This window comes from Carassius auratus, chromosome 2 (assembly GCF_003368295.1).
Source record: "Carassius auratus strain Wakin chromosome 2, ASM336829v1, whole genome shotgun sequence".
Taxonomy (NCBI): Eukaryota; Metazoa; Chordata; class Actinopteri; order Cypriniformes; family Cyprinidae; genus Carassius; species Carassius auratus.
The window spans coordinates 21,451,477-21,586,503 of record NC_039244.1 but is presented as its reverse complement, the minus strand read 5'-3'; the positions used below and the strand labels follow the sequence as shown (position 1 = coordinate 21,586,503).

Below are 135,027 nucleotides of genomic sequence, written 5' to 3'. Positions count from 1 at the left end.
TTAAACAGCTTATTCAATACATCACAATGGAAAAAGATTAGCAATCAGAGCGCATTATCTGAAACGGCCACGGGATGGCGACTTTGCACTCATGCAAGCTGGAATCAGAAAGCAGGGCGTAACCTGAAATTTCTGAACCACGCTTTCCCTCTGGTGTTTAGATAGCGGAATTACAATTTCGGTAGGACTATGATCTAATCTCTGTGCGCTCGTCAGCGCTGATTTTCTGCATCAAAAATCACAAGTAACAAACAGAAAGTTTTGATTCTGTGGTGCTATATACTTCACAAGAGTGTAAGGACAGGATTCGTTTCACTGCCCAGACACAAATGTGAAAAACAGGAATTTTTACACCTGTTGACATCCCATAAACATTTATCAAAATAGCACTTATGATTTAAATGTTTTAGGTTTAAAAATCGGGTAGCTAAGCCAATTTTAGACCAGGAGTTTTTATCGTTTTAATCTTGAATATCACTGTGGTTCACCACAAATTCAATAAGCAAGGCCTTTTAACTGAATCAGAGGAACATCGCTCATGTTCAGATTTACATGTTGCAACTAATAAAAGATTTCTTTATCTTTTAATCATTCATATTAAAATGTTCTCACTGTAAAAGATTTTGGTCTTTCTTAACAGGATACTTTTAATATTATACTGCAGTTTACTTTCATTAAAAATAACAGTGACTATACTGTTAAGTTTCTATGAATACCTAGGTGCTACTGACCAGCTTTTTGCCTCAGTCAGTTAGGAGTGAGTTCGCGTCTTGCGACTTATCTCACAAGTAACGTTACATAATTTCATAGCGCACATGCAGAAATTATTAAAAACCATATACACAGATTGATTGCTCACAAAACGAAGTTTGAAATGGCCGCGTTATCCTCCACCAAAAATGTAACAACAATGAGTTTTACGTAGTAATTAACTCAAATGATATATAGGGAATTTGAATAATTAATCAGGAATATGATTAATATAGCTCTCAGGTGACAGTTACATTTAAATTTATTGATTATGAAAAATAGCTCAATTGCCTATACTAATAACTAATCACAGGGCACTGTAACTTACTCATTAATATGTCAATATTACATTCTTCATATCAATTATTGTGATATCTCTTACTGTAAATTACTGCAAATCAAACCGTGGTATGTCCAGCAAACCACTGTAGACCTATCAATTTTCAATAAAGTTATCACGCCTTATAATTCAAGGAAAAGTATTCTCTGGCCATGAAAATATTATCCTATCCTTATGATAAATTTAGTTTCTAAATTTAAAGCTTGTAGCTAAAGACCAAAACATTTCAGTGACTTGTAATGTGAGTGGGGTGGAGTCCCAGCCAATCATTTTATATATGGGTTTTTAATAATTCAACTAGTAATACATCAAACTACAAATCACACAGAGTAAATATGCGTACGAAAATACAGACAATAAACATTTACAAGACATAACGGAATCCAAATAAAAGAGAGAGAGAGAGAGAGAGAGAGAGAGAGAGAGAGAGAGAAGTGGAGAAAGCGAGAGAGATCACAGAATGAGCTCAGGTATGAAAATCAGTCAGTAAACCTTAGTGAAACCAACAACGAATCAAATAATAGCGACACTTTAAAGCAGCATTTAAATCTCCATAGAGAAAGTGATACTTGCAAAAGTGTCCCATGTGAGTGGCGTGAGATCGGCGTCGAGCTTGTGAGCTTTGCGCGCTGTTCCCGTTGAAACAGCCATGTGCCATGAAACGGAGGCCATGTGACGCGCGTGCACGCTGCGCTTGGCGTGAGCGTGGAGCACGTGGTCCTTTGTTCTGTCCTCGCGCGGTATTTGAAAGGTTCAACAAACATTGTTCCAGAATTCGTCTTCCTTGCGTGGAGAGGCGAATAGTTGAATAAACTTAGTAAAGAAAAGAAAACGAAACAACGAAAATGAAAGTTTCTAAAGGAGCCATTAAAATGGCTTTTTCTCTCAGCCCCTGTGCTGAGGGGGTTTGCGCTATGAGCGCGGCCTATGGCCGCGCGGAAGCAACGTTGGAGAGCAGCGTGTCCGAGAACAGAGAATGAGAAGAAGAGCAGAAGAGAGGGTGGACCTTGTTTGGTCAATTCTTATAGCTTGAAATAGTTCACGCCCATTTTCGAGGGAGCATCCAATGAATGTCCGCGATCTGAAGCGGAGGGAAAGTTCCTTTGTCTCGGTTGAGACAACCCCCTGATGATTTAGGGCCTGTCCGATTTCATCAGGAATATTAAAGCAAGTTCATTATTCCAGATTAAATACAATTTTCATTACTTTGCTCTAGATAAATGGGTCTGTCAAAGCATGACGATTAGAACAAGACTAGACATAATATATATATGACCAAAGATCTAATTTTTAGATCGAATTACACATTTAAAGATTTGTTTAACACATGATAACACTGCAGATGTTGGGAAACATCTAAATGTACCAAAAGGGAATACGTAATACATTTATAAAACATGAAAACAGAAAGTTAATGAATACATTCCATAGAATGCATTGTTCAAAAGAAGCCAGTGACTTGGCTTCTCTCCTGTCCTGTGTGGTCGTAAAATTTTACGAGCTACCAAGGAGTGTGGGGGTTGCAGAACATTTCTTTTTTTGAGAAAGTTAAAGTGAGGAGAGACATTTCCTAAAGTATGAGCTTGCAACTTATACTCTTCACATAACAAGGATTAACCATTTTATGCAATCCAAAAACATAATTAAAATACATATTAATAATAAAATGAAAGTAAGGAACTTATACGAAAGGTTTCCTCTTGTGTATGTTGGAATGTGGTTGGTTTAGTGTCTCCTTTGAGGCTCGCCCACGTGACTTTGGAATTTCTTGTCGTAAATAACTGTCACTCAAGGCAGGATGTATTAGAGTCAGGATTCATTAATATGGGACAGATGGCTGAAATACCATCAGCTCATTAGTGTTACAACAGGTTTACTGTTATATGAATTATAAACAAGATTGTTCAAGATGCTGATTGGTCGATACAGAATCCCATGTTCATTATAGTACCGTATTTTTCGGACTATAAGTCGCACCTGAGTATAAGTCGCATCAGTCCAAAAATACGTCATGATGAAAAAAAAAAAACATATATAAGTCGCACTGGACTATAAGTCGCATTTATTTAGAACCAAGAGAAAACATTACCGTCTACAGCTGCGAGAGAGCTTGTTTTCAGTGTAGACTACAGGAGCACTGAGCAGCACAGAGCGCCCTCTCGCGGCTGTAGACGGTAATGTTTTCTCTTGGTTCATTTCTCTTGGTTCATGTCAAATTAATCTTGATAAATAAGTCGCACCTGACTATAATTCGCAGGACCAGCCAAACTGTGAAAAAAAGTGGGACTTATAGTCCGGAAAATACGGTACCTGTAGAACACAACTATTAGCTTTATAAGTCAAGGACTAGGGCCAGATTTGCTAATCAGGGTGAATTGACAATAAAAGCAGCGATGGGAGTGGAAGAGGCTGCGGGTGATAAAATTACAACGTGAAAATTAAAGAGCCAGGTTATATCCATTATGATCAACGCAGTACACCAAGAGCAATGCGAAATTAGTGAAGGGTCACAAACGAGGGCCGTTAAATAAAGGCACAAATATAAGTAAATTGCCAACACAAACCGTAGTAAATCATCTTGCATTATTCATTTAAATACTCTCCTCCCAAAGAACGTGCCTTAAAGGGAAGCTCCTACAAATGCATATGAAGCAAGGACAGTTGCAAAATTAACTGCTTCAATGCCTTTTCAATGCTAAATTTTCAGTGCATGTCTTTAGTAAATCGCACAGAGGGTTTGCGCTGGCTAAATTTGGCCCTAGATCTTCCAATGATATCCTTGTCCATTGAAAGCTTAGCAGATTTCTGCTAAATTCAGATGTAATTTACAACATTCTATATCCTGTGCACTTTTAAAAATTAAAAAAATATGGTGTTAAACATGTCCCTTGGCATTTAAGGTTTTATAACACTGTCTTTTTAGGTTTTTATAACCTACCATTCTATTAAATAATATGAAATGGTTTGACTGTTTGTTTCACGCATTCCAAAAAAAGGGGATTAAGCATTAGTGCACTGCATAACAAAAAAAATACACAATTAATAATAAAATCAATGATTAAAAACTAATAAAAAAATAGTAAAATAAGATTGTCATGGTTTGTTTCTTTCTTGTAGGAGTGTGACGTGGGATCGGAATAACACAAGTGCTACGGGTTTCCAAGATGTGGCTCGAGCCCTAGAACAGTATGACACACACACACACACACACACACACTCTCACATTCATATCATGCGCACTGCTCAATGCACACTCACCCATGTGAGCAGTGACTCACTCATCTCTTTGGAAACTTATTCACAGCATGCTGTTACTGGGAAAAAAGAAGAAGTTCAGTCCATGCCTACATGAAGCTGTCTGTGATTGCACAGTCTTTCATCACCTCTCTAGCCTGCCTGTGATGCACAATTAGAGCATTGTTCCTCTCATCCTCAGAGATCTACACAAACATTATTTAATGTAGAAACTTTTTTTGCAGACTTGAACTTGCATTCAGTGGACTGTAGTCATTGCGAGAAAGTTGTTCCCAGTGCAGACCGCTTTGAAAAGAGTTGAAAGAAACGACTCTGTTAAAAGTTAAATAGAATGAAAACAAGAAAAACAACTTGTTTCTGTGACACAAATAGATGGTTTGTAACAGTTCCCAGCTTCCTGGAGCTTGTTCTTCTCTTTTGTGAAACTTTTATCCTGCTTCTCAATAGTCTTCTGCTCTCTCCTCAGTAACTTCACTCTGCAGTACATGCCTGTCCCACTCAGTGATGTCACACAAGCATACCGTAGCGCCCCCGAAAGGACAGAACAGGCACTAACCAAGGTAAGAATGCTTCAAAATTCAACGTGAAGAAGCTATATATATGTATAATGATGAAACATTGATAAAACATTACCTTTTACCCATAGAACCCCTTAACAGGATATTATACTTCTGTAGTGTACATGGAAGACCTCTTTCCGTATGAATAACAGCTTATGGATTGTATGTTTGCTGTAGAGTCAAAGATATAGAATATATATATATATATATATATATATAGCTATATAGCTATATATATATATATAAAAAGAGAGAGAGAGCTTTCCTATCTTCTTCCTATCTTATCTATCCTCTGTGGAATGCTTGATTCTGGTTGGTCAGTCACAAAATGTATCAGTCAATTTTTTTCATAATTACACCCCCCCCTTAAATTCGACTGATTAAGAAAGTAAGTCGAACAATATTAGTTTTCAGTCCCCACAATCATGAATACTTGGTTACATCCTTTGAAATCATAGTAGAGGGGACTTAATCTGTTTTTCCATAATATGACCGCTTTAAATATCCATAAATCTGTGTCTCCGGCTGTTTTGAGATTAACAGTCCCAAGGCAGTGAAATGTTTATGCACATGTTTAATGAGTCCAGAGATGTGAACATTTTACAAGGTCATCACTGAGAGAGGGACACAGCAGACAATAAATTTATCTTTCATTAAGTCGCAACATAATTACAATAATTTCCACATGACTGCATGGCTTATCTGAGCATCAGTGTTCCTTTCTTTGTCATTAATGAATATTCTCTCTCTCGCTCTGTCTCTGTGTTTCTCTCAGATCCAGCGAGCTTTATTAAGGAATAACCAGACTCAGCGTTTCTCTCAGAAACAGGCGCTTCGGTTGCATCAGGGCCTGGTCACTAGTACCGCAGAACAGGTAAAGACCACTTCATGTTCATATTCTACTTATAATGCAAATCCAACTCAATGACTCACACCTCTAGTATGTGATAATGTTGATGATGGGTCACAGTTTGGGTGAGTTCTATTTTTAGCTCTGCCAGTTCGGATTAATTGAGCTTAATTGGTGGCTAAATTGCTATTTCTATGCATTTCCTGTAATATGTGGTTTAAAATGGACTCAACTAACACCATGAAGTGTCAGAGACATATTCCCAGGTCAAATGGCACTCTGGGGGTTTTTGTGGAAGCAGAATTACATAATTATGCCATTTAAATTCTCTATATCACTTTAAAATTGTAGTGCATTATTTCAGTGCCTCTAAGAGGTTTGAAATTATCTAAAAAGTGTTCCTGAACACTTACCCTATCTACGATTGTTAGGTTTAATATGTGTCAACATTAAAAAATTTAGGGTAAGTAAGATTTTTTATTTTATTTTAATCACTTACTACTTTTATTTGGCAAGGACAAAATTTATTTATATTACAATAAATGAATTTTTTTTCTATTCATAAAAAATCCTGAAAGAATGTATCACCGTTTCCACAAAAATATTAAGCAGCACAAATGTTTTCAACATTGATAATAATAAGAATTATTATTTTCTTGAGCACCAGATCAGCAAATTAGAATGATTTCTGAAGGATCATGTGACACTGAAGACTGGAATAATAACTGCTGAAAATTTAAATAGAAAAATAGAAAAAAAAAGTTTTTTTATCAAATAAATATAAATACATTTTGGTGAGCTTGTGAGTGATTTTTTTCAGAACACATTTAAAAAATATTACAGAGAAGTGTACCTGAAGAGAAGAATTCTATCATTTAGCATTCCCATGTATCTAAATTGCAGTTAGAACACAGAGTGTACGTGTTTACATTCTTTGGATGGTTAACCTGTGAATAGATTGCTTGGATTGGTCTCTACACAAACTGGTATAAGAGCATGTTTCCACCTTAAAAAAAAAAGGCATGCATGCGTTGTGTTTGTAAGAGAGCTTCTCATTCTCATGCTAATGTGAACTCTGACTGATCTTACTGTGTATTGTTGAATCAAACTCACACAGAGATCTCACTCTCTCTTCCCTCTCTGTTGCTCTCGCTTGCTTGCTTTCTCTGTCTGCCACTTTCTTTCTCTCTCTGTCTCTTTTTCTTTCTGTCCCGCTGCTGTCCCAGGTGATGGAGCGTCTGTGTGTGCGCGTGCAGCAGCAGGTGTGTGTGTTGAGAGGAACCGGTGAAGGAGAAGAGCTACAGGCTGCCAGGCAGGTCCTCAAGGAGGCCAGGAACTCTCGAGCTGTGAGTGTGTTTGTGTATTTCCCTGTCAAATGCACAACCTCTTTTATTTATTTTTTATTATGACTGTATTCCACACAGCAGAAGTCATCAAACCAACGAAAACACAAATATAATTTTTATTCAGCAAGGATGCATTAAATTGATTAAAAAGGAAAGTAAAGACATTTATTTTGCTTAACATATGCTTTTTAATATACAGTGCAGATGGCTACATGGAATATTCAATCAGGTTTTATTTATGTGCTGTGATATTCGAGTGACTCGGTTATTGATTTCAAGTGTTTTCTGTTTATTAATTTAAGAAACTTTCAAGCACCACTACTAACGTTTTTATGAGCGAACATTAAAGGTTAAAGACAAATCACCTGCATGTGTTTTATGTAACAGAATCCTAATAGCGGTCAGTGAGAGATCATGACTAGTGTGTGAATTATGTCTGCACTGTCCTCTAGCTGTACCCCTCGCTGTGTGAGCTGGCCCACGTGCTGTCAGTGGACGGTCCGGTGAGACAGAGGCTGGACTCTCTGGCTGGAGAACTCGCCAAAGCAGCTGATAAAGAGCTACAGGTGCTTCAGCCTGATCTGTATCTGCTTTCTTGTTCTGATGGACTTGAAAGGAGTGATGGATGACTGATGGTTGCTTTGTGCAGGTCATTGTGGACTCCATGGTGTCTCTGTGCCGGGAGCTGTGTCCGCTTTCTTGTGCTGCGGCGGAGTGTCTTTCTCCTCCCCTCTCCTCCATCTCCGAGCGAGTGTCCATCCCTCGTTCGTCCATCCGCACTGCTCTGATGGAGAGAGCAGCTCAGGACATCAACAGAGCTCTGGAGTAAGAAAAGGAGGGTGTCGAGTTGTTGATGTTTCTGAAATGAATACTTTTGAGAATTATACCAAAGTCCTTTTTTGAAGTCGGCAGTCATCTTTGCGTGCTTAGTGTAATCTGTGGTGGAGCTTGCCTTTTTGGTATATTGGTGTAAACTGGATAAAGTATGTACCGTATTTTCCGGACTATAAGTCACACTTTTTTTCATAGTTTGGCTGGTCCTGCGACTTATAGTCAGGTGCGACTTATTTATCAAAATTAATTTGACATGAACCCGAGAGAAATGAACCAAGAGAAAACATTACCGTCTACAGCCGCCAGAGGGCGCTCTGTGTCTTCAGTGTAGACTACAGGAGCACTGAGCAGCATAGAGCGCCCTCTGGCGGCTGTAGACGGTAATGTTTTCTCTTGGTTCTAAATATTTATATATATTTTTTTTCCTTTTTGGTTCACTTTACTTTCGATAGTCCATTTTAAACATTATATTATTATTAGTATAACTCTTAGGTTAGGGTTAGTTGAATAAATCAATATTATTTTATTTTTAAGTTAAATTTAGTTTAAATCCTTCAAAGTCCCCTTGATTTAGATTCTTTCTTGATATTGATTCACCTTGTATCATGGGTGAATCTAAATTTTTGTCCTAACTAATGATCTGTGTGATGCACCAGTCTCTTTAATGGAAAGACAAACCTTCTTTTCCACTGTATTGACACTTGGAACTCCCGGCATGGTTTTAACATGTTTTTTTTTCACTCTCTCACTCTTAGGGAGGTCAAGCTGTCTGTGGTCTCATATCTCACTAACTCCATTGTGGACCAGATCCTACAGGAGCTTTATGCCACTCACAAAACCCTGGTACTACAAACGAATATCTCTCTCCATTCGTCTGTTCGTTCTGAACCCGTGCACAAGCATCGCTCTTCCTCACGCATCTGTTCGTCATCACAGCTCCGGCAGGTTTCACAGATGAGACGGCTGGAAGATGGGGGGACAGCCAGGCGCGCACACAGACATGCTGACTTACTAGATGTTGTGGAGGATGACTTTGGCATCAGCATAGTGAGTGTGTTACGTGAATCACTCACAACTGACTCATTTGTGTGTTTGGTGGTATTCACAGTATCTGTCATCTCTTGTAACTCAGCGGTTTTGTCATCTGCTCAGTTCTCAGTCACTTCTATTGTTCTGCACACAGGACACAATTGCCATTAAAAAACGCAGCTCCAGGACCAGACGCATTCGTCCCGTGTCCAACAGACTCAGTGAGTCGCATGCACGTTATGTGGGATGAAACCAGGACTATCATTCATTTTTTATTTGAACACTCATTCAAGTGCTTTCGAGTCATGTATACTTTCAGTGTGTATAAATATTTCATTTAAAACCCATTCATTCTTTATAGCATATTTTTAGCTCGATTTCATTTCTAAAACTTATTTAACATGTATTAGGTATGCCATATTAGCATGTTAATTTAGTGTTTAATTTAAAAATTAATAGTAAAAATACAAATGTGTTTAAAAATTGCATACACTTAATTGTGCTCCATGACAATTTTAACAATTAACGGAATAGTTCACTCAAAAATGTAAATTGTAGATGAGATTGTTTCTTTAGGAGAATTTCTTTTTTTAATTTTATTTAGCATTACATCACTTGCTCCTCGATGGATCCTCTGCAGTTAATGAGTGCCGTCAGAATGAGAGTTCAAACAGCTGATTAAAACACTTTTATGATTTTAACTTGAAACAGTCACTCCTAATCAAAATATGAGTCCATAATCCATAATAACGCTTCTTCCAGTGAAAACGCCCATCCCTGCTTATGCTTGTGAATGGTGCTTGATCTGTGTATATTTCTCCTCTGATTCAGATGAGACGACTTTTTCACTGGAGAAAGGAATATTATGGATAGCTGGAAACAATGGTTTGAAACATCTTAATGATGGATTTGTTTATAACAAACATGTGGATTATAAATTAGTCACTTTATTTGTGGAGTACTATGATGTTTTTATCAGCTGTTTGGCCTCTCATTCTGACGGCACCCATTCACTGCATAGGATATTTGGTGAGAAAAAGATGTAATTCAATTTTTTTTTATCCATTTCATTTTAGATGGCCTGAGGATGTATACATTTTTAACTAATTTTCTTTTTTGAGTGAACATCTCCTTTATAAATAGCACTAATAAATAAATCAAACACTATATTGACTTTATTTTTGTCTATTCTGTGCTTTTATCTGCCACAGTAATGTCTTTTGCTAATAGTTTTTCAGATATATAGTGCATATGATTATTTGTGATTGATTCAATTAATCAAACAGCATATCATATAAATAATTTGATGCGATTCACTCTCCTTCAGGTCTAGGAGACGACCCCAACTCTTCACCTTTAGTGTCCACTCCTCAGACATCTGCTCCCCTTTCACGCTCAGCATCATGGGAAGGTCTGTCCACCCTGCCAACACAAGGCTCACCTCTGCGTCATGTGACCCACGGCAGACCACGCCCACCACGAAGGCACAGGACTCCTCACGCTCCCTTTGAGACAGTGAGAACCAGCACCATTTCCAGTACTGCCACACCAATACAATCTTTATATAGCATTTTAAAATCAAAGAACAAGGTCCCAAAATGACTTCGGCTGTTTCAGGCTTTGCCTCAAGTCTTAGATTAGTCACATATTCTTCATATATTTATCGTCAGTATTGTCTTCAATTCAGGTTAATAGATTCACTTTGCAATGAGTCTTATACTGGGGCCTTGGTGTATCCCATCAAACTGAATTCTCTTATTTTACCTGTAATTAAATCTGCTGCAGAAATAGTCGTGTTTAAATTTGCAGAGGCATCCCTTATCATGTTGTCGTTGAATCGCTTGTATCCCCTGCAGTCTCCTTGTAGCTTCTATTATTCATTTGACTAGTGAATGAAGCAGTTCTGGATTCATAAAGAGAGAAAACACACACACACACTCACAAACTTTTAATCATGTTTTCTTTTTTAAAAAGTAGCTGAATCTATTTCTCTCCATCCTCTTCCTAGAATCGCTCAGTAATGTATCTCATGTAGCACTATTTTATGATTCTAACTATATAACTGCAAGTATACACTACCATATATTGGAAGTTCAAAACAAAATATTCCAATGTATGCAGTGTATACAAAAATATGCAAATATATAAGTTGACTGAGACCAGTTAGGATTTTTATGAGAGTGGGCAGTCACTGTGTTTTCCCATGATTCTTGTTTCCCTGGTAACAGCAACATCTCTGATTTGCTTCGGGATTGATGGTAGTGTGATATTTCTTTGGGAATTCTGCAATCAAACACGATTTGTTGTAAATGAAGTCAAAATTGCACTGATTTATGGATCCTACATGAGGTATTCTTTTAAAAAAAAATAATCGACAGCTATTCAAGATGTTAACAAGCGAAGAAGGGGGGTGATTTTAATCACGTTCTCTTGTTAGCGTGATTGTTCTCAGAAATCTGTCTGAACACAAGGCACAGATGTTTTCTGCAGGGTCTCCAGAATTAAAGCATCAAACATTAAAGGCTGCCCCCTTTTCAATCACTTCTGATCAGTCTGCCTGCAAGCTGTGTCTTTGTAATGTCTCTTGATCAAATTAATGCATGAACAAATCCCAGATGGTAAGATACAGTACCATGACAGCATCATCCACTAACAAAAATTTAGAGAGATGTTCTCCATTCCCAGTCCTCAGTAGCACACATCATCATAATCATCACTATTTCTCTTGTCGTCCTGTAGCACTGCTCGGAGAATGGTGGAGTATCTGTATTGGAAGATGGACTGCCTGACTTCTACACCAAGAGAGTTTTACCAGACAGGTGCTTCCGTACTGAACTTTTCTGTGTTGTAATGAACTCTAACAATGAGGGTGTCACATTTGCTAACTTTTTAAAGGTTGAAGGCATATGGGCATGCTAAAAATGTGGACTTTATCTCATCTCTGACATCCTGACTTTCTGTCCTGCAGTCAGCTGTCATCCCACCATCATGCTCAGGCTCTGAGGAGGAAGAAAAGACGCAGTGTGTTGTCAATTTTTTCTGGATTCAGAAAGAACCGAAACTCGACCATATCATATCAGGAGTCCGAACCTACAGGAAGGGACGGGGCCTGTGGGGAGGAATGTCGCACTAAGTGAGTCATTCGTATTGTAATATAAAATAATTTACAGTACACTACTGTCCAAAATGTTATTACATTTTAAAAGAACTGCTTTTTAGTATATTTTACTTTGACTGCAGTCTTCAGTGTCACATGATCCTTCAGAAATTATTTTAATTTGCTGATTTCATGCACAAGAAACATTTCTTGTTATTATCAATGTTGAAAACAGTTGTGTTGCTTAATATTCATGTAAAAATCATGATAATTTTTTTTTTCCAGAATTCTTTAATGAATAGAAAATTCAAAAATATAGCATTTATTTGAATTAGAAATTGTCATTCAATATTATAAATGTGTTTACTGTCACTTTAGATCAATTTAATGTGTCTTTGCTAAATAAAAGTATTCTTTAAAAAATAAATTCTTATTGACACCAGACTTTTGAATTGTAGTGTGTACTGTATATAATAAATAATTATATTAAATTGTATTACATCAATAAATCGGACAACATAAATCAAACTCTTAATTCTATTTTTCTTTTATCTGATGCTCCTTCAGTATTGCCACTGAGAATGTGTACTCCTTGATTCAACACCCAAAGGATCGTGGGAGGTTAGACCTAGGCACTGAGGGCACTAATGGGAGGCTGATAGGGCCGAGTGTTCAGAGGAGCCCTCTGCTCTCAGGACGGCCCTTTCATGGTATACCCCTGCCGGGAATGCTGGGAATTAGCCCCCCTTGCTTCTCACAGAGACAGGTAAAGTTCAACACATTACATCATTTAAAATCCAGTTCAATTCTTGAATACCGGTTGAATTTGAATTGAAATTGCAAACAGGATCCAGAATTCTAATTTGTAGAATTAAAATTAAATTGATAATAATCTTTTCATGCCTGTGGTTATTTAAAATTTTTATATATATATATAAGAAAACAGTCTAATTTAAGGGGGAAGGGGTGTACAGGAAAAAGGCATGAGCAGCAAAATTATGTATTATTTCTGGCTAGTCAGAAAACTTTTGTGTTTCTGTTGAATTTCTTTTAATTACAATTCAGTAAATTCCTCTGCTTGCCATACAAATTCCAATTCGAAATTCCATGTTCAGTTTCCACGTCAGTTCACATTCTACATCACAAGTTGAAGCAAAGCCAAAGCAAACTGAATTTAGGCCAATGCTGGTACACAGACTATGTGATATTTATTTATTCATTCACAGAATGGTGCAGGTAGTGTTGAGAACAGGCATAGGAAGGAATTGTTTTCAATCGTGTGTTATATTATTTTACCATCACTTGTCTTTGATCGATTCGAAAATAAATTAAATAGGAATTTAATGAGCAAAATAACGTTTACCACAATCTCTGTCTCTCTGTTCCCTGCAGTCGCCTGATTACAGTGAGGTGTTCGGCTCAACAGAAGAGATTGGATACGGAGAGCATGAGATGGAACGGCATTCAGATATCGTTGCTAAAAGGCACACACCATCTATAGACAGACAGTCAGAATCAGGAAGACAGGAATCACAGTCAGACAGCCAGAAAAAGACAAGCAGTATAACAGACCCTCAGCTGCTGGAAACCATAAAAAGACCCGAGCCGCCACCTCAGAGCACCAAGCCGAGCTTGGCTAAGACACGGCAGCGCCATCTGGAGGAGAGCTCTGGTACTGCATATCCTGTCATTAGTTGTCATAGGCCATTCATTTTAGTGAATCATCATTCATATCTGATAACTAGTTCTAATAAGCATTTTACACTATATATCTTTTTTCTTAAATAAACAGTATGAACAGTCAAAGTCATTATATGTTGTCTTTCGAAAAATCAGCTGAAGATTCTGGAGAACTGGGGGAGAAGGATGAGGAAAAAGAAGACAGGAGATGTGGAGAAGACCAAAAACCAGAAGGACAGACTCCACCCATTCCTGAAAAGGTGTTTTGGTCATAGTGTCTTTGTGTTTGTGACTTAAAATGTCAATGCTTGTGAGTGGGAGTGTGTCTTTATTCTTGTAGAAGCATGTTATCATTGAAACAGCTTCTGATTATATAATTCTTTACAGCCATGCTATTATTCACCTCACATGTCTCCCATTGGCTCCTCGCCACAAGTCGTGGCCAATGAGAATCAGCCACCAGCTGCTCCGCCCTCCTCTGCTAAGCCTGTGTTTCATTCTGCTTCAGTAGATTCTGCATTGCTTCAAGGTAATTCAGAAAACACTTATGTTATAATGGGATACTGGCAGTGGCATTTAATGCTTCATAAACTTTTTGAAGATTTTCTAATGCATTTTAATAATCATATATACTTGTAAGTATATATATATATATATATATATATATATATATATATGTGTGTGTGTGTGTGTACAAAATAAGAAAAATCCTTTCACAGCATTGGATTGTAAATTTTCACTTTTTTGTGTCTTCCAAGTTTAATAATCCCTGATGTAGAGAATATATGATGTTTGTTTTGGCTCAGGTGATGAAGTCAAAAACAGCCCTGTGGGTCCCATGAAACCATATCGAAACAGGAAAGCAAATTCGTGTGACACAGGTACAAACTTCAAATCCATTTTGAACTCATCAACTCATCCTGACTTGTGTGATCCCATCCCTCCCTCTGTGTGCCCCCTGTATTCATCCCCTAGGAATGGAGCAGGATGCCCGCTGTGATCTGGAAAGATCCTCAGATCGTAACCCCCCTGTGAAAAAACCTAGACTCCCTCCGAACCTAAATAAGTCCTTGGATTTCCCTGGTACTGTGCTGATTTGTGTGTGTATGTGCTGCTTGGAAGCATCCAGCAGTTTTATTGATAGCCTGACTGGAAAGTGCTCCAGTAATTAGAAGAAATCTTTCCAGTATTACATGTGAATGTGTGCGAGCATGCACCTGTCCATGTTTGTGTGTCCACAGACAGATGGCTCAGAGTTGACCTTTGTCAAAGCCAGATTAGTAAACAGGTAACGCAAGCAGGCCATCATTCACTTTCTTTTCTCTCTCTCTCTATTCCTCTGTTTATCTCTGCAGGTCATCAGAGTTCGGAGCCAAGCAATGCTGAAGCGTCATGACACCCATTGGAGCCAAAGCTCTGTGAAAACTGAGGGTCTTTGTGATGCTGAGAGGAGAGAGAGGGAGAGATATGATCAGATGAATCTGCAGCTTGATGAATTCATAAAGACTCTTGTTTTCATTTGCATATTCTTGCTCACTCAAGTGAGTAGTTTTGCATCCCCTCCTGCTTTTACTTAACCATCATTCTCAACCTTATGCACTTAACTACGATTCCTTTATTTCACTCTCTCTCTCCGTCTCTCTCCCGACAATCTTTGACATAAAGGAACTTTTTGCTACAGTATTTATCTTTAAAACCATAGAATTATATTTTGTAAAGTATAATATATAAACAGAACCAATATTTGCACTAATCATTGCTTGAATTCTCATTCAGTTCAGTGGATGTAACTCCCTCTTATGTCCGGCGTTATCCACGTGAAGTTTTGTAGTGTGCGACTTACTTATTCTTATCATCTTCTGTCTACTCGATCAATATCATTAGCAGTATTACTGTTGTCTCAATCAGGCATTGTTTATGCAACTGGAGAAATGTTTAAGAGTTTGCTGGCCCTAAATGAGCTTTATTTTCTACTAAATGTGATTGACTGAATAAAAGCTGAATATTACAGTTACTGTTGTTCTTTTTTTACTCGGTGACTAGCCTTTCCTAGACAGATAATAATAACATGACACTTTACTACTATATTATTGAATATTTATCAAATTGCATGTTTACATTACACTAAAAGATACTTCAAGAGTATCATGTTACCAAAAACAAAAACATTGTATTAACAGGTTAACGTCAAAAACATGAAAAAAACACTAAATTTTTATTTTAATGTATTTTAAAATATTGAGTGTTGCATGATCCTTCAGAAATAACATGGTATTAATATAGTACATCACATGGTAATATCATGGTGTGTTTTGGAATATATTTTTTAAACAGGGAACCTGACTAAAATCATCTTTATGGATAGACTGTCATTGCAAAGGGAATTTAAGAAAAAATATGATTAACAGTATATGGATCAATTACTAGCAGGTTAACAATTATACTGTTTGGGATCTCAAAGCAGTATTTTCAGTCAAATGAAGGTAAAACAGAAGTGGAAACCAGATGCCACTTCTCATACCGGGTTTCTTATTGCCTTTTAATGACACAGGAGGGCAGTAGAAGCCCAAAGCAAGCAAGCAAGCTTCTCCTTGCAATGGAAGAGTAATTCTCAAACAGAGATTAAGATTTTTTCGCCTGTGACTGCTGCTTAAATGTCTGCGAGAAACTGTCTCTAAAGAAGAATGGTCTATTTATTTCGCCTTATCACATCATGAGGCTCTTTATTTCACTAAATTACCTCTTTGAAGTTAGAAATCACTATCTATTTCAGTATTAATATTTTCTTCTCTCTGGAATACTTGATTCTTGTTGGTCAGTTGTTGCATTCTATGGTCAAATGTTTTTATATAATGAGATCTAAACTGTATATTTGACCATTGTCCTAGGCAAATTTGAATCTACTTTATTTATTTTTTATGTTTTACCCTGTGTCCTCACATTAGCAAATCATTTCAACTGAGATGATTAATTCATGTGCATTTATTATACTATTTGGTAAATAGCTGTATATCGAACTGGATAATGTACAACTTGTCAGTCATTCTTTGAAATGTCTGAGTTCATATTTAAATATCAGACTTCTGAATGCAGACTGTGAAAATTCAAGGAAATCCAAGCACAGTTTGAGGTATTGTTGAGGTCACTTAAACTCTACAGGCAACACGTGAGATTTCAAGGATCTTTTCCTTTCGAAAACATCTAAGTAGCAGGAACTAAGTAGCAGAACTCTGAATTTGCTGTCAAGGAGAGATGGAGATCTCATTTATGCTTTATTTCTAACAGGCAGGCACTGGAGCTTGATAATTTTTTTTTTTTTTTTTTATGAAAAGTCTCAGATTGCCCATTGTATTGATGCATTATTATATGGATTGGTTCTAAGCAATGACAACATACTACATTTATAATAAAAGGCCAGATCAGTTGCTTAAAGAGTGATGCTCTATTAACTGGGTGTTGCATGAAAATGCCAGGGTAATACAATCAATCTGCAATCTGTCTAATATTTAAAATGTAAGAGCAAGAATAATAATTACATAAATATGTCTTACATGCATTAGCAGCGCACACACGTTCACACAATCATTCCAAGTCACAGGGGATTGTAAGAATATACATAAATCATTTAATTAATGGCCTCTCTAACACACACGAACGCACCTACACGTACTCACACCAGCGGTGGGGGAGGCTGTAAATGAAGTGATGTTAAAGGCAGCTGCATGAACGATGTGATTCAATTAGGGAACAAAGGACTGTGTGTGGACCAAATATACAAATGTATTATCTGTTAATCACATTCATTAAAGCATAACACAACACACTGTGGTGGTAAGCAAGAACATGATGCACCATCATTTTTATATTCAATATGCATATTTTTACTACTAAAACCCTTGTTTTATATATAAAAAACCCAGCTAGTTTGATTATAACTGGACATGTAAACATACTTAGTATCAGATTTCATTAAAATTACCATTGAGATATATCATGTCATGTTAACTGTAGTAAACATGTTAAATAAAGCTGCCACTCCAGAGTATTTAGCATGCCAACAAACCATGTTACTGCTGTGAAAATGCACAATATACACACAAAAATCAACTAGTTGAAAATGATTTTTTATAACTTTGACACACTCTGACACACACTCAAGTGGTTCAAACTGAACAGTGAAAATAGTGAGTAACTCAAGCAGATGGCTGAAATCACAAGTAACCAGGCCACACCGGAAGATCAGCTTTTACAAGTTGATTTAAGTTTATGAGACAAGAAAGAGGTAAACAACTCATGTATCTAGTGCCTAAAACTTTCCCAACATATCATGAAACTTTACCGACTTATCACATATTTTCCCAGTTTCACTTCATAATTATTAGTCTGTCAGCGTGTGTAGGAGAGAGTGTTCATATTCTTCAGTTTTTGTGTTTGTGTGTGTGGTGTTTTGGTGTTAGGAGGAGGCCAAGGAGCATCATGAAGTATTTATAGATGTAAATTAGCTCCCTGTTTCAGTCTCTCAGCCCTTTCAACGCTGCCTCATAATTGGTTTCTTTCCGCTGAAAGTCTCCTTAACAGCACATGAATCCTGTTATATCTTAATGAGGAAGATTAGAATTTCAGGAGTGTGTGTGTGTGTGTGTGTGTGCATGAGGATGAATAAAGTGAGTCAGATGTGGGTACAGGTGTGTCCCCTTTCTTCTGTTCTCTCATGTGTTCGTGTGTGGAGGGTTGGACTGTGTGTGTCAAGGGGGTGGCTGCATTAGGGGATGCTGTGCCTCAGAGCAGATGAGCAGAAGTGAGCCCACAGACTGCCAGACTGATGCCTGATCAAGTAACTTTTTCTTTCTCTCAGTGTTCAGTGCTGTGTGTCCTCTCTCTTCTCCTGTGCCTTTGTCAGCCCTTTTCCTATCTGCTTTCATACTGTAGCTTGTGTATTGACTTTTTGACACGGTCAATTAAATTTAGATCGCTAAGTGTATTATTACAAAATTTTCCTCATTTATTTTTACTGAGGTGTGTGATAAGTTAGTAACATTTCTTTTTCATTTGTGTTTATGTGTGTGGGTCATGTATTACGTATGGATTGCATATTGTCATTTCTATTTTTCTCCACCTTTCTATTCTTTTCTTTCCTATCCCAGAGATTGGCTGGTTTCTACACAATCCGTCATGCCTGCCATTGTAAACCTGCTCTTCAACACGGTCTCCACCAACACCACCATCTCTTTTTCTCTGGTGCTGCCTCTAGTCAGCGTCCTCTCCCTGCTGGTAGGGGTCGGAGGTCACCTGCTCATGTGGTTGGTGTTGATGCGTAACCCACGGCGTCGTTCAAAGCCCAGCTCGGTCCTCCTTTTGAACCTGAGCTTTGCCGATCTGTGTGCTCTACTCACCCTGCCCTGTGTGCTTCTGAGCGCTAGCTCTCAGAACTGGCAGCTGGGAGGAGGCGTTTGTGTGTTGTTGAGCTTCATGACCTCCCTCACCGCTGGAGTGGACATCTTCAGCCTGGCTGCCCTCTCGGTGCTGCGTTATCGAATAGTGGCTCCATCGACACGGCCCCCAGCCACCCCTGCTCAGGTGTGAGTATCTAAAGGAGCTATAGAAAGACCTTTGTAAAAATGGGAAAAAGATATATATTTGTGAAAGAAATGGATAAATCTTTTATATATTTTATGTTTCTCGTTAGATAAAAACTATGGGAAGTATCATGCTACGGAGACGAATAAAAAAATGTTTCTTTGAAATACCTGGGGAATAACTAGCCTGGTACATTATTATGGTATTGATCTAAGCACCTTGAACACCTACAGATCAGATTCTGCGATTCTCATATTCTCATATATACGCCTATTTCTTTAAAATATTCCATCACTGGATAATTTGATGTGATTCAGTAACCACTCTCTGGGTAGCATTTCCCAAAAGCATCATAGACATAACTAGATCATAAAGACCATTGGTGCTGATGGTTTCTATGATCTAACATGATGCTTATGAGTCGATACTTTTAGTGAATTAGAAACAGCATAAGTCACAAATAAATAACTGTCCAAACAGATACCAGAAGTTATATTTGAATCAGTGGGATGGATTCTTCACTGAATGAACTCACTGAATCAGCCACTGCTGCGTTTCTAATGCTGTAGCTAATAAATGTAATAATACAAATAATTGTTACTCTCATTTACAAAAACGTGTATTACAATGACTTTGAAGATGTATCATGATGATTTTACCATGGTAATATTACAAATAGCACTGCAATACCATTTAAATGCTATGGCATACCTTTTTAATTCTGCTTAAATTAAAACTTAAATTTTTTTATTTAAGTGCTGTGGCTCAACCATGGTAGAGTGATCGTATTATCAGATGGTAATACTATGGTACCGTGAAATGGAACTGAAATTCATGTATATGTGCATATCCAAGAATTGCATAGTTATCATGAATACCATGGTGTTTACACATTTTAAATACCACGGTAGTACGTTTTTCAAACTAATTCACATTACATTTATGCATTTAGCAGACACTTTTATCCAAACCAAGTTACAGTGCATTCAGGCTATACATTTGTTTTTTGTTTGTTTTACCAGTATGTGTGCTCCCTGGGAATTGAACCCACAACCTTTTGCACTGCTAATGCAATGCTCTACCACTGAGCCACAGGAACATACCATTATTTCAAAGTACTATGGTAAATATTTAATTTTCTGTATCTGTTTATCTGTTTGGCCCACAGAGCTGGCACAGTTGCTGTTATCTGGCTGGTTTCCATCGCTATGGCCCTACCTAAAGTCACATACATCCAGTTTGACAGTGGCTGCACGTGGTCGGTGGGCCGTGGTTACTGGCTGGGCTTCCTTGTTCCAGCATTTCTGGTGTATTATGTGGCTCCTCTGCTCTGCATAGCCCTGCATTGTGGGCTCATCATCACACACCTGTACCGCTGCCGAGGCACTTTAGCCGCAGACCACCGCAATAAAAAAGCCACGGCCCTTCTTATCGGCTCCACGCTGGTGTTCGCCATCAGCTGGCTGCCTTATTACGTGCTGGAGTTTGTCAATGTTTTATCGCCATCCCTTAATTCCGTCAGCTCATCCACAAGCCCCGCCTCCAGCTCCTCGGCCCCACTGCCGGCGTCAAGTACGGAGGTGTCCCTGCTGTGGGAGGTGACCTCGCTGTCTGCCATTCTTCTGATTTGTCTGGCACCTTGCTGGAACCCGCCACTCTACTTTCTGCTATCTAAGCCAGCCCTGAAGCAACTGAGAGGGCTGCTATCCATCATGCACCAACACTGGAGAGCTGCTACCCTCGTACAGCACATTCAGTAGTGCCAAAACATGCTCCCACTCAACCCCACTCACAGCCTGGGTCTCAACACGTTCCTCAGCACATACTAGCAGCGACGCATGCACAATGAGAACGCACACTCAGATCCACATGGTAAGGTAAAGCACATACCTGCTTCATAGAAAAGCACACCCACATGCAGGCACAAAGTACACATATGCCACACACACACTATGACAGGTATTTTCTGCCAGAGCATTCAGCAATTCTGGCTGAGATTGTGAGTTGCTTAGTAACACTACAGAGAGGAACAGAAACATAAGACCATGGACCTCTGCATATATGGCTCAGCATCACATTTTACAATGTTCCAGCATGCCAGCTGCTCTTTGCCTCGCTTAAAATCTCTCGCTCACACTAAAAATGTATCATGGCAGATTTTTATCACCAACTCGGTCGCACTCGCACACATTAGCGTGTTCTCGACGACATATGTGTTAATTTTGAATTCGCTTGTTTCTGATCGCTTGTGCGGTGAGTAATAGATTAGATTTGTGTGGGCTGGTACTGTATGTCAAATAGATCATCTATAAAGGCTTAATGTAGTGCATTTGAGTCTCGCTTGCTGATCATTGGTGTTATAAATCATCGATATGTGCTATAAAAAGTTTTCTGACAGTTATTGTCAGCCTTATGTAAAATGCAATGCACTGTGATTTCAGAAATGGGAAAAGTATATAAATATTTCCCATTAATGAAAGAGGCATGGCTGAGAGAACTCGGCAGCTCTCAGAACTGTCACCTGAGGATGAGTCACCCTATTTCACTATATTTTTTTCATTCTGTGCTAATATCGCCAGTATAATAAAATGTGGATCTGAATTGATCTGCCACCATTTCTCCTTGATTTTCCATTCCCCATACTCCTCCCTCCTTATCAGTTCATCTTGTTTACCTGATCTGAACTGAGAAAAGGCATAAAAGAAAAAAAGAATACAGTATACAGAGTAAAAAAAAAGTACAGAGATGAAGACAGATGCTAATACCGTGGTAGTTTGATAAACTGAAACCATTATATATATATAAAAAAAGTCCTGGCTCTTCCAAGCTTTATAATGGCAGTGAATGGTGGTCAAGATTTTTAAGCCCCAAAACAGCGCATCCATCCATCCTAAAAAGTGCTCCACATGGCTCCGGTGGGTCAATAAAGGCCTTAAGTGAATCGATGCACTTTTCTAAGAAATATATCCATATTTAAAATGTTATAAACCGTAATTTGTGCTTACTGTCGTATGTGCATACACGAGAGAGTGACATTCCAGTGGATGACAGAATGGATGACTTGAGGGAGAGTAAATCATTTTCATTTTTGGGTGAACTATCCCTTTAAAGATAAATGGATATAAATAAACAAACCAAATAATGAATAAATAAATCAAATAAATCAATAAAAATTAGAAAAGCACATAAAATTAATAAAACTGAAACTAAATATAAAAAAATAAAAGCTTATTTAAAATATTAAGAAAATACTATAATAGTATATAAATTATATTAAAATGATGCTAGTATTAGAATGATACATGTCCAGGTTAAATGACCACCCCCCCCCCCCCACCCAGAAAGAAACATGGTGTTAACATGATATATACTGTATAAATCACAAAAATATGAACTGAGCTTGTACTGTGGGATTCTTTGAAATTACCATAAAGTACCACAGTACATACGTAGATTTCACTACCATGGTGGTATAAGTACCATAGTATTACCATCTGATACAATAACTGTAGCATGGAACCACCCCAGTTTTTTTAAATGGTTCCAAAACTATGGCATTACCATGATGTCCTAAAATAGTCTGATACTGTGATATGTTTTATACCCTGGTAAACATACATCTGTTTTTAACTTGGTAAAATCCTTTTCCAGGTGCACAAATCAAGTCTCCCATTTATGTGACAAAGTCTGTTCTGGTCCCTCTCTGTCAATCATTCAGAACAACAAATCTTTGCCCTTCTTTTATTTACGTGTCTTTTTCTGAAATGCATAACAGAGTGGCACTCATGCCAAGCTAGTCATTTTCTGATCGTCTGTGCGCATTAGGAAATTGTGGTCTTGACTTCACAGGGACATTTAATCTGCATCCAAAGCTGGTCATTTTATAAAATAACAAGCAGGTTAGAAACCATCTCTGGGATGGGTAGAGGGAGAAACCTGTAGAAAAGGTCAAAGAGAATGGCTTTTAACTGATGCCTGTTATTTGACTATAACAAAACCAATGAATGTTGTTGTAGTTGGTCTTTTTTTTTTTTTTTAAAGACGACTATATATATATATGTATATATATATATATATATATATATATATATATATATATATTGTTTTGCTGTAATCTTTTTATATAAACTAGCAAAACACCAGCTATGCAACTGAACATTTCAATCTTTTTTGCTAATCTGATGCAACGTCCCCTCAGACTTCAGTGAGCTAACAGTGGGTTAAAAGGTTGCCATTAAAGTGCAGAAAGGCTGACAAGAACATCGATGAGAATGGGGGTGAGCTGTCTCACAGTTACACTGACAGCATCACCCATTCACCACGCTCGCAAGACATACCCACTTAAACTCACTCGTTATCTACTATAATTATAACAGACATATTTTGGGAGGTTTACTGAATAATTAGAGTTGTCAGCGCTCACATCAAACTCCTTCAGACTCGCACAGAGCCGGCGAGGTCTGATGAGATGCAATTAACACTGCAGATTAACAGGCTCATCTGCGACATGAGCTCAGCGTGCTCCACTTGTCCCTCTCGACCCTCTTTGTCAACATGCGATTCCTCAGACCACCACGGACTGAGGAGGTATTGCTCTGTGTGGTTGGAAAACTGCTGTGGAGCTACACTGAAGCTGGCAATGTGACATGCATTCTGTCACGTGTACCTAATATATGATCCACTGCTTTCAAAGAACAGGTAACAGCAGGCTTATTTGGATCGTGTTATTTAAGTATATATATATATATATATATATATATATATATATATATATATGTGTGTGTGTGTGTGTGTGTGTGTGTGTGTGTGTGTATTTAATTGTCACATAACGTGTATTTACTGTACAAAGCACAAAATAAAAAAGCGTTAAATTACTGTAATAAAATCCCTTAAACAACCCTTATATTCAGATTAATGGACAACTGGTTAATTCTTAAATTGAGAAAATGATGTTGCGGCAACAGCGAGATCATTCTTAATACAAAGAATAAATGTGATGTCCGGAGTGGTCTGAAGGTCCTCTGAGCCAAATTTGGAGAGAATTTGACAAGGAAAGTGACATTCAGCCAAGTATGGAGACCCATACTTAGAATTCATGCTCTGCATTTAACCCATCTGAAGTGCACACACAATGCAGTGAACACACACATTGAACACACACCCAGAGCAGCAGACAGCCATTTATGCTGCAGCGCCCAGGGAGCAGTTGGGGGTTTGATGCCTTGCTCAAGGGCACCCAAGTCGTATTACTGCCAGCCCGAGAATCGAACCCACAACCCTAGGGTTAGGAGTCAAACTCTCTAACCACTAGGCCACAACTTCCCCTAAACAGTTTTCATCAAAATCTAATTTTTTTGGCAGACGGGAGACATGGAGACACCATCATACTCTGCAGGTCAGAGGAAATCTGTACTGTACATAAGCAGATTTTAGGCCAATTTGTAACAATCTTAAAACAAACCTCCAAATATCTAATTTGTGTCCATATGACAGTGTTATGTAGATACAACTTTTCCTTTTTTTTCCTGTTGATTCTTGACTTTGACAAGTTTCAGTAACTTTTGTGCATGGTCCCTCTAATCAAATGTAGCAAATATATAAACGAATTAGAAGAAACAACAAAAACATTATGTAAATATCAGACAAGAAAGAGGCTGAGGCTTTTAATTTCTTTGACCACAAGGTGGCGCTATCCCCAAACTGCTCAGGTACCCTCTGGGCATGATGCCAATTATGCCTACCAAGCTTTGTTTCAATAAACCAAAGTCCTGGTAAAGACACAGCCATATACATTACAATTCAAAATGGCAGACAGGGAATATGGCTGCCCTTTAAAAAATGGTATCACTGGGTTCAAGAAACCTAAAGACAACAGACACATGACTTTAGGCCATAAAGCGTAAGTATATTAATCAGACTGTATGATTTTAGGATCACTACACATTAATGTAAATGAAAATGACTTCCATATGCTTTGTAAGACTAAGTCTGAACATCTATGACAAATTTAGTGAGAAGATTTGTATGGTTGATATTGAACACACAATGTTCAGTCAACTATGTGGAAAGAAGGACTTTTTTCTTCTTCTCTAGTCTAGACCAAAGGGTTATATGAACAGAAAAAAGTATTCTTTTTTGCTGATAGTAGCACTTAAGTGTTTGACTGGGAGACCACCAGATATACTTCACATTAGTTTTATTAACTATTTATTTGTAAAAATTATTAAAAAGACTGTGAGGAAACGTTTTTACTTCATAAATGATACTTGATGTGACTGCAATAAAACATAACCATCACTCAGTAGTTCATGCAGTGTTGGAAAATGTCAGGGTTACCGGAGAAAAAATATCTCAGAGGATATGCTATGTGTCAGGGAAAGGTAGAGGTGGAGAGCTATGATTCAAACAAAGTACTTATCAAGGACTAAGCTTATGAACACTTGTCCACAATATGTGTGTGTGTGAGAGAGAGAGAAATAGAGAGACAACAGCCTGCAGCTCTTGGTTTTACTCTACTAGACACTGAAGTCAAATGGCTCTTGTTTGTAGATGATCTGGAGCTCACAAAAGAGGTGGTGCAGCAACAAATACACAACTTCTGGAATATGTCATGTTATTTTTTTTTTTAAGGAAGAATAAAACATAAACACACACACACACACACACACACACACACACACACACATACATATATATATATATATATATATATATATATATATATATATATATATGCATTTGAAACAAAATTAAATAGGTTAAAACCAACCCCAATCATAAAATGTTTTATGCAAAATTGTAAAAATAATCAAATTGGTTAAAACCAAACCCAATCCAGGGTTCCAATAAATGGAATTTCCAGAGCAGCATTAGAATTATTAAAAATAAAAATACATATAATATGAACGATAAATAGAATATAAAACTAGAAATAAAAATAGAGTTACGTGGATCTGAGACTGAGAGAGAGATCCAGAGAGATTGTTAGCACTCAGGTAACAGCTGGAATGAAGAGGCGTGTCTACGGTGCGGGGGCGGGGCTACACGCTCTCAAATGAAAAGCCACTATTATAGAGACTTAAAGGGACTCACAGGTGTACAGTAAAACGTGAGTCACACAGCGCAGACGTTCGCAGAGAAGAGATTAAATATCTACTGTTAAGTCAGCGTGAGAAAAAGGATTTTTTTTGCGCAGTTAGAGTCACATTGGGCTTCTTTTTTTTTTTTTGACTACAGCCGTATGATGGCATATGAGTCGAGTGTGTAATGTAACAATCCCCACCGACGCTTGTGCAGTGTTTGACGCTCAGTGACATGACATGGACGGCGGAATGTCTCACTGAGAGCAGATGAACTGAAGAATGATGTCGGACCAGGTAAGATCATCGCTTTCCCGTGTGTGTGTGTGTGTGTGTGGGTTGTAGGGTCCTTCACAGGATTGGGATGTACACCGGTGTGAACACACCCTCTCTTCTTCTTCTGCAGCCTTTGTGTTGACTTTGTTTCTGTATAAATGATTGTGTTAGAAAGCATTCCTATGCTGAGACAGTCCTAGATTTACTTCTAATATTATTGTTCAGTGTCCTTGTAATGATAAAAACGGTCCAAAATAGCTATATTGATCATTATAATCACTGTAACTTAATAATATTTGCAAGACATCCTATTATAGTCGAGAAATTATTTATAATCGTAATGGTTTGCCTACTGCTTCAATAATCATGATGATTAAAATTCAGATTTTTTTATAATAATAATAATTATTATTATTAAAAGTAACTGTTAAGAACTTACCTCACCCCAAGCAGAATACTACATCCTATTGTTTCACTGTCTGTCCCTCAATAAAGATTTAAATTAATTAATTACCTCCTTTCAATTACTTTAATTGGTTGTCTATGTGTGTCTTGGATGTCTGACACCTGATCAGACGTACAAGGTCCCCAGCACACCTGCAGTGCTGCGGCTAGATTAAGTGCCATATTAATATTGATGCCAGTAGCCCTTGTGAGCAAACATGGTAAACAGTTTAAGAGCTCTCTTGGGATTTTGCTTGATGGAAATAGATGGACGAAGCCCTCAACAGCCCTGAGACTGAGAAAACTCTACGTTCCTTGTATTTTTGGTCTGTTGGGATGTTTATACTGCTCTTTTAAAGCAAGTGATGCTTGTTTATGTGAATGGACGCACTGCTCAGTGTTTTGACCCACTTTTGTATAGAGTGTGCAACCCTAAAGTCCCAGAGGATCACGTTCCTCCCCCCCTTGCACTTGGATTGTTTCTATACCTGTACATTAATTTAGATATCATAAAGACGGTCATCGTTCTTGATGTTCAGATTTATTGGACAAACCACTTTGCCTCTGAGTTATGTTATTACTTGTCTTCGGTTTTCACAGGATTTTGGTTTAAGTTTATCAGCTGCGCCCCCGCTTCGCAGGGGTAGCACCCCCTTGCCAATCAAGCATCAGCTGAGGCGAGAGGAAGCTGTGTCCGAGGATTACGACTGGACGCCGGGACTCGACGAGTCTGCCACTCCGCAAATCAGCATCAGCAATATCCAAGATTCTCCTTCCCCAAAACCGCCACAGCAAAAGTACCACGGACCGCTTCGGATAGTACTGCTGGGCCAAAACGGAGTGGGCAAATCCTCTCTGGCACTTTGCCTGGCTGGACTGTCAGACAGATCACTCTCTATAGACTCTGAAACCCAAGCAACCGGTAAAGATTATATTAGTTTATCCTTCTTATGCTCCGCATCAAGCATCATTATGCTGAGGACTGCACTATTTTTAGATTTGAATTGGATGAAACGCACTTATCACCTTACAGAAACCCGAGATCACTAGTGTAAGGTTCTCAGTATTTGATTGGAAAAAATAGAGTGGGTGCCATGAAGGCATCCATCTTATTTCAGGTCTTTTGTCATTTTGTGTCTTAATGAGGTGGGAGAGAACCCTCAGAGTACTGCCTCTGCACAAACCGAGCATGTCATTTACTAGGGGATAAAGAGCCAATCAGACACACAGATGGGTTTTTTCTCTCAAGTGTCCTTGTGCATCGATTCTGCACTGGATAAATTATTGTTACGCAACTGTCTCGGGTCCAATTCTGAACTTACCTTTCAAAACTTCTTTTGTATTCTTCCCACAAATATATTATTATACATTTGATCTTGTGAAATTGCCAGTTTCAGCTCAGTTGCAGGAATAAAATGAGATGCTAATAGAATACCAGTGATTCCACTTCATGCTTGAGTGTCAGTTCTCATAGAAATGACTTTGTTTGTGTTGTAGATGAGGGTTACCAGCGGCGAGTGACTGTGGATGACGAGGACAGCACAATTTTAGTGTACGACAACTGGAAACAGGTGAGTCAAACACTCTCACAATGCATAAAGCACATTGAGGTTTGCTTTGTTTTGGATTGTTTTTGATTTTGTATTTTTTTTTTTTTTTTTTATTCATTGGCTTTCAGAATTTCTTATAGTGCTTGCAAGGTGGGAGTGTGTTATCATGCACATTAAATTGTGATTGGTCTTGCCTTCCCTGCGTATACGTAAACATGTACTGCTGCAGATTCTTGTATTCATCTGATGGAAAACAAGATGCATACTTATTGTCATGACAACAGCAAAGTGACTGATGCAGCATTTAATTTTTCACAGAACTAAAGTACAATTTCTAAGCTTACCGAACACGATTCTTTTGCTACCTTGTGACTGCAGGTATCTGCTTCAGGAAATACAAATCTTCTATTCTAATATCTTAACTGCAGTGTTTGGGAAGCTATGTTGAAACTGTAGTTTGCCAAGCTATATAAAATGTGTGTGATATATATATATATATATATATATATATATATATATATATATATATATATATATATATATATATATATATATATATATATATATATATATATATATATATAAATTTGAGCACATTATTACATAATTTTGGGGTGAATTATTCCTCAAACTGCTAAGCGTTTTAAAGGAATAATTGAATTATACAGCTAAATTTAAATGAACCATTGCATCAATTGTGCAGGAACATTCATTATATGTGAGTTGTTAAGAAAAAAGAGAGGGAAGGATAACAGAGAAGAGAACGGATGCTGAGAAAGATGAGAAAAATCTGCCCTTGACCTTCCAGCTGAGGGGTTGTCTGTTGTTTGTCATTTCTGTTTCCTTTTACTTTAGGGCAAATTGTTTTCAGTTGTTTTCAGTTTCCTGTAATTTGTTCCATTTCTGCTGAGGGTAACTGCCGGGTTTAAAGATCCTTTTACAAGCGTTTTATGTGTACCCTACCCTGGTTTCTTTGATATTCCACAGTGAATTATGATCTCTGCTTTACCACTTTAAAAGCCAATTATTTCTGCAATATCTAACATGATGTACTGAATCAATATACTGTGGTATGTATCATTATGCTTTTCAGTCATGATTATTACATTTGCATTAGTGTGTTGCAGAATTATACTGTTCCAGATATACTGTCAAGTAAAGAAAAAAATATGGCTCTTGCAATATACAGCACAGAACTGTATGTCAAAACATTAATATCGTACAGTGACATTCAAAAGTTTGGAGTCAATACGATTTTTACTTAATATCTTTATCCAGTAAAGATGCATTAAAATGGACTGTAAATACTTTTTACATTTGTTATACATTTCTGAAAGATCATGTGACCAGAGTAATTGCTGTTAAAAATCTGAATATCAGTTTTGCTATCGCAGAAATTCATTGAAATTTAAATATATTAAAATGGAAAACAGGTTGAATTATTTACATTCATTTTCATCTGGGATTAATGCCTCTTGACTAGTTCACTTGTCTCTTCACTTATCAATCACCTTTTCTTCATTTCATGAAGATACAAGCCATTTGACATTCACTCAAACCATAGGACATTCCCAGGGGAACAAGTACCAGTTTGAAAGCTCCCCATAATTTTATGTGCAATGCATGTATTTGCCTTACACCCGCTCGTATAATAGTCCAAAGCATGTAGTGTGGGTGTATCATCCACTCAGAGCTCTGTTTATACTCTGAAATAAGATGATAATTTCGCCTGGAACTCACAGATGTATCGCAGCGATATCATGAGCACATGCTTGTGACTTTTGTATGAATCACAGAGTGTCTTTTCTGTTTCACAGCTGACTAGAAATGATTCAAACACCTTTGAATGTTATGTGATATCACAGGGTTGTGCATATAGATGTTTAGCATACCGAAAGGGTATTAATTTGCCTTTGTAGCCATGTTGATTATTCATATTTATTCAAATCCCTGGTCAGAATTGATTGACTTTGACCAGTCTGTTCCCTTACCAAATGGTGTTTATGTGTCATCAGATCTCTCCTAAATCAGATGCTGTTTGTTGCAAGCATGAATGTCAATAGTGATGCTGCTATCACAGAATGACTGCAACTTTTGGATTAATTCCAGGGCAGAGATGGAGAGGGAGAGAGCAGTGGCTGGAAGAACTCCAGACTCCCCCCATTCCATCATTTCTCGTTCTCCATCTTACCATTTTTCTCTTTCAAAGCATCCCTCTTTTTCTCCGTCTAACCATCCAGCTGTCTTCCTCAGTGGCACATCGTATCACTTGACCTCTGACCTCACCCACTGCGTTCCATTCTATACCCGCCTTGCCCGTTTTCACGTTGCCATGGCTACCAGTGGATCCAGCAAACAACAGGATCCCAGATAAACTACGCAGTGATTAATTTTAATTTTACAGATGCAGAGGTTCAGCGCTGCCCTTACAGTTTTATGGTTCACTGATTGCAATCTGTAGCTCCTGGATTGAAGCTCGATCATGAATATTCAGCAGAGGTCTGTCAGTAATGTAGTTACTTCGTTTATTTCAAGATTCAAGTAGGTTGGAGCTGCACAATTGATTCAATCAAAAGTGATATTCCCTTGCACGAGAAACCACAAAAGGCTGAAATTGAATTAAAGAAAAATATAGTCTGCAATGCAATGCATACTTCAAAATGAATTGGAGGTGTTTTGTTTTGGCTGTAGTTTACTATACACAAATACTACATATATACTATACCATACACAAAACAAAAAAATAATGGAGATGGTGTGAGAACACAATGTGGTTCGCTTAAGAGTAACTCTATCTACTGGCAGCAGAATGCGGGCAAAACATGACTCCGATGCATGAGGCATTGCTCCAGATTGAGTTATTGCTTACCCGTTTGCTGTTTCGCACACTCTTTCGGGTACAAGAGCTGCTTATTCAATAATTGTATGCCTTTTGTGATTTGCTTTGATCCAGGAAGCAGCAAGATGAAGTCTTAAATGTTCATCAAATCGTGGTTTGAATCACGGTGTGTTTAAAATAATTGCAGAATGATTGTTTCTGTCCTTATCCTTGTAGAGGGGATAAAACACCCTCTAAGCATTTCTCCCTTGTCTGTATTTAAGGCAAAATGTAAGCATTACTAATTAATGGTACAAGTCTTCGATGATTCAGTGGAGGTCAGCAGTTTCCTTATTGTGAAACCAGGTCAATATTTCTGAATGCGGTGAAGACGCTGCAGTAAGTTTACAGTCATGTTCTGCGGGCTGCAGCCTCATTGTCAACTTACTTTGTTCACTGAACCATGGAGAATTGGAGAGAGACGGTGAATGAACTCATTCTCATGCAGTGCTGCATCAGTAGTAGCTGCAGAGGATGCAGGCCTGTTTTGGTTCTATAGCAGATTCCCCAAGTTCACCCAATCAACACCTGACACATCAGCCCAGTTAGAGCTTGGATTAGGCACAGGCATTCATTCACATGCAAACATGCACATACTAACAAATATAGAATCACGCACACCGCCCTGAGTCTAGACGGCCTCGGTTAGGATGGTTAGACTTGAAGTGCTTGCGACAGTGGCCTTTAATAAGTCATTCTCTTTCCTAAAATAGCCGACACACTGTCAGCCATATTCCGTCACCTGCTCTGCCATTGGTCAGGATTTAGGAATTGCATCACATGTCGCTACACCCTTTTCCGTGTTCCAGCATGGAATCGTATTGGCAATCTCTGATCACCTGTGTCCAATACATTGGCCAAAACCTTGCCTTGAGATCAGCATAAATGGGATGTAAACTGGATTGGTTTATTCCAAATGTTAAGCCGTTTTTCTCTTGCCCTTTTTGAATGTAATATCAAATATCTAACTGTGTATTATTTGTTTGTATATAATATGTATATCTATTCTATATTTTAAAAATAGCATAGTTCTATATAGTTACATGTTATATTAAATAAGTACCATTGTGCATTATTTCTATTTCTTTACTCATTTACTCATCCTCGCTTTTTTTTCCAAACCTCTTTGGCTTTCTTTCTGCAACACAAATAATATGTTAAAAGATGTGCATGACAAAAAAGATTTTTTCCCCCCATATAATGAAAATGTCTGCTGACTGAGGCTATCATTCTGTCTCACATCTGTTCTCCAGAACAGCATAAGGGTGAATAAATGATGACAGAAATGTCTTTTTCGGGTGAACTAGCCCTTTAACATTAACATTAGTTTCAAAATAAAACATGCAGCATAGCAAAGTAATGTTGGCATGTCACATTCTACTTTTTGAAATGTTTTACATATTACGTATGCATACTATTAAGAAGATAGCGAACAGATGTATTGTACAATATTAACTAGTTTTCCATTCTAAACATAGCCCAGACCAAGCCTAGCTCTAGCCAGCCATGACCATAGCACAAGATGCTACTAGTTCTTGTTGCATATGTTTGGAATGTAATGAGCTGGTAGACTGGGGCCAATCGGATTGGCTATAATTAATAGAGTACTTTGAGGTGAAATATTGATGACACTAAGTGGCTCATATGGTTTTTGTTTATTGGGTATGGTCTATTGTGTGTGTAAACTGACAAGACAGTTTGGAGTTTTTTTGTTGTTTTGTTTATTATATATTTTTTTTAATAAATGTGTGAAGTATAAGTCTGTTTATCTCACTCAGACAGAGTGTGTAGAGTACTGCTGGGAGCCTTATGCTTAAGTACAGTGTGCCACAGCTCAGCCCTAGTGTTGTTATGGACTGTGAGCTTTCTGTAACGTTCATTAGGGAGATGTTTATTCTTTGATGTTGGTGTACTTGGCAGAGTAAGCGGGCCTTTATTTCTTTGGAGGTATGTGTGCCCTGTGTTTATAGCAGCAGGATTGGCTTGTTCAGCGGCTGAGAAAGCACTTTCAGATGGGATGGTGTATGTCTGTGTGTGGGCTCTCGGGCCAAATGTGTATGTTTTGGAGGATGGGATGTGTGGACAGATGGTCTGTGGTGATTGTCTGCAGGGGTGGGGACCTCATTCTGGTGCGCAGACACACATTCGGCACACGGTTATGTCTCAACATCCAGTTATCAGGCTTGACCTCTCCCCCGAACGGAGCAACAAATTCAAGTCTCTTATGCACCCCTATTACTCATATCCATTAATAAATTGTCATATTAACTGCAAAAACAATTATTGTTTTTGGATTTTGGCAATGTAATGTAGTATTATTATTATTATTATTATTATTATAACTAAATGTATAAATAAACAAAAGATTTTTTTTTTTTATAAAAAAAAAAATATCGCCGTTAATCTGTTCTCAAAGTTGAGTTGGGAGCTGGGTCTATACTACGAGAGCTATGATGACTTTCACCTTGATATTTTAGCACGGATGTATACCTAGCCGAATTGCACTGTAGGGGTTGAGAACGAGTCTTTGAACCTGTGTGTATGCCTACTGTGAAATTACCACATCAAACGTGACGTACTAACATGGATGCATTTTTTTTTAAAGAAGCTTCCCAATGGAAACCTCAACAAGACGCACACCTGTTTCACACATACTCCATCTGCAGTGCGTATGCAGTCCGTGTGCGTCTCTTATGTGGTGCAGAAGCAGCACGGACTCATTGTGCTTTCACACAGGACGCGTTTGCAGGTTGTTTGCACCTGCTTTTTCAAGCAGTTTGTGATGCATTTTGGAAACAGGAGATGAGCCCCTGGTCTAATGCACCACCTGTCTTAACAAACCCGTTCTCAAAGTCTTAACATTACATTTAGTCATTATTTTATTTGGGTAGCATACATATTCTGAATGCCTTTGGCAGAATTTAAATGAGCCATTTTAATCTAGATTAATTCCAAGATTACAGTGAGATTAATCTAGATAAAAAAATTAATCTATGCCCACCACTAAAATATATATATATATAATATATATTATATTATATTATATTATATATATCTATGTATGTATGTATGTATGTGTATACATAATATTTAATTATACAATATATTAAATTATATACATTATAATATTTAATATATATTATAATATTTAATTATATAATGTTGTATGTATTTAATTTTTTTTTATTTAATGATATTCAGTGTTTTACTTTAATATTTTATGTGTATATTTAATAGAATAATTTATGTATATTTTATTATGCATATTTAATTTATGTATATATCATATTTAATATTTAAATCTTAATATTTATTTTATTGCATTTTAATATTTGTATTATATTTATTTCATATACTTAATTTTCTCAAAGTTTGTCTTGTTTAAAATATGTTTAAGGTGAAAGAAAGACCAAAACACTGATGAATCAAAAGTTTTGTTTTGTTTCTTCTGTTTTGGCTTATTGACTAGGCTCTGGCCTGATTTCTGTGTAATCTGTCTTCCTGTGCAAAGAAGAAGGTGTGTTTGTGGTTCCCAGTTCTTGGGAATGAGTTTATGGTTGGAGATGAGTTGAGGGATATTTTAATGCCATGTTTTGCCCGGGTTCTAATCTGCATTACGACCTCCTATGAACTCATTTTATTCTCAACCAAAGGCTTAACCAAAGCAACAGAATGGAGAGAAACAATTTCAAGGTTTTAAAGCTGGAATGGATTATTTCTGTACCACTAGTGGCACCAAAGGGAATTGGAAAAAAGAAAAAATTCCAAATGATTCTTCATCTTCAGTAGAGCTGCACAGCTTGTGAGCCATGAGTTTCCTCTGGAATTTTTTATATATATATTTTATTTTTTTACAGTTTTAGATTTACGAGTAAAGAGGTCTGTGGTTAACGTTACATTAGTAGATTTATAAGGTTTTGCAGTACAACATAAATTACACACAATGGTACCTTAAATATAAACCTTTGTAAAAAAAAAAAAAAAAAAAAAAGAAATACATATACAAAACATATTTTGCTAAATACAGCCTATGGCTATGCCTACTACAAGGAAGTGACTTTACATGCTTGATTAATTGAATAACCATTTTAGTCCTTTAGTACAACTTTTTTAGCATCTTGTGTTTTTAAAACCCCAGTGACATGTAAAGCTATCCACAGACCTATACTAATTAGAAAACATAAAAATAACAATAAGATAATAATAATAATAATTAAAATGAGCTGAGCACACACGAACACTTTCATGTCTTAACTGTTATTGACAAAAGCTCATTATTTCAGCTCTTGTGTTCCTGTAGCTCAAGCAGTAGAGCATGTTGCTAAACAAACAGATCATGGGTCCTTTTCCCAGGGAATGCATCGGCTGATCAGACATATACCACAAATGCAATGTGAGTCAAGCATCTGGCAAATGCTTTGAGCATCATGTGAAAGATTAATTGTTATTGATTATCATAAGTTGTGATGTATGATTAATATTGATTTTGAACCATGTAGTTTGTGCATGATTTATGTCCTGATGATGAAAAATAGCAAAAATAGCAATAACGCCCTACTACTTTTGCTGGTCTATAAGAACAAAAGACTTGTGCGTTCTTTTCCATCAATCTTTGTGGAAGCATAAGAATGAAAATATATACCAATAAAGCATCAGTGACACACCTAATGTGCATCTTTTACTGTTCATTATGTTGAATTAGCACTGAAAAACATAGAAAGAAATATAAAATCTTGTTTTGAGAGTCATTTTACAACCAGAATAACTTACTGTAAAGGCACTTAATGTTGCCATTACCACTAACATGAGCAATGCTGAAATCACCACAGTGTTTCGATATTCAATCATCAGATTGCTCACTGATAATGGTCTCTGCACATTAAAATCAGACTTTACCTTAAGTTACACACTACAGCTTTAAACAACACTGTGAGATTCTGGTGGTAAGAATTATATTCTGTTCCTTTTAATTAACGGTAAGTCTTTTTGCAATATTATAAATAAAAAATCAATCTTCCTGACACATACAAGGAGTTCATAACAGTAAATGTGTTTATACAAAAAGCACCATGTACTGTATTGTGGATGAACATTTTAGCTGGATTAGTGAGTATGATTTTATTAAACTGCTGTTATAGGGTAAATAATGACAAATAGACCATTTCTGCATCTATTAAGGGTGCTGGATTTAATAATCTAAATCTGCACATGAGGACAAAAAATCTGGCAGGCATATTTGCTGACAGCATGGCAGGGATTTGTGTGTGTGTGTGTGTGTGTGTGTGTGTTTCGTGACCATAATCACTCAGTTTGTGCGATAAATAGCAGTATAGGTATGAGTGTGTGTTGCATTATCACTGTAGGATATAAATTTTCACATGCGCACCTGCCTGTGTGTACTCGGTGCCATTAAAAGCTATGATTTTGTGTGTATATCTGGCCTGGAAAGTGCAGAGAGTGACAGATGGGCCTGTATTGCTGCGGAAGAGCTCGATGGTGTTATTTAGAGACCGCTGTATGCTTTCGTCTTGTTTCTCTGATTAAAAGACCTTTTACTTAGCCCATCCGGCCCCAGAGAGCCGCTCCATCACGAGGAGCACTATCGACCATGTCGTGCTGTCTTCACCGTTCATCAGGATACGTGTCTGCTCCTCAGAAGAGATGACCTCCTCCCCGTGCCCTTCCTGTGTGGGGTTGCAGCAGGTGGCCGAGCCCCCCTCTCCTCTCTCGCTTCCGCCCCACTAGACTCTTCCCCTCCAGAGAAACTCTGTGTTTCTGTGGCTGTGTGAATCTCACGCTCCAGGGCCGAGTGCGATTGGCTCGGCTGCAATGTGAATGTTTTCGGCAGCTCTCCAGAGGGCTGGAGTTCGCCTTTGGGGAGTTAGAGATGTAGGACACAGGCTTTCCATCTATTTATCTGTTCCTCTTTCGGATTAGGAGATGAAATGGGAAGTTGTCCATAGGGGACGGAAGCATTTTCTATCTTCTCTCAATTCGTTAAAAATGTAGTGACGGCCGCCCTGTCATAGCGGTCACCTAAGAGAAAGCCAGACTCCGGTGTGGCTGTACTTTGGTGCTGTAAACCGTTTGTGGCGATGTGCTGTGATGTTCTCGGGGGGTAAACGCTTGACTGAGGCATCTGCTGCCGTGAACACACCTGAGCTCTGCGGTGGCAAAACTAAGAGCTGGAACAACAACAGAGCCTTTGTAGATTTGAGGTTATCCTCTTTAAATCCCAGTAATCCTCTTTTTCATGGACACAAACACTCCTGAGCTGCACTCAAGCAAAGACTGTCCTCCTCTTAAGGCCCGTTCACACCAAAAAAGATAACTATAAAGATAGTTAAAATTATAACTATATTAGCATCCGCTGCTTTAAATCATTGAGCTTCTTAGAGTGGATTCTGATCAGCTGTCAATGTTTTGATCATTTATCACCCAGATAAAATCATCCTGAAAGAGATTCCAATGATATTGTTCCTCTGTGATTGTGGTGTGGGCTTTCCTGTTGTCATAGAATTGTATCTTTTTCATTATAGTTCTAGTTTATCCTTTTACTGACCTACTGTACCGATGACAAATAATCATCTAATGCTCTGTAACATGTATATGAAGCACTGAATCTTCCTGGTTGAGTTATGATGTCATTCGTGTATCTGTGTTTGGATTTGATTTGATTGACAGGAGCTGTCCACCCTGCAGTGTGAGGTGTGCATCCTGGTTTTCTCGTTGACGGACAGGCGCAGCTTCCACCGGATCGCTCAGCTCCGTCTGCTGTTGAGGGAGACGCTGCCACACACCCCCATCATCCTAGTGGGCAACAAGAGTGACCTTGTGCGCTCCCGTGAAATCAGCACAGAGGGTAGGCCTGTTTTTAATCTAAGTCCTTCAGCTACATCCCATGATCCCATAATTCAACTTGATTTGCTGCATAGCTGGCAGAGATTACTGGGAATTAAAAGAATAGGGTCAAATGGAAGAATAAAATTTTTTATAGTATATGAAACCTTGGAAACACAAATAGAGAAAGATAAACCGATAGTAATATGCAAATTCCAATTTTAATTCAGAATGCAACTAGACGTAAGGAAAAGGATCAACTGGAATTGGAAATGGAGTTATTAGAATTACACCACTGTCGATTACACTGTGTCTGTAATGGAAACATTATAGGTGTTAAATTACAGTCAAAATAGTCCAAATACTTTTAAAATATGTAATTAGTAAAAACATAGAAATTAATCAATGATACACTGCTGTTGAAAAATTGGGGTCAGGATATTTTGGTTAAAGAAATTAGGATTTTATTCAGCAGGGATGCATTCAATTGATCAAAAGTGACCGTAAAGAGCAATCCAGCACTTTTTTTTGTCATGATGAAGGTGTCCGGTGTAGTCTTGTGAGATTGTGAATGCTGAACAAAAGTCAAAGTCAAACCTAATCTTATATTTCCTGAAAGGTATAGCCTAGAAATCAACCGGAAAGAGGTGCAAAGGCTGGAATTATCAATAAAACAAAAGTATAAATTGAGACTGAATGTTAAAGCTGCTATGAAATGGAAGTTGCGACAAATCATTCTTTCTGTTATTATGACGTTAATTTTATTCGAAAAGAAAATATAGGGCTCGCTGTCAAATGTAAGAAAGGGGATAGGTTTAAGAAGACCAAATAACTGGAAAAGTCTGGCATAAATAACCAGAAAGCTTCGCCAGAGGATCTACTTAAGACATTTTTGATGAAAAATGAAAATGTTAACTTCAAGTGCTTTGAAAATAAGCAGAAAATTGCGGGAAAATAAGAATAAAATGTATGAGCAATTTCAATACAGTCATTGAGAGTACAGATCCTATAATTCAACAGGTATTTTGTACACACAAGGCCCCCTGTGGTCCACCTCTGCCTCTCACACTCGTGAGTCATCTATATTAACCTTGCTGCTGTGACTCAGCTTTTGTCTAAATGCTTCTATCTCTATCTGGCTGTGTTTATATAAAGGGCTTCATGGATTCCTGGCAAGAAAAATCACTCAGCTTATCAGCATGAACAGGTTGAACATTGGCCATTTAGGGCTGATATGGAATCTAGATTAGCTTTGCTGGTGTTTTCTCAGCAGGGCCGAATTTAGTTCACCTGCTTAGTTTCTGCCACATCATTTCAAACAAATGTATTTCTTTACCTACAATGTATCTGAAAAAGGTCTATTTAAAAAAATTGCATTTAAACTACCCATGCATGGGAGGATGGTTGCTTACAATTTTAAATTATATATTTATATTTATACATTTATATACGATTGTTTGCAGAATTTCAGTTAAACTCAGTTAAGTTAAATATGCAGTATTCAATTTTTGTTTTATAAAAAAAAAATACATGGCTCAAAAACTCTAAAGGGGCAAGTGTAAACTGGCATAATGCATCTGGATGCTTTCACAGTCATGCTTGCATCTTTCTCTCTCTCTCTCCTCTTTTCTTCTCACCTGTTTGTCATGCTTGGCATATTTGGGACTTTTTTTTATGTTTGCTCTGTATTATCTCTCACCCACAATGTGCTGGTGTTACTATCTTTGTGTGTGTGTGTGTGTGTGTGTATACGTATGCCAATGCTGGTGCATGCACTCATATTCTCTCCCTCACACCTTTCTTTCTCTAATTCTCTCCTTCGCCTGCGTGGTGAAGTGAACCCCTTGTGCTATGTGTTTGCAGGACTGTGATAAGGAGGATAAGGAAAGAGGACAGAGAAGCTTAGTGTGTTGTAATCATTGAGGTAATGGTGTGCAGGCACTTTCATGTATTAGAGCTGATAACACGATGGTTCCATGAGAAGGACGACATCGGAAGTGTGCTCTGTTCTTTTGAAAAATTACATCTAGTATAAACTGTATTCTTATGTTTATTTCACTTTGCTGTTCTTCTATCATAATTATAAACAACAGGGCAAAGTAATGGCAAATCCAACATTTGAGGCTATATATACACACACACATTTATATAATTCTATAATTCAGAATAGAATGAATTCGGAATTATCATGTGACACTGAAGATTAAAGTAGTGGCTGCTGAAAATTCAGTTTTACATCACATGGAATAAATAGAATAAAAACAAAATATTAAAATATATAAAAAAATATTAATAATGATATTAAGTTAAGAATGATAATAGGTTTTTTTTTTTTTTTTTTTACTGTTTTATGTGATTTTAGCTACAGATACAATATTTAAGATATCGTTATTTTCAGATTTTAGAGATGATGGTCTATTGCTATTCATGCAAAGCTGGAAATAGCTGCCTGAGAATGTTACAGAGTGCATTTAAAGAGACTTTGATAGCACACTTCACATCTTCAGTACGTAGCTGCACAATTTGAATGAATCATTCATGTCAGGGGCACAAACTGTGTGGGATGAGTTATGCTCCAAAGTTTAATACTTTTAAGCTTAGGGGTTTGTTCAGATATTCAACCTCAAGTAAGAACGGTATGCAGAAGATTGGTGTGGCAGGGAGAAAAGGACCTTGTAGGAAATTCAGAGGACAGTTATGCGGACACATCTGTGCTCAGCACATTTATTCCTCCGGGTGCTGTAGCCAGTGTGGTCATCGATATGGAAATCTTTTTCTGTCTGCATCTATCTTCCTGTCTCTGATACGAACACACAAGCACATACTCACTGTGTACTCAGCTTCATGTAAATGGGTTTAATTTACCTGGTGTATTTGTGAGTCAGCTATCTGAAGCTGACATTCAAGCCTTGTTTAAACAGGCTCACAGACATTGGACGTGTACATGCTGTAAGGTCAAACTGACTTAATCACTGAAATAGAGATGCCCAACCTTATACTGAGTCTATACCAATAAACACAATTTACAACTCCGAAGGTTACTACACGCATGTGGTAAATCTCCTGTCTGTTGTGTCAGAACAAATGGGTTTCCTTTCATTTTTTTTTTTTTTATAAATATAAGTGTCCAATATTTAATAGGGGTCATATCTGATGTTTTATCCTTTATTTTTTTTCCCTTAAGTCTTTTTATTTGTCCCCACCTCAAATCTCACATTTAATTTAACCTCTGTCCCTTATCAATTTGTTATTTTTGGCATTTTATCCTAAGCAACTTTGGCGTGTCTGAATTATGTGCATACACACATGCAACACATATCCTGAAGTACATATATATATATATATATATATATATATATATATATATATATATATATATATATATATATATATATATATATATATATATAATATTCTATTCATGTTTTCCTTGTGAACCTGTCACAATGTAAAAAATTGTTATTTAAAAATGTGCTATCAACAAATAATATAATTAAATAAGCTTTATTTGGTATTGTAACTTTAAGACCTTGCTTATGTAGCCTAGTGGGTTTGCTATTGGATTTAATCTAGTTGCCACTGCTTCATTCTACAATAACAGCCTCTTTGTCACAAGCCAGTGGCATATTCACAAAACAATCCATGCTGAAAAGTGTCACACAAACTGTTAAGGTTAAATCGAAATTATCATGGTAAAAATAAATATAAGTCACTTATTTCTATAGCTGTAATCTTTCAAAAGGATATGATGCCAGGATCAGCACAATGTTTGGTTGGGCTTGTCATTAGGTACACACTGTACCGACTTTAATAGTGACTGCTTATTTTGGTACAAGAATAACGAAATAATACTGAATATTACCATCAACTTATTTTTATTTATTTAGTTTTTTTATTTTATTTTATCTATCCTTCTTCATCATTACTTTACCCTGTCCGGCCAGGCCAAGTTGCTGAACACTGAATAGGCGTAGTTGATGTGGGTGGTCATCTGTGAACGTTTTCATTGTTGTGCTGTCAGATTTCTGAACAACCTGCCTTGTTTCAGTGTTGTTATTGTTTTTTTTTTAACTCGAGCTATTAATTATTAAGTCAATTCAAATAAAGGTCGCATAAAATAAAATTGCATTAAATTAAAATAGTTTATTATTAGAACTTTTCTCATTTTCGTTAAAGTGCTTAAAATAAAACTAAATTTAGGCTATAAAACCATTTATAAATAAACAATGATGAAAGCAGATAATAAAATTATTAAAATGAAAACTAACGAATGAAAGCTAACTCAAAATATTCATAAATATAGTATATAAATAATACTAAAATGACACTTTTGAACTGAGGAAAAATTAAGTGCTAAAGTGAAACTAAAATATTTTATTTTACATTTTTCATGATACAGCTCCCTACAAAACATGTCATCTCTGGATAGGAATGATAAATGTTTTTCAGTTTTCTCAGTCTCCTTCTCCTCGTCTGTTTGTTTCTTCTCTCAGGTCATGTCACACATCCACAATGGTGCAGTCTAGTCGACATCTAAAGTGATCTAATTCAATCCTGTCCACACACCTCTGAACAAACACACCCACACATACTGTACAGCAAGCATTTAGCCTTTATTTCTCTTTTCCTACGGCCCCTCAATCCCACTCAATTGATTCAGTTATCTAACGCTAATCTGTGTTGATATGACAAGAGATTGTCAAACTCCATTTGTGTCTGTATCACTCAACCTCTCTCTCTCTCTCTTTCTCAGAGGCGCACTCCAGTGCAATGATGTTTGGCTGCCTGTATCTGGAGCTCTCCGTCTCTCTGGACCACCACACTAATGACCTACTGGAAGCGGCTGTGAGAGCAGCCCGGGGCCACAACCTGGGACCCGGCTGGACAGAGGGGTCCCCCACAGCGGCCCGCCGAGAGAGCTTGACCAGCAGGGCCAAGCGCTTTCTGTCAGGGCTCGTTCCACGCACCCAACTCGGCCGAGACAGGGACAGGGAGGTCGGCAGAGACCGAGACCTCAGCAGACACAGAGGAAGCAGGATGCTCAGGCAGAAATCACGTTCTTGTCATGACCTCAGCGCTCTAATGTAACCGAATGACAAATGACAGAGAGCGAGAAGGAGAGGAGGTTTTAAAGGAAGCTAGTGAAGGGATTGAAGAACTGCATGTAAGATTGACAGGTGAGGAGATAAGAGACAGTGTTGCTGCACCACTTCACAGAGGGGATAATTCTCTGGAGATATTACCTAAACTAGTATGTGTGAAATTAGTTGTTTATACCAGTCTCTCAGTCATTGAACGTGACAGTAGTGCAGCGAAACCTAGCAGTATATCCTGCCAGAACATGACCTTTTAGGTTGCGAGAGGCCTGTAAACTGTAAACAGACAGACCGACCCAAATATAGCACCGGATCTCAGTGTAATGAGTGTATCATGCTGGCTGTGGCAGGCTGTTAGTGGTGATAAGGTAGCTCCTGTAGTAGAACCATGCTGACACAGCATGGATGCAGAACCGTAGTAAAAATCCTGTTGTAATATAAAAAAAAAAACTCAAAACAAAATGTAATGGCATTGGCACAAAATACGATGCATTAGTTAATGCATGTATTCAGCGTTTTAGATTTTCTGTTTTCTTCCTCTTCCTCAATGATAGCACATTTTCAGGTTTAGGGAAACCAAATGTTGATTCTTTTTCACAGTTGTCACTGGGCATATTCCCAATGTTTTTGACCCATTTAAGGACTACAAAATAATAATAAATAGGATTTTAATTTGAAATAATTTTTTAGTATGACTATAAACTTAGGATACTGATATTGAAATAATTAATTTTCAAGTATTAAACTATCAAGCATTTATTTTGGTGGTTGCCACTGATGAGCACAGTGTCGTGGTTCACTCTGAAACATGCAGTGCATACATTTATTTAAAAGGTTAGTTCACCCAAATAGACAATTTAGGCAATAATAACTTTCCCTCATGTTGTTCCAAACCCATGAGACCTCCTTTTATCTGTGGAACACAGTTTAAGATATTTTAGATTTAGTCTGAGAGCTCTCAGTCCCTCCATTGAAACTGTGTGTAAGGTATACTGTCCATGTCTAGAAAGGTAAGAAAAACATCATCAAAGTAGTCCATGTGACATCAGAGGGTCAGTTAGAATTTTTTGAAGCATCGAAAATACGTTTTGGTAAAAAAAATAGCAAAAACTATATTTTATACTTTATTCAGCATTGTCTTCTCTTCCGTGTCTGTTGTCAGAGAGAGTTCAAAACAAAGCAGTTTCTAATATCTTAAACTGTGTTCCGAAGATGAACGGAGGTCTTACGGGTTTGGAACAACATAAGAGTAAGTTATTAATGACATAATTTTGCTATTTGGGTGAACTATCCCTTTAATTAAATTAAAGTCCTAGCAATTTGATAGTATGAGTATTGTGATATTCTTTGGTGCAATTATTTCAATATATCCTGCAGCCTTACTGGTCGACTGACTACTTATCAGAATAATGTTTATAATGGTTACGGCTCTGAGTAAACACTTGTGTCCTAACCAGATGTAGTCTTGTGTAGTCCAGACAAAAAAAAAAAAAAAAAAAAAATTCTTGTAAAGTGACCTAAAACAGTTTTTTACACACCATTAAAGGACCAGTTTGAAGTAAATGATACTGTAATAATAGACTGCTATGTAAAAAAAAAAAAAAGGCAAATAATAGAAAAAATTGCAGATGAGAAGATATTTGCAGTTTTATACACATTTTTATGGAAGTAATGAGATCTCATTGTGGGCTGGGCTATTTGACATTGCAGCCAAGAAATTAAAACCAAGCAACTGACAAAATATTGCTCTATGCCATTACATCTGTTTAGGACACAGTGTTAAATCACAATGTGAACTGAACTTGTGACAACTCTTTCAAACTAAATTATTCTTGAAATACAATGTTTAGTGATAAACATCAGGTTTATTGGCTAACCTCTTCCAAACAACGGATGTGTTGACTCCTGAATGGGGTTGTTTCCTAATGCACTCTGTTATTGCAGAGGCATATGGCACCCAAGAAATGTGCTTAGAGATTAATCGCAAAGCAATGTGCAACATATGGGGCTGAATCAGCGCAGAACTGCGGAGGAGTGGTAATGATATTCTAGTTTTTTTATTGTTCTGGTATAAACAGCCGGCCAGTTGCAGTAATTGCAAATTTTGCCTTCAAGGGCCTTGTTTACAAGCGGATTTAACACTTGCTAAAATAGTTTGCATACGCGGTTTCTGTAGCATGATGAACGATTTCAAGTGAAAATGTGGCGCACTGCTGATATAACATCCTTTTCTTTAGAAAACAAAATTTGTGGTTGGAATTAATTGGCTTGACGTAAATTTTTCATAACAGGAAGAAACTATTCAAACATAATCAATGTTTGTGATTACGTACTGATGAATTTCTTCCTCAAACAGTAATTAGAGAAATGTAATCTTAGACGCACAGTAATGACTTCAGTCAGTATTTTCACCTATTTTCACATATATTCACATATTCACAATAAGTCTTAACCATAGGGAGAAAATCACAAAACCACTCAGAACAAAATCACTTACTAACTGATTGTTGAAGATGTAATGGGACATTTTGCGATGTAACCGCAAAATGTTGTTGTTTTTCTGTTATTAACATCCATTTAAACTCTTAATTATGTGCAATCATAATTAAACTCTACCAATGTGGTTGGAGTAATACACAGACCTGTTATTTAATGAGCATAAAAATAAGAAAGTAGGCAATATTAGGCAATCAGTGTTGGCAGGGAAAGCAGATTGGACTGTAGAGAGAGCTTTGATAAAATCTCTTAAATCAGAGCAAACTCTAGAGAATTACTTGGTTGTGTGAAATTACCATTGAGCTAATTTGACACCTCAGTCTATAATGAAAGCAAGTCATCTTCAAACTCAATTCTGTATGACAAGTGAATAAGCTGACTATCATTTTCCTTTATACGGGTTGATTGTAATATATATTATTTGGTATTTAGCTGCATGCAGTAGCTAAATGCAAGTCTCAGAGATCAAAAAGGCACTTTCAATTAATGCCATAAAACCCTGGGTTCAGGTTAAAACTGTATTTTCATTTTCCTCTCACTAAATAATCACCAAAAAAGGACCAGAGGTTAGGACAAGCAATACTGAGAATGGCCTACTTTGTCACGTAGTCTTAAAGCATGTCTTTTTTCTCATATCGTCTTTTTCATGAGGCTCATTGTGATTTCACCAAATAGTACATGGGTGTCCGTTAGACAGGAATTTTCTTTATTATATATATATATATATATATACATATACATATATATATTAGAGTTAAGACACTTTCATATGAATTGCACCAGATCTTCAAACAAGCATGTGGTCTCGCAAAATATTACTGTCTTCGGTTACTCCAGTCAAAGTAGATCTGTAAGCGAGATCTTGGGATGTCAAAAATAAAAATAAAAAATGATACAACTAAATGGGGGGGAAAATTGCCATTTAGCCTTTTTATTTATTTGCTTTGTATTTTAAAAAGACATCTACGGATGTGAAATCTTTTCTGAAAAACACTGAGATTCTTGTATCTTCGAGTCTGGTTATCATTGTCAAAGCTTTAGAAGGTCAGCTACTAAGGTCAAAGTTGAAATAGTGTTAAGGGTAAGCACCATGCAATCATTGATGCATTGAGCAACACAATACAAGTTATTTGACAGGATTGGAACATCATTCTTTTCAACCCATTATTTCCATATGATTTTAGAGGTAGTTAATAATTAGGTTTAGAAGTGATTGTTTGTTTAATAATGTTCTATAAAATCGCTGTCGCCTTATTGTGAGGGTTACCACAAATTATATAAATTTGGCTGGAATTGTAAGAGTGTTTAGGGATGGTACCATGTGAGCATATTTTGAGCCATAAGAGGAGACCCAGATCCCACAGAGACGGTCAGGTTTTGTTCTGTATTTTCACCTACTCACATTTTAGACCCATCAACACACGATCTCATGAAATCCACTCAGTATGCCATAGGACCAAGCATTTCTGTGGGGGCTGGCCACACAGGCTTATGCAACAACAATGAAAACAACGTTCTGGAAACGTTCTGGGGTCAAACATGGCAGCACCATTCACTTGTTTCTCACTATAGATGAATGTTATCCACTCTGTCTTTGAAAATGAGAGAATAAAGACAATTTGTTATGATACCCTGGTATGTGTTTGAGATTTGTCCCTGCAGTTGTGATGAGGTCTGGATTCTTGCAAGCAAACCAGCAGTTAAGTCTTGCTGTGACACTCCTTGAGGTGAGGAACTATAGTTGTATTAGAAAGGGTTTGATGGCTTCACTCTAAAGGCAGATGGTTGGAAACGGGACATGAGGTAAGAAAGAAAAGGGATGACAAATGTTAGTTGCCTAGTGACTGTTGTCAGGGAGACAAGAGTGTGACTCTCCCCTGACCAGACTTAGAATTCCTTACTATGTTTATTTCTTCGACTGGGAATGAAATTGCTGAAGTGGAAACGGAGTCTGCAAACATCCACATGACCAAATGGGAATACACATGCAAGCACTTGATTGGTAAAAAAAAAAAAAAAAAAAAAAAAAAAAAACAGAATCAAAGAAATATGGAGAAATTGTCACAAAATGGAAAGATCAAGTACATGTACGGAGTCTTTCCTGACAGCATGGACACTATAATTATCATGAAAATATATCATTTCAGACTATTTATAGCACAGTATTTATGACATTTCTTGGCTATGTGTGCATCTCTGAATTGTATATCAAGTGGCCACTTTCAAAGGTTAAAGCACAAAATATAGAATCTAGAGTTAGTATTATGCAGCAATGTGCTATTTTTAAACACTTTTTACCAGAAATATCCAATCAAAAATCCAGTTTGGTACACTGCCCCAAAGTAGTATGTCCATATGATTTCTCTTTACAATTCATGGCATTATTGAACCTTTTTGGCACAAGAGTGGGTTAATGCAAAGACAGCAGCTCCAGAGGAAGCGTTAGTATATTTAAATCCCAGAGCTGGTCCTCGCCTCTGGCTGATACAAGCCATTTGCATCAGAATCCGATTTCATTTTCAGACATGTGGACTGTTGTTACATATTTAAGTGGCATTATGTCTTTATCAGACTCATTTTGAAAGGGGAAAGTGGCAACTAAAACACATGAGGGGTTATTTTAAAAGTATAATTCTTCACATATGCAAGCTTTTATAAAAGAAACATCACATCAGTGTATAAATGTCTTTAACGACAGAACACATCATCCACAATATTCTTGAGACACTGAAACAATAAAGCACAATACTTTTGTCTTGTCTTTTACTTTACATTGAAATGCTTTTATATTTCATGGTTTTATAGAAGGTTCTGCAACATTGAGTTTTCAGGCACCTTTTTAGTACCACAGTTCATTCATTTCTGTCTCCAAAAGCTAGACTGCCATCTGGTGGAGTGATAACTGGAACAAATTTCCACTCAACTGAACTCAATAGGGGGCCAATATGTCTCAATTTTCAATCCTCAGTCTCATTAGAATGCCTGGACAAATGTAAATAATTCAGTAGCAAGAGAAAATGTTAAAACAATGCTGTGCATATTACCAGGTTACATCAATTTAGTAGCAACTCATTTCACTAAAATATAATGTCCAATAAAAAAAATATCAGTAGAACTCAAAATGAAAACATTACTGCCATTTAATTTCTCTTGTCATGTGTTCTCTAATGCTGTTGAAGTTGATCGCTCCTCATGAATCCTGTCCCACACACTGAGGTGAGGCCTCTCCTCGGAGTGCATCTTCTCATGTCGTCTTTAGTGTTTCGTTCCATGCAAACTTCTTCCCACCATGGGAGCAAACATGAGCCATCTGTTTTCAATGCTGTAGTTGGTGAGTAATCCATGTTAAAGCTCTCCCCACACTCCATTCGTATTTGTTGCAGTTATACATTTTCTTCTTCCCAAAATGACCCTGCATGTGCAGTTTCAGGCAACTTGCTGAGCTCAGGCATTTTCCACATTCTGAGCACTTGTGGACTTTGATCCTGGTGTGAATGTCTTGATGCCTTTTGAAGGTTTTGCCACAGGTGGTGCAGTCTACCAGAGTCTTGGAATGGATTATCAGGTGGCTCCTGAGAGTAGACGAGGACTTGAAGGCCAGACCACATTGAGAACAGTTGTAACATCTTTTGTCATGGGCACCACCTCATGCGCTTTGAGATTTGGGAGCCTAGCAAAGCTCCTACCACACTTCTTGCAATGGAAAGGTCTGCTTGAAGGATCTGCTACAGTATGTGCATCTGTAAGGGGTGTCAGAGGAATGGATCTTCATGTGCGATGTAAGGTGGCTCAGTCTTTTGAAGCTGTTCTCACACTCTGTGCAATGAAAAGGATGGTTGTCTTGGTGAATGGTTTGATGAGTGTTGAGTTTTTGCTTTCTCAAGAAACTCTTCCCACACACAGAACAGCTGAATGACTTTTCCCCAAGTCAACCTTATTGATGAACTTCTTGTCACATTGTGGGTGCAGAAAAGGCCTATCTCCAGTATAGGTTGCCCTGTGGACACTCATAGCTGCCGCAGTGTTGAAAAGCTTCCTGCAGTGATTGCACTGGTGGGGCTGGGTGCCTACATGTAACCGCAGGTGAGTATTTAGGGTATTCTTTGAGAAAAGCTTTTCCCACATTGCGAGCAGGACAATGGCTTCTCCCCTGTGTAGCTCCTCAAGTGGGGCCTCAGTCCACTCTCACTCTCTTCTTCTTGCAATAAGATCAGTCCAACACTTTCCTGCCAGTGTGTAGCCGCATGTACATGGAGAGCCATATTTACCTAAATAACTCTTTCCGCAGGTGGAGCAGTGGTGCGGCTTCTTAAAGAAGTGCACCTTCTCATGGGCTCTGGAATCGAACTTTCTTTTGAAACTCATGCCGCATTTTAGACGAAAGTTGGAGCTTAATGATTTGTAAGTAGTCGAGGGAGGTGTATGAGATTTGTACCTCTATTCTTTGTGTTTCTTTAAGATGGAGCTGGGTGCAGAAATGCTGTCATATAGCAACAAATTTACTTCCTTGTCCCTAGAAGCAGTAAATAATGCATAAATCAACGGTTTTTAGGAGAAGCAAAGGAACTTGACTCAGTGACTAAGCAAGCAAAATAGATCTAGAGGCTGACTGTTGATTTCACATTTCTTATTTCAAAGCATTTATGTACTAAGGCGGCATCTTTGGTCTTTAAATTTTTATGAGCAGATGAAACACTCCTGGTTTCATTGGACAGCTCCAAACAAGAATATGTTTAGAAAAGGTGTTCTCTACTAGGAAGACACATGCTGACACATTGGGCATCTTACCTACACAGAGGCAATTTCCTTCATTGTATGCCCATCTATTATGTTTTCTATGCTTGCCGTTATGTTTTCTTCAATTAGTTCATATTTGACCTCCATCTGGACCATGTTACTGATGTCCTCTTCTGTCTTGATGCTGGCAATAGTGTTCAATGCTTCTGATATGTCCTTCTCTACCAACTGCTGTTGGTGGTAGCATAGACATTAACGCGTGTGGCAAACACTTTTATCCAAAGTGACTTGCATCATATTCAAGGTATTATTAGATCATGCTTCCAGACCAGAAATATCAGATACAACCCCAGATGCCAGATCCTGTCAGAACATATCCATTTTGTCTGAAGCAGAGTTGTCTAGTACCCAAACCAAAGTTTGCATTTGAGGATCCTTAGATTCTTCAGTATGCATTGCATCAGCTCAAGTGTCAGAGATGAGGGACCCCGAAATGACGAAGGCTTTGAGGTTGGAAGTGAGAAATTTCAGCGTAAATATTCCCACCTCCTGATTTGATCTAGAAAGCACCTTAATTTGACTTTGCATACTTAATACAAAATTACAGCAATCTCTACTGGCTAAAATACTATTCTACTTCAATTACTTTTTAGTCTATAAAACAGCAAGATAATAACACGTTGCACAGAATCAGAAGAAAAGTTGTTCTCCTACTTTGCTGTATTCATAAAACAGATTAATCTGACTAAATCTATACCTGCGTCACAGCAGTTCCCTCAGACACAGTTATGTTAACAATCAAAGTATAAATGCAGTTTTCTCTTTAGTAAAGTGTAATGCAGCTCACTTACCATTTCACTTTCTGCATTACCCACATAGAGTGGTTTGAAGTTGCTGTCTTGAGAGGATTCACCCTCTGAGGCCAAGCGAGAAATATAGAAGAACAGAACAGTGCGTCTCCCTCAAACAAACAGGACACTCCAGGGACTTGTTGAGCTCCCAGAAGCTCTGTAGACAGCTTTTGCACAAGCTGTGGCAACATCTTAGAACAACAGTTTTTTTTTAAAGAGGAAGTGTAGACATAGCAGACAGCATGAGGAAAGGGCAAAGTGGCAGCCATATTATCATACAGTAGTTCAATCAAGGTGAACAATTAAAGTACATAATGTTAACAGATGATCATCAATCATGTTTGATGAACTAATTGCTTTGTAAATTGGAAAAATGTGACACAAATGACACCTCTGTCACCAAACTGATCTCTCAAAGGAAACCATTGTTACAGCTGTGCTCTTCCTCTCTTGCCTACGCAATGAGTTAAACTGACAAATACTAATCATTTAGGAGCACTAGCTCCATCTAATGGACAGGATGCTATTTATTAAAAGATTCCTGTACCAAATTTAAAGGTGTAGCATAATTTCTTTTTTATATATAATGTGAACTTTCTAGTGTACTGTACGTTTTAGTCACTGGATTACAAAAACGTTTCCTTTACTGCAGAAAGAACAGCACTACAGATAATAATGATGCTTGCAGATTCTTATCAGCATTGATAAGAACTGAGGAAACCACTGATGGGTCTTTTGCTCTGTAACATCAAAGGTGAAACAGGTACACTGGTGCTGGATGGGCAGTCTTTGTACTTTATATTGCAGTAAGATTTTCAAACATAATTGAAGTCATTCTTAAATCATGTTAGCTGAGGGGAAAATCCCATTGTTCCAGATTAAAGACAAAAGTTTACTTATTATGCAGAGAGATTTAATTTTAACTAAATTTGAAATGCAAAATTACTAGTTGACCCATACCCATCATCTGTAACATAGAATTAACTGGGATTTTCTTTTCAGGGAGTATATTTTAAGATAAAAATGTTTACAAAAATTTGTATAGCAGTTTCATGATGGTCTAGTATTATTCTTATTTTCATATTATTGATTTGTTAATCTCATGTTTACCCACCTCTAAACATGGCATAAAAAGTTACCTGTATTTGGTCATTACCTAAGAAAACTTCCTTTAGTTAAAATTCTGTCTCTGTGATACTAGGTTTACAAGTGTCTCTGAATAAAGAACATCTCCCCTTTTTTTCTTTTGAAGTCTGAAACATTTTTCAGTATTGGATTTTGCAAAGCACATTTCACATTCAGATGCCTACTTATTCATTTCAAAATAAAATAATACCTGATGAAGCTCCCTTATTTAATGTGCATTCTCTTTACTTAATATTATGACAGGACAAATCATTGTAGTAGAATATTTATCTTTATTATGAATAATGGCGCCATGATTCATCATGGTTGAACACACACAAAAATCAACATATACCTTGATGTACAGGTAAAATGTAAATTGAAGGTCCTGAATGAAGTACAAAAAAAATTAATAAAGCACATTTCTCCTTGTCTTTCCATCGGTGGTATGCCCTAAAAGACCTATTTATTTTCAGTCCAGTTCACCCTAGACTTCAGCTCTCCAGGTCTAACAGGAACAAATAAAAAAAGGTTTGGTCACTTAAATAAACGTAATGCTTCAGTGCTGAGGGTTTAGTCGTCTAAGAAGTCGTCATCCAGATTGACGTCTGTGGTGTCAATGTCATCAAGCTCCATGTTATCCAAATCATCCTCCAATTCATCAATAATCTTAAAATAAACCAGAAAGTGAGGTTACATCATGTCTGATGTCAGTATGTTTTTTTTTAACAATATATTTGACCAAATACCTTCTGTTCGGCTGCTGTCACTTTGGGAAGCTCTTTCTTTGTCTTCTCAGCAGGCTGGGATTCTGCATGACTCACAGTAGGCACCGCTGCAACTACCGGAGCCGAGACGGCTGCCGTCACCGAGGCCAAAACACCCACATCCTCTGGGTCGTCTTCTGCATCCTTCACCTGCTGAACAGACATAGACCATTTGATTAGTTCATGCACAAAGATATATGTGAGCTCTTTAGACCACCCATTTGCTCTGGTATCATGGGCTGTAGTGTAATACCATCAAAAAAACGAGTGTTTGATAAATACACACACACACACACACACACCTACCTGTGTGGGAGTGGGGATAATTCCCTTGGGTTCATAACCAGTGGCCTCCTCCAGCACATTCCTTTCTTCATTGGGCTAAAGAAAGAAAAAAATGACTTTAATTATAATGGCACATTATACACAAATGGATTTTTTTTTTTTAAATGCACACAGACAGACTTTGAGCATTAAGCAGTGATCATCAGTTTTCAAACTCCTTGATCAAGCATTATTATTGTAATGGTTTTAAAATATGTGACCCTGCACCACAAAAGTTTTAAGATATACGTCTTTAAGACATTTTGTACATTTCCTACTGTAAATATATTAAAACTTAGTTTTTGATCAGTGATATGAATTGCTAAGAACTTTATTTGGACAACTTTAAAGGTGATTTTCTCTATTTAATACCCTCAGATTCCAGATTTTCAAACAGCTGTATCTCGGCCAAATACTGTCCTATCCTAACAAACAATGGAATGCTTTTTTATTCAGCTTTCAGATGATGAATTTTTGAAAATTTTACCCCTTACGACTGTTTTTTTGGTCCATGGTCACATATAGTATTCCCCATGGGTTGTAATCTAGCTATATTTGCTAGTTTTGATTTGACTTGCATAGGTCAGTGAGTTAATAGCCTGCAAAAGCACTGCTTGGATCTCATACAAGTAAACAGTATTAATTAAAAGTAAAACTTAAATGTTTTTTGGTCATTGAAATAAAATATACAAATTTGATGAACATCTTACAAGTACTACAATTACTAAAACCAAAATAAAAATAAATGAAAACACTAAATGGAAATACTGGAAAAACTAAAACTGAACATATAAAAAAGATAATTCAAAATATTAATAACAAACGCATATAAATATTCTACTGAGACAAAATGAAATAAAAAACAAAATTCAAAGAACCATTTTCTTACCGTGACCAGTGGGTAGTCAGTGGCAGGTCTGGTTTTGCCGAGGCAGGTCTCTCTCAGATACTGCTCTGCCACAAAGGCCTCTCTCAGGCCTGGGAATAAGTTCTCATACTCTGTGGGGTCTGCCAGAGACTCTGCAGCTTTCTGATTCACTTTAGACAAGCTCTCTCTCCAAAGCTTCACCACCCTGTTAACAAACTCAGTTAAAGAACCGTAAAGATAACATTTCACATTTAAAAAAAAAATGATTAATTTGATTTAAATTGTTTTAATTTTTATGAGTTTGATCGAACAAGTCAGAGAGATTCATTTTTAGGTTTGTCACACTGGAAACAGAAGATCAAGTCAAATCTTACAGTGTTTTCTAATTGTAAGCTGAACAGAATATTAGCATATTGTGCATATTTTCTATCCATATTACTTCTTCTAGTAGTACGTTCTATGCCCATCCAAAATAAAAGTTGTTTCCTTGCTGTGGATACTGCTGTGGCAGTGAACACAGACCTGGACACTTGGCTGGGCAGATATGTGCGGGCAAGAAAGGCTGCTTCTGGCAGACGATTTGTCTTGATCAGGAGCTCCAAACAGTTGTCCAGTCTGGCAAGAAAAACAAACAATGCAAAAATCACCAAAAGAAACAACTATATTTAAAAAGAACAATCTGTGACCGAAACATGACTCCCTCCATCAGTGTTAGTATTAATAGTAGACTATTAAATGAAAATCCACAAAAGTAAAACATCTTTACTCAACATATTTCTATTTGTATTTCAGCTGGCAAAGTTCTTTTCTCCTATGATACTTACTTTCCCTGCAGGAAATAGGTCATGAAGGCAACATTGTTTTTGCCATCACGCTCTGCCCCTTCTGCAAGCTTGGCAACCATAGCGGCGTTGCCAGATGCTGTGGCCAGGAGCAGAAGTCCTCCATAGTCCTGTGCATGATGGAGGCACTCCTGTGCCAAACTAAACTGGCACTTACTGATGGCCAACTCTGCCAACTGCTTCCACTTCTGCTCTGACTACAGAAGAAAAGCAGTAACATTAGACACCTTCATCATATTAGCTTAGCAGCATATTCAATAAATGTAAAAATAAATAAAGTATTAAGCAATTGAGCTTGGCCACCACTAGGGGGCTGTACCACTGGCATATAATAACAAACCTCAGCTTCTACTGCTAGCTGATAAGCAATTTTCAGCTCTCCTAACTGTAGCGCCAGCTCGAACCGGTGCTCTGGATCAGAGGACACGGCCAGAGCCTGCTGCTTGAAACCCTACAGACACACAGACAAAGATCCTTTAGATATCACAGAATATGTGCAGAATATCATTTAGATTTACAACACATCTGGCAGCCAAATCAATCTATACAAGGTTTTCCTGACACAATTGTAAAAGTCTTACCTGTTTTTCCAGGAAGTGGGCAACTCTGGTCCTCTGTTCTTTAGGGATAGTGGGCAGCACTTTGTCTGCCATGCCAAAGTCTCTGCGCATGACAGCTGTCTGGTACTCCAGGACAGACACCAGAAGAGAGTAACTCACTATGTTCAGCTCCTTATCGCCCAGGTAAAGACGGTCATCTTTAGGAATGTATCCCAGAAGGTACATGGTTCTAAGAAAAATAAGTCATGTTTTCTGTCTATATTTACCATTCGTAAGTTTAGGGTCAGTAAGACTTTATCAGTAAGAAATTATTCAAGCAAGGGTGCATTAAATTGATACATCCCAAACATAAAATGATAAAAACATATTTCAGATACAGGGAACTTTGACTGCACCTGTCCAGGTGAGCAATAGTGACAATCTCTCCTCCAACAAAGTAGTTGAGTCTGTTGACTGAGCTGGTGTAAATGAAACAGTCTCCTACCCACAGACCAGTCTTTACCACTTCCTGAATCTCTCCCTGGACCTGCACACACAAACACAGACCATCAGGACCAAAGATTGTTTCAAATCGTTGAAGTCAATATTAAATTAAAATGGACTCTATTTACCATCTTAATACAAGTCCTGCTTGTATTGTAAATTATTTATTGGAGGATTTCATTCCCATTTTCTTTTGTGATTTTGGGGAATTATATGGACAATTCAGAACAAACAAAGAGAAAAGGCAAGGAGCAAAGGGAATTCCATATGAATCCTAATGTACACCTACCTCAAAAGCATCTTCGATACCATCTTCAGTAACCCCCTCATTTGTCTCCTGTGATGCAGCCACCTTCTCTGACATATAGCGCAGGATGAAGAAAGACTCCTCTGTGGCAATGCACACCAGCTCCCCAGAGTCGGACCAGAAAATCTGAAAACAGATGCAATGTGCAATTGGTCCAGATACACAAAAAATGCAGACAAAATAATGAAGGACTGGAGCAATTGACTCACATGTTTGGGTTGGATCTCAATGCGGCGAATCAGCTCTGTGTTATCCCAGTCATAGAAAGCCAAGCCATTCACCGATCGGACACCCAGCAAGAAACCACCATAGATGCCTGCAAACACATAACCATTCATATACATAAAATAATTCCCTTTTTCTACATTCAGCATTAAATGTAATGAAACGAACCGAGTATGCAGTATACTATGCTTATGTATAATTTTTGTGCTTACTACATGTGCATATAAAATCATGAATACAGAGATTACTACTGCCCCCGATGTAAGTGCAAAACAGTTTACCTTCTGCTCCAAAGTCTGGCTTAAAAGATTTTTTCTCCTTAAAATTTTTGAAGATCTTCACCACGCTGCTGCTTTCCCGAATTGAATACCTAATTTAAAACAAGTAACATCAGTATTAAGTGTTTTTGACAGTTGTCTTCTACATGTTTATTCTATATGCTTATAGAGTACTTACTCAGATGAATCATGGGCCCAGACAAACTCCTGTGCAGATCCAAAGCTCTTATTTCTTAAAGCCATGGCAGTGTAGATGATGTACTCTCCATCTCCGCAAACCACCACAAACCTAAATACAAAATTAAGAGTACAGAACCTCTGGATGTTAATTATATAAGAACTGTAAAATGATATTTACTTTAACAAATAGCAGCAAGGATCAGGTGACATGTAAATGAGCAGCATTTATATATATATATATAAATAAAAAAAGTGTTATTGTCTTACCTTCCATTAGGATTGTGCTGAATGGTTTGAGGATAGATCTCACAGCTGCCCATGTCTTTCACTGCCAGTGGCAGCCTCTCGCCATCTTTAATCTCAGCATCCCCCATGGCTTTGAGGTTACCCTGCTGAATCTCAGAGTGCTTGGCCCAAATGATTTTTCCACTGGTATCCATTGACATGGCTGGCTCCTCACGACCAAGCTAAAACCCAAATATAAAGCGGTTAACTACTAGAGAACTCTCCACATGATATATTATATTATATAAAGCTGTTCACGTAATTAGTTCATGTTAATTTAAGTACAGAGAAATGTCATGTAAATAGATCTATACACACTACTGTTCACAAGCAGAAAACTGCTTAATGTTTTTCATGACTTCTGAATATTTTTATGGACTTTCCAATTAACAGTCCAGAGCTTTAACCAATCTTTCACACCACTGACAGGACACAGCGTGGTGTTGCTTTTGTCTTATTTTTAATACCTTGATAATGATGCTGCCTTCGTCATAGCCCAATGCCACACTGTTGGAGCCGCGCAAGCCACACACACACCACACCCGCTCCATACCATAGTTCAGGGTGCTCTCTAGACGATAAGTGCTTGAGTGCCAGATCCGAACTGTGCCTAAATAATACAAAGAAAGAGAGTTACATTTGCATCAGGAGCAGGGCAGTGTAGTTTTATAATGAAGTGATCATTAAAAGATCTATAACATTATAATGAAGATGTGCCACAACTCACCATCCTCAGATCCAGTGATGATGATTGGCAGCTCTGGGTGGAAGTTTACACAGGACACATTCTGAGCGTGACCCTCGAGCGTCTGCACACATGTCTTATTCTAAAGAGAAAGAAGTTCACAGAACGGAAGTAAATAAACAGCCAGGAGTGACTTGCTGCATTAAGCATATCAATATAATCAATATCGAATAAACCTGATAGTCCCAAATCTTGACCAGTCTGTCATCAGCTCCAGATATGAGATAGGGTTTATCTCCTCCACTGTAATAATCGATACAGTTCACCCCCTTATCATGGCCCTCCAAAGTGAAGTTAGGAGAGGAAGAGCCCAGTTGCCAAACCTGAAACAAAACACGGAAGAAATTATAGGTGAAGTGTAAGAAGTCGGATTCAAACTAGCAGCTTGAGTGTTCAGTCATACCTTAATGGTTCTGTCCAGCGATGCACTCGCAAACTGGTTGTTGTCTTTGGGGTTGATGACAATCTGCATGACATAGTGTGTGTGGCCCTCAAACACCTGACTGCAGGACCATTTCTTTTCCCAGTCCCAGAGCTTTATCAACATGTCATCTATAAGTACACAGATCCAATAACTGTTAAACACAAAAAATGTATATATATATATACACCACAGTTTCAATGTTTGGGGTTAGTACGATTTTGTAATGTTTTTAAGTGGCTTATGCTCACCAAGGTTGAAATATAATTACAATATAAAATAACTTTTTCTCCAGTCTTCAGTTTCTAATATGCTGATTAATACGGTGCTCAAAAAAACAAACAAACAAAAAAATAAAAACAGCATTTATTGGAAACATAAAATATTTGGAAAATTATAAATGTCTTTACTGTCACTTTTGATCAATTAAAATTAATTCTTGATGAATAAAAGTAAAAAAAAAAATTACTGACCCAACCAATTATAGTATACATATTAATATATGCATATACTGTATGTTCATATGTAATATAAAGACTTAATGTAAATTTTATCTATACATACCACTGCTTGTGAGGATGTAGGGCTGGGTGGGATGAACAGCGATGCAGCGAATGTAATCTGAATGGGCCTCAAACATATGTACTCTCTCTAGTGTATTATAGTTGAAAACCCGAATTTGCATGTCATCCTACAATAAAGGGAGGAGATTTATTAAAAGTTTCATATATTTATCTATTATTACACATGTAATAGTATGAAAAACTGTTATATAATAATGCATATCATTATTCATATAGACACTTACAGCACCAGTAATGACCCAATTTTTCCTGGCCACAAACTTCGAGGCTCTTACTGGAAGGTCACAGACTTCAAAAGTCTTAACCAGAGTCTATTAAAGAGCAATATTAGACACTATTAGACAAACATGTAACACACACTGCTGTATCCATAAAGATAAATGTGAAGATCAGTTGGTAATATATTGCAAAATCTGAAAAACATAAGGTCTGCTAGTCACCTGTGTTTCATGGTTCCACACACAGACACTGCCGTTGTACAGACTGGCCAGCATCCATGGCTCGGATGGATGAAGGTCTACGCTTTTGACACGGTCAGATCGGGCTGAGAGTTTGCGCTTGATGTCCAGCCTCAGAGGCTAGAAGACAAGACAAGACAATTACAAGTTGATTAATCAGCATCTCTTTGGTTAACAGCACCAAGGATACAGTAGTATCAACAAGAGTCTATACAAAATGCACAAATGTTTACTATTTTAAGAACAGAAAGTGGTGAAATTTTGTTATTTAACCTCGACTGTTTTTCTCCACAACACATTTGCTACTTGTCACCCAGGTAAAAGTCTGACAAAGCAACAGCAGCAGCTAAACTTTACAGTACATTAAGCAATAAAATCGATCCTCTTTCAGATAACTACCATGTTACTGAACAGAATATATACAGACCCACATTTCAAATTCTGTTTATTTATTAATGTGTAATTAAATAACTAAAGACACATTGATATCATCAGCTGTTAGCCAGAAAACAATATATCACACCATAACAACATATAAGTGAACAGTTAACAGTTAATTGATAATACATATAATGGTAAACGGCTTTAAATGCAAGTATTATATTGAATAAGAGTGAAAATAAATAAATGATTCACAGACTGACTGAATGATGGAGTTGTCTATGTGGCCAGTGTAAGGGCCTTCAAAGCTAACAGCGCGAGCTAACGTTACTCAAAGCGTATTTTTACACAAATTCTGCAAACCAGCTGTAATATTGCCAATAATATAGAGACTGGCGCAAAACTTACCATGTTTGTGTTTGCTGGTTTTGGTCTCCTTCACCTGTAGTATTTTATATCATCCACCGAGAGTCTGATGTGTTCTTTCGGCTGCAGTTTTGTGCACGGCAGGCAAATGTGACGTGGAACTTCCTCAAAGCCCATGAGCTAGACGTCGGAAGCGTTGACGTGACACTCGGACGGCTTCGGAGTGTTTCGGGTAATTTCGGTTAAACTCGGCTTTTTAGGGATGCAGCATGGCGATAGGCGCTTGCCCTCTCCTGTAAAGCCAAAACTGGTATCACCTTCAGTGTACTTAAGATGAATAACACGCCAAAAATACATGCTGAAATGTCCCTGAAAAGCCTCACCGCAGTATGATCTTAAAAGGTTAATATATCAATGTTTATGATCAATTTTAAGGCTAGTAGTCATACAAAGAACCTGTTACAATGGCTACATCTCAGTAAGAATAGCCTTGAGTCAAAAGTACAATTACACAATTGTTGGTTTTCTACAGTGTATCTAAATGTGTATCTTCTACCATCTAATTATAATTATTATAAATATAAAACAGTAGTTGGATAATTTGTATAGCCTAATGAACTATAATTAATAAAAAATATAGTTTGCTTTAGATATGTGCTCGACTGTTTTAGTATTGATTTGATCTTTAATAGTCATCCAGTATATGTAAAATGTTTTTAGCTCAAAATTGGGAAATTAATTATAGCTCTATATTGTTGTGTTAAATCATGCATATCATCAATTAATATCTATTTGTATAAAAAATGTTTGTGTGGTTTTATGATTGTGTGAGCAAAGGAGAGAGAAAACAACAAATAACAAATTTAACTAAGTAACGTTCACAAGAAATGATGAGCCATAACATCTCATTGTCTTTATTTAGGTTAATACACAGCTTGATTTTGATAGACTTGAACTGAATAACATGACAAATCAGTCTTTTCTTTTGTACACTTGCAGGCATACAGCGTCCTCACATGTCAGCTCCTGAAATTGAAGTGATCATGAGGTCAAAACATATCCATTATGAATACAAAGCAAAGCAGGAATAGTGCAGGGGTGTGGGGTGGGGCATATGGGGTGGGGGGAGGGGGCTGGTCTGAGATAATTAGCATAAAATATTTTTTTTTCCATTAAACTCCTTAATTTGAAATTTCATAAAAACTGAAATCAATAAAACTCATTTAATCAATAATGCCGATTCTAACATTATTCAGGTTATTATTATCCTCTGACTGAATGCTCACCAGATAAAGTTTGTCATCTTCCATCCAGTGTTTCCATCCACGGTTGGCTTTCTCACCTTTCTGGATGGCAACCAATTTGTCCCCTTCCCAGGTCACCAGAGTCTGTGTATGTAAAAAAAAAAAATATATATTTATTTTCATATGTTTACTACTTATTATATATATATATATATATATATATATATATATATATATATATATATATATATATATATATATATAGTCTACTGATCATTATATATATATATATATATATATATATATATATATATATATATATATATATATATATATATATATATACTGTGTATATATATATACAGACACACACACACACACACATTTTCATTGAGATTTTACTCTGGCAGATAGCTGTATTCAGATGGCCTCAAAAAACAAACAAAATAACAAATGCATTTTGTTCCTCTGAGCAAAAGTTGAAACATGAGCTCTATTTGTTTTACTGTATTCATCACTGAACAAACTTACTGAGATCGTAGCCAACAGGTTAAACATAGCATTATGTTATTAGACGAGGATCGGAAAATATTAAATATAAATAGTTCACCTTTAGCATCCTGTTGTCAAATCCCTTAGTAAATTCTTCCTTTTCAACTCCAATAGTGAAGCTCAGCTCATAGCTCTTGATGGCATTCTGTGTCGTAATCACAAGGTTGTCCCCATCTTGGATAAAGGTCTTTGTTGGAGTGAGGCGGGCTGCAATCTTGCGGATGGCAAAGTCAATGTCTATGAGAGTAAATATTTTTAACTTGGCATGGTCATTTCCATGTTATAATCTATATCATATATATATATATTTTTAATTTGGCCAAATTTTAATAAACCTGCAAACTACATCAGAATTAGGAAATGGCACAGATTTCTCCTATTTCTACTTTGTTGACCTATGGTAAGAGACAACTGATAAGACTTACCAAGTGCTTTAAGGTAATTTTCAAAGTTTTCGTTCGACTCCAGCTCCCATTTTCCAGTGAAATCCACAGGCATGTTTGTGCGACGAGCTCTGGAGTTCAGGCGCTATGCCAGGTAAAGTGAAGAGGTGCACCAAAGCTTTTATACTTAACTGTTCATTCACAATGAGGGGAGAGGCCAGAGTGATGATAAGAGAGATCTATGATATAATGGGAGAGAACACTCTAAAAATGCTGGGTTGTTTTTTTAACCCAAATGCTGGATTGAGCCTGTTGGGTAAGGACGTTGGGTTGAATATAGAGTGGGCGAACTTTGACGTCACTTTGTATGCGGATCAACTGTAAGAATAGCACTTGTTCCCAGATTATCATAAAACATAAGCTCTGTTTTCAATCACAGTTTAGGAAATTTACACGTTTTGTGCATCAAGATAATCTCCACAAAATAATATAACTTTTATGAATTTTAAAGCCAAAATATAAGTGCAACTTTAAAGCTAAACTTAGTCTATAAACGAACTACAGAACCACAGCCTTCAACATCACCACCACCATGCCCACAACAACTTTAACAAACTTATTTTTAACACGTTCAGTGAAAATGATTTAGTCTTCATAAGAATTTTAATCCACGCTAAGTGAACCTTTTCATATAAACTGGAATAAACACAAAACTAAAACTGAAATGAGACACTAGTAATAAATTGTAGCCTATAGTGAATAAATGAAATAATCATAACTAAATTACATGAATGCACGTATTTCTGTACATTTTGAAATAAGGAGCATTAAAAGTGAATTAATATTTAATTAAAATGAATATCTTAATTAAAAACGTGTCTAAAAATTAAGTAGAAAATATTTTGGGTGAAGTAATGCTGCTGTTGTCTGCTAATGTGGTAGCCTATAAGAATGGTTTCCTTATGAGATGTTTTTGCTTTTGTTATGTAAAACATATTCTGATTGTGTGATAAATATAGGTCTTATCTTTATTCTTATTACTGTTTACTGTAATTACCCAATGATGTCGGTGGTCTACAGTTTGATTGATTGCAGTTGGCTAGGGTCACTGAATCTGACAAGTAAATATTTATATAACATTAGCTATCAAAATGTTACCACTCTTTATTTCATTATAACTGACTAAAATGTTTAATAAAGTGCCTTGTGATGTGTGAGCTCCTCTTCTTTCTATTTCATAAAGCATTTTACATTATGGCATCAAAATTATAGGCTATGACACAATGTTACCCCTTTTAGGTATGTTCTTCAAGCTCATTCAAGTGATGTAAAGATTTCTCCATTTTTATATAGGTTTATTCCTGTTGTCTTTTGAGTAACAGTCACCAATTATTATACATCATAGAAATTATAACTAGGAAAAAAAAAATTCACTAAGTTAATTTCTGTAATAATTTTTTTAGGTTATCATTCAGAAGGTTTGTTATTGCACCAGTGACACTGCTGAAATTTCACCACTGTACAGTCAACTTAGCAGCTAGGTAATTTCAACTTAAATTAAATTAGACTTAAAAACACGAGTTGAACCTAACTTATTAAAAATAAAAATATTTAGAAAAAGCTGTAAACTACAAAACATACATAGGCCTATAAATGTTTTAAGTTCAGTTCTGCTTTATCTCTTGATGCCACATAATACCTTCACTTATTAACATATTATTGTTATTATTATTATTTTAATGAAGTGCAGAATTGATTAACAAAAAAATACCAAATAAATGTTTATTTATTCATTCATTTATTTTATATTATTGTTTATGTCTCTTTTTCTTGCCAAGTCTTTTTTTTGATAGCACACTGTAAAAACTGTAATTTTGTAAAATGTTGACTATGTTATGACTATAGTATAATAATAGCATAATAATAGTATAATGACTATGTTAAAAAGAAACAAAACTAAAAAAACTAAAAAAAAAAAACATTTATTTGAAATTTTGATCACCTTCGATCAATGTATTTGTCTTTTTTTGAATAAAAGAACAAGGAAAGAACTGAAAAAATAAAAAAAACTTACTGACCCGTGGAAGCTTTGCTGGTAGTTTACCCATACACAGCTATTTTTTATTCTCTTGTTTGAGAAGAATCAGTGGGGAGAGTCGTTTCAATTGTGCAATGTCTTCTACACAAGATCGATCAGCATATAAAAGTGTAAAAATAAATTACCAACTTAATTAATACCTACGGAAAGATGTCTATGAATTATTGCTCGTCTCTGTTCATTATGAATTTGGAAACAGTCCGTTAATTTGCATAGTGCATAAACAATATTATAAATCTATCACCCACTGAGATGCTGCCAGAAAAGGGGAGATGGTCCTCGTTTGCAGAACACAAGATCCAGGGGGCATGGTTGGATCCAGATCCAACTCCTCCCACCTTACATATACCTAAACCTACCCTCTCCACCCCATGATTCCTAAACCCACCCATCTCCCAGATCTCCACCCCTAAACTCACCAATCTCCTCTCCCTAGATGTGGATCCAACATGCCCTCTGGATGTTGTGTTTTGCAGTGAAGGGGCTACTTGAAAATGGGGCGAGTAGGTGGGAGGTTATACAACATCAGTGTATTTGATCTTCATTCCTGTGATCAGAGAAATTCTGTATTTGTACTCTACTGTTAAGCATGGAAGACAAGATAAGCAGCAAAGAAATATGTCAAGAAGAACAAGGACCAATTCCAGCATTTGATGTTCAGAAGATCAGAATTCCCAAAGGCTACACTTTATTCTGTCACCACTGTTCCAACACTTTGCGTTGATTTATGAGTCAGACTTTATCTTGAATGCTTCTTTCAGGGTGTCATAAAACAGGCAAGTGAGAAAGTAGAACGATTATTAGAGTAAGAAAGAATTTGGTATTAGTCCTTAACATATGGCAGGCCTTTTCTGATGTCCATAAGACAATGAGAGGAATCTAAAAATCCAGCTTTTCCTGTTTCAAAAAAAAGAAAAAAAAGAAAGAAAGAATGAATGAATGACATAAATTTCTATTTTTCAGGGATTTATTCTTTAATTATTTTTTACATAAATTTTGAGGTCCGAAAGATTTGTTCTGAAATATTTATTTTTCTATTCTAAATAAATGCTGTTCCAAAATGTGGAATTTGGCATGGTAGTGTGGAAACAACAAGACAGGTTTTGTTGGCTTAGGAGCTCTCCTGTAGTTTGTGGAAGATTAAGTAGGCCATGATCTGAAAAGTAACAAAAGCTCATCATGACAGTTCTGTATCTTTTATTCTACATTTCACTGTTAACACTTTATAGTTATTTATAGTCAGGAAGACGTCTCAAGCCTGGCCTCATTACTGACAGGTCTTCACCTCATGTTTGTGCAATGAACAGTTACCTCTCTCTCTCTCTCTCTCTCTCTCTCTCTCTCTTTCTGGTGTCTGTATAGGCATATATGGAAGCTTGTTTGACAGCATTGTGATTGTTACTTTGACTGACTGTTGTGCTGCTGACAGGCTGAGAATCAAAACAGTTATAAACTGACATGTCTGTCTGTTCACATGTGTTGACTGACATGAGCTCACAAGATGCATCAGTTCACTCCAGACAGAGCTCCTGTACAAAAAAACTAAATAAATAATCCACATCAGACACTCCACTCTTTGAGATAATCCAAAAGTCCTAATTGGCTTTAGGATTACAACGTGTCCTGTGATTTGAGACACCACACTGCACCTTAATGTTGAAACACTGAAACATCAGAGCAGAGGGCAAACGCAAAAAAAAAAAAAGAAGCAAATATGTCTCCCGTAGACATGAATGGATTCTGGAAATTGACAAGTAATGAAAACTTTGATGAATACATGGAAGCACTAGGTAGGCTAATATTTCATTTTCTATTTATTTATTCATTCTACTCCTGTGAAATTAATTTTCTATGCTGAACGAGGTATGTGAGATATTGCAATATATATATTCAGTTGGAAACAGTCAAAGCAAGAAAAAATACATGTCTGTAGACGTTTTAGATCCTTGGCAGACCTGATTATATTATTTGGAAGAACATACGGCTATGGTTGACCAGTTTTATATGTATTCAACTTACAGATGTGAATGTTGTCATCAGAAAAATTGCCAGCTATCTCATCTTTGATAAGGAGATTGCTCAGAATGGTGATCATTTTAATATCAAGACTCTCACCACCTTTAGGAACTACCATGTGGAGTTTGATGTTGGAAAGGAGTTTGAGGAGGATTTGGTTGGTGTAGATGATAGGAAATGTATGGTAAGTGACCTCCTTATTTATAAAAGTTCAACTTGAAGTGCAACTAAACAAAAATGTAAGATCATAAATGCATTTAAATGGAAAACTATTTTGAACTGCTTAAATTGGATTAGATCGAGATTTACATACAATGACCCGCTGAATCTTAAATCCACGAGGTTTTCGGGTTAATGCCACAAACACCTGGTGCTCGGGAACTTTACGTCAACTTGTATACACTGTATAACATCATTTTCAAAGTCGGTGAAGATAATTATGGTGTATTTAACACGAAAATAATGTTTCAGTCGTTCTATTTCAAACTATTTCATCCAATGTTACTTGCCATTTCTTTGTAATTATTTGTGAAATGTGTTGAAAATTTGATTCAAAGTAAATCATACACCTTTTTACAGTGTAGGAATGGTAGTACAGTGTTTGTGTTCTTTTTGTTCAGTATTCAATAAGACATTTATTGGTGTTATATGTTGTCAAAAAATGTTTCCTGTGAATGTCATTAGACATCATTGTCTACTATAGGTAAATAACAAGAATAACAAAGTCCAGCAAAAAGTAAATCTTTAAAATAAAACTAATACTGTACAGCTAAAACAACTAAATGACTGACACCAGAAGCCTTGCACATTTAAGTTAAAAATAGAAGTACATTTCAAAGTGCTGTTTTTGGCAAATTTATTCTCTATTCTCTGTCTCAGTCAATATCAGCTTCATCTTTCTCACCGGCGTGCATTTGTCCTTGTTTTGTAGACCATGGTAAACTGGGAGGGAGACAAACTGGTGTGTGTACAGAAAGGAGAAAAGGATGGAAGGGGCTGGACCCAGTGGGTGAAAGGGGATGAATTACATGTGGTAAGTTTGTATAAATGAGGACATGCTCTGTTGTTTTATGAAAGGTCACACTTGGCTGCTTCTTGTTGTTTGTGTAGTCAACAGTGTAATAAGATAACATCATTACTAAAGCAGTCACGCATTACAATAACAAACACATTTAAAATGTGTATACGCTGAAATCCATTTAGTGACTTCATTATACAGCAGCCTGGAATATACTTCATTTATTACTCAACATTCTGTGTTCAAATATTTGTCCATAATACAGTAGCTGCTAAATAACTGTTACCTAAAAACTCTTACACTACCAATCAAGTGTTCAGAGTCGGTAAGAGTTTTATAATGTTTCTAAAAGAAGTCTCTTAACCCTCTGGAGTCTAAGGGTATTTTGGGGGCCTGGAGAAGTCTGGTTCTGCCTGCTTTTTTCAGTTTCTTATAAACATCTAAATGGCTAAGGTCTAATCTCACTGTGATCAGCACAAACTGGGCTATAATAATATGTGAGCAGCATGTATGTACATGATTGTGTTTTTGAGAAAAAAAAAAATTATACGTGGTTAGTGAAAAACTAAAAATGTTAATTCACTTGAATAAGGCCATAAAACACATACAGAACAATGGTAAATTGAAAGAACAGCATTGTTTGTTACATTGGTTACAGTTACATTTATATTATTTACATCAAGCTTTTGAATGGTATAGTATATTGTTACTGAACCTTCATAATGTTTCACTTGATTATGCATTTAAGAAGTGAAGTGAAGTGACATTCAGCCAAGTATGGTGACCCATACTCAGAATTTGTGCTCTGCATTTAACCCATCCAAAGTGCGCGCGCACACACACACACACACTGTGAACACACACCCGGAGCACTGGGCAACCATTTATGCTGCTGCACCCGGGGAGCAGTTGGGGGTTCAATGCCTTACTCAAGGGGCACCTAAGTCATGGTATTAAAGGTGGAGAGAGAACTGTACATGCACTCCCCCCACCCACAATTCCTGCTGGCCCGGGACTCAAACTCACAACCTTTCGATTGGGAGTCCGACTCTCTAACCATTAGGCCACGACTCCCCAGGAATTATAGTCAGGAATTATAGTTTGGAAAAAGTGTTTACACGTTATGTGAAAACTAATGCAAGTATATAAATAAATAAAAAGAGAATTACTCATGTTTATGATTTCTGCTGAATAAAGTGCTTCATTCTTTTTTTCTGAGGAAATTCAAATCTCAAATCCTCAACCACATCACATCTGTTTGGGGTGAATTATGTATTGTTCCTCTGTTCGCGAAGCAAACAGTAAAATAAAAGAACTTGAAGAACAGTCTGGCTGCGTTTTCTTCTGTGTGGGCGTATTCAAGCCGCGCGCTTCAGTTTGAAGCATTATAATCTGAATAGAGCATTCAGCGCGGGGGGCATGGTCACATTAGAAGATAATAAAGGGAGACGTGAAAAACGGACATCACATTGTTTTCATATGGATTACTTTATCACAGAATATTTGTTTTCGGCAGCACTTGTTGAGTTTAAAAGTAGATATATCAGGCTTGATATATCTTTCAAGTCTCTTTGTTGAGTATTCACTGAGTTACAGTTCATTTTAATAGTGTGTTTGTAAATGAAGATGAGCGCAGACAAAGGCGGCAGACAGCACACCTTGTTTGTCATCTTTATTTTATAAATGCACAAAGTTTTGTTGTTATTATGTCCGTATACAAAAAAGGTAGACCCTTTACAGATTCGATTGATGTATTGCTCTTATCTGTACGATCAAAACGGAAAGTGTAATTTAAGTTCTTTTCAGGGTTATCAGGAGAAAATGACTCATAAAGAGTATACGCGTTAATCGACTCCAGAGGGAGGGCTTGCTAAGGCTGAATCTATTTGATCAAATGTAGCCTACAGCAAAAACAAAACAAAACAAAAACAAACTGTAGTATAACTCAAATTAATTTTCCACGTATATGTATTGTACAGTAAATTTAAAAAAGGAGGTCAACATTTAGTTGGACTTTTTTTTTATTTATAAAAGTACATTTATGCTATTAAATGTATGTAATGTCCTTTCCTTTCCTTAAAAGAAAATTTGAGTTTTTTATTATTATTATTTTATTTTTTATTTTGCAGGAATTGCGAGTCTGTGGAGTGGTTTGCAAACAAGTTTTTAAGAAACAAGTTCTTGACTGATGTGCCTTGAACCACAAGTGCTCTACTGTGAAGAAATGTGATCATTTCTGCCTACTAATAAAAGTAATTGTAGCCATTTTAAAGTTAAGCTATTATGTCTTTTTCATTCCTCATGTAAACGATGTATGGTGAAAACTTTGTCAAAGAAAATAAAATGGGAACACAAAAATATACATGTTCACTCCTCCAACGTGTTTGTTCAAACATACAGAAAACCCCTGCATTAGCTGAAAGATCACAAACATCTGCACAATTCTTGTCAGTTTTCTTTATTCCATCAATTTGTGATTTCAAGAGTACAATTTCAGCGCACATTTTCTGAGTCTGTCAGCATCATAATCTACAAAAGATGCAGCAGTGCAGTTGTACTGACCCTCATCATATCATCTCCCCTCCCATTCATATTCTTTCTGCTTCTGAAGAGAAGAAAAGTGCTCATTTTGCTGCGAGGTGAAGACCCATCTTCGCTTCTTCAGCCAGAAAGATCATCAGATGTTAAAGTATTTTTAGACAGCAGTAAAGCTCTCAGTTAGGGGGCTAATCTTAGTTACTAGGGCACTAAAACATACCAAACCCACACACACATGAATTTAATGGACGTCTGTTAACTAAAGTAATCGTTGATTTGGAATAAGCTTTCTCTGATGAGTTGTCTAGAAAGACACTTCAAACAAATGCATAAATGCAAAGAGATAGTCTGATGACAGCAGGATGAATGGATACAAAGCTCTGTCTTTTCCAGTAGGGGGTGCAACTATACAACAGTGGCTTAAGACTTTTGTGAAAACCTGCTTGCCCACAACTCCAGCTGCCTTCAACAATTATAAAACAAAACACAGTCTTTTTTGTTTTTAATTCTTCAGGTCAAAGTTCATCTGAATCGATAACTTTCATTTTAGGTGTCCATGTGCTTTTCAAAACTGCTTTTTTTTTTTTTTTAACGTTATAAATTGCACTTTTAATCAGCAGGTGGCGATGTGCACCTAAAATAGATTCTTGAAAACCCCCTTTTCCTTTTGCCAAAGGGGTTGTTTGGGCGAATTAAAGAAAATGTCGCACAGATGTGGTCGAACATCTGTTGTTAACGTTTTAAATGAGCACAATAGCCATGTAATGACAATAATGTCCTGGCGATCCTGCACAATGAGCCACTAATTCTCATTGGTAATCACATGTCATTTGTAGCATTAGGTTTTTTTTTACCCTGACTCACGGTTTCCAAAAACAAAGTAATTGTTGACCGAGGGCAAAGAAGTGTGTAGACTATAAGAAAAGATGGTTTAGGGTAAATACCAAATATAGTTAATCTCCTTCAATCCAGTGGGTTTAGCCCCCAATACACACACAAGCTTGTCACAATAAGTGATGGTAGTCTGTGGGAATAAATGATGCAAAGAAGGAAAACATTGCTGTTTAAATGAGCAAACTGTGACATTTAACACAAATTAGTTAGTTTAATTAATACATTTTTCTTAATTGAGAAGGTTTTATTTAAGCTGGTTGAGCCAGTGAAACTGTAATGGAAGAATGCTGTCAATGTAATTTAAAGGGTTTCTAATGGTAAGCATTTAACTAGTCATTTTTATCTCTTATGCCATTAAAGAACATATAAAATATTCAGTTTGAATTAGATTTCTGTGCCATAATTCATTTTTAATTTGTTCAGCTGATCTCGTACATATGCTTTAATCAGATAAATTATTGCGTGCCTTATAAATGTTTTTATGAGACTGAAAACCATTAAACATGTAAAATGTTCTAACAAAAGCCATCAAAATTGAACATCTGAATTAGTAAAACAAGGATACAACTTTGGTGCTTTCACTATTTCATTCACTGTGGTTTTAAATTACTTTTTAGTTATCAGCTTTCCATGTTCATATGAGGGGGATTACAATAAAATAAGTCATTCAAGTGATATTAAATGAAAAAGCTAAAGTTATTTAAACGTTTTCTAGGTCTAAGAATGAAGGTCTTCCTTAAAATCCTGACCAACCACAATAGTTCTTGAACATGCTGACAGTCTTGATAATAAAGTGTCTCCATTATCTGTAATATCTTTGACAGGTTGTAACAAAACAGTAATTTTCCTGATAGCAACATTAACATCTTCACTAATTGTGGGAGGAAAAAAGATAAAAATGACTAGCCCAGTATGACAGATCTTGTATGATGTAGCTAAGCGGAATGCTTTTAAATGCTTTAATTTCAAATGTTGACCAATAAATTACCAAGATGTGTTTTTATATAATTTATATTCTTTATTATGGACCATGGTGGAACCCTGTTTTGTTTTTAGGCAGTTGAAGATCTCCAAAAAGTAAAACTGAGAGCTTTGAGATAATAATTTTTGGAAGTCATTTTCCAGTAGCTAGTAAGAAGCAGGCATTGTGAAATATACAGTATATGACTTTCTTCATGTCCTGAAAAAGTGGTTTTAGGGGAGAACTGATGCCTGATCGCCCTCCTGCTCTTGTCGTGCAGCACGCTGGCTGCCTGTCAGCACTTCTGCATTTTCAGCACCACCATATTAATCAGATCAGCTTCATTACCACCACACATGTGCTGATCAGTACAACTATATTGGGAAAAACACAATGTGCACATTACTGTGGATATCAAATATAACCTACCCTCAAAGCACAAGGAATCAGAACATATGGTTTTATGAAATGGGACAAACGTTACATTATTCAAGATGATTCTGTTTCATATATACTTTCTGATTAAATGAACTGAAAAGACATTTCCCAGTTCTGTAAATTAGAAGTAAAAAATTTCTCTGTGCATCTTTAAGAGCGTGACATTGATTTGTGATTCAAGCACAATACAGCTGAAATCTATTTTCACAAAAGCTTATGTTTTTATAGTAGAAAATGCTTTTTGTTCACATGACCTTTACTAATTCATCTCAGTTAACTTAGTATTTTTTTTTTTTTTTATCTAACGCATGCATAATATGTTTGGAAGCATTTAGAATAATAATAAAGAATTCTTAAAAGCTACTGGTATAATTGATAAGAAAATTATAAAAGTTAAAGAGGATTTAAACTGAAGATATCAGATTAATGTAATATCCACTTTATACACCTCATAATGCACCTCCTCAAACTCCTGAAAAAGTTGGTCAATGTCATGCCGTCAATGCTCACTGTCTCATTGATGAAGTGATCTCTTTTCTCAGTGATGCCGTTTCTGGCTTCATTGCGGTGGCAGTTTTCCTAATAGCAACATTTGTGTCTGCCAGAAACCGGAGCCAAATCAGAATGAGATTACTTAACTTAGAGTGTGCATTTATTTTTTATATTAGTTTTGTGTTAACATTTCAAAGCCTGTTTGAAAACAAATAGACTATATGACCTATGTACTATATGACATACTATATGACATATATTTGCAAACATATATGCAGTTTACAATGTACTGTATGTACATGAACACAAATTGTCTATTTGTGTGTGTGTATATATATATCAAATGAGGGAAATTTGGTTATAATGATTAAATATCTGTTACTTTTTAATTTAATTAATAATTAGTAGGATTATGAAGCCCTATTCAGTAATGTAATTATGTTCCAAAGGTTTTATAGTGCAGTGTAACGATAATGTTAATTAAGCCTAAAGAAGATTCTCAGCTTTTTAAACCAGTAATTGACTCACCAAGAGCTTTCAGGTACTCATTAGAGTTCTAAATTGAAATCATTTTCCAATAGTTGTTGTACTCATCTGGCATTTTGAATTAGAGTGTGAGGTTTATTTGACACCGGTGAACATTTGAGGCGATTCAGTGCAGTAATGTCTGCATAAAGGCCCAGATTACAAGTCCCAAATCCAATTAGTACTGATAAGTTCATCATCAGGTTTAGTAGTGTCCTTGTTAAAAGAGAAACCACGTCTCCCTCCCATGAAGGTGACCTATACATTACATCCAAGTGAATTTGGAGCAAAGAATAAGAAAGAGTTTTGCCATGGTTAATCTCCTCTGAAGGTACAAGGGTTTATGGGTAAACCAATGTCATTGAATTCAGATAGGTTGATCAATTTGAAACGGTATAAAATGTATTTTCTGCATTTGAGAAATTGAGCATTTATATCATTTGCTTGCCAACAGATCATCTGCAGTGAATGAGTGCTGTCAGAATGAAAGTCCAAACAGAAACAAATTCATCTAGACATTTTAACTATAAATAATTACATCTGGCCAAAATATGAGTCCATAAAATCCACCCACATTTGTCTAGAACCATTTTTGCTTGTAATCAGTGCTTGATCTGTGCATATTTCTCTCCCGATTCAGACAAGATGACTTTTTCACTGGAGAAAGCAATATTATGTACAGAGGGCATGTTTTTAGTTGGATTTCAGCCATAAACTATGGTTTGTTAAAAAATAATAATTACGTTTTAATAATTGTTTGATTTATTTTTACATTTTTATTTTACAAAAACACAGCTTTTTGCTTTACAAGACATTACTTGATGGACTGCGGCCACGTGGATCATTATTATATTTTTATATTGAGTATGGGTAAAGGATAAATAAAGTTGCAGCAAATTTTTGGCTGAACTATCCTTTGAGTAAATGAAGACCCAAAAATATATTTGGAGCCCATTAGCATGGGAAAAAGGAAGTGGACGCTGAGTGGGCTGCAAATGTATGGTAGGAAATTTTCCACTGAAAGGAACACCTGGCAGGAAGCCGTTGATAGACTCGGGGCCAAATATGGAAAATGAACAGTTTCACAGATTTTACTAGACGGTGCTTCGTAATTATCAACACACTGCCAATTATGTGCCTTTGGTTCTCTTGTTAAAGTGGATGGATGGGTGCTGCTTAGTTCACTTCTTAATATTCATGTAATACTTAGAAACCACCGAAGCATATCTCAGCAATAATGAAAAGTGAACATGCCAACCTGGATTTTCTAAAGTATATACAAAACAGCAGCAATATTTAATTTACATTCTTGCTGGTATGCCTTTATTAAACTAGAGTGTTGATAGAAAGTTCAAACAAACACATTTAGATGCATATGAACAGCAGAGCGCAATGCATTTGTCTTTATTTCACTGATTTATGGATTCTTTTGTGTGCACAGTCACAGAGGCATGATGGGAAGGAAAGCAAAACCCTGCCACGCTCAGACCCAAGAGACTGACAGGCTCTTCAATCAGAGCGACAGCAGCTGGGCGGCACTCAGACTCGTCACATCATTTTTCCTGCTGCACATCCTCTCTGGAGTCTAATTACTTTTATGAACACAGAAACTCTCGATCTGAGAAATCTGAGGACAATATCCTGACGCACCTGTTGTTTGATGGTTCACTTACAGAGTAGCTTATCCCAGTGTTCTCTACCCCTAATGTAAATAACATCTAAGTGACAAACGCGGCAGCTATGAAGGAAAGTCGCTGGAGATCTTCCTCTGTGAGGATAAGAACAAACAAGCATTTATAGATTGTGACAGACTATCACAGATGGTGTTTGTCTGGTTTTCACAATAGCAGAGATGAAGGTGCACACAGATGGATAGACTTCGGAAGATGTGGCGTGAGTCTATATGCTTTAAAGTGTCGGATTTTCCTGGATCTCTTGCAGGTGTTCAGTCGGTAGGGGTTTAAGACTTTTTGAAGACCTGTTTACTCACAATCCCAGCAGCTCTCAGCTCCTGCATACAAAGATAACACACTTAAAGGGATAGTTGTCAACTAAATATGAAAATTCTGTCATCATTTACTCATTTGGTAGACCATATGTCCTTTTTGTTCCGGACAAGTCCTGGCCGGGATTTCTAAATTGGGTTTTGGCTTTGTTTTCCTATTGATGTTCTCTATACAGGCTACGCATATTTGCATTGCTTTGACTGTTCTCTTTAGATCCCACCTTCTCACACACCATAAGCAATCAATATGGCTATTGGTCAAACTACTTTTCGGTCTTTACCTTCAGCAATTATGAAAACAATAGGGAAAAACAAAGCAAAAACACAAACATTTGAGAAATAATTACATTTTCCACTTTCTCCACAAAGGAAAGTCCCATAGATGCTTCTTTACGGAACCATCAATGCCAATAAAAAACATTTATTTTTTAAGAGTACATTTTATCTCAGCTATAATTAACATGGTAAATGTTCCCTAACAGCGGTCTTTTTCAACACAACACTAGAATGTATATTACTTTCAACCAGCTGGTGTCAGCAATGTCAGTTCTTTGGTAATTCTACAGCAACACAGTATACATCATGCATGATCAAATGCGCAGATGAAGCCTAACATCTGTTGTTATTACCTCCGCCCATCAGATTACAGTCAACTTCATTTTAAAATCCTATCAAATCATAATGACAGTGTTTGACACCCATTAGAATGATTTAAACCAGGTCCAAATGTATTTAAGCAATCAATCTGTCAGTGTTGTGCTTTTTCAGGTTCATCGTCGCAGGGCTGAAAGTTTTGAGATTTGAATATAGCCCCTCTCCCACCATCTGCCGTGCACCTCCTAGCCCCAAACAATTATTTAAGTTTGCTGTATTGTACATACTTTAGGCTCTATGTGAAACAATCATAGGGAAATGAAATGCATGAGAACTGGCCTACCAGGTGAAGTTCATCTCCCTCAATCCAGTGGGTCCAGCCCCTCCCCTCGATCTCTCCTTTCTGCACACACACCATTCCCAGGTAATAGTTGTCTAGAATGCATAAAAGAGCAAAAATAGTGTTCATTTAGGGCTGGGAAGAAAAAAGGAAGCACAACAGATTTTGCAAGAGCAGTGGGACAAGAAGAGCACATCTTAAATTTATTGAAACAAAAAGAAAATTAAATCTGACCCAAAATAAATGTTTTCACTGCAATTATATGCTGCACAAAGAGAAGCATGTTGAAAATGCCTCTTACCAGATAGCAGGAATGAAAAATAAAATGAAACAAATATAATGTTGGGCACTGCTAGGACTGAATGGGGTACGTGATTTTTTTTCAGAGCAAACTGGGTCACAACATCTTTACTGAATTCTGCATTTCAAGTGTTTTTATTTACTGCAACTCAAGCAGAAACTTCATAGGCCTTTTTTTTTTTTTTGAGTTTTATCAGAAAGTTAACTTGAACAACAGCCAGTTTTTTTTTTTTTTAGAGAGAGAGAGAGAGAGACAGGAGACAAGTCCAGTGCAGAATAACTAACACATTTCTAATTTTCTGCTGAACCAGTGTTGTTATTGGTAAACTAAAACTAAAAGTATTCATATAAACATACAACACATTTTTAATAATATAAAAATAATATTTAAAAATTAGATAAAAATGAAAATTTAAAATGAATAAATGTAACTATATAAATATAAAGTTAAGTTAATAAAGAGGTGAATATTAGATGAAAACCTTAATGCTTTTTCGGAACTGAAATAAAACTATAACTGCAATTTTTTTTTTAGGAATATTAAAAGGTTAAAAACTAATAACAAATACAATAGCACGTTTTAGCAAAATTCCTAAAAATTAAATTAAAATAAAAATGAAAATACCAAAGTTACTTAAAAGCTAATTCACCAGTAACTATAACAGTATAAATAATACTAAATATACTTGTGTGTGGACTACAAGATGCCTTTCCGGTATCTCCAACATTCATGTACGAATGTCATTTTTGAACATTTTGCAGTGTATTGTAAATAGTGTTTAAAGAATAAAGTTTTAGTGCAAAAATATTGGCAAATCTCACCTTGCACCTTGTTTTGATTAGAATACATCCCATCCAATTGGGTAGCCACATAAAATCTAGCCTCAAAAGTTTAAATACTGCAACACATATGAATTGTATACGAAAATATACCAAGTTTCTTCAAATGACAGGAAAAGCGAAAGGAAAGTGAAAGGAGAGAGACTAACGCTTCATATTAGATTAAAGAGCCAATTATTGCTCTCATTTCACACGTTCCCCTTTTCTCATTAGTTGAGATTGTGGACTGTAAATGACATGCACAGTTAGTGATTTTCAAGGGCAATGAATTTATACAAATGACAACCCTATAAGAGAATTATTATAACGAAAGCCACATGACTCCGACTGATCCCGGAATGTTATAAACTTTTTCTGAAAAGAAGTTTAATAAACCATGCAAGCCTATTAATTTTAATTTGCTTCCTAAAGGTAAGTAAAATCTCAAAAATTCTCAATAAATCTTTAGAAAACATCTAGTGCCCTAGCAAAGCATAAGCAATAACGGACAATCAAACACGTAATCCTGCAAGTTCATATTGAGCCAAAAAGCTAAGTTTAATAAATAGCATTAAGGCTGTTTAATTTTTTTTTTTATTAAACCGTGTATGCTTTTAAGCTCTCAGTCCTCATAGTGCTTGCCTTGAAAGTTTACTTACCATACATTTCCTGTCATCCACTCCACTCAGATCTTCCTCAAACTCCTGACCCACCACAAAGTCCATGTTGTAGTTCCTGAAAGTGCTGAGAGTCTTTATGATGAAGTGATCTCCATTCTGAGTGATGTCTTTATCAGGCTTCAGCAGGGTGGCAATCTTTCTAACTGCTACATTTACATCTGGAAAAGAAAATTATAGCACCATGTGAAATTGTGAGTTTTCTAGGATACCCTTTAAAGACAGTACAGTACTCCACCAATACCACAGTACAGTAATGGTTACAAGTGGAGACACTATGGTATTTATATAGTGATCCAAGGAATACAAAAGGTACATGTCCAGTCTGCTGCAGTTTAATATAAACAGCAACATCTAGTAAAAAAGGGGGAAAAGGACAAAAATACTAAGTGCCACACTGCCATGTCATTTACTATTCAGTGATTTTACATTTACTTAATTCACTAAAATCACTGAAATAAAAAAACTTTATTTTATTTCCATCTATGCAACACATAAACAGTGGATAAAATATAGTTTTCTATATTTATGAAGGACAGTAAATCATCCATTTTCAACACTGATTTCACAATACATGCAGGATGATAGAGGGGGTCATATTGTATATGCACAAAATAAGTAGAAATAGTAACCTATACATAACAAAACCTGAGAAAACAGTTATATCACATGGCGTCTTGTTCAAATAATGACTAATTATGGGGGGGGGGGGGGATTAGAAAAGAATAAATGGTCACATCTGTAATCTCCGCCGTCAAAAATGACCACCAGGAAATTAATGATAAATACAAAAAATACTACAAATCTAGAAATCACCCATGATTAAGTAGTCTTTGATCATGTCTAAATAAACTATACGAATGCAAACCTAATAAAGTAATTATTTCTGAAAATACTCCTACAAGCCTCATGTACAGTATATACAGTATATTTATAGGGCTACACAAGCATCACACATTGTATTATGATTATATTTCTCCCAGCAGATGGTACCAATCTTCATGCCACGCATAATATTTTATTTACCTTTGCTCTATTTTTTTATGCGTTTTTTTTCTTACATTCGTTTAGATAAAATATAATTACTTGAAAAGAGGTGAAGATTGTCTAGTACCCCCTTAAAATAGATAATTTTAAAGAATAAACACAATACATATAGGAATATGGTACATTTCATTAAAAAGAATATTACAATTACATTATCCTCGGTCTGTTTTAATCTCTGTGTGACCGAATACCAGAGGGGTTTTATCTTAATGTTGTGAAAGAGCCACAAAACTCACCCAGAGCTTTCAGGTACTCTTCAAAGTTCTCGTTGGAGATCATTTTCCAGAAGCCGTTGTAATCAGCAGTCATTTCGAGATACTCCACTGAGTTTGTTCAAAGAAGATCTGATATCGCCGTTCCCCTGCGAACAAATGCTTTTCATCTGAAAGAAACCCTGATTTAACACGGCCATCCTGATCCAATTACTTTGGGATTTTTTTCCGTCTTTGTTATGTTAACCGTATCTCCGCCTCTAGAGTTTAGATCCATAATCTCAAACTTGGATGCGATATCACACCATGTAATATGTCACTTAAACTCTGTGTAGGGAATAGACCGGGGCTAGTTGTCACAAGGGCTGCATCTCAGCAGCTATAATGTTTTGAGTGGCAAGTTCTCAAATGTTTTACATCTAAAGTAATATATTTTTCAATATTAATCATAAATATGTATTAATAATGCAATGATTTACATGTTTGCAGTTTCATAATCATCTGTTTAATGGTAGGTCCCATTGTGACAACTTACCCCATATAATGTGGCAACATGTTACTTATCATAAAAAATACTCTTACACAAAAAACTTTTTTATTTTAATTTTTATAAAATAGCAAATAAAATCTGAATTTAAATTCTTTTTTTTTTTTTTTTGTTAGGTAATGGACTCTTTATATTCTTGTAGACTTTATTGTGCAACTGTCTATTTGTTCTTCAAATAAAAGAAAAGTAGGGTTGTGCTTGATATAAGATTGAATTGAATTGTCACTCCTTACATCTGCCAGTTAAAGTGTCTGATGCTTTGAATTGGCACACACTGCGCTTCTGTACAAAGCATCTACAAGCGTGGGACTAGATGTGCTGAATTAATTCCTCTGGCTTTTCTTTCAAGACAGCATGAATGAAGGCATTCTTTTAAAACCCAAACTCCACACACAAAGACTGTCAGCAGGGGGGCTTCAACACTGCAAAAAATCCTTAAAGCAACTAGCTGGTTTGAGTCAAGCTCACAGTCAGTGGTACAGAGAAAAGAAGCCATTCAGATAGACATCGCCTCAAATATCCCAAACTGTATTCTTCTATTTTATTGTGTCAAAAACTCTTTTTTCCCCGTCACCAAAAAGCTTGATGGAACATCTTTAGGGATCTGACACCATGAATGACGCTTTCTGTGCAAATAGAAACGGAGGAAGCAGTGTTTGCTCTCTAAAGTGTAAAGGCTCTATTATTTATCTTCCTTCTGACATTTAAGTCATCAAATCCCAGACCTGGACATAGACCTACAGCTCTGCAGTGGTCTGGCAAATCTAACTCCTGCAGAGACAGGATCAATTCGTAAATCCCTCTCTACACATTCACTAGGAAACCATGGTCATGGATAATGCTCACTTTACACAAGACAAAATAGGCAACTCTTTTAAAGCTGCTTTCACATCTTCAAAATGACAAGTAAGAGAAAATGCAATCTTTTGAAACATATTTAGCAATTACTAGTGACCAAGACCACTGAAGGCTACTTCCTGTACGTCAGTCTTGTATTGTTTGCATGGTAAGAGGTCGTAGTTTGACATCTTTGTTCTTCATCTCACTGTCTTGTGTATAAAGGTTGTGCTCTCTTATGTAATCAATGACCGAGTCTGGTAAGAGATATTTAACACTCTGGCCTCTCCGTAGGGCTCGTCGGACCTCTGTAGCACTGATCTCATTGTGGACCCACTCCCGAACGAGAAAAATGCGCTGGCGGTGCCTGGACAACAAGTCAGACTCGTGTATAGCCCGGTCTGGTTGCAGGCTACCTCTGCTCACACAGACCAGTCCAAAGCGGCCCACCACCTCCTCTACATGATCATCCCTCCACAGACCAGGAATCTTAAAGGTGTCCATGAAATCTGCTCCACAAAGCAACTTCAGCTGAGGAACATCTGTAGGGGAGAAAGTGATCACATTATTGATTGTACAGTACGTCGTTGCTTTCTGTATCAATTAAACAAGCAGTTCACCCAAAAATGAAAATTTGATTAAAATGTAGAGATGAGTTCGTTTCTTTATCAGTTCAGAATCTGAGAAATTCATTACGTCACTTGCTCGCTAATGGATCCTCTGCAGTGAATGGGTAGCTTTTCAAACAGCTGATAAAAACATCCATTGTCGAGTGATGTACATTTCTCCCAAATCTGTACAGATTAAGAAACAAATTCATCTACAACTTCATCTACAACAATATATATTGTTGGAAAGGTCTAAGACTCCCAAATATATATTTTACCAATGTGTTTTGTTAAAAATTATGTAGGAAAAGTAATAGATTAATTTATGACAAGAGTGCACGCTCAAAAATCTACATTACAACAGGAGTTTTGACCTCGGTTTAAAAACAAGACTTCTTTGTTGCCTTTTTCTCTATCACATATTAGAAATCATCAGAAATTATATATCGACTGAAAACTTAAAATCTCAAAATTCATCCTTTAAAACCCATTTTAAAATCAGACATTGCATTACCCTGTAAATGGTACATCAATATCATGTTACAAAATGTTTTCAATCATGAATTATAAAAATTTCAGTTTGTATCATGCAAGTCTATCTTCAAAAACATGAGTGACAGTTTAAAAGTGATGTACTGTTTTGGAACCAACCATAGGAATGTGACTGGAAATTCACAACTTTTAAATTTCACCTGAAAAAAAAAATTCTGTCATGGTTAATGTACTGTAATGTTTTTTGACTTATTATTGTTTTTACATCCATGAAGCACAAAGAGAGAAATGTAATTGGGTGTATTGTTGACTAAAATTTTAGTTATTAAAAATACTTTCGTAATTGAAAATAAAGCTGAAATAAAATATTTGCTGAAAAAACTTGAACGGCAATTAAATATTGCCATGGCAGTTAACTGAAAACAGAAAACCTGAAACTCAGGGCCAACCAATGCTGGAAACTGCTCCGTGGAAATAAACTGATATTAATAAAATACACACTTCCTTTAGTGTATCAGTTGCAAACACAACCAAAAAAAATGCAATCAGGGAATTTCCCCATTACTTTTTCTATATGCAGTGGTGGCTCGAAGTCAAAGTGTTTGACACTCCTTGAACCCATGCCTGAAATCTGCAAAAATCTCAAATTTTCTTTCCTCAACACTTCATTAGAAACCATTTCATGGCCAGCATTGCAAGGGCTCCACCTCAGCAGTGATATTTACAGGATATGAAAGAATCAATAATGTGCTTTTAACTCTAATTCTCTCACTATGACGTGTCTGGGAGCTGGCTTTTGTTTGAGCAGACATGAATTGCAGGGGGTAGTAAATGAACCTCGGCAGCCCACTAAAGCTCTTTATTTCTACTCCATGTGGCTATACATAGATCTAAAGAAATGCATGTGCACACTGTATGGGGATGGGGAAATACCTACCCCTTTCATAATTATTCTAATAATGAAAACATTCTTGAAAAACACAGTAAAGAAAAGCATTGTGCACATTCCAATACAAACACTAATATTTCCAGACAATCATCAATGGCTCAATTCAGTAAGCACCAGATTTCTTTGAATTGCTTAAAAAGGGGTTTGCAGGAAAGCCATTTCATAAACAATAATCCCTGAGATAATTTGACATGAAATCTAAAATTAAACGGATCTCTTCCTGTGAAAATATCACTTCAGTTTTTAACATAAAAAGTGCAAGGTATGATTTAATTAGCGGAACACTTATTATCTGACAACTGTTTTATGAATTAAAATATAGGCTGAATCATTTGTGATATGTAATTTCAACATATTAGGCATTCCAATAAGAGTGAATGGGTGCATTTGAAAAATATATAAATAAACTGAAAATAGCTCAAATTCATACTTCACAAAAAATCATTTCTTTCTTTTTGTTCATTTCCTTAAATGCATTTAAATCCTTTAAATCTTTAATTCCTTTAAATTAAAAGGCCATTACTACCCTCCCCCTCATAAAAAAATGGTTCACCCCCATGTTCAAAACATGGCTACTTCCTTGAGTCAGTCCACTGTCAAACAAAAGAAATTACACAAGAAAAAAGCTTTAGAACAAGGGGTTTGCACTGAATAAAGGAATATAGATAACAGGGTATTTGTGTGCATTCTTGGCACTTGTCTTGTTATAAAGTTGTCCTGGCTATTAATCTCAGCTTCATTAACAGTCTGAGCACGCTTGTCTTAAGCTCAGTCATCCTGTGGAGGGTATTAGGCTTCATTAGCATGCTCCTCTACAGCAACCCCAAATAAAAGCACTGTTGAAAAGAGGCCTAACAGCGCTTGTGCTGGCCAGAGAGAAGACAACAGCCTGTTTTAAATGCATCAGACTTATCTAAAGTGATTAGCAAAGACAGAACAGGCTATGTTGGGCCACAGAGGAGGCTTAGGGGAAAACTGAATTGTGATGAGAGGTTTCTGTGCCAGTTTTATAAAGACATATTGAGATGTGGGCGGAGCTTACCAGAGGCTGTGGGTGGGTCCTTGCTGTTGTGGTACTGTGCAGCTATGCGGTCATAGTGGTACCTGTGTTAAGTGATGCAGGGAGAAACAAACACAGCAGATAAGCAACAGTGTAGGTAATCAGCTTATGAATGAAGAAGACGCTTTACATTCACACTGAATTAAATGTGCCTATAAAGTAGATATACAGTATCTATGGAACAACAGAACGATAGATAGAATGACAACTAGATTTCCCATGATTCTTCGATGAATAGATAAGTTTAAAAGCACAGCATTTATTTGAAATTATTCATTTTTGATCAATTTGATATATGGCTGGATGAATCTACTTTTGAACAGTAGATAGAATAATGAAGATAGATAGATACATCTCATTGCTATGCATTCTCTGTGTGAGGGACAGATGCAATGCTGGTACAATTTGGCCAAAAGGACTCCTGTAAAGCACCTACCTTCTGTGATTTTGTAACGAGTCTGTATTGTATGCAGCATAGCATTACTGTATGTCCTTTAAAAATAGCATAAACTCAACCTGGTAATTTATCACACAGGTCAACTGCAAGGGCATATAATCAACTGCGCAATTTCGTCCAATTCTGCCAGGAAGTAAATAACGAACCTAGAAATACAAAGCCCTGGCACAGACCCCTGGCGCAAGAGCAGCCATCCTTCTCCCTAGAATCGGAGCATTAATTAGCCACCTAAGGGCATAGCTAGCAGTTGGCATAAAACTAAATTTGAGTGCTCTGGTGGGTCCTTAAACAGTCTCTTGAGGGATTCAAGAGGAGGAATGGCCCATCACAATGAAAAGAGGGGTTTCGAATTTGGCACGGTTGCAAAATGAAAACCACTAGCAACCAAATACTAAAGGATGACGGGTGTTTCATGTTTTCTGTGGCAGAATCTGAAGAGAATGGAAACTGTGGCCGTTATCATTTATAGTAGGGCTGGAAGGAGTCACGTCAGCGCCTGGATATTTGATGTCTGTTACACAGGGAATTTAAGGATTCGGCTCCTATAAAGTTTGGGCTTTAGTTCAAATATTTTGAAAATGACAGTGAGTCTGTGAAGTCCTTCGTAGAGGGTAATGCAAGGTGAATTCACTTATAAAGGCAACATTTAAAATACAATTGCAACATGAAATATTTCTACAGTAAAAGCTGAATTTCTATATTCTATACCTATATACCTGTGAGACCCTTTACCAATGTGCATCATTCTTTTATCTTCTTGTAAAAACTGCAGTATATAAATGAGATTCTGGGTATCTATTTGTGAGATATAACACTCTTTAAGCACCATAAGTTCATCTACGAGAAGGATAAGCCAATATCAGACATAACTGTATGCCATATTATAAACTGTCATTAATCTTAATAACGCCAGTATGTTTAAAATTTGAACAGTGCTTTTGAAGTAAAGAAAAAAGGCAACTTTTCTATCATCAAAGATGACTATCGCTTCACTTCCGAGCAGTTCCTGAGATAATGGAAGTGCAATAAGCATTAGGCACCCCATCTGTCAAAACCAGTTAATGTTGCTTTTACAGCTAGTGTCCCAGTTGTGTAAAAAAAGACTCCAAAAAGTTACTTGCCTTGTCCAACCTTTGACTGGATAAATGATTTGCGTTAGTCATAGTATGAAGCCAATGCAGAATACTTTTCTAAAATTGTTTTTTTATATTCACCTCATGGTCACCACAGTCTCGGTCCAATCCGCCTGCTGGCTCTCCCAGTCATCTACAGAAACCCAGTCAGAGCTCTGCAGGGCCAGTCTTGCCATAGCAAGTCGATGTTTCGAAACAACAAGACCCTGTTTTCCATAATTATCACCGACAGGAGAAACAATACCACCCACAACACGATACAGACCTGCAAAATGGAGAGAGACAACATATCTGACCCAAAAAGAGTCAAGCAGATGACAAATTAAATGTCAAATATAAAACAAATTACAGTTCCTGTAGCTAAAACAGTAATACAATCCCAACAACATGCGTTCCATACCTTGGAAATGCATAAACTTATCAAATGTGTATCATGAATGCAATACAACAGAGGGTTTTGGATTAAAGGAATAGTTAAACCATAAATGCAAATTTGCTTAAAACTGACTCACCCTCAGGCCATCGAAGATGTAGGAGTTTGTTTCTTTATCGGAAACAGAATAAATTTGGCTTCACATCACTTCTTCAACCAATGGATCCTCTGCAATGAATGAGAACGGCATCCATTCACTGCTATTGTTGAGCAACTGATGTTCTGATGAAGAATCAAACTCATCTATATCTTGGATGGCCTAAGAGTGAGTAGATTTTCAGTCTACTCATTTTCAGATGTTTTATTTTTCGTTGAACTATTCCTCTGAAGTACCAATCATACGAACAAAATGTAAATAACTGTCAGATTATTAAACGGTCATTGATTCCTTTTCTAAACACAACAGCTCTGCAAAAGTTTCTAAGCCACTGCACACAAATTAACACAAGCTTTGCACACACAGCCGGACTCTAATGAGTTGCTGAATTCTTAATGTTTTTGCCAAATAATGCTTTAATTTTGCATAGTCAAGATGAATTCACATCATACTGCAATTGTTTTGCAGTTTCTCACTTAGCTGTGCATGCAAGACATTATAAACCAGAATTTTTAAAAGTCAGCTTGTAATCTTCCATAAAAATGGCAACAAACCACAAAAGTCTCCAGGCACTCATGAGGTAAAATAAGACAGGCTATTTTGGCTACTTGTTATGCGATTTCTGCAAGCAATTCTTGAGTACACTGTGTACAGTAAATAAATACAAGCAAAAATGACAGCATGCCAGAGTCTTTTCAAGAGGTGCAGTTACACCATGTCTACACTGCAAAGTAGTGCATAATTGTTCCAATTACAATCAACAAAACATGAAATTCTTGCTTGCTTGCATTGTAGACACAGTGTTACAGCAGCTAAAAAAGCCCTTTTTTTGCTTGTGATGCTTGGGTATGAACTTGTGCAATTATACTTTCACTGAGAAAAGGTCAGCTGATGCTTTATCTAATGCTAAGGCACTGCTAAGCGAGTTAAACATTCAAACTTTACATTTGACACCCATTTCTTACAGCCTGAAGAACAGCCTTTAAATGAAAGAGATATATTTATAACTTTATACTGCATCATATTTGATATGCACATTTATTAGATAAAGATAAGAAATTTTAGATAAAATGGGACCATCAAATATGATACATCAGGTTTCTGAGTAATTTTTATTTGTACATCTCTCAAACATACGGTAATTGTATTGCATTGCATTATACGTTTTGCCCCCCACAATAACAGCTATAGAGCTTTGATCATAAATGCTTGATCATGCATTTAAATATCATCTTATTAAAGACATTATTGGGAGAGATTTATATGGGTGATATTTATATGCATTTTATGTGTGCAGTCTATTATACTGTTACAAAGATCTCATTGATTCACATTACAAGAATGTCTTAATTTTTGGCCATACAAATATCAGAAAATGCACCAAATTGCCTATTTTTGCTCAGTTTGAGCCTGTTTTTTCCACTTTGAGTACGAGCTCCATTTTCCTATATCATAAAATATGAGCCATAAAATCATTATGTATCAATTAAATACTTAACCAAAAGTCTAAAAAAGAAGAAAAGAAGGTTCAATAAACTTTTTAACTATATTATTATTTTTTTTTATTTCTTCTAACTATTACTTCATATGCCTGGACTTTTAAGGTTAATAGATTTAGAATTATTAATAGAATTATGAAAAAAAAATGCAGTTATACAACAGAAATCACTTTAAAGCGACAGGCTCAGAGGAAGGAAAGGAAGCCAATTTTGGCCTGATAACAGATGATGGCCAATTTCAGGTAAACGAACAGGTGGCACCAACCCGTCTGGTGCATGTGGTCTCTGGCCAGCTCAAACAGCCGCATGTGCTGGTGGGTAATGGGGTTGAAGGAGCCACAGGCCAGCAAAACCAGAGGAATACGACCAGCCATTTCAGTGTTTCACAGCATAGTAAACACGATCACACTACAAAAAAAATAAAATAAAATAAATAAACTTTCTTAATCACATATCAGCTAATTTTGCAATATGAGCACAAAACTAAATGTTTTGCTATAAAATGAGAGTTTTATTAGGCTAATAGTTGTCGTGTTTTGTACATGGATGAAAGTGGAATTTATTAATGATGTTGCTCAATATTTCCAGTTAAAATATTCCATCTTCTTAAGAAATCTAAGAAAAATCCCTTATTAAACACTGAAAAGGCTTTAATTAATCTAAATGTTACATACTCTTAGATCAGTAATTCTCAAAGTGTGGTCCGCGGACCACTAGTGGTCCGCCATCGCCCCCTAGTGGTCCGCGAAACGATGACCTAAACTAGGCAAGTGTTTGGAGCCAGACATTGATGTGTGATAAGCAGCACCACCCGTCTCATTAATATTCACGTTAAGTTTTAGATGGAAATCTCAAAATCTAGAATCCACAGATCTATTAGTTTTGTAATGTACTAGTTTTTGTTTCATGTGTAAAATCCCAGTAATTTCAGTGATATTGGACATTAGGGGGAACATTCTTTTCAGCATTTTATTGTTACCATAGTTACAACCATAGACTTCCTATACCCACCACCTCAGTTTTAAACTAATGGCTCTTTGGAATGGCATTAAGTGGGACCTAGGCTGTTACAGTATGTTTAATTGCAGTTTTTTTCCACATGTGCAGTTTGTTGTTCATATTAAGCTGCAACTCATTTCACATTTACTTTTTCAAATTAAATAAAAATGTATATAATAATTTCTGATCATATTATTGCATTTGTGTTTGAATAATTAGTTTTTTTACTTGAAACAGTTGCATATTAAACTTAAATTTAGCTTATCCTTCCTATTTTGTTGGTTTTTGGGGGCGTGTTAGAGTGGGATTCTGTTAGGTGGTCCTCAGAAAAAAATTGGAAGATAAAGTGGTCCTTGTGCTGAAAAAGTTTGAGAAACACTGTCTTAGATAATGTAATAAATAGACTGTTTTGGCACTGGACTAATCTGTCAGTCAAGTCAAGCCAATAGGAAACAGTGAAACAAGTGCAAATTACACACTGGACAAGGCACATTTTGTTGACAAAATTACACAGCCTAACCATACCCCTAATTGAACATACACTTATTATTTAATAATAACAGGTAAATAGATGGATGGATGCAGAAAAAATATTGTGTACGATCCTAATAATAAAACTGTGCAGGTACAAGGATGAGAACAGACAAGTATTTCTGTTTAAGGATGAAGGGCTTACAACAAAGGATGAATAAAGGGATGAACATAAAAATGACACATACTAGCGTAATGTGACCGAGAAGACATTATGTAAAACTATAAAAGTCATGGGCACCTATGGTGATTTCACATTGATGAAATCAGATGGTGCTTTGATATATGATACTAAGTGAAAACTATATTTAGGTATTCACGTGATATTGCAAGGTATACTATAATGAAATACTACCATGTCAAAAATAAGTATGAGTAGCAAAATTACCAAAAAGATTTAACGTTAGTGAGTTTGACAGCTGTATAGTTTTGGATTATGACATTTACAAAACAGCTTTAAATGTATTTATTAAGGTTATGACTTCGGCACATATATTACCTGACAAATATGCTAATAAACAAAACGTTTAAGCCGTATGTGTTTACCTTATCCAAAGATCGCCTCCAAGTTTATGCAAAAGCTACATGCTATATATCGTTAGCCGTTTGTTACATGGTTAAATGTCCCCCAGAACATTGAGATGGAAAAACACAGTTCCCATTATTTTGTGCGACAGCGGCCACTAGTGGCGAAAACGGAATATATCAGTTCATTAAATAAGAGACCAAAGAATCCCCACTGTATTTAATCATAATAACCGACCTCGTTCGCTCTAACTGTAGCTTTAATGACAAGGACTCGTTCAAAGTCAAATGATATGAACAGTCTGTCCTTTATCTGATGGAGCAAGTCTTGAGGATGATGAAAGTTCTGAACGGGCACGATTCTGAACGCAAGGCGATCTTAAAAGCACTCTATGATCCCTTTAAAGGCCTAATATGAAGTGAATTATATTTATGTGGAACTGTGATTCTGTACATCACAGACTCTAATGGGGCGCAAAAGACATTGCTAATGGCTTTATTGTTACTTTATACATAGGCTATGGATATGGATATATATCGTCTACCTCCTTTCTTAGTCCTTCATGCATTATGTATTACCTTTTAACATAAATATCTAACCTGCGGGAGGGAGAAAAAGCTTTTTCTAATCACCCTTCAAGGAGACTTTCTGTTGCCCTTCATAAAGGCACTTTGCACAAAAACTACCCTAATTATAGCTACTAAAGGGGAAATGGGCTGTAAAGATCCATACTCTCAGCCTGCTCTGGCTAATGTGACGAATGTTGTGCTACACTAATGGAGTCATATTCTCTGTGTTACATCACACAGATGTGATGAGCACAGCGATATTTGCTCTTTTGCACCAGTCCTGTTCATCCCTGGAAATCATATCTGCCTTATGAACTGAATATGTTTGGCCTCGACAGTCTGTTCTCTATGAGTCTGCATTTTTGCATCTGGGTGCCTACAGATGGAGATATAGGCCTGTCTACTTAAAATACAAAATTAAACTGTAAATTAAAAGCGTACGTTTGTTTGTCTGATCATGAAAAGTCAACAAAATGCCTGTGTCTGATTGTGACATCACTGAGATTGGTTGTGTGTATTTGACCAACCGTTTAGGGACGTAACAGAAGACAAAGGCGATGCCTTTCCATGTTCCACGCAGTTCTTTAAGACATAACATTTTAATGTCTTTTACAAAAATGTAGATTGGTCTAATTTGAATCCAAAAAGTAAGGCAGAGTACTAGCCCCTTAGCGTACTGCTAGCTGGTCAAACAAGTTCTTAGAACACAGTCTTATGAGAGTGGTTTATGCAACTGGCCCCAGGTTATATTCTAGGTTTACTTGCTTGTGTATTTATTCATATTCAATGTAAATTATCATTTACTAGTGTTGTTAGAGAACTGTTATTTTTACTACAATTTTATGTCAATAGGAAATAAAAGTTCTTACATAACACAATTTTTTTTTTAACCTAAAAACCTATGAGCTACAATAAATTATAAAACAGACAGAGGGTAAAAAAAGACTATATTAATAATATGCCAAAAAAAAAATTAAAATAAAGTATAACTAAAAATGTTCTTTATAACACTAATGTCCTAGAAAGCATTTTCAAAGTGCAGTTCTATTCAACACCAAAAAGGGTTCTGCTTTTGTCACAGGTCAAAGAACCCTAATCTAGCACTGTTAAGAAACATTGTTCTTAAGAGTATAGGACTCTTTCTATTACTGACTCCCAAGTAGTTTGGGGTGGGCAACGTCGTTCCTTGAGAGCCGATGTCCTGCAGAGTTTAGCTCCAACCATGAAAAAAAAACAACATCACTTGTCTGTAGCCTTAGTAATCCTGAAGACCTTGATTAGCTGTTTAATTAGGGTTAGAGCTCAATTCTGATGGACAGCGGCACTCCAGGACCTTAATCCCAATTGACTCTAGGGTGACCCCTCTTGGGAGGCAGGTAGTACTGCCACAGATACCGAGAACTCTCCAAGGTGCTGAAAGGATTGACTCCACGAGCAAATGATGGCTTCAGAGTCTAACCGAGGCAGTGAAAAACACATAAAGCAAATAAAAAAATGTATATCTGTGAATGAAGCATCACCTTAATGGTGGACCATAAAAGAGTGATTCCTGCAAAAGAGGAGTTCAGACTTCATTTGAACAGATTGCTCTCATAAGATTTTAAATAGAATTGGAATCAATTATTTAGTAATCTCCATAATAGCAAAAGACACAGCTAAGATATATTACAGCGATGAATATAGAATATTACACATTATGTGGATAATACGACACAAAGAGTGAATAGCATTACTGAAAACAGGTATTAACCTCTGTGTCAAGTAACAGAAAAAGTTGATGTAAATTTATATACATACATTTAGATTGTTAAACAACAGTTAGTTTCAGTCTTTGCATCTGAAACGTTTAACTATGTACCTAGCTTGTCTACTGAGTTTGTAAATACTCAATAAATACTATGATAGTATCTAAATAATAGTAAATTTACACTGTTCAAGATAGATCAGTCTGTGTAAGTGATGGGAATTTTTCATTGAATCTGTCTGAAGACATATCCTTACGACAGAAGGCAACAAGCGATTGTCTTTGTGAGTGAATGATTGACTCAGTCAGCCGATCCATTAAAAAATACTGATTTATTTAGCAGCAACATGCAGAGGTGAGTCATTCAATCATTTATTCAGATACGTTCATTCGTTTGCACATTCAGAGACGAAACACAGTTGTTTGAAGAGAAACACATGCATTATGCCATGGCTTCACTTGGAACTATTTATGTTGCAAAAAGAGACAAAGTAACTGACAATATTGTGTCTTCTGTAAATCACCCAATATTAACTTTTGTATTTTCTCCTGCTGTGTCTATAGGCTACATTGAATATAATGATCAACATTAGCCTATATATTTTGAAAGAGTACAACTCTTTCCAGTTAGCATGTTAGCATAATCTGAACATAGAGGCAACTAATAAGAATGAGAATAGAGAAACGATGTATTTTCAGTTAGGCTAATTCAAATACTTTCCATATTTATCTTAGGGTAAAAGTTCACGTTTTACCTTATCTCATTGCTATCTCCAATTTTGTAAAGCCTTAGTTATTAATAGCATAATCGCCAAGGCTGGTGCTGGCCTTGTCACTTTAAAAACAAATATTTGAACAGACCATTACACAAAGTGACCATGTTGTTGTTTCTGTTGATGCATTAAGATCCTGCTAGTGGAGTAATTAAATAGTGCAATCTGAAATGGTGGATCTCTGCAAAACCTCCGCAAGGTATACATCATCTTATACAGTGGTAGCTTCAAGCACCAGCACCAGCATGTTCCTCTCTCAGAGAACTCAACCCTTTCCTATCATGTCTGCTCTGCGGTGGATGTTTAGACTTGCAGATGTGTTGATAAAAGAGTGAAGAAGCTTTCACCTAGAGCAAATTTACTCAACAGAATGCATCCCCTGAAATGCAACAAGCCAAACGATTGAAATGAATGAGCACAAATGGTTTTTCCAATCTATCAGCTGTGCAGGTAAATTGGGTTTCAGGAAGACCGGGGAAATAATATAGCATTTTAAACCAGCTCATTTTTTTTTCAAGCAACTAAAATGATTATCAGAAATCCCCCCAGGCTTCTGCAAAATTGACATTTAACTAAGAAAAAATAGGGCATAAAATGACCGAAAGAATGTGTAGTGGGTTAGAATTTTAAATGGATTTCTGAAAGTTTTCTTTCTCCATTGTGAGGAAACTGCATCTAAAAGACTGATGTTTACAGGCATTTATTAGTTACCTCCTACTAAATGATTCCATTATCTTGACTTCCCATATTTACATAATGCATTCTATAACAGATCTTAATCAATGCATAAGTAATATTTAAGCATTTCTTATATTGCACTTTCTAGTCTAATTTATATATATTTTAAATACATTTTATATACATCTTAAATATTTTACAAAATTTATACACATGATGTTGTTATTTACAGTGTTTTGATATCTTGAATTGAACCTAGGTAGAGCTCTCAAGAGAGGTGGAAATGAGAAGACCTATAGAGTTCATGGCTGAACGCTCATTAAAAGCTTTCCTAGTCAACCTGGGCACATGGAAAGTCCACAGTCCACAATTATTATTATTATTTTTTTTTTACCTCAGCTGACAAATCTCATTTCACCTGAGGGTAAATCTTAGGCAGGGCATGAGCCACCATTAGAAATGAAAATGTTTGATCTTCAAAATACACTCTGCATGTGAAATGGAAGTTTTTACAGGTAAGTCAGGATTTAATATAAACATGGTTAATGCATGGGAGGAAACGGAGAGGTAATTTTCAGGGACAACCATAAAAAAAAAAAAGGAAATAAATATGGATTGAAAATGGTGTTACTTGAAAATGAATTATGGCAGCTCAAAAAACTGTCTTTTATATCAGTGTGACTTTTCAAATTGCACCATAATCATAATAAACTTGTTTTGCAGCCTTTGATGTCCACTATGCTGTGATCTATGTACTGTAAGTCAGGTTACCTGGTAACCATGACACCAACATACTAGAAATACTTCAATTTGTATATTCCTAAATATACTGATAACCACCATAATTGTACAGGCAGTAAAACACAAAAACACCATCGGGTTAACACAGGTTATTTACACATAAATATAATGTGAATTTTCTGTGGATTTTCACTATAACCTATGTGCTACTTAATACTTTCCACTTGCAAAAAATATAATTTTACAGTATAATGTTACATGTATTACATTTAATGTAACTTACAGGTAATCAATAAAAAAAAAAAAAAAAAAAATATATATATATATATATATATATATATAAATTAGCATTTGCATCGCTAAGACTAAAAAAATTGTCATAATGTCATAAGAATGGGAGAATAGTATACAGTATAAACAAATAAATACTAATAAATACATTTTTTACTGTATTTGAAAGTGTTTTAAATTCTAGGATTAGCAACTACTTTAGGTCATTTTATCATAATTTTATCATAGCCAATGAAATGCAAACAGGAATACGAATCATAAAAAAGAAGAAAAAAGAAAAAAAAGAAAAAAGAAAAATCCCACACTGTTGTTTTTGTTGTTGTTATTAATATTTAATGTGCCTGGAAGGCACAGCTGCCCACCTTGGGAAAAGTATTTGGATTAAAATAATGATAATAAATAATAAATGAGAGGGATGTTTGGACAAAAATATACTGTGTTGATATACTACTGCCTCAGTTTGATAAAAATAAAAAGAAAGAAATAGTTTTAAAAAAAGACACAAACGTACATCAATTTCTAATATCCTTTTTAAAACATGAAAAATATCGAAAATAAAAATCAACAGAAAAGTATTTAGACAGGGAGTGAATACATGGCTTATCATAGGTCAAGATTAATTGCTCGGGGAGTGACGTAGCAGCCTGATCCTGGGGGTTTAACTCGCGCAACGCGCAGACACACAGACCGCGTTAACTCGTGCGCTCGGACCGCGTCTCGCGCAGCTGGGAGTTCACTAGCAAGACTTCACTTCACCGTCGTTAAAGGACAGATACAACCCAGAGAGTGGTGTTTTTTTCTTCTTCAGATTAACAGAGGAAGAATTAGGTCATCGCGATCTGGTCGAAGTGTTGGGCTCATCATGAAGATGTGCGTGATAACAGCGATGCTTTTCCTGGTGCTCCCCGGGCAGTGCGGCATCCTGGCTGGGAAAGGTAAGGCAGATTGGACAACTTGGAATGTCACCGCATGAAAAGAAACGCCTGAGACTTAGATCAGTGTCTTAGATCATATGTGATCAATTACTCTCAGTTTTGTAGAATTCACAGCGGCAGGCAATGACAGGCTGAGACGAGTGTCTTAAATCAGGTTTCAACGCATATGTCCTTACGTACAAGTTTGTCTTTCTTTCCCCCGTTTTCTTAATGATGAACCTTTATTTAGGACACTTCAAAAAGATCAGCATCTTTTGAAAAAATCTAAATGTTTTCATTCCTGCAGGAACAGTACAGACTGTGAATCATATATTTACGGTTTCTCAGCCTGAGCCATTTTAGACCTATTTTCCTTCATCAATTTTTCATTGACCTTTAAGGCGCATTTCTACTGTTCTTATCTGGTATTTTCAATGACTGCATAGTGTATAAGACCTTAAGAGCATAATGCATAAATGTGTTTTGGGAGCACAAACATTGAGATAAGAGATGTAATTGACTCTCTGGGGCAGTGATGAATATGGAGCAGCTCAGTTATTTGTTAGTGCACAAGTGGAAGATGAAATGTGATAAATTACAGTCAGATTGGATCATGCAGACTGGCAATGAAAGGCTGAGAGTGGCATTTGGCAATGAATCTTCCTTTGAGTACATCTTCATCCATTAAGGGCTGATAACTTGTTTTTGTTTTTCATGTTTTTTTTTTTTTTTCCATCAGTATGATTTTAACATTCATGATGATGACCTTTCTTTCAAGTGTCTGCTGAGCAAGTCGATGTGTGTTCCATTCACTGAAGTAGTGATTATGATATAAATCTGGATGTTTTTGTTGCAATAAGAATAATACTCCTAGATTTCCGTAATTTCCTTCTATGTGGTGCCATAAGTCTGAAGAACTTGGTGCTTTTGAATCCCAAGAAGAGGTTTTGTTAAGGCATATTTCTCTTTGGTTACTAAGGTGTTCTGACTGGTTGCTAAGGTGTGTCTATGAAGTTTTTAGGATATTTCAGAATTTTTTCTTTCTGCCCCCCCCCCTTGACCTTTTGCCATTGTAGGGCAATGCCATACTCCATGTTTCATTGAAGAGGACTCTAAACCTTGTCTCAGTCGGCTTGCCATTTGTACAACTTGGAGTAAAGACATTGTCTGATGACCTGCGATGATTGGATCACGCTACAAGCTGCTGGCAGCTCTCTCAGCATCTTGGAAGGAAGCAGAGTACATCTTATCTTTCCGGCTTGATCTGTGGAAATACTCTTTATGACCTTCTGTGGTGACAGGATGACCAAAAAAGAGAGCCAATCAGTGGCTTTAATAGAACTCTAGGCCGGGTACAGAGCACTGCCAGGACTACCCTGCGAAGGTCTAGATCAGCAAAGCAACACTTACATGAGTCTTGAAGAGTCTGCCCCGATACTTGCAGCAGACATGTTTTTTATAACGCCATTGTGTTTTTAGGGAACAGGCATCGATTGGAAACAGGGGTAGGCAGCTCTGTCCTGCAGAGTTTAGCTCCAGTTCTATTCAAACACACCTGTCTGTAATTCTAAAAGGGTTTTGGTTAGATTTTTCAGGTGTTTGATTAGGATTGGAGCAAAACTCTGCAGGACAGTGGGTGTTGAGGGACAAAGTTGTCCATCCCTGCCCTAACTAGAACAAATTATTGAAAAAATTACTCTTCAACTGTTCAGTTTATCTTTAACCCTAAGCAAACTTATCTGAACTAGCCAATCATGTCTTCAGAATTACTTACAAATTACAGACAAGTGGGTTAAACTGAGATTAGTGAGTCTACAGGACCATTGCCATCCAGGACTGGAGTTGAAGAGGCCTGATCTATTGTATCTGTTAATTTTCTTATTCTTATTCTTCTAGGTTGGAGTCTGTGGCAGCCATATTAATCATACATCAAGTACTTCTCTACTTGGTGGCAGTCCTGAATAGGCCTTTAACAAACTTTCGGTTTTCAGAACAAACCCTATAGCACCACTGCCAATTTAATAGTTTATTTTTTATTATCTTTTTTTTCTGTTAATAACTTTTCTACGACTGTGTCTTGAAATAAACTCTTTTTTTTTTTTTTTGTCTGATTATTGGCTGCCTTGGAATGTGTTTATTTATTTTTTATTTTTTTGCCCACTGCTTCTCCTACTTTTGCCCAATTGTTATAAAAATTGGGTCAGATGATTGTTGGACCAGGCTTCTCAAAAATGACTGAACAGATTTTACATTTTTGCTACTATTACAGAGAGGCACCAAACTGAATGTGACTTTTAGCATGCTAAGCAGTTTTCTATTTGACATTCTCAGTAGCACGTCATTGGTGTAGAGTGGATATTTGTTTTTTCAAAGGTATGGTCAAGCCCCATAAAACATAGCTTATAAACCTTTTTTTATTTGAAGGACATACAGTATACACCATATTATCTGAACCCTAGATACTGATACAATATCTACATAACTATTTAAAGATGTGGCACCCTATGGATGGTTTGCAGTTGCATTATTTAGTTGCTATTGCTAAATCTGGAACATTTTTGAGAGGTTTCGGTGAAACTGTGGCACTCCACTTTCCCCTCAAGGCATTTTCTTAGAAGCTAAGTCACTGTTTGCATGGTTAGACTGCAGTTGAAGATATGGCTAAATTGTGTGCTTTTACAGATATTGCATTTTCTGTTTCTTTCCAGCTGTCAGTGGAAGAAAAACAGCCATTTCTACTCTGCAGGCTAATTCTTGCGTAACTCACTCATTTGATCCCCTCTGCCCGTCCGGGTAGGATCGAACACCATGCCGATCTGATACCAGCAGAGCCTATTTTAATTGAGCGGTTGGTGGATATTCCTGTAACACACTGAGGGAATTCAAGACGCATGGTGCTGCCCTTTGTGTTGTTTGGATAAGCCGAGAAGGCTTGGAGCTTTATCTTTGGCTCATAAATGAATTAGGAGGATGTTAATTTTCCACGGGTGCAGGAGACACCAAGGCTGTCAAACTGCAGGTGTTTGTTTTAGATCGGAGCAGCTGTGGTACCGCCCTCTCCTTCCTCCCAGGTGGAAAAGCGCAGCGTCGGGGCGGGTGGCTTCTGATCTTTTCTCTCACTTGCGCAAACACGCACGCAGTAACTGTTGGGACTCAAACAGAGATGATGTGAATTTCACTTTGCTTGGTTGTTTTAATTACAGTCAGGATCTGCACACATCAGTGTTAAATATGAATGCAGGTGCGACATCTCTCTGTGTTTCCGTTGATGAGTGTGAGTTTTTGGCTCTAGGATAGAGTGAGAGAGAGAGGGAGCGCCCACTGGCACAAAGAGAGATAAAAAAGAGACAACCACTATCGGTCTGAGTGTTTTCATACGTGTGGCGCCTGTCATATGACTGTGCTGACTGAAGCTGAAATCAATAGTGCATGTCACGGGCCTCTTGCTACCACTGCAGGAATGAAAATGCTACAAAGGCACAAGCAGAGAGCAAATGGGTGTTTTTGGGGGTGTATTTGTAAGTTGTATATTATACGTCTCTTTCCTCAGCGCTTGATTTCCTGTAGAGTTGGAGGCTGGCCGTGAGCTGTCCCACTTCTGTAGCGGACTGTGTCGCCCTGCGAGAATAGAGGAAGTGCAAGCTTGTCCTCATGAAATCAGTTATTCATTTTCATGGTGCATCCTGCAGTCAAAGGCATTATCTTTCCTTCTCGCCTGCAGTGATACACTTGATTTGCTTTAATTATGTCCGTTAAAATATGACCTCTTTTGTAAGATTGAGGGAAAAAGAGGAAGATAGGGATGGAGAAGATAAAAGGAAAAAATTGGGAAGATTCTTAGCATCTGAGACGAAAATGGCGCTATCAGTCACCTGGCCTCAGTCGCATTCTCTCTCACCAACATGCTCTTTGTTCTTTTTTGTGTGTGTGTGTTTGTTTTGATGTTCTGTATTTTCTGTGTGGCAGTTTTTGTAGGAATAATAAGGGGATTTGTAGAAAGATATCAGACTAAATGAATATGCACCAAGTGCCAAAAGCAAGTAAAATTGACTTGTAAACATCTTATTTGAGAAGTAAATTAGACAGAGTTACTATTCAGTTGGGTGGTTATGTTTTTAGTAATTGGATCATGAACTTTTGATTTAATTTGCAAATTGAGAACGTCTTATCTGTCATCAAAATGTGAGTGAATCAAAGAGACTGTCTCTACAGTCTGCTAAAGAAAGGCTCTGTCATTGGTTGGCTGTTTTCTATCCGGTGTTGCCTTATTGTAACCCAGTGCAATTATGGTGATCAAAATCAATATAGTTTTTGACGTTTTTGTGGAATGTGGCTTTTTATTGATGATGAGACAGAGAATGACTGGCAAGTGTATGATGCTGTGATTGCTAAATGACTTTTTGATGCTGTTTAATGAAAATACATAGGGGAGTAGTGGCTACAATTAATGCATAGGGATGGAAATGTATAAAATATTATATATACACACAGTTTTTGTTGTACTGCTTTGTATATGCTGCTGAATCACCAGTGCCATGGCAGAAGAAATAAAGTTTTGAATGTGATGACAGTACAAAGACAATGTGTTGCAAATAATGGTACGGAAACACAGCTTTGTTTTGATGGTGAGTCCTCACTGATAGTGTGCTAAAATGGTAAATGTGGTCAATTTATGTATATGTATATGTATATGTATATGTATGTGTGTGTGTGTGTGTGTGTATGTAGAAGGGTTGCTGCAAAAGCTTAAGTTGGGTTCGAAATGCGCTATATATATTTAATAAAATGCTGAGCAAAATGCAACATTTTGCTTCTCTTCTGACCACTCCAACAAATTCTCAGTGTCCTTGTGGAAAACAAGCTAAAACTGAGTGAGGCGGGAGATCTAAAGCATTTGAGTGAAGCCAAGGGCTTGGCTGAAGGACTGTAAGTCACTCAGAATGACATCCTAACAGAAGCCGATGATCTCTTCTGAAATATCTCTGAAATATGGATATAGTGGCTCCATGAATCCTCTGAACCCCTCACAGATGCCAGGCTTGAGTTATAGCTGACCTAACAGGGGGTTTTCACACTGTTGAAGAGAGACGCTGACCGTTTATTAGGAATTATTTGAACTTATTACCAATCTGGACTGAAAGGACATATAGACATTAATATTCATGTTGGGACATGAAAGAAGTTTTATGAGCCTCTATTTGTTATTTTTAATTAGTGGCATTTGGCTAATACATGTTAAAAGCTGGACTTTTATTTTGACAGCACCGCAAACACCATCAGTGCCTGAATGCAGGCAGTTAGGTCATTGCACTCATAGACATGACTTGTTTTTAGACATGTATAGACATGTTTTTCTGTGATAAAGGGTATAATTGAATTACAGAATTTATAGTATCTTTCTAAAGTACAAAATCATTTATCTTACAGATGTATTACTTTTTTTTTTATTTTTTTTTATTATTTCTCATATTGACTTATTTCGTAAATATTTTGTAAAATATTAATTGCAGCATGTTCCTGTCTTTAAAATTAATAATTGTGATTTCATATTAATCTGCTTTATATTGGCCATTTGTCACCCTGCTTTTAAGATATAGTCATTGCTATTAGCAATCAAAAAGTAAACACTGAGCAACCACTAATTTGTACTCTTTATCTGAAGGAGCACCAACGTTCAACATAATCTATATTGTCTGCAGAAAGCCATGCATTAGCATTTGCATTGACATCAATGGCACTTGCTTAGCTGTTGACTCTCTGGGTCCAAACATAGTCTACCTTAGCTAGCGGAGTGACGTTGTAAAGGGCATTGATAAGCGTTATTTGCGCCTTCTATGCTCTCACTTTGTCTGTTTAAAAGCCAGAGTGATCCCGGCTTTTGTGCTGACCGAACTTGAAGCCAGCTGCTCCTCTTGCAGGCGTTGAAGAGGGTTTTCAGGGCTGCTAGGCGTAAAGGTTTTCAGTGCTGACACAGAGCCTTTCTCTAACTCTCCTGTCTTTCTCCAGTCTGAGTCATTATCTCTCCAAAACCCCCTTTCCTCCGCCTTCTGCCCTCAGCGAGAGGCTTGCAGGGAAAAGGAGCAGGCCTAATTGGATTTGGGAGCAGTCTTTCTCTTTTGGATCACACAGACAATCACAGGTTCCCTTTATTTCCTCGCTGCTGTCCACGAGACCACAACATTTTCATGTTGGCTGGCTCATCTTGCTCATCTGGCTCATTTTTTTTTGCTATTTACACTGAAAAAGAGCTGTGTAGGACAACCTTGCAACAAGGCCATGGTTACCAGCAGTTTCATGAAAGTTTTAGAAAATTTTTCGCTTTCTAATCTAAGTGATTTTGGCTCAGTCTTGCTGTTTTGGTGAATATACAAGGGCTGCCTTAGCTCAGGGTGAACCTGCAGGGAACTGCAGCGACTCTTGCCAACATCGGATCAAGAAAACAGAAGTATCAAAACAACACAAATGAGTGTTGCATTCTCAGCACTTGTGTGTGTGTGTGTGTGTGTGTTGTGTACCTGCACAAACTCCCCCTGAGTGCTCATTACTCATGTTTGGAGCTGAATTGTCCCTGTCTGAACACCTGTGCCAATGCGCTCGAGGCTCCCAGGTGAATGCAAGTGAGGCAGTCCAGTCTCCTCCTCCTCTCCTCTCTTCCATTTTCAAGTGTTCCAAGTGTTGTGGTTGTACTATGGTGAAGTGATGGTATCAGAAGGTGATATCAAGGTACTTTGGTTCTGTTTGATTATCATTTTCATGCATCAAGGAATTTACAGTAAGGTACTTACTATGGTAAAACCTATGGTATTTCCATTGTAATAGTGTCCAAAAACAAGTCCTCTTCTCTTCTCTTCTGGCACCTTTTCTCATACCTTCTATTCTCTTCTCCACTGTGAGATGTCCACAGGAATTGTTCAATTTTGCTGTTGTTTTACTTTCAGTGTCAGCCTTTTTCCTGAGAATTAAACCGCATGATCTCACATGTCTCCTCTTAGAGTCAAAAGCGAGCTTAATGTCTAATTTTATAAAGATTTTCAAGAGTTCATTTTACAGTATTTTTCATCAAATTCACCCAAAAGCAAATTATATGACTCATGCATTAAAGCTCCATACTCTTGCCTTTTCAACAGCTGACATGCCATATGTTTTATTTGTTTGTATTTGTATTTCTCCTAAGCAATTTAATGAAAAAGCATCTGAAACGACAAATGACACCGAGCAACTTCAGAGCAAAAAAACTTTTCCTTTGGGTTTCTAAATTGTGACTTGCAGTAGAAATATCTCAGAGTGTCTGCAGTGAATGATGCGTGTTTGTTTTGTCTGAAAAGAGAGTGACTCGGCTGGCGTATGCATATGTCCGTGTTATCTCTCTGTGACAGTGGTATTTGGACGTCCTCTCCAGCATATTTCAGTCTGTTTTGATGTCTTGCTGGGCTCTACAGCGAGCGCCTCCTGCTGTGGGCCGCGCTCAAGCGTAACCACAATGCCATTGAAGTCCCATGCCCCCTCAACCACACGCTGGGTTGCGAAGTCGACTTCCTTCTCCTCAGTCATCCTGTTGCCATATCTCACTGTCTTACCCCCTGCCTTTCCAACCGTATGCCTCTCCTCCTCGCCTTGCCATGGCAGTGCATCTTTCCTGCACCAATAGAGTGTCACCCCCACCCCCATTATGTTTTTGGTTGTTTTACATGGGATGAGTAATTGACTGCATCAGATCATCTGCATTCGGCTTCATTTTTTTAAATTCTGTTATATTACTAACAGATGAAACTGAGGTGGCGAGGCATCATGGAAAAAAATAATCAGTGGTCTCATTGACATTTTCATGTGTTCCATTTTGGCTAGCATTATTTTTACCCCTTATCAGCAGAATAGAGAATTCTGCAGGGTCAGCTCAATTTGTGTGTGTGTGTTCATTTTTGCCTGTTTGTCTGGCTGCTCTGCTCACATCACTTAGAAACAGAGTTTGAGAACGGTGGATAAATGCTGGTTTGAGACATGCTTCACTGACAGCTGCTCTGCTGAGGCAAGTTTTCTTTGAGGACAGATTTTGTTTGAGGACTGTGTGTGCACTTCCAAAGCATTGCATTTATTTCTTCCAGACAGCAAGAGATAAAAATGGAGACCAAACTAAGACTTTTGCTTAAATCTCCAGCTTCGCCTGAGGAAAAGCACTTCGATAATCTCACATCTCCTCTTTTCGTCAAAAGATCTCCTCAACATTTCAGTCCACATCCACACTAGTACATTTTTGTTTGAAAGTGATATGTTTAGGCTTTGTTTTCCACCACCAAAACAAAGACTTTGTAAAGTCCTGTTTTGAATCATTTGCACATGACCAGTGATCATTTTACAATATTTTATTAGGATGAAAATGCTGTGTGTGGATGTATAATCAAAGGCAAAACTAGAAATTCATTGCAGGTAACCAAAGTTTTAGGTCTCTTGGCCACAGCAAAACATCCAGTCCAAATGTTATCAACAGTCTTTTGTAGCAATTCACGAGGTTTGGTACATGCATTTTCTCAGCCTGCTGTCAGGTAGCTATTCAGGCAGACTTTCAAAGCTGGCACTCAGTGCTTGAGGACTTTTTTTTTTTTTTTTTTTTCAGAACAGAGGATGATAAGCACTTCCTTTGGCAGAAAAGGACCCAGTCCAAATACAAATCTGAGAAACTCAAAACAGGTGCTGACAGCCAGACCACATCCTATGCACCAGTTTTGTTCTGTCTCCTCCTTTTCTCTCTGTCTCTTCTGTTTTCTTTAAATATAGTGCTAATTTATATTTATATTTATAGATATTGCTGAAAGTACTGACATGGATAATTAGAAATTTAATTAAAAATATATTTTTATTTGCCATTAGATCATTGCGCACTGCAATAATTTCTATTAAACTAAAATGCTAATTCAGAATGAGGTTAGAAAGTCTAATTAATATGAATGCAAAAATTATTAAAAGATTTGGATATAATCAAATTTTTTATTTAAAAATGCTATTTGCAATATCCCAAAACAACCTGTGCTAGCACCAAGGTACATTTCAGTACTTTTCTTTTTTTTTTTCATTCTTCTCTCTCGCATGTGCACTATTCAAACACTGCTGTGGTCTCTCCACTCTCAGTTCTGGCTCTTAGCACCCTGTGTCTGTTGTGCTGTGCTCTCACTGTTGTCAGAGATAACTCTTAATGCAAGGCCACTGACAACACAGAGGAGAATTTGAAATATCAATATCCATCCTCTTCGGGGGAATCTCAATACCGCTCGCAGCAGTGGCCTCAGCTGAGCCTGTCTGCCGGTAACCGAGATGCACGGCTCTGAATCTCTAGTAATTTAGCATGCCAGCTTTAGCCCAGGCCGGGTCCCATCTGCAGCCCGGTCTTTCAGAGACACTCAATGACCTTGAGCTGATGCCAGTTGGAGCCAGCAGCACTCTGGTGGCATACAAGCAGAGAGAGTGCGTGAGAGAGAGAGAAAGAGAATGGTGAAAGCAATGCTCCCTCCTGTACCCACACATTCCATAAATTATGTATAAAACAAAAAAAAATCTACTATTGAAAATCTGACCTTGTGATTTGTCACAACTAAATATATTAAGAAAGAATGTACAATATGTACAAGCTTGGTCTACAATTACCAGGTTAAACTTTTTAAAGTGTTTAACACCTTTGTTTACAAGGCACTAAGGTACAAAATAACCTGATTCTACGGCATAACATGGTGTAATACAATAGAAATGTTTTGCTCAGTGTTTACGAGCTTAATGGCCGCAGTAAAGTTTGTAAAGATCCTTACCAATTTGTCCCTTCATTCTTCACTTAAGCATGGAACGAAATGTGTGTATGAAAACAGCCTACTTTATTCTTTAATACTTACACTTATTAAGTTATAAATTCTCATATGCTGCACTGATAGGATGGGTGTGATGATGTGTCGGCAGAGCTCATCACTCACAGGTAGTGCATAAAACGCTAAGCGATGTACTTCGCTGAAGCTGCATGGACGCAATTATGTCATGCGCTGGAATATACTGCTGTGATTTGGAGTGTTATGTTTGAATAATAGTCAATGGATATTTCATAACTTCCTTTTAAGGCCTTTCTCCTAGTGCTTTTATGCATCCAGTCCCTTTTTCTCATGAGACAATAGATCTTCAGGATCCTCTCTCTCTTTTGCAGTGGTGAAAGGAGACGTGCTCAGTTGCCTTACAATTCACAGACATCCCAGGTGCTTTTAAACTGTTAGCTGCTGTCACTTATTACTCCAATTATCTGTCTACAAAGGAATTGCATGCTTCATAATGGCCATGCGGAGCTCCATTCCATGGCGGGCTTCAGTAGTGGTCCCTTTTTGTAATTGGTACGAACTGGTCTCTGTCTTGCCGGAATATGTTGTGGTCCCAGTGCCCTTGTTAGTGCACCATAGGCTTTTTTCAAGAGATAGCAGATGCTTTCTAAAATGTAATTTACCCTTGTGTGTGTGTGTGTGTGTGTGTGTGTGTATTTTATTTCATAACAGTTTTGAAGAATTGCCAAAAGGGCTTCCTAAAAACATGAGACCTGATGGTTCCTAAATCTCCATCTGTTTATATTGCGCTCTTCTTCTTGGTATCTAGACGTTGATGGACCTGGAACACTGCTAGCAGTAATGGCCCTGAGACATCGACTTCCATGCTGTAAGAAAAAATTGGCCCAGCGGGGTGGGGATAGACACTATAACAACACCTATTGATTTATGTGTACCTACACAGATCCCAGAGCTCAGCTCTCTGTTGTGAAGCTCACTGCTTCTTTAAATGAACTTTTAATTAGTTCATCCAAAAATGAAAATGGGAGATTACTTATTCATGTTGCTGCAAACCTGTGTGATATTCTTTCTTTGTGGAACGCAAAATTAGATATTTTGCAGATTCTCCAGGCGGATCTTTCCATACAATGCAAATAGATGTAATAGCTCCAAAAAAATAAAATAAAAATCAACACCTTTATGTGAGGAAGTAAATGTATTTTGAGTCATTGCAGGCAGCCTTGGTGGACACTGGACAGATGTGGATTAGATTTCTTTTGAAAAAAATTAAATAAAATAAAATTGATTTTATTTGTCATTTTTGAGTCTTTCATTGTACTTTCATTGTGTGACAAAGAACAGTTCTGCTAACCATCTTTACATTTGTACCATGGAAGAATGAAGATCAAATAGGATTTGAATAATTGATTGTGAGTAAATGACAGAACTTTAATTTTGGGGAGTCCTGTCCCTAAAACATTGCATTAGAAGCTGCTTGTCCAATATCAGCGAAAACAGAACATTATACTCATGCAGGAACCTCTTATCTCTTATTTAAATCAGTCATTCTGGAATACTACAACAGCAAGTTTTTGACATGTTGACCATTCTGAATAAGTTGGCCTTTTAGACAAACACAATTTGTCTTGTGAGGCTCCTATCCATTGAATTGTTCCATACGTATAATCTGTGTTGGCGAGATGTCAATGTTAAGTGTACTTTTGTCCGATTTTAAGTCAAGTACTTTTCCCTGAGTGGCACAGCTGCACTTATGCAGCGCTCCATCAGAATTTACTGCCTTCCATTGCCTCTTGATAAGGGTGTCATCCACTTCATAAAATACGATCAATCCCACTGTAAAACCACATTCTGTTGTCAGGCAGTCTGACACAATACTGGTGACATTGGCCAATTGAGTCTGTGACTGTCCTGTCATGGTTCAAGATAAACAAGTAGTTACATAAAGCACTGTGATTCTGATTTGATTGTTAAAGGGTTGCACAATTATAAGAATCATAACTCACACACTTTTCCCTTTAGTTCTAAAGCTTCATTTTGGATACCAGGTGAACCTTCAGTACTCATTTTTGTGTTGCATCTGAAAATAAATCAAATGTTAAGTGCATTTGAATAATATTGCTTAAATTATATGTTGTTACTGATGAGACCTCAATTAAATGCTATAGTCAACATTTTCATTATTAGTTACTCGCAGCAGCTGTTATCATTATCTATTTTTTTTTTTATTAATTGTGATGCCCTATTGTGTCATTGTCTCTGTTCTGTTAGATGGGAGTTTAAAGCTCTTTGCTTCTTACCTGATAATCCTTTTGGTAATTTTTCTACAGTATATTTTAATTCTACTGTATTGATTTGTCTGTTTAATTGGAGGCTGTGGTCACCTCATTGGTAATTAGTCAGAAACTGTTTATTGAAGGAAGCCTTTATTGATCTGAAACATTCATTGATGTAAATTACGCCCTCAAGCGAGGCTTTAAATGGGCCAATTAACTGTAGCGTTGGTGAATTCTCTGAGGCAGGCCGCTAGCTGTGGATGTGTTTGTGTTTTTGGGTGTTTGGCCAGGTATGCAGGCAGAAAAGAGTTTACCATGGTGTTATCAGCCAGACCCTATATCTGTCAAACGCCTCTGAGTCTAGACTGACCCGATCCCTTCCAAGACCCCAAAATACCACATCCATGACCCTTTTACTTTCTCCCCTTCTCTTTTTTCTTGCCTTGTCCCCCATCTTGGGTTTATTTTCCTAATCACATTGAATTCTGGGATTGACTTTTTTGTGAAGGCTAAATGCATTGTTGCCTTAGGCTAAAACGAGTCAGTAAAATTAAGTACCTACCATTTGGAACAGTCTTTGCATCAGAAGTGTGTCTGTGATGTCTTAAACACTGCCTCCCTAGGCATCTCACTAGGTTTTGGAACGGAGCATTTGTCTCACTCTCTCTCGCACTGTTTTACACCTTTTCTCTTGATGTAAAGAAAAAAAAGGGGACAAATGTTGAGGATAAAAGAGAATCACAATTGGGTTGTGTTGTTGCTGCTCTTTGTTCCTTGGTGGTGTGCAGTTTGCTCTGGAGCGATTCATCATGATTATCTTGTCGTAGCCAGGTAATGTCACAGGCTGGACCGGGGCTATTTATGGAGCCGCTACTGCAGCCGGTGCCCTGTGCTTGGCAGCAGCCATCCCTCTCCAGGCCAGGCACACATTCTGCATGGTGACAGCTTCAGGACAGAGGGATCGAGGGATGGATCAAAGAGAGGGAGAGACAAATAGATGGATGGAGAGAGAGGGATGCAGAATGAGAGAACAAGATGGTTCTACCTGCAGGTGACAGTTACAGTTAAATGACCCCATGATGCAAACAATGTCCCTGAAAATGAGCCCTGCCAGTGGAAACATCAGCCCCGCTGGGGACAAAGTGAGCTGGAGGAAGACAACTCATTCCACCATTGCTATTAGAAAACTCTTGGGTTTGGGTATGGATAGGGTTTTGTTCATTGAGTTATGGATGTATGTTAGATATGGGACAACGTTGTAGTTGTGAAAAATTTGTTAAAAAATGTATAACAGATTATTGGAATATGTTTTACAAGAAAATACTTAGAATTTCAAAGATAGTGGGTTACTTCACGTTTTATTGTAATTTATTCAAATTTACTGGCAGTTTCTGAGTAAAAATGATTCCACAATTTTTATTTTTTTACATAGATCTATAGATAGATAGAAATAAAAATAGATTCAAGATTTTCTGACCGTAACATGAGCTTTGAATTTGAAAAAGAGAAATCTGCAATATACTGTAACAGTTATTATCATTTAATTAATCGGCTGTAATTTAATATTTTTTATTATTATTAATTTGGATATTTAATTCTGCATATTTACTTCCACTAAATTAAATTACATTTGCCATCATCTAACACTTAAAGTTAATCTTTAAATTAATAATTTAATAACAATGTAAAAAAAAAGATATCGAGAAAATCTCCTTTAAAGTTTTCCAAATGAAGTCCTTATCGATATATATATCTCTCTCTCTCTCTCTCTCTCTCTCTCTCTCTCTCTCTATATATATATATATATATATATATATATATATATATATATATATAGAGAGAGAGAGAGAGAGAGAGAGAGAGAGAGAGAGAGATATAGAGATATATATATATATATATATAATATATATAGATAGATATATGTATATGTGTGTATATATATATATATATATATATATATATATATATATATATATATATATATATATATATATATATATATATATATATGTATAGATGTGTGTATCTATTATACAATATTATATATATATATATGTATCTATTATACAACCGCTGTTGTTTCATAGAAAAATAAACTATTGCAATTTTTGGGAATTATTAGGAATTTCACTGCATAAGTCTTTGGTATTGATTTATATAATAAAGAGCCTATAATTAATCAGTGCACTAGATGACGTAAAATACACCATGTGTATGTCCACATTCTATTTATTTATGCTCACTGGTGAAAGTGCAATACCTGAAATGCAAAAGCTAATTTCTCAAATGACAACAATAATTACGAATAATCAGTTTAACCATTATACAGAATGACGAAAATGTGACTAAGGTTTCATCGACTAAAAAACCTGAATAAAATGCTCATACATGTCGAGTAAACAAAAACAGTTTGTCTAAATAGGAAATTTACATTTGATTAAGACTAAGACAAAATGAAAAATGGCTGCCAAAATTAATACTGCTTTACTGTTAATTAATAATAATCTTATTGCTAAATGTCAAGTTTTATTGGACTAAAACTAGACCAAAATGTTGAACCTTTTAGTACACTAAAACTTGACTAAATCTAAATAGGAAATGGTTGACATAATATGATATAAACTAACAAGGACACTTTAGCACGGGACTAAGACTTAAATGAAAATAGCTGACAAAATGAACACTTATATCTTTGAAAGTTTGATGAAGGTCTGGGTGCCCAAGTGAAGATACCCTATATAAAACCTACCCAGCATGCTGAATATTGCATTCAGTATCCTTTTAAAAGCACAAATCCAGTCATTAACCAGAGAGGCAAAAACAGGGCAGAGAAAGGCCAAGGATGATGCTTCAGGCTTTTAGTGTTCATGCACGTGTCTGCATATAAAGACACAGACATTGAGACAGAGTTTGTGTTTCCACATGAATTTGTGAGAGTGTGGTGTGAGCGTGCATTAATATACTTCCTTTGTCATCTTTTTGTTCCTTTCATCATCCTCTGTGATTTTGTATCTTTTTGATTATGTGTTTTTAAATGTGCAGTCTGTTTCTACATGTCTGGCTCTCCAAGGGATGGCCAAGGGAAGGAAGGTTGTCTTATAAATATGGATTGTGTCGGCTGGCATGTATTTTCCCCCTCTGATTCTTGTTCTGATAGCGTAATATATGACCACTTGAAAAGTCTCCGCCTGCTATAAATCTATCCTAGCCTTTGGCCCTGACAGGAATGGGAAATTAATTAATATTAATATTTATGGCAGCGTGACAGTAACTTCCTCCCTGTGAAAATTCAGGTCCGCTCCTCAGCGGCTCGTGAATGAAGCCCAAGCGGTAGAGACCGCTGTTCATTTGTCTCTGCCCGGGACTCTTTGCTCTGTCGTGGAAAGTACTTAGCAAACAGAGCAGGACGTCATTATGGTGTGGTCCGTGTTTCAAACCCCCCCCCCCATTCTCGCTTGGATCCCAATCTGTTTTGGCAGCTCCCTGCAACTGGACTGGAGCTGATCTGTGAATGTGTTTATCTCCGCTTGACCCTACCGCTCCAGAAAATATTTGTCCTACGCTGCTCACACCTTCCCTTGACCTTGGCTGCCGGGACCATTAATTACGTGGCCCGTGCCACAATCAACGTTCGCATCAACTCTTAGACAAAGGACATGCACTCGCTGAGATAAACAGAGCTATTCGATTTGCTCTCCTAGCTGGGTCACATGCCCATTTAAAACATCTGAAGCAGCTCATTACCCACAAAGTGCAGTGCTTTTGGTGGGCATAGATAGATTGTCACCATTTGTGAATTGTTTTCAAATGATCTAACCATTTATTATAGTGCTAAGTAGCCTGTGAAGTAGGGTTGGGCCGATGGCTGATAGACATCACGTTGTAGCACCGGCACAGTGATGCCCTCCCTGCCTGGCCCTTTTTGAATGCACGATCGCTTTTTAGTTTTTATTATCACTTTCGACATTCGCCGTCATACTCTGTTTATACTCTGGAGAAGCAGTACTTACCACATATTTGACATGATTATATGTTTGTCAGTGGCACTGAGGATCCGCAAATCATTCGCCACTGTCCTCTGTCATCTCTCCTTACACCATGTCTACATCGGACGTGAAAGTGTAGATACATCAGCTAAAAGACTGTCTAGACTGGACGCAACAAATGAAAATCATTTGAAATTTGTGTCAGCACGTCATAAATAAAACGCGGCAGCAGTTTACTGTCAGGGATTTGTGGTGTCATGTCGAAACCAGTGTATACAGCATCACTGATTATATTGAGTTCTATTGAATGATCTATATATAATGAATCTCTGTTATAGATCAGTGGTTCTACAGTATTTTGTCATGCCGTGCCGCTCGCATCCGGTGTTAGGAATCGTTAGTTGTTTTCCATTATAATGATTCAAGCATTATAAAGCTGGGAAGAGCCACAACAATAGTTAATATATATTCAATTGTATTAGTCCGAAAGAAGAAAGTCATATACCTGGGGTGGCTTGAGGGTGAGTAAATCATGGGGTAATTTTCTTTTTTGGGTGAACTATCCCTTTAAATTGTATATACCGTACAATTTTGCTATGTTGTTTATAGTTATATGTGTGCAACTATTAATAATAAAAAAAATAAAAAAAAATAATAATTCTTATAATAATAATTCTAATAATAATTGCAGTTCCCTTATGACAGACAATCCCCTTGGAAAAAACTGGGTAAAGTATTTTGCTCAAAGGCACCGTGGTGGTAAATTCATGAATCAACCTGTCTGGCCTTTGAACTTGCAACCCTTCAGATCACCAGCCCAGATGTTTCACACCACCTCTATTAAAGAATCATAACATTTAGCTTTTGGGCAAGGGTTAAAGGGTTAGTTCACCCAAATATTAAAATTATGTCATTAATAACTCACCCTCATGTCGTTCATGTCGTGAACGGTATACTGTCCATGTCCAGAAAGGTAAGAAAAATATCATCAAAGTAGTCCATGTGACCTCAGATGGTTAGTTAGAACTTTTTGAAGCATCGAAAATACATTTTGGTCTTTATTCAGCATTGTCTTCTCTTCTGGGTCTGTTGTGAGAGAGTTCAAAACTCTGCAGTGTAGTGATATCTGGTTCACGAACAAATCACTCGATGTAACCGGATCTTTTTGAACCAGTTCACCAAATCAAACTGAATCATTTGAAACTGTTCGCTTCTCCAATACGCATTAATCCACAAATGACTTAAGCTGTTAACTTTTTTAATGTGTCTGACACTCCCTCTAAGATAAAACAAACCAATATCCCGGAGTAATTCATTTACTCAAACAGTACACTGTTGTACTGCTGACCTGCTGTGAAGAGAGTTATTAATGACATAATTTTAATATATGGGTGAACTAACCCTTTAAATTAGACTGGAGTGATCCAGAATGGCATTCTGACATGTTTAATTAAAAAAGTAAGACAGAGTTGGATGTTTGTTTTCAAATAATTTCATTTCCAGTTTTTGTTTGAATACAGTTGACACATTAAATGTCCATTTATTAAGTCTTCTCTATCAAATATTATTACATAAGCTTTATTCTCCCACCTGGTGAATACTATATGGTAGAAACATCATACTTTGCCCAGAACTGTTCTCTGTTCCCCCACTCACAGCAGATGTGCGCTCCACCTCTCTCTTGCCTATCCTCCTTTCCAAATAAATAGTGAAATAAAATGAAAAATGGTTGTAAATATTTGGAACCACTCCTATCAAAGAACAAAGTGTAGCAAGTGTCAAACACGTGTGTTACGCATTTAAACATATTTTTGTTCATTTGTATATTTATTGTTTAATTTAGTTTAATTTGAAATGTAATTTGATGTTTAATAATTGAATTGAATTTGTGTATACAGTACCTCAGCTTAAAGGGGGTTGGACTTGTCATGTCATATCTTGCCGAATGGTATTTTTTAATGGCATCTTTATCGTAATGCACAATTCGTCAAATGCTCACCTTTTTATCCTTCAAGCTTCAAAAGTGCGCTTGATCAAAAATCTACAGTTAACTGAAGCATCAAATAGAAATATAAACAGTGCCCTGTCATTCAATTTCCATTGGAAATGCAGCGTGAGGGAAAGAATGCGGGCTGGTGCTTAATGTTCTGATCAAAGGAAGCTAAGTAAATAGCTAGAATGTTTTTTTTTTTTTTTATCATGAGTTTTATCTCGGTTTTCTCGCTGTCCTTACCTCCGGGCTTCAGATCGGATGTACAAACCACATAGTAACATCAGAACTCTTAAAACAAGCCATAAAGTACAAATGAAGCCTGGTGCACTTTACCAGCTTACATTTCCGTCCATTTTTGTTAGTTTTTTTGGGTAATAATGTGAGATAGCATAACCGTAGATACAATAACCATTATGGAGATAATAATTGCTCTCACATCATAGACCACATCATGCATTTTCTTCATGCATCTAGTGGATCATTTCACAGAAATTTAGTAATTGTCAATTTGCAGTGTGAGTTTTTGAATGCTAAAAGCCTGTGTGCATTGGATGGTGATTATGGTGATAGCCATCATTTTCCCAACAATGTTCTATCAGAGCATTTATGTGACAGAGCCATTAATGGAAACCGGTTTACTTTAAACCGAGGTGAAGGCGGGAGACAGCTTTCAGATAAATAGCTTATCGCTCTCTCACTTACTCCTTCACCCACACGGGCTCGCCCTTTATTGTTTCCTCTCCATCCCATCGCTTTTCCCCATTCTACCTGCATCTGTATGGACACAGAGTATTGATGAAATATTGGTTATATTGTAAGCAAGCACTTAGCAGGAGTCTGGTGGTTGTTAATTTAAGAAAGATGGCCATTTGCTAATGTCGAGCTCCCTCCTGCACGCATAGTCACATAACTATACAGTAGTTCAGACTCTTAGATGGATAGATGCTGAGAGCAATCTAGAGACGAGAGATTGTGCAATCAGTGCATCAATATAACGACATCCTTCCCTCCTCAGTGACTGCAGCAGATGGGACGAAAATGAGTCTTGCACTTGAAAAGGTGAAGGATTGAGTATCAAAAAGGCAACAAGCTACCTATTGACTAGGTGTTATAATCAAAGTTGTTTATTTCTGCGGCTATCAGATCAATTTCAGTTTATCAACAAGATCTTCATTACACAAGTACTGTACTGTATATTCATTTTATTGTATACATGCAGTATATACACTACCATTTAAATATTTGGAGAAAGGTAAAAAAAAAATAATTAAAACTTTTATTCAGCAAGGATGCATTAAATTGATCGAAAGTGAAAAAAAAAAAAAATTTAAAATAACATTTTACAGTTTTGAATAGACCTTTTATATTCAGATAATTAATTTTTGAAAATAATTCACAAGTCTATATATAGAACACTGGCAATTTACCAATGTCATTTAGTTTTATCAGTGTCTTTATATATATACATTTTAGACTAAACAAATTTTGCTGATATGAAAGAAATACTGTTTATCATGCAGCAGTTTTTAAGACAAATGCTTTTCATTTTCCCTTTTACATCTGTAAATGGCTACATTTTGTAGCTTACCGACTTATACATCTTAACCCGCTCTCAATGTGTTTATTCGTTAATGGACTTGGAATGTTTCCTTATGAAAGACTGTTGGCAGGTTCCTTGAGGGGAAAAAAAGAAGAGAGGACAGAGACTGGGGCTGCTGGACACGGAGCATGGAAGAAAGGATGTTATAGTTTAATTTTATTTTTCCATTTGCTTTGGTCCCCAGAGCTCTGTGGCCATCTTCAAAGCCATTGTTCCCCCTCTGTTTTTCCAGTGAGTGCCATATTCCTCTCGCTGACCCTGGGGAGAGCGCTTCCTACATTAACTCTGCAAACACAGTCGGGGATAGCCGCCAGGGCCACGTGCAAATTGAATTCTTTTTTATCTCTTTAAAGGCGGGATGGGAGGGAAATAACTAAATAGACCTGTGTTATGAGCCGGTGTCTGTGGCAGCATTAGTCCTTATAGCTGGCGCAAATTGACTTAAAATGGATCAAGGCGAGGGTCACACAGTGGGTCAGGAGCTACACCTAAATGCACGGATCCACCTGGAATCATCTCTGCCTGTTTTATTATGTTTAAATGCTAAATTGCATTTTTTTTTTCAATTCTCGCACAAAAAGCTACCAAAAGTGTCGCTAGAGGCACGTTTTAGATACAGTACTGATAACTGGGATGAGCATGCTTTAAACCTATAGTGCAATTTTTGTCATTTTTCATTGACTCCAAAAGCTTGAATGTTCCTCTCAGAGCAGAGGGGATCTGGTGAGGTTGATTTGAACATTGTAGCCTGAAGGCAGCAGTGTCAGAATCCATCTCTCCCATCATTTCAGTTCCACGCACAACTACAAAATGCACCTGCGATGGAATACAAGCGTGGAAATGGCTGTCATCTTTCGGAGATGACATCACTCAACCGTGAATCAATGATTATAGCGTATTGCCACGTGTCAGTTTCCTTTAGGATCTTAGCAAGAGTTGGCACATCTTCACAAGAATTGCTTCTTCGTGTGCTCTGATGTTTGTGGGAGCTTTTTCGGAGATGCTGAAGATATCAAGGACAAGGTCAAGAGCGAACCCAAAGGAAGATGAGATGAGCGTGGCTTGACAGGTGACATGAAGGCCCTGTCCTGGATGCCAACGCACGTGGCGTCATTTCGAAACTGACACAGGGAAGGTTCCCAAAACCTTGCTCTCGGAATCCACCACGGTCTTGTCAGCCTGTCTTTCTCCTTGACGTGGCCAAACCAGCTGTACGGACGACAGGTGATTAAAGTGTCAACATTCCTGACAGACAGAGACAGCGGCCGGTTCACGTTTGAGTTCCTTCAACCCCTAATCACCTTAGAAACTGTGGACACACACACATACACATGCATACCTTTTGCATGTCACTTCTACCTATCTAGGGACCATAGACTGTTGTGAATGTTAGAGAATTGGAAACATACAGCACAACCAGTGAAGTCAGATTCCAGATTAAAGACTCTAATGAGCTTGTTCTTTTTAGTGAATCGTTTGGAGTAGCTGCAAGTCATTAATTTTGTTATGCCTGAGGCTTGTAGTTCCTGAAATGAATGAAATGTTACAACATTTTTTTTCTTTTTGTTTATTTTTATTATTAAAATGTTCCCAGCATGTGGTAAGTAAGCTGTGGTTTTGATTTCCAAATAGTTATTTAAATTTTAAAGAGTGGGAACACCTCACAATATGTTTCTGTTTGTTAACATTTTGTTAACATGAACCATGAATCATAAAATATGTTCAAAAGTTTGGATTTTTTTTTTTTTTTTTTATCTCTTATGCGCATTATAAGCTGCATTTACTGTATGTGATCAAACAAAGTAAGAATAGTAATATTTTGTAATATTATTACAGTTTAAAATAACAGTTTTTCATTTTAATATATTTTAAAGTGTAATTGATTCCTGTGACGACAATGCTGAATTTTCAGTGACACATGATCATTCAGAAATCATTCTAATATGCTGGTTTGGTGCTCAAAAAACATTTTTTTCTTTGTCATCTTCGTCACCTTTGTCTTTCCTTCACTTTTTTTTATCTTCTTTTTCATCGTCTTTGTCGTCATCTTCGTCTTCTTCATCATTAATTTGAAACTGAAATCTTTTGTAACATTATAAATGCCTTCATTGAGGGGGTCTGAATACTTTCCGTACCCACTGTATGTATATATATTTAAACTTGCTAATTTTTTGAAAAGTAGTGTACTAAGGAACATTAACTGAAATATAAAATGTCGTAAAATTGCTCAATGAGGCTAGAATTCTAAAGCGTTGAATCCAATTCATTAACTTCCTCCTTATTCCTATCTCTGACCGGTGTGTTTTCAGCTGGATGGCAAGGCTGGTCACTGGTGAATTGAGAAAGCTGCCAAACAGCTCACTGCCTTGGGGAACTCAACTGCACCTACTAGCCTTATTAAAGAGTTCATAGCCTCAGGGGCACATCTGTATATGTCGCCGCAAGATATTTGGGTGGAACGCTGTAAATTCAGCTCATCGATTTTCAGCAACGTATTACATGAAGTTGCCATTGGAAATTGTTATGGTTGGGAAGTGGCCAGGGGAGTATGTGAGGCTATCACAGACACAATGTCCTGCGCCATGAGACATATTTTCTCCAAAGTCATTACAAACCTACACTTGTTCTCAGAACCCAGAACACATTTTCTCAAATTGTATTCCTATATTATTTTAACGCTGATTATCCCACAGAAGTGTCTGCTGTTGTTCTTTTCTTCTTTTCAGACTCATCACTTAACAAATTCATTGCAATGAGACAAAATAATAACATTATGACCAAAGCCAGATAATTTATATGCATCCTATTATGCTGCTCGATCGCCCATCAGCACTCATCCTTTCAGATATTCATGTCTTTGTTTTCAGACGAGAGATTGCACAACCTTCTTATCAGACCTCCATCTAGAAATCATCTCGAACAATAAAGAAATAGAACACATCTTTCACTTTGAAATGTTCACAAGATTTATTTTGTTTACCACTGAAGTGCATAAGAAAGGAGGATGGATATCATAGTGCATCATTGTTATGTGATGCACTTTTCTTTCTGTTTTGCACTTGTTTTACATGGGCAAGACAAATAGATTTTGAGCCAACATAAATTTGTAAAAACAAAAAGAAAAAAAAAATTATATTGTATAACTTTTTTTTCATACAATTTGTACTTTTATGCACTACTCTTCAAAACTTTGGGGCGATTACTTTTTTTTTTTTTTCTAAGAAATTAATAAATATATTTTTTCCCCACACTTTTCATTAGATCAGTGCACATTTGGTGACAAACGTTCAACTTTTGAATGACTGAGTGTGTGTGCATGTATTTATGCACACACACGCATGTATTATTTATGCGTGTGTGTGTGTATATCATAGTGGTTTGTGCTTATGGTAAGCCTTCATGATTCAGCACACCTGTTGTTGGATCATGAAGGCTAAATTACAGAAAGTGGTTGTACATGTACTGTACATTCTCTTGGTAACATGCTGATCATGTAGGTGAGACCCAAACTGGCTCCAGATTTGCCCTGTGGCCATATCTGCCACGGGTCTCGAGGAATGAGAAGCGAATTAAAAAGCTGTTTTAATCCCATGCTGCATTAAAGTCAGATTTTATGATGTGAGTGAAATTAAGTCCCACGGATGTCTTGTAGTCTGCCTCTGCAGCACATCAGGAAAATAAGGTAATAATCCCAAACGGTGTGCATGTACTTTATAATGCTATCCACAATTCCTCGCCCTCCAGATCACCAGGATGTCTGAATCATCCTTTAAAACAATTTGTTTGATTTTGTTATTTTGCACTCTGAGTGAAACAGAGAGCCAAAATCCATCTTTTGAGGCTGAATGGCTTTCTATTTGATTTCCTCATTGTGATTTGAGTTCGAGATATAAGAACAGCACAGGAGGGAAAGAAACATGGTGGGCGAGGCCTGTAAAAAAGAAAAACATCAGATTAATGTTAACATTTTCCTGTTTGACTAAATATCTGTTTTTTAATACTCAAACATGTTCTCTATTACCTTTTCTTTCACTTTGGAAATTGTTTTGGCATTATGCCGGTGAGGGAAAAGGATCATTGATCAAATCCTATTAAAGAGCAGTCATTTGTCGGACTGCTCACTGTTTGTTTTCAGGTGCTCTGCTGTCAGTTTATAGGAGCTATAAAGCTCTTCATGATCCATGAGGGAATGACATCGTCATCAAGTTTGCATGAACATGTATGAAGAACCCCACTTAGAACAACACATGAATTTGGTTTTGACAATGCTGTAACATTATAAAACAAAACTGCTAATTCACTAGTTCACGCTTACATATAATTAGCTGAGGTATGATATGCGTATTTGGCGTGCTGTCCGGGGAAGGGCTCCGAGCTCGGGAATGGCCCGAACTTAGAGTACCCCCCCTTCCCCGTATATTATAAGGTGAACTTGAAGTGAGGAGATGGGGTGGAGGAGGGATGCTGATAAACCGTCAATGGATAGAGGTAAGTCAGCGATATTTATACTATGAGATTGATTACTTGATTGTGGTCCACCTGTGTTGATTAGGCTAAGTATCTGACGCGCTCCTCCCGAATCTTATTGGTAATTACATTTCACTACTTTCACGCTTACATATAATTAGCTGAGGTATGATATGCGTATTTGGCGTGCTGTCCGGGGAAGGGCTCCGAGCTCGGGAATGGCCCGAACTTAGAGTACCCCCCAAAAAGGCAAATGTACTAGAGGACAGCCGCCAGTTTAAGAATGCCCCCCCAAAAAAGCAGAGTACTGGCGGGGGCTGATTTGGTTTCTGAGAAGTCATCTCGTTGGCAGGCTGGAAGGGTCTACGTACTCCGGAGGGAGCGACTTGGGCGTTGGGAGAGTAGGCCCTACCGGCTGCAGCTAGTGAACTACGTGTTTGTTGGCGCCCGGTTGGTAGGGCTCAAGCCGATGCTCAACTGGAGCTTTTTGGCGTTGGAACGGTGAGCCCTACCGGCCGATGAGGAGGAGCAGCGTGGTTGTGGTGCCCGACCAGGAGGACCCGAGTTGCCTCGACCGGAATAGGTCACGGTGTCGGCGTACGGGCCCTACTGGCTGATAGCCCCTGCTATTCAGTGGGTGAAGGGCCTAACGCTGACCGAGAGGGCCCATGAAGCCTCCGACCGGAGATTGAGACTCAGGATGATGGACGTCTGGGTCCTCTCGGTTTGGCAGATAAAAAGCTTTTGGGCTGGCCGACAAGGAGGACTCTGGCGACATCCGAAGGGAGATCCCGACTCACGACATCGGATGGATGAGACTCGCTTGCGGCCGGCAAGCATAGGCCCGTCCGGGAGACTCTCGCCAGACGTCTGAAGGGAGCACACGCGACAGACGGGTAAGCCTCGGCGGACGGGGAGGGTTGGAAAGGAAAACCCGACTGGGAGGACTCTCGCAGCATCCGATGGGGCCTCTAACTCAGAACATCGAACGGGTAAGCCTCGCCAGACGGGGTTAAAAGATGTGAGAGTAGCTGAGGGTAGCTTTTTTTTTTTTTTTTTTTTTTTGCAGGATTTGGCGAGAGGACGAGACTCGTAGCGTCGGACGGTTAAGCCTCGCCTACCGTCAAATGGAAAGGTAAGTTGCGTGGCCGAGAGACTGTTACTGACGTCCGAAGGGAGCACACACATCGAACGGGTAAGCCTCGCCGACCGTAGAGTGGAAACGTAAAGCAAGTCTGTCCAGGAGGCTCTCGCCAGCGTCCGAAGGGAGCACACACATCGAACGGGTAAGCCTCGCTGACCATAGAAAAGGAAAAGGTAAGGTTGTCTAACCGGGAGGCTCTCGCCGGCGTCCGAAGGGAGCACACGCATCGAACGGGTAAGCCTCTCCGGATGGCGGACAGAAAAGGTAACGATAGGTGGCCAGGAGGCTCTTGCCAGCGTCCAGCGGGGACAAAACTGGGTTAGCCTCGCAGGCCGTAGGATGGAAAAGGTAAGTTTGTGTGGTCGTTAGGCTGTCGTCAGCGTTTTATGGGAGTTTGCTACTCCCGGCGAGAGACGGAAGGAAGGAAGGAGGGTTTATTTGTGTGTTTGGTACTTGCAGCATTGAACAGCTTGCTTGTAGGTTTGTAACCTGAACCACGTGGTAAGGTCGAGGTTGGCTGGCCAGGAGGCTCTCGCCAGCGTCTGATGGGAGCACTCGCATCGAACGGGTGAGCCTCGCTGGCCAAGGGTGGAAAGGGTCAGGTTGTCTAGCCGGGAGGCTCGGACCGACGTCCGATAGGAGCTTAGCTCCAGGAATCGAATGGGTAAACCTCTCTGGCTGAAGGACGGAAAAGGTTGTCCGGCCGGGAGGCTCTTACCTTCGTCCGACAGGAGCTTAGCTCCCGGATAGAACGGTTAAGCCTCGCTGGCCAAAGGACGGAAAAGGTAAGGTTGTCTAGCCGGGAAGCTCTCACCTACATTCAATGGGAGCCCTGACTCCGTGCATTGGATGGGTAAACCTCTCCGTACGTAAGACAGAATGGCAAAGCAGGTAGCCGGGGGCTTTCACCTACGTCCGAAGGGAGTGTGAGCTCCTGGCAACGAACGGGTAAGCTTTTCTGGCCGCAGAATGGAAAAGGTGAGGTTGTCTGGCCGGGAGGCTCTCGTCAGCATCCGATGGGAGCTTAAGCTCTTGGCATCGAAGAGAGAAGCCTTGCCGGCCATAGGATTGAAAAAGTAAGGTTATCTGGCCGGGAGGCTATGGCCAGCATCCGGTGTCTTTTTATTATTTGTTCATTTTATTTTTATATATATATATATATATATATATATATATATATATATATATATATATATATATATTTTTTTTTTTTTTTTTTATTATTATTATTTATTAAAATTTGCAACACCAGATGGGTAGTCTCTCCAGCCATCGGAGGGAAAATTGAGATTGTTTTATCTGCGAAGCGCCCGTTAGTGTTCGGCGAAAGCGTAACTTGCGGTATTGGATGGGTACATCTTGCCATCGGAGGGAAGTGTTTTTTTTTTTTTTTTTTTAATCGGGTAAGCTTCGCTGGTGGTCGGATGGAAAGTCCAAGATTGATTAAGTGGGAAAGCATCTGGCAGGATTTTAATACTTGCGATGTCATACGAGTAAGCTTTGCTGATAGTTGAATGGAGAAGGCAAAGGTTGGTTCAACCGGGAGCCCTCTTGCAGCGCCTGGCAGGGAGTTCGATACTAAGGATGATTTGTTTGTCTACGAGGGTAGACGCTGTGAGGCTTACTTGAATAATTGTTTAGCGAATCCAATGAGCTGCTTCCGATAATGAGTCTGAAAAATCTTGGTGCAGTCATAGTATCCGGAAATAAGCGTGCAAAAATAAATTGGATTTCCTGTGCCAGTGTACCCCAAATAGGTGCCATGTATCGGCGATGTGGTCATTGTCAGCACGTGAGATCGATGGTACATATCGACGATGTAATCGTGCATGGGTGGAGTAAGAGAAAGATTCTTTATACTGTCTGAGCTTACTATTGCCATTTTGACCATAGGTGCACGAAAGAGCCTATGGAATCACCAATAATCTAAAAATATACTTTCGGACGTACTGATACACTGGTATTAAGTATAAATACTATATTTAAATACTGCTAGTTCATGTAGTCGGCACTACTGTCATCTCGCTTGTCCTGTGAATTTTTTATTTTTTTTTTAGGTGTAGGAAAGGCTCCTGCGGGAGCAGACGCTGCTACGGCAGTGGGGAGAACGGGAAAGGCTCCTGCGGGAGCAGGCTCCTGCGGGAGCAGGCACTGCTACGGCAGTGTGGAAGTACAGGAAAGGCTCCTGCGGGAGCAGACACTGCGCGGCAGTGAGGAGGTATAGGAAGGCTCCTGCGGGAGCAGACGCTGCGCGGCAGTGAGGAGGTATAGGAAGGCTCCTCCGGGAGCAGACGCTGCGCGGCAGTGAGGAGGTATAGGAAGGCTCCTGCGGGAGCAGACGCTGCGCGGCAGTGAGGAGGTATAGGAAGGCTCCTGCGGGAGCAGACGCTGCGCGGCAGTGTGGAGGTATAGGAAGGCTCCTGCGGGAGCAGACGCTGCGCGGCATTGAGGAGGTATAGGAAAGGCTCCTGCGGGAGCAGACACTGCTGCGGCAGTGGGGAGAACGGGAAAGGCTCCTGCGGGAGCAGACACTGCTGCGGCAGTGGGGAGATACGGGAAAGGCTCCTGCGGGAGCGGACACTGCTGCGGCAGTGGGGAGATACAGGAAAGGCTCCTGCGGGAGCAGACACTGCTGCGGCTGTGAGGAGGTACAGGAAAGGCTCCTGCGGGAGCAGACACTGCTGCGGCGGTGAGGAGGTACAGGAAAGGCTCCTGCGGGAGCAGACACTGCTGCGGCAGTGAGGCGGTACATGAAAGGCTACTTGCTTCGGCTGCTGTAGTTGGCGGCTTAGCAATTTGTTGCCTGATTTGACAATTCCTCAAGCCTTGTCCACCTTATTATGTTCCTGTTGGAAAAGCATCTTTCCTCTCATTTGGCCTCCGGGCTCTTTGGACGGTCTCCCGAGCGGATACGATTGGAACGCTGTTTTCGCGTTGTATTATGGACTGTGGAAACAGAGGCTTTTGGAAACGATTGAGCATGTTTAGTCTTGTAAGGCGTTGTACCGAAAGACATGATTATAGCGGTAACATTAACCCCTTACCAGACACCCCCCATTTTTGGCATGGAGGCAGAAATTACATACCCAAAATAAAGATATTTCTGTTCATGATTCTTTCTGACTAGATCCATGATCAACATTTGTCCACGAGCTAACACTTGGACGTTTACCGTTCAGGAATAGGAATAGTTTTCCTGACATGATGGAAAATTATCACTGGAATGATGTTTTATCGAAATATTTGTCAAATATAAAAGCCAAAGTCTTTGGACTTCAATTGGTGCGCGGTTTATCCAGATCAAGTAAGAGAGTGATGTTTAACGTGCTGTGAAAAATGAAACGATAGTAGACTGGGGCCGTTGGCGATGCTTGCAGCAAATGGGTTAACAGCAGTTATGTGCTATTCGCTTCCAAGTGGTTTCTAAAGATATTTACTTTCCGTTTTTTTTTTTTTTTTTTTTTTTTCTTCCGTATTACGGTCCTTAAAAGGCGACGGTAATTTTACCCACACTTGCTATCCTGCATCAAAACACGAGGGCAGATGCGTTTTAGATTAATTTTGAGTGATCACGCCAGTGAATGGTAAAATAGGTCCCTAATGATTTGGTCCTACCAGAAGACTTGCATGGAAATTAAAATTTAAAATTAAATTAAGCATTTAGCAGACGCTTTTATCCAGAGACTTAATTTTATTATTTTTTTTTTATTTATTTATATATTTTTTTTATTTATTTATTTATTTTTTTTTTTTTTATTTTTTTTTTACTTATGTCTGTATCATTTCGGTGAGGTTTAAACGTGCGCGGTAAGGCGAATGTAACAATAATAATAATAATAATAATAATAATAATAATAATAATAATAATAATGCATTTTATTTGTAAGAACAAACGCCAAAAGCAATACGACAATTCATTAAAGACAGACAGTCTTGAATAACTGTGACTTAAATCAACTTTTTTAAAATCTCCCAACGTTGGTGCATATCTGACGTGCAGAAGAAGTACATTCCATAGCTTAGGGGCTTTATATGAAAAGGCTCTTTCCCCCATGGTCTTTAGCTCACATTATGGCTGGTGAAGTGAAAGAGTTAGTAGAGCGAAAAGAGCGTGATGGAATATAAGGACTTATGAGTTAACGAAGATACTCAGGTGCCGTCCCATGAAGTGCCTGGTATGTTAAGATAGGAATTTTAAAATCAATTCTCGCATTTACGGGAAGCCCGTGTAATTGTGAAAGAACCGGTGTAATGTGTTCGCGAGGAGAAGTACGATCGTGCGGCAGAAATTGTATATACTGAAGCTTGCTCAACGATTTAGCTGGAAGGCCTGAGAACAAGGCATTACAATAATCTAACCTAATGCCCTGGCTTCGTGGTTAAAAGTGGCATCATCATCCGACGGAACGGTGTATCTGTAGTCCAAATCTATGCGCGATCCACGCCCCGGATCAGCGGGTGGCGGTAATGCACCTTTACGTTGGTTTGCCAAAACCGCCGTAAAACGCTAGTAGAAGAAGACCGAACTACGTCATGACGCTGTTTAACAAAACTTTAGCCGCGAAACTTCTTTTAGATGCAACACTTGGATGCAAACTACCGTAAAAAATCCAATGAAGAAAAAGAAGAACCTGTTTTTTTAGCGTCTTCGCCTGGAAATGTATTGGTCTGCGCCGCTAGAGGAAGCGGCCTCAACTGCCACTCGGCCGGAACGCCGTGGTGGAAGACTGAGCCGCGGTGAAAACTGTTCAGCCCAGGCTGGTTGGATTCTTTCTGCTGCAATCCAGCGGTCGACGAGAGTTCGGTCTCGGGCGGCACGATCGTGTATCGCGAGCAAGGCGAGCTCGGAGTCGCACGGTTTATTGGCCACGATGTGTGGCTTGGCGAGGAGAGCAGCTGTCGCGATGACGCTTAATGCTGCTCAACGGCCGTGTTTGGCTTGGTAGAAATTATCTCGGGTCCGGCAAAAGCAGCAGGTCTTATAAATCCCCTGTGTAGCACTCAATTGGGTCTGTGATAAAGTGACTGGCGAAGCGAACCAGCATGCTGATAAACCGTCAATGGATAGAGGTAAGTCAGCGATATTTATACTATGAGATTGATTACTTGATTGTGGTCCACCTGTGTTGATTAGGCTAAGTATCTGACGCGCTCCTCCCGAATCTTATTGGTAATTACATTTAATCCCCCCTTGATAGAGGATTTGGGAAGAAGGAAGAGATCAAATACTAATTGATAAAAAAAAATGCAGTGTGCAGAAAATATGTATAGAAAAGAGATTTTGTTATTTTCATATTTCTAAATAAGGGACCGCAGTTGCTGAATAATTGGACACAATGAGCTCTGTATGAACAGATGTGTTCATTTGGCCTCCTTTTTTTCTCCCCAGTGCCCCGCTTTGGTCTAGACAATGTTCATCTCTCTGAAACCCGGTCATTCATTTACAATGATGGTAAACAAGTCCTTGCTGCAGATGATTGATGTCCGAAATGTCAGTGGAGTTTAATGTAGATGGTTGATCTAACTTGAAAAAAAGGCAGAGAAAGGAGACATTAAGAAGATCACACCAATGAAAGCCCATGTATCATTATAGCAATTTTGTGACCCTAATGAAAACAGCATCTATTAGTTAGTTTCTAATAGATTTGAAGCCATCTATGAGGTACTGTTCTCCTAAAACTTGACAAACTAATCTTTTAGAGCGACTTAACAATGGTTTCCCAAACGGGTTCACAAACTAAACTAAAAAAACGAACAATTAAATGACTTAAGTCTTTTAGTCATTCCTGCTCTCATTTTTTTAAATGCGTCCCTAAATATCAAGACCTACAGACACGACAAACACTTCTCTGGAAACCCTCAACTTCTGCAATTATATGTCTCTGCCCAGCTCTTTAGCATGAGTGGAGGTATATTTCTCTCACTAATTTGAAGAAGCCAAATGGCATGTGAGGGGTATAATTTTCCCTCATTTAGTGGATCATTTTGATTCCTGCCCAGATGCATATCCTTCAAGAGGACTTGAATGTCCATGAATATCAAAAAGCTCCTGCTCCTCTCTCTCTATCTCTCCAGCCTAAGGTAGTATTGCATATTTATAGCAGCAAGGCTTTCTGTCCGTCCTTGAGAAGAAACAATCAAACATGCACATTCAACAGCAGCCGGTGCCTGTGAGCTCTTGCTATTTTCCTCATTGTTTCATATGAAGAGAAATGATAAAACATTTTATTATTTCAGACTGATGAAAGAGCAATTGTGCCTGCTGCAGATGCTGTGATCTTGCATGCAATTTAACACAGCATTTAAAATACAGCATTGAAGAGCATGTGATGAATTTTGTTGGGATGGTTTTGTTATAGGGATTGTCATCCAAAAATTAAAATGTTGTCATCAAGTGTAGGGTAGGTGATTTCGGAAAAGATTGCTATAAGATCCCCACCCTCCTTGCATAATCACTCTACAAAGCCACGCCTCCTCCAAAACACATGGAATGTGCATAGGCAAACTAGTGACAATATGAGACAGCATTGGTGGAGGGTTAAATATAACCCTGTCAGATTACTTCATGTCTCATTCACCGGTGAGAACGTCTTTCAGTCTCACTGGAACGAGATTGCATGAACATTTTATGGACCTACACCTTCCACAGATGATATAAATGTACTTACATTTAGGCCACTTAACTTAGTGATTGCAATAGGGATGTGAAGAGACTTTCAACCAGCGTAACAAAAAATGTTTTTGAACCACATCACCTACCCTGCCTTTAATTCACTTTCATGTCATTTTATAACCGTCTGACAATTTTTCACACAAAAGGAGAATTTAAGAACCTTCATGCAGTGGTTTTCTGTACAACGATGGTTTGCTGTCTGACAAGGAAAAAAAAAAAACCTTAAAGCAACAAAGAATTTATTCATATGAATCATGTACTATACTAAGTCACACAGTAGAGCTGTACAATAGGGTTATGACAAGCATATATATATATATATATATATATATATATATATATATATGCTTGTCATAATCCATTGTATGACTTAGGACTTATGTTTAATGAGCTATAAAATTGTGCTTTTTTTCCAATATTTCTGATAATTTGCAGATGATTAATATAGAACTTTTGTTGTATAAAAAACAACTGTGAATATTCTTCAAAACTGTGTTCCACTGAACAGATAACAGCATATGATTTCAAAATGACATAAGGGTGAATACAATTTTTTTGAACTATTGCTTTAATCAAATATATAAATAAAGAAAAAATATTAAATGGAAAAAAAAATCTGATTATCTACTGTATTGAATATCCAGTTTGAAGAGCTAGCTTATGATCCTGTGGAGGTGTTCTAAAGTACCCTAAAGGATGGCTGCCTGAATATTAATATACATATTCAAAATAAGAAGGCTTGGATATATTATCTATGAGAGCTTTTATTTGGTTTTGTTATTTTCGTTTTCACAATGGTGCTCAAACAATTGGAATGGTGAATAGGCGATGGGCCCAACTGCACATCACAACTCACAACCCATGAATCTCCTTAGAGAAATTACTGGGAATCTGAGCTTAGCCGAGAACAATGTGATTTCAGGAATACATTAACATACTGAATAAGAATAACGTTTTATTTTATTTTATTTTACAAGAATACATTGTAGTTTTCCTTGCATGTTTTTGAGGCTTGTGAAAAGCTATATTAGGGATTTGTTTGCCCTTCAGTCCAGATTGTTTCTTGCTTTGCTTTTCCCCCTCTGTGTTTGTTTGTTCGTAGAGCTTCTGGCGGGGTGCACAATATATACATCTGCATAGATCCATTTCCAGATAATGTCACAACAGGAAGCCGCACATGAACACAGGGCAGAATAACTTGATGGGGTCGGCTCAACAGTGGACTGACTTAGCGTCATGATTAACCTTGGAAGGCAAGAACAAAGTTGAACATTTTTTAACATCCGACTGGACCTAGTCCTTTTCAAGGAAAAAAATTAAACATTAATGTCTTTGTTAAATCTTTTTTTTTTCTTTGAAATGAATCCCATTCAGACATATAAGTAGAGCTCTCTTTCATCTGACATATAGGTAGGCTTTGACAGTTTCTCACAACAGTGATAGTTAAAATAGTCATAGTGTATAATTCACTTCGCCTTATTTTGTCTGGGTTTCAAAATAATGAATAGATTAAAATAAAAATAAAACAAAACAGAAAAAAAAATTGTCTGAGGTTTTTTTTTCATATTTTCTTTATAAAATGTATAGCAAGCTTCAAAATACTGTCAGATGTCAATGTAAATATATTTACATTGCCAGTACTGTTTAGGGAATAAAAAAAAAAGAGATTGGATGTGACAAAATTCCAAATGTTGCTTTTAGAGATCTGTGTTTTGTTTTTTGCTAATAACTCGTTGCATTAGATTTCTAATATTCACATTGAAATATTAGAGTAATGATCTAATACACAGCTGGAACTTCATTCACTTTAAAGCATTAATAAGCATCATCTACATTAATTTCTGGTTTGGTGTCTATTTTAACAGGCCTCGGCTGTTTATATTTCAAGACTCGTACAATGTTTGCCATCTTCTTAAATCTTGTTCTAATTCTCTGATTCAAAGTGATGACCCTCTTGTTATAACCTGGATCTTTAAACGCCCAGTTTAGAAAAGCTCACCCTGTAAACCACAAAAATATGGTGTGGATTTGATTTTGTATTTGTCCTTAGTTTAGATCAAGAAATTAATAATAATTATAAAAATAATTGGTATTATTAATATTGTTATTGCATGTGTGTATTGGTATATAATTTAAAATATAATATTTGAGAAAAAGGTATTTATTTATTAGTTTGCAATGCCAAGGGATACTTTATGGTTGAACAATGTCACTAACTTGGTTTCTGGTAAAGTTTAGAACTACTTGGAAATTGCATTTGCATTGTGGAACCTAACTAGTAAACTGACCTGAAAAAGTCAGCAAGATAGAGGGAAGTACAGTGTGCATTAAGTGTTTGGAGCTTCTGCTAATTCTGTGATAGCATTTGTTGCAGCATAGATTTCTTTTGGCTGCCTCTTATGTGTTAGCTTCGCAGCGAGCTTTTGGCAGGCTAGCATTTTATTTAAATCAAAGCATATGTTTTTTTTTTCTTCCTTTTGAAATCAATAAATAGTTTGTTAGATGTCTGCTTAGCAATTCAAAGAGAGAAAAAAAGAACTCATGAGTCAGACATGAGAAGCAAGTACATTATAAATATCACTCCCTTCTCTGAGATGTATTTGCTTTATGATTTGCACTTGTGCATACAGTAATTGGACTCTTGTGGAGATTATTTTATGGAGGTTTTGTCTCCATGGGGAACATACAGTGGTATGAGTAATCAAATGTAGGAGATGAGCGAATGTAACGTGCGGATGATCGCTAATCAGAGAGATGTTACTATGGCACCTTGTAGCATGTCATTTGTTCATTCTGCATGCACTAGTTTTTTTTGGATCTCCTGCCCAGCTGCCCGGGCAGTTGTCATTAACTTTCTTCGTTTCTGAGTGTACACAACCTAGAAACTGTGACCCATTCTCTGACCAGACTGTATTAACAGATTAGACTGTGTTTCCTCTAACCGTCTGGCTCCTCTTCCAGGAATAGCTCAGCTAGCGTATAGCACAGCAGGTTTGTACCTCCCCTCAGGTATACTCCCCAAGGATGGCATTAACCTCCAGTTTCTCATGTTCGTTAGCCTACAGCTGGGGTTCGACTCATGACAGAGTATTACTGGTGGTTAGTGATGTCTGTGGCCATGCCATGGCCCAAAGAGGTCTGTAATACCTGGAGAGAAGTCATCCATTAGCATTCCCATTCATCTCAGTGGCAGCTGCTCGGATGGTGCAAGATCCCCCGGAAGTATGCAATTTGAAATCTGCCATGTTTGCTTCAGTCCTGAGCTCAAAAGGCTAAATCCTGTCATTTTGACAGATTTATAGGCCTGTGCTGGGAAGTGAGAAAGACGGTAAAAACAGCTACGCTACTAACTAATGTCATTTTTAAGTAGTGTGCCAGATGGTTCAGTATATTGCAGGTTTTCCGGTAATAAGCTACTTCTTTTCCAATAATTAAGAGTGTGACAAATACACAAAAAAATGTTACATCAGTGTTTTTAATATGTTTTATTATGCATGCAGCTGAGGGAATAATCTAGTATGCTCTCTAACACTACATTTAATGTATGCATTTGGCACTTTTATACCAAGAGACCTACAATACATTGAATTCAATGAATACATTTGATCAGATTACTCAAAATGAATTTAACAATCCCCAGTAATAATATATTTATGGCTAGAATACTTTTTTTTCCCTTTACAAATTATTATTATTTTTGTAAATAAATAGTTTCAGTTGAGATCTCGACTCCATTAAGAGCAGTTAAATATATGGGGGGGGGGGGGGGGTCATTTGCAATGAGCCTTGAATTGGGCCACACCACCTGTGATCGCTTGAGGGTTCAAATTGGACTTCAAATAGGGCTTAAAATCTCCAAGTGTGTGGCCAGCCTAAGGCTACAAACTACAGTAGCTTCCCCAACACACAAAACTGAAAGGAATAAAGTTTAGAAGCTCTGTTTATGAAGAACACCACATTTAAAGGTGCTCTTGATCTCATTTGGTATTCTCCTTGAGATGTCATGATTTCAGCTTATCTCCACCACAATCTCATTGTCATTGCCATGCATGAGTCCCCTTTTCACTGGGGTCCTTCAGGCCACTTTACCAGCAGATAAATGCTGTCCCCCTATCAGCAAAGGGCATTGTCAGGACCTGGGCATTGTTAAATTAATCGAGAAGGAGGTGCCTCCTTTTCGTATACCAGCCTAATGGATGTTAAGTCTGTCATATCTTGAAGCAAATATTTATCTGTGAGCACATCATTTGTTTAAGATTGTCCTAACATTATGCGCAGAGGAGCTTGACAGCTCCTGATATGCTTTGGCCATAGTGTTGTACTGATAAAGTAATGTTTAATGCAGAATAGAGAGCTTCAGAGAGATCAGACCTGCCAATTGTCTTTATCTCTTTTTGTAAGCTTTTTTTTGTGTGTCCACCGTCTATAGAATACCAAAGCAGGATATTAGGATAAACCACGTGCAGGCATAGTTGATAGCGTTCCATGACAGCGAACACAGCGTTAAATCAATATATCTGAGCTGTGGACTGAAAGGGGAATTATACATTAGATGATGGTGTTTAGCTATAGTTGCTAGTGTGCTTTGTGATATGGATGCAATGAGTGTTGTCCTGATACGTTATGGATGAATACAAGGGTTCTTCACTTATATTTTGTACTGTGTTTTAACATGTTACCACATTCAGTTCCTTAGAAGGAAATAGCGTGTGTAATTATTTGGTTTGGCAAACGGTGTGGATTATTAAAAAGACTTGCACTGAATTTAAGTTATACATTTTATTACTTAATGCGTTCCCTGGGAATCAAACCCATAACCTTATTAGTGCCAAGCTCCACTAATTCAGCTACAGGAATGCATTAACCATAAATTGATTACAACCGTCTCCATTTCTTGAGAAACACCCGACTTTTGTGTGGTTGTGTGAACATGAATGGCTGTGACCAGTTCTTACAAACAGCAGAACCAATAGTTCAAATGGCAATTAAGATTGAATACACGTGTTAAATGTCAGTGCTTAACATTAATTTGTGTTAACTTTGCCTACAATACTGACAAATGCATAGGAGACGGTGTACTTATTCCAGTACACAATCCTTCAAGTTTAACTATATATTTAATAGGGCTGTAAATTGAAACATTTAATAGAAATTAACTCACCTAATATGCAGAGCAGTTAATTGAAATCATTGCTTACATCAACGTTTGCTAAAAAGCACCTAAAAATAAATGTATTCATATTCAATTATTGTGGAGGAGAAAAACAGTGAAATTACTAAACTTAAGTGAAATATTATATTAACCCTATGACTGGCCTACAGCCCACAGCAAACCATTTTGATAGTGAATCTGTCAGTCTTTTCAAAAGGGCCAATCACTCATGACACTGCCTCATATTCCAGATGCACATTCCAGTTTTTCTACAATTAAAACATGATATCTGTGCTGCCAGAAATTACTGACATGTTTTGTTGGAATATGGACAGTGGTTTTAGGATGGTCTATCAAAAAATAGATATTTTAAAGACGCTAGACCTCCACTTTTTGTCCCATGTTGCTACACTCCATCCAGCTGCTTCTGAATTCAAGAAGTGTGGCTTGGTGAGGCAAGCTGTGTGTAGCAGCACATAGTTTAGGGCGGCGCATGATTAAATTCACACATTTAATTGAAACATTTATTTAAAAATGATTGAACTAAATCCGTTTCTTTGCATTTGATAGCCCTAATATTTTAGTGTATGATTGTAATATACAGTGTTGAGTACTCGAGACTTGGACTCGGTCTTGAACTCTGTCTCGAGAACGTATTTTAATGGTCTTGGTCTGGTCATGGACTTGTGTGCATTTTGACTCAGTATTGACTCGGACTCGAACATATTAGGAATCGGACTTATTCCCGAGTCCACTCGAGTCCAAATAAAAATATTTCATGATTATTACTATATGTTAATATTTCTTTTAAATTGATATATGATTGACACATTCAATCATTGGTGATTTTCTTGTGACGTGAGATGTTAACATTAGACTCTGCCAGGTCAGGATGTCTCATGAACGTAACACATTAACTTTTTAAAACGTCTGTTACATCATCTATTATTCAGTTTGCATATAAGAGCCACAAAGAGTTTGTGTGCAGTAAGAGTCTCAAAAAAGAAACATTCTGTGATATGTGGCCTTTTTACCCTTAACTGATAATATTTTTAAAACCTATATCAAGTAAATAAAATACAGTGTAGATGCCATGTTATATTTTATATACTGTTTGAGTATGGTGACTATTTTATTGTTTCCACCAAACGTTTTACATACTCTTGAAGATTTATTGAGGTTTAGTCTCAGACCCAATCTCTCTGGTCTTGGTCTTGACATGGACTCAACCCTCTCTGAACTCGATCTTGACTGGTACTCGAATGAGCTGGTCTCGACTACAACACTGGTAATATATTTGTGTCTGTTTTTATATGAGTGGTTACAGATGTGCTAGCTTATTTGCATACATACATACATACACACCAGTTTAGTATTGTGTTCATAAAAACACACATAACATGGCCTTAGAAAATATTTCATAAAATTCACAGTTTCACAGATTGGATTATAAAATGTCAGCTTTGGTAGACTTGTGGGTTTAGCTACACTGTGTTCCTAAACTCATATCTTACATCAAAAAAATGTTTTTTTTATATACATTTAAAAAATGTTTTTAATATTTTTATTTTAGTTTTTATTTTTGAGTTTATATATCTCTATTATCATAACAGTCTGAGTAATTCTGATTCCTGAACAGTAAACTTTGACGTGTCAGCTTTGTGGACAAATGTTGATTATGTATCTAGTCAGAAAGAATCCTGAGCAAAACCCTTTTTATTTTGTATGTCATTTCTGTCTCCATGCCAAAAAATGGGGGGTGATGTGTTCTTTAAGTGTTTATCTCTGCACCAGTGGCAAAGCTAGTCATTTTCCAAGTTAATGTTATTTATCAAAAGACAATAATTATAAATGTATAGTTTCACTATAACTTCATATATGTACTTTACAATATATTTTAAGTGTGTTTTCATGGTCAATTATAGGCAGTTTATTAATTTTCCCTCTTCCTATAGGTGCTTACCATACGCTTGTCAAAATAATGTTTGCTCAGTTTTTGTTAGTACCACCATAAATTAGAAACTTCTGAGTCAGATGTGTTTAAAGCATCATATTACCGTAGGTTCGGTGTTTGATCTGCTAAATAGATGTGTTCTTCATGGAAAGAAAAGAATAGACATTGTGCTAGATACTCTTCT

General features: G+C 37.4%; 6 protein-coding genes and 2 pseudogenes across 7 annotated transcripts; 3 read left to right on the top strand and 5 right to left on the bottom strand.

Annotated features, from left to right (window-relative positions):
* The first annotated feature begins 3,483 nt into the window (after positions 1-3,483).
* LOC113041039 (capping protein, Arp2/3 and myosin-I linker protein 3-like) lies at positions 3,484-15,381 on the top strand. The gene is made up of 18 exons (XM_026199312.1): positions 3,484-3,505; positions 4,793-4,905; positions 6,982-7,101; positions 7,554-7,667; positions 7,751-7,926; positions 8,691-8,778; positions 8,872-8,982; positions 9,119-9,185; positions 10,292-10,479; positions 11,704-11,783; positions 11,933-12,097; positions 12,629-12,827; positions 13,454-13,731; positions 13,887-14,001; positions 14,129-14,270; positions 14,548-14,622; positions 14,717-14,824; positions 15,097-15,381. Exons 1-18 carry the CDS (start codon positions 3,484-3,486, stop codon positions 15,135-15,137), a joined length of 2,202 nt encoding a protein of 733 aa, XP_026055097.1. The 3' UTR covers positions 15,138-15,381.
* Positions 15,382-26,541: 11,160 nt separating this feature from the next.
* LOC113111043 (GTP-binding protein REM 2-like) lies at positions 26,542-43,752 on the top strand. Its single transcript, XM_026275423.1, has 5 exons — positions 26,542-26,694; positions 27,718-28,039; positions 28,615-28,688; positions 38,230-38,407; positions 43,139-43,752. The coding sequence occupies exons 1-5, from the start codon at positions 26,680-26,682 to the stop codon at positions 43,471-43,473; spliced, it is 924 nt and encodes a 307-aa protein (XP_026131208.1). The 5' UTR covers positions 26,542-26,679; the 3' UTR covers positions 43,474-43,752.
* A 4,580-nt stretch (positions 43,753-48,332) lies between these two features.
* Positions 48,333-50,239, bottom strand: LOC113041033 (zinc finger protein 391-like; annotated as a pseudogene).
* Positions 50,240-52,963: 2,724 nt separating this feature from the next.
* Positions 52,964-60,909, bottom strand: LOC113120483 (coatomer subunit beta'-like). 2 transcript variants are annotated; one of them, XM_026290316.1, is made up of 22 exons: positions 60,807-60,909; positions 60,000-60,137; positions 59,784-59,870; positions 59,540-59,666; positions 58,958-59,106; positions 58,731-58,877; positions 58,537-58,636; positions 58,277-58,419; positions 57,792-57,991; positions 57,523-57,633; positions 57,348-57,436; positions 57,051-57,157; positions 56,824-56,967; positions 56,447-56,577; positions 56,073-56,280; positions 55,832-55,942; positions 55,474-55,688; positions 55,172-55,264; positions 54,671-54,854; positions 53,764-53,838; positions 53,440-53,610; positions 52,964-53,359 (listed from the first exon to the last, which is right to left on the bottom strand). In XM_026290316.1, the coding sequence occupies exons 1-22, from the start codon at positions 60,807-60,809 to the stop codon at positions 53,264-53,266; spliced, it is 2,829 nt and encodes a 942-aa protein (XP_026146101.1). In that variant the 5' UTR covers positions 60,810-60,909; the 3' UTR covers positions 52,964-53,263. The 2 variants fall into 2 exon arrangements, with proteins under 2 accessions (XP_026146101.1, XP_026146111.1); XM_026290326.1 differs by having other exon boundaries at positions 53,440-53,607.
* A 784-nt stretch (positions 60,910-61,693) lies between these two features.
* Positions 61,694-63,109, bottom strand: LOC113120466 (retinol-binding protein 2-like). Its single transcript, XM_026290295.1, has 4 exons — positions 62,986-63,109; positions 62,619-62,797; positions 62,051-62,152; positions 61,694-61,790 (listed from the first exon to the last, which is right to left on the bottom strand). Exons 1-4 carry the CDS (start codon positions 63,056-63,058, stop codon positions 61,737-61,739), a joined length of 408 nt encoding a protein of 135 aa, XP_026146080.1. The 5' UTR covers positions 63,059-63,109; the 3' UTR covers positions 61,694-61,736.
* A 3,588-nt stretch (positions 63,110-66,697) lies between these two features.
* On the top strand, positions 66,698-70,264 carry LOC113120458 (retinol-binding protein 1-like). The gene is made up of 4 exons (XM_026290284.1): positions 66,698-66,831; positions 67,063-67,241; positions 67,989-68,090; positions 70,205-70,264. Exons 1-4 carry the CDS (start codon positions 66,756-66,758, stop codon positions 70,262-70,264), a joined length of 417 nt encoding a protein of 138 aa, XP_026146069.1. The 5' UTR covers positions 66,698-66,755.
* Positions 70,265-75,301: 5,037 nt separating this feature from the next.
* Positions 75,302-80,211, bottom strand: LOC113120475 (retinol-binding protein 1-like; annotated as a pseudogene).
* A 1,084-nt stretch (positions 80,212-81,295) lies between these two features.
* On the bottom strand, positions 81,296-90,162 carry nmnat3 (nicotinamide nucleotide adenylyltransferase 3). Its single transcript, XM_026290271.1, has 5 exons — positions 90,106-90,162; positions 88,295-88,437; positions 86,082-86,265; positions 84,393-84,454; positions 81,296-81,843 (listed from the first exon to the last, which is right to left on the bottom strand). Exons 2-5 carry the CDS (start codon positions 88,401-88,403, stop codon positions 81,449-81,451), a joined length of 750 nt encoding a protein of 249 aa, XP_026146056.1. The 5' UTR covers positions 88,404-88,437; positions 90,106-90,162; the 3' UTR covers positions 81,296-81,448.
* Between the last annotated feature and the right edge of the window lie 44,865 nt (positions 90,163-135,027).

What these genes read in the sequence shown, in the direction of transcription:
- LOC113041039 (XM_026199312.1), top strand. Translation starts at nt 3,484, where the DNA reads ATGGGAGTGGAAGAGGCTGCGG. An exon ending in GGGAGTGGAAGAGGCTGCGG is followed by an intron (nt 3,506 to 4,792) that starts GTGATAAAATTA and finishes GCTTCTCAATAG; the next exon opens with TCTTCTGCTCTCTCCTCAGT. An exon ending in AGCAAATTCGTGTGACACAG is followed by an intron (nt 14,623 to 14,716) that starts GTACAAACTTCA and finishes TTCATCCCCTAG; the next exon opens with GAATGGAGCAGGATGCCCGC.
- LOC113111043 (XM_026275423.1), top strand. An exon ending in CTCTGAAACCCAAGCAACCG is followed by an intron (nt 28,040 to 28,614) that starts GTAAAGATTATA and finishes TTTGTGTTGTAG; the next exon opens with ATGAGGGTTACCAGCGGCGA. An exon ending in TGTACGACAACTGGAAACAG is followed by an intron (nt 28,689 to 38,229) that starts GTGAGTCAAACA and finishes TTTGATTGACAG; the next exon opens with GAGCTGTCCACCCTGCAGTG.
- LOC113120483 (XM_026290316.1), bottom strand. An exon ending in TTGAGATCCAACCCAAACAT is followed by an intron (nt 56,968 to 57,050) that starts GTGAGTCAATTG and finishes ATCTGTTTTCAG; the next exon opens with ATTTTCTGGTCCGACTCTGG. An exon ending in CTGCCCAGCCAAGTGTCCAG is followed by an intron (nt 54,855 to 55,171) that starts GTCTGTGTTCAC and finishes GTTTGTTAACAG; the next exon opens with GGTGGTGAAGCTTTGGAGAG.
- LOC113120466 (XM_026290295.1), bottom strand. Translation starts at nt 63,058, where the DNA reads ATGCCTGTGGATTTCACTGGAAAATGGGAGCTGGAGTCGAACGAAAAC. An exon ending in TTGACAACAGGATGCTAAAG is followed by an intron (nt 62,153 to 62,618) that starts GTGAACTATTTA and finishes TTACATACACAG; the next exon opens with ACTCTGGTGACCTGGGAAGG. An exon ending in AAGATGACAAACTTTATCTG is followed by an intron (nt 61,791 to 62,050) that starts GTGAGCATTCAG and finishes CTTCAATTTCAG; the next exon opens with GAGCTGACATGTGAGGACGC.
- LOC113120458 (XM_026290284.1), top strand. Translation starts at nt 66,756, where the DNA reads ATGTCTCCCGTAGACATGAATGGATTCTGGAAATTGACAAGTAATGAA. An exon ending in TAGATGATAGGAAATGTATG is followed by an intron (nt 67,242 to 67,988) that starts GTAAGTGACCTC and finishes CTTGTTTTGTAG; the next exon opens with ACCATGGTAAACTGGGAGGG. An exon ending in AAGGGGATGAATTACATGTG is followed by an intron (nt 68,091 to 70,204) that starts GTAAGTTTGTAT and finishes TTTATTTTGCAG; the next exon opens with GAATTGCGAGTCTGTGGAGT.
- nmnat3 (XM_026290271.1), bottom strand. Translation starts at nt 88,403, where the DNA reads ATGGCTGGTCGTATTCCTCTGGTTTTGCTGGCCTGTGGCTCCTTCAAC. An exon ending in AGACCACATGCACCAGACGG is followed by an intron (nt 86,266 to 88,294) that starts GTTGGTGCCACC and finishes TCCATTTTGCAG; the next exon opens with GTCTGTATCGTGTTGTGGGT. An exon ending in GGACCCACCCACAGCCTCTG is followed by an intron (nt 81,844 to 84,392) that starts GTAAGCTCCGCC and finishes TCTCCCCTACAG; the next exon opens with ATGTTCCTCAGCTGAAGTTG.